This window comes from Xiphophorus maculatus, chromosome 22, assembly GCF_002775205.1.
Source record: "Xiphophorus maculatus strain JP 163 A chromosome 22, X_maculatus-5.0-male, whole genome shotgun sequence".
In the NCBI taxonomy this organism is placed as follows: Eukaryota; Metazoa; Chordata; class Actinopteri; order Cyprinodontiformes; family Poeciliidae; genus Xiphophorus; species Xiphophorus maculatus.
The window spans coordinates 1,596,242-1,740,420 of NC_036464.1; the positions used below are offsets into that span (position 1 = coordinate 1,596,242).

General features: G+C 38.5%; 2 protein-coding genes across 2 annotated transcripts; both read left to right on the plus strand.

The window, feature by feature from the left end:
- The first annotated feature begins 11,330 nt into the window (after positions 1-11,330).
- On the plus strand, positions 11,331-71,844 carry plpp4 (phospholipid phosphatase 4). The gene is made up of 7 exons (XM_023327885.1): positions 11,331-11,752; positions 42,966-43,074; positions 48,813-48,903; positions 54,818-54,881; positions 55,407-55,531; positions 62,421-62,591; positions 66,855-71,844. Exons 1-7 carry the CDS (start codon positions 11,664-11,666, stop codon positions 67,061-67,063), a joined length of 858 nt encoding a protein of 285 aa, XP_023183653.1. The 5' UTR covers positions 11,331-11,663; the 3' UTR covers positions 67,064-71,844.
- Positions 71,845-78,169: 6,325 nt separating this feature from the next.
- On the plus strand, positions 78,170-82,190 carry LOC111606726 (histone-lysine N-methyltransferase pr-set7-like). The gene is made up of 7 exons (XM_023327884.1): positions 78,170-78,689; positions 79,047-79,207; positions 79,388-79,580; positions 79,959-80,030; positions 80,427-80,498; positions 80,894-80,965; positions 81,726-82,190. The coding sequence occupies exons 1-7, from the start codon at positions 78,573-78,575 to the stop codon at positions 81,774-81,776; spliced, it is 738 nt and encodes a 245-aa protein (XP_023183652.1). The 5' UTR covers positions 78,170-78,572; the 3' UTR covers positions 81,777-82,190.
- Positions 82,191-144,179: the final 61,989 nt, after the last annotated feature.

Below are 144,179 nucleotides of genomic sequence, written 5' to 3' on the forward strand. Positions count from 1 at the left end.
GACACAAATAACAAGCAACATATTAGATATACCTGTTGCAGAATTAAAGTCTTAAGGAAAAGCAGAACTTCACTCTACAGTAGAAATCATCGATTTCTACGATTTCACGCCGTAGAAATCAACGTGAATTTACATATAAATTCACATAATAAAATGCAACAAAATTTCACATAAAATGTCTGTTTGTCACAAAGATACTGAATGGTGCCTCATTTACATATGATTGAAATAAAGCTTGTGAGAAATTTAAGATTTTTTTAACTTTTGTTGCTAGTCCTGTCACACAATTATACATTTACATTGTCAGTAAAATATAATGTACTTCACACGTAAAGGAATGAAGTCTAATGAAGTCTACTGTCTAGAATAAATCAAAGTTCTGAAGCTAAATGTGGTTAATAATCTCTCTAAATGATGAAATGTCACTTTTGAATAATCTTCTAAGATGATGGTGTCCAAAGTTTGGCTCTACGGCCATTTGAGACCCTTTTAGTGATTTTATGTGGCCATCAACAGCTATAGGCTACAACACGGCACACATTTGGTTTTCCAGCTTGAGTTTTGAGGTTTATTCAGTTAAAACAACCGTCTAGTAAAAGTTTCACGGATTTGATGCCTTTCAAAGAGACACAGGGTAATTAAAGTCTTCTAATAATTAAAGGTGCATGTGGTTAAAAGTTTGGACATGGCTGTTCTAAGACAATATTATTAGATTCATTCCAAATCCTGTTTCAAAGATTATAAAACAACCTACATTTGCAGCACCTTTTCTTGGCATTGAGTTTCCATGCAGCAGGGAATCAGCTTTGTTTTGTCACACCTGGAATAACACACATGTAGCAAATAACATTTGATAAAAGCTGTAAATGCAGCTTCATGCATCATCAAGTAAATTGTCTTTGTGACTCATCACGTAATGAAGCTTTAAAGCAAACAGCGGACTTCTGTGACTTTGGTATTTTGTTTGACATCATCAAACTTTGGCAGCTTTTCTTTTTAGTTTAGTCATTAGCATTTTGAACTTGTTTTAAAATGTGAGCCAGGCCTGCTCAGCCCAGTGATCTGCAGTATTTGCCTCAGCTGCATTGCTTCTGTAGTTATTCAGGAATGGATATTATTAGGAGAGAGAAATTTGCAAACCTTGGCTTCACAGCCTAGGAAACCATTCATTTTACCCATTTATTTTAATAGCAGCTGTAAAACATCATAGATACTGATTACATTGTAAACTGTGTGCTTCTAATAAGTATTTTCCTGTATTACAAGGTTTATTTTTTACTGCGGTGAAATGCAATAACTCTGCTCCATAACTATGTAATAACCTCCTCCTGTTCCTGTCTCCACCTCTGCTGGAGTTTCATTTGTGTTTCTCTCTCTTCATCTCTCATGCCTCTCTCTTCTCTTCAGTTTTGTTTGTAAAAATCTCATTAAAGTGATCCTTTTAAAATCTAATAAATCAGTTTGATCTAAAAAAACATGCTATTGGTTTATTTTTGTTTTTTAAGTTATGACCTAAATAACACAGCTATAGTTATTTGTAAATAACCCATTCCCATGAAATGTTTCAGCCAGCTACCAAGATAAAATGTTCTGTTACCAGTCAGAGTTTGTCAATGTAGCTAAATACATTGTTTCAAAAGATGCCACAGATGATCAGAGACAATCTCACAATACAAATGTATCAGTCAGAAGAAGAACATACAATAACCAACAAGCTAAATTATCATGACACAGTGAAGGTAGACGCTTATCCTGTGAGGAAACACAGAGCAATAACATTACTGAAACTGGATTGTTCAACATGATTATTAAAAAACACCAGATGAAAAGGCAGCCTGACAGAAACATGAAGACAACAACAGGAATCTCTGGTTAGAGCTGCAAGTTGTCTACATGAGACAAACAGCCTACCTGTGCAGATCGTAAGAAGAAGGTCTGCAAGATGCAAACCTGCATCTGAAGTTAGGAGGATCTTTAGTGCACAGCGTCTACACAGCATATGATGACTAAGAGTAATGATGCAAGTTTATTGAAGCAGTTGTGTTGATTCTGTAGTCTCTAAGTGGCACATGGCAGTTTCAGTTTCAGTAACAATGTGACAGCATTATTTAGTTAAACCCAGGCACCTTACTACATTGTGCAAAATGAAGAAAGTCAGGTTTGCTGTAGTTCTTGCGTGCTGCCATTGTTGGATCACAGATCAGTTCTTTGTTTCTGACATATTTCAACAGAAAGACCAAACAATGAAGTAATGATCACACTTCTCCAGCTATTGTCACCAGGAAACTAAATGATTTGCTCCTCTTGTAGAAAGAAATGCAATTTTTCTTTCTCGTTTTTTTTACATGTCCACATTTTAGTTTTTTTTATCATCTTTCAGGTTTGTAGTCGCCTTTTCTTATTAAACTGAAGGCTATGCTAATAAGTGTGTAGTCATGTTTATCACTGAAACATGTTGTAGTTTCTCTGACATGTCTTGGACAATGTCATTTTGTAAGAAGTAATAGAGATATTTTCTCCAATCTTTCCAAACAGAAATGATAAATAAGATGCAGAAGCAGTTTTCCAGAATTCCCCTTTTCATTATTCATGGTAACGTTTTGAATGCAGAACAAGCTGATCAGTGTCTTAGTCAAAGGTACCCCTGGAACCGCTCTGTGACCTTGAGCTGTTGCATTTTCTCACACTGTGTTAGAAAGCTCCTTCTGTGTTTTGAGGAAAGTGCTTGTTTGCTAATGACTTCCCAGCTGCCCTCTGGAAGAAGCTGCTGCCAAAATGGGAAAATGATGAGAAGTCTCAGACGATTACACTGGCACTTTCCCCGCAGCCTCTCTGGGCGGCTGTGAACACAGAGACAATTGCTGGCCAAGGTTAACATGCATACCTGTTGCTGGTGGATCCCTAACACAAAATCATTCTCAACAGCTTGACGATAACAGCACCGCTCACTCTACATGAGCTGCAGGCTTTACAAATCAAACAAACTGTTGTCACTGCAGAAAGAAGCCAGATTGTCTGTTCTTTACCAGAAAGCAAACATATTCTGATAGGTAGGTATGATACGGTGAAAAGAATGGAGAGTGAGCTGAGCTGTAGCAGCTTGTTGTCTCAGAGACGGATTCAGTGACGAACTGTGATGATTTCCTTCCTAAGCTGCCAGAGTTCACAATGCCTGACGCGTCATGCAGCCATGCTGAGGCAAACACAAAACATCAACACATGATGAGATCATGTAGACGTTTCAGAAGCAAACGACAACCACTTTATGACTGACAGTATACTGAATTATAGATTTGAAATAAGAATGCTATCCCCCTAAACAAACTCAGAATATGACAGCTAAGGATTACATAGGAACGGGAAAATGTATTTAACCCTTCACAGATTACAAGTTTTTGCTTTTTTGGCTCACTTGAATGTTTCTGATCATCAAAGCAAATATCAAGATCAGAAAAAAAATAAACCGATGGTTCCTATGGGAAACATAATTACCAAAGTTTGTAAGGTTTTAAACTTTTGGGACTGACAAGGTCACAAAGTCATGATATTTTGCTTTATGAACAAAAACTGTTACAAGCACATCCTATCAAATAAATGTCATTTTAAATCCGTTCTTATGATTCTTGGAACTGGCCAGATGTCCCAGATGTTCCTGTAAGATTTGCCTGTCATATACTTGGTTTAATGGGAACTAGTCACACTTCACAGAAGCAATGCCTGCTTCAACACACTGAAGCAGGCATTCAGTGTGTTGGCCCCACAGCGTGGAATCAGCTCCAGTCTGAACTTAAGATGTCGGAAATGATTTCACTGGACTTATTTTGATCAGTTCTTAAAGATAGGCAACAAGATTCTATGAAACAGTGTCATTGTTTTTAAATTGGTTTTATTGTTTTATACTTGTGCATATGTATTAATTGTTTTTATCTTGTAACCAGGTTGCTATGTATTGCAAATTTTTTGCTCAGGTCCCTCTTGAAAATGAGATCTAGATCTTAACGGGGTTTACCGGATTAAATAAAGGAATATGAAATAAGGGAAAAAAAAAAAGAACAATACAGCAGAGAAAATATCTTGGTTGGCTCATGGAGACAATAACAAATGGGCTGAATTACAAGGAAGATTGTACACACTGACTTATTTGGTGGAATCTTATTAAAATGAAATTAGAGAGAGCGGCATGGCATGATCATAGAGAGCGTAATTTACTCAGAGGACGAAAGTCGCACAAAGAGAATAGCAGTCTGCGTTTGATGCTCCTCCTGTTCTCTTCCTCTCTTACTTAATTACACATGCTGCAGCGTCCCACTTTTAATGGAGTTTCACTGTCACCAAGGAGCTGGATCAGATACACACTTCTGTAAATCCATTCAGAGAGGCTGTTTTAAGGTTTTCTTTTGCCTCTATCAACATTTCTGTACATATATGTTCATTTATGCATCAATTTTAATGAGGTTTTATTTGAAGAATATCTGATTTTGGAACTGAGCATGATGCTCATGAAAGAGAAAGTATTGGGGAGGAGTGAGATATCAGGAAGACAATGGCTTCCTGGTTATTTCATTGTTAAACTAAGCATTTGCATATACAGTTTATGTGTTAGATTGTGTTTTTTATGAAGTGTTTAGGTTGAGTTACCAGGGTTTCAGACACCTTGTGCATGCATTAAAGCAAACAGTTCTGCATAGAGATGCTGTTCTCCAGCTGAAAAGGTAAAATGAGGCTGATGGAGGTAATAAAAGTGTCACTGCTGACCTTTTGCAGGAAGTTGTAAAATGTAGCACGGCTCAGCTGTGAATGAGGACATTGTTCAGTTAATTAGATAATCACAAATTTAAATAGAAAAGAGAAGACAAAAGGGAAAAAAGAAAAAAGTAAAGAAAATAAATAACCTTTATTGTCCCTCATTGGGGAAATTCAGGTGAACCAGCAGCAAAATGACAGGAAAGCTGAAGGTGTAGAATTACACAAAACCTCTGGCCGTGGAAAGCAGGCAGAGCTTTTTCACAAACCCACACATTCTGGAAGCTGTCCTTTTGTTTGTAAGAAGAAAAAAAAGTACATTTTTAAGCTTTATTTTGTCAGATTATGTCTTAATGCGTGCTTTTACGTTTTTGTCTATTTTTTTGTAGAAATTAGAGATTTTTATCTTAAGATTTGCTTTATACATACAATTTAAGTTACTTTTTCCACTTGAACCCTTTTGGAGAATTATAATTGTTCTACTGAAACATTTTAGTCAAACTGATCAAAAAGCAAACAAAGTGACATACTGTATTTTATTCTGCTCTTCCAGCTGTGTGACTCATCTTTTCTTGTTCAGTCAAGAAAAGTAATCAGGCTCCGAAACGTTAATTTCAGATAATTCAAACCTGCAGTGCTTCATGAAATATAACTAAGTCTTGCATATGAAATTTCACCAAATAATTTATAAATGCGGTGCTCTGTTGGTAACCTTTCACAGTTAAACCAAAAACAAAAGATTACTGTCTCTAAAATACTGAATAATAAATAGATTTCATCCCTCATTATTTATTTCATATTTGCTACAAATCAGGCTTTCCTTTTAAATGATTTATTAAAGTGAATATTTTATATAATTAAATAAAATAAAGTGACAAGGAAAAAAAAAATCAATGTATTAATTTTTTAGCTTTTTGTGTATTCTCCTCCTGTGGCCTCCTGGGTCTTCATAACATCTTTATATTTCAAAATACATTATAGAGCATCATCAGCTGACTGTGGGATTCAGACTGGAAGGTTTGGTTGACTTTCTTATCTTTATTTCTTCCTTTGCTCTCTATCTGATTGATCAGCCTGCATTTCCTCTTGTATCGACATTATGGAAGAATGCCTACAGACTCCTGCACTCTTTACTTTTAATAATACTGGAAACTGTGGTCAGAGTAATGCCTGCTGTAATCCTCCTTCTCAGCGTGTTTTAATGGTCTGTCTTCAGCTTGGTTCAAACATTATGGTGACATGCTCCAAAAAGCTCCAAAAAGCTCCAAAAAGCTCCAAAAAGCCTGCTGCAGAGAGAGAAAATATCTGAGTTATGGAAAAAATGATGGAATTAGTCACCAATGGGAGGTTGGGAATTCAGAAAACTAAGTGGGACCTTGAATAAATCAATAAATGTTCTTTATTTTACAAGACAGAGTGTTTCAGGGGTAAATCGATGGATGTTCTCCAGCCATTGTTCGAAAGAAGGATTGAGGAATGATGCCCAGATTCTCATATATTCAGACATTAATCAATGACAAGATTTGAACTCTAAGTGACATGGCGGCTCAGCGAAGCTCAGAAACTGGATCTAATTACGACCAGAGGAAAGAGTCAGTCATGTAGATGATTTTCACTGCCTGTTTGTGAAATTTTCAAATACATTCCTGACATTAATTCTATATTTCGCTTAATAATCTTTTCTCTAAACATTACTTACCAAAATGCAACTGACTGATTCTCTTTAAAACATGAAAAACTGCCTTTCTAAACAGAAACTTTTGTCAATTTTATGACATGACCGGTGAAGTTATGAGTTAATCTTTCTGTTCAGGAACCATCAGGGCCTCCTCTTTAAGGTCTCTCTTTCTTTTTGTCTCTTTTTGTTCTTTTCACTGCTGCTAATCAATAGATTTAATCTCACAGACAAATATACCCATGACACACCTCAAGAAATATTGAATTTATGACTTTTTAATTTAAGCATAGCCATAGTCAACTGACATTATCTGCCATCTTTTATTAAATCTCCAAGGTTTATGCAAAGTTATTAAAGTGTTAGTCAAACTTTTAAATTTTCTGAAACTCAGATCTGTTGTTAAAGTTAAACAATCAGCTTTAAGCCACACTTTTCTCTGCTTAATACAATTTAATGACCTTTGCTTAGTAAATGGAATCATCCACTGTCCTCTCAATAAACTGCAGAGTGGCAGCATTGTGCCAGTAAGAACCTAATGAAATAATTCACCTCCTAATTACTACTGTACCCAAACCAAGACAGCAGATATCACTGTAAGTGAAGTTGGAGCTGGGCGGCTGTGAAGTATTACATCTGCACTAACCGGCTTATTGATTGTGTGGCTGCAGAAACTGAACTGCCGGACAGTGATTAAAAGAGACTCTGGTGCCAAAATACGGACTATTTAACATGTTCTATGGCTCACTGTCAGCATGCTGCTGAAGCTCTTCAGTGCTTTAACTAGGCCTCACAGGAGCGTTTAGTAACAGCCTTAACAGACAGTCAAGGAGCAAAGCAATGCAGGATTCAACATGCAAAAATAAAAATAGAACAACGTCATCAGACAGTAGCCTTCAACTGAATTATTCTCACTTCACAGGAATAAGTTTTTACTTGTTTTAATTCAATTTGTTGAGAATTTTAGGTCGAGGAGAATAAAAAGCAAAACTATTTTTAAATTCCTAGTTTATGTGAGCAGATTATGCTTTAATTTAATCTTTAACCTCAAGCAAAATTAGATATCGAACTGTAAATTAATTACTGGATCAATTCATTTTGTCAGGTTACAACATTTGTTATTATTCATGATTTCTTCAGCATTGTAAAATGTGAAAACGTGCATCTTGGTGCAATTTGACTGATTGTAGATTAGTCTGACAATTATTCAAGAGTAATTGAAATATATTGCTGCTGTCAGACAGAAACCTGGCATCTCCTTGTATCTCTGTAACATTTCAGAACATGGAGGAAAACATCTGATTGTGTTGACTGGCTCATTTATCCAGCCGGCTCCAGTTATTCACGATATCAGTCACAGACTGCAGGTTTCACAATGTGTTTTAAAAATACTCATAATCCGTTAACCTTTCTGCATTTGATCAAATTACAACAGCAAACCCTGATGTATGAAAATAATTCAATAACAATTTTGGGTTAATTATATGTGATCTGTAGAAGTGGTGGAATTAAAATATTTGTGCTTCTCTCCTGTTCTGATTATGTTTTTGAATTCATGTTATTTATTGCTTCTGATATTTGTCTTCTTTACAATATTTGCTGTTCATTGTTGCATTATTTATCTGGCTTGTTGTGTAACATTACTGTGAAATGGCCCTGAATACACAGTAGAATTTACTGCTACCATTTTGAGGGGTTTTATGTGACAAACCATGACGGAGAAACATGAACATTGTGGCAAACATTCAGATTCATCCCTTCTGCTGTATTTGATATGAAGTATTGTACATAGAATATGTTCAATATGCAGAAGAAGAATGGATCTTCCTGTTAGATGGAGGCTAAATGTGTGTGTTTCATCTTTCCTGTATCACAGCATCACACTTTGAGAAAACAAAATGACCACATTACCCTCAGTCCATCCAGGGTTGCCGGGTAACATATGCAGTTTAACCTCAGGGTTGTGTTACAGAGGTTTCATACAAAATATTCAACAAACATCGAGAATAACAAGAAATAGAACAGAAAGCACCAGACACAGCTCAGGTGGGAGAACTGATTCTACTGGACTTTAATTTGGATTATCAACCAAAGATTCTGAATACATATCATACTTTTTATATTTTTATTTGAAAAAAAAAACAACTTTAAAGAAAATAGGTGGAACTTTGTGTTGATCTGTTACATAAAACGATGTTTGTAAAATAGAGCAAGAAGTCACAAACCTGGTAGAAATAATTTCATACCTGATAAACATACAGCTTTGATGATCTTTAAAAGTGAATCATAAATTCTCAAAGAATTAAAGAATAAATAACACATATGAATTATCATTTGTTCTATTTAAGCTGTGGATTGCATTGATTTTGTAACAATAACACATTTCTGTTTCATGGCCAGATCTAATTCATCCAGATTTCTGGTGTTCAGTGATTAGATTTGTTCAGCAGCATCAATATTTCATCTTCTTTAGTGGATCTGTATGTGAGAATATTGCCTTGGTCCTGAAACATCTTTTTATTAAAACCATGATGTTTTTCTTGCTGAAACTAATCCCACTATAATGAACAATGATGTCAACCGAACCTTAAAGCTTCTGAAGAGTCGGGATGATTCCTCTGCAGCGCGGTGAGTCACTCTGATCAAACTAATACGGCGAATGCCACAAGTGCGTGGAGGCGATTAGACCAACTTTGTACATTTGTGATGCTGAAGGGCTTTTCTTTGTCAGAGTGCAGCATATATCTAACCTGGCAGAATAAACAGAACCTCGGGGAATGTGACTCACAATCACCGCTGCAGAAAAGAACAAAGAAAGATATGCCTCTGCTGCGCCGTTCCAATGATAATTGTTTCTGCCATCCTGTGCTGACGCTCCGGGGGTCTGACCAGAGTGAATCATCTTATTCGTGACTGATGTGCGGCCTGAAGAAGCCGTGTGGATAGCTTCTAATAAACATGCCACACTCCCTAAAACCCCCAAATTCGGATGGTTGGAAGAGAGCTTTGAAGTTGGAGTTCACCTCCCAGCCCATCATCGCTTCACGTCTCCTCTTGTTCTGCTGTCTTCTTATTAGGAAGCAGAGCAGACTTCAGGCACATTTAACATTTCTCTGCTTGAAACAAAGAAAAAGATCAAAATCTCTTCTGCATGTGTGCGTTTGTGCATTAATCTTAGTGTTGCTGTGATGCCTTGTTAGCAAGAATACAGAGTTTCCAAACTTGTCAGTTTTCTGCTTGTCTGGTCTTTGACCCAGAAAGGAGAGAGGAAAGTTTCTGGGTCAGGAGTTTTTCCCACCTCAGTCTCACACACACACACACACACACACACACACACACACACACACACACACACACACACACACACACACACACACACACACACACACACACACACACACACACACCCACACACACACACACACACGCCTACAGGAGACTGCATTTGACTGGCAGCTAAAGCGAGAAGGTCAGTTTAAGAGTGGATAAAATATTCATGTGTCTGAGGATCTGGACAGGTTCTGCTGCTGCCTGCGCTCATTCGTCTCAGTCAGGCCGGTCAGACCCTGAGGAACTCCACGCCTCGCCGTGGGCCGGACGCGCTGGGCGGGAATGGCAGCTGGACTCCTCTCTCATGTCCTGCTGTAATACTTTGTGTCAGGCTGCTGACCACCTGAGTCAGAAAACAAGCCTTGATTGATTCTTCCTCCCAGCTGCTGTTCTGGCTGAGTTCTGCTCATCATCACCCACTGGGACCATGGGATAAAGATATCTGCTTTATCTCTGCTTCACTTAGTGTGTTTCATTATTAATAAGGGGATGGATATTAAACAGATGTGTCTCTTTAAAAAAGATGAGACCAGAAGTAAACCTTGTTCCTCAAAGTGCTGCTTACTTATTCATGTTCCTGTGAGAAGTTTACAACCTCTCGTTAAATTTTTTTATATTTTTTAATGATATTAATGATTTGAATGGTTCGTTTTTCATTTCAAAATAATTATACAACATAAATTTGCTGTCAACTTAAATAATGTTGATGTTGCTCCATTTTTCCTGGTGTGAAGACAAACCATCAGGAAGCTCATGTGATGATCAGGAGTCTTTGTGTTTCTGGTCACTTTAAGTTTTTAGTAGGTTGTTTTTTCCTCCTCTGTCTCCAGTGCAGATTAATTTGACTTATTTTAGGGAAAACCAAGCCTTCACTTTAGTAAGAACATTTAGTGTTTTGTTAGTTTCTCTGTTATTTCCCCTAAGTTCACAATTTGGTGACTTTCATTTTCCATTTCACTGGGCAGTTTTAAGTCTATTAGTTTCCTTCCTCTTGTGCTCCACAGTTTCTGGTTCTCTGGGTTTTGTTTTATTTATGATTCATTTAAAACATTTTCTGCTTCAGCTCTTCTTATTTGTCTCACTGCAGAAGTCATGATAGTTTCTGACCACTTTCACTCAAACAGTTGAGTTCTCTAAAAAAGATGATTTAGAAGATTTGGATTTTGAGCCTGTTACGTTTTTGACATGGTTGGGTTTTGGACCTCAGGTCAGTGTAACACCTGCTGACATGAAGAAACATGATCATTATAAATCTAAACAATAAGTTCCAACTTGTGTTTTCAAATTTTGCTTTTAAAAAGTATTGTTTTATTATTCCAGGTATAAGAGACCAAAATTGATCCGACGTTCAATTCCATAATGATTGAATTTAAGTCTCTCATTGGACTCTTTGGTGAGAGGTCCGAAGTTTGAAACTTCTGTTCATTTGATCCGTCAAAGTAAAGCCAAGAAATGCAAAACGAGAGAGAGAGAGAGAGAGAGAGAGAGAGAGAGAGAGAGAGAGAGAGAGAGAGAGAGAGAGAGAGAGAGAGAGAGAGGCGTGACGCTCAGAGTCTCCCGTTACTCTCCGGTCTTCCTTCACTCCCGCTCAGTTTCATCCAACACCTGAACCGTTTCCCATATTTCCTGATATCTCACGCTCCCCACACTCCAACCCACAGAAAGCAGTTCAAGGAGCTGGCAGCCAGTAACAGAGTCATACTAAAGCAAACCGCAGAGAGACTGAGGCTGAAGGAAAGATTGCTGCTTCAGGTGACCGAACGGCGATGGAGACGCGCGGCGTGCGTGATTAGGAAGCGTCGCCTCTGGGAGGACTGGTTCCACGGATTATAAAAGTGAAGAACCCGCAGCGCAGACTGGGACGGCCTTTGTTCGTTTCACTTAACGGATTCATTTTCGTTCCTCCTCAAAAACCATGAATGTTTCGCCCACAGAGCGGAGGAAAGACATGCGGCAGCTGGCTTTGGAGATTGGGATCCGAGTTCTGCTCTTCGGAGTTTTTGCGTGAGTAAAAACCTCGAGCAGCTGAGTTTCCTCTCAAACGAAACAAACAGAATGTGAGTTCTGCCGCGGACCTGATCAAATAGATTTTCTGTAGGATTTCAACTCTAACATTCAGATCGATCAGCCACACGGAAGGTTTTTGGGTCTTTGTTAAGCCGCAGTTCAGCACCATGGACGGATCCCCGCAGCGCAGCAGCAGCGGCGCGTTAACAGGTTGCACCAAAAAAAAAAGAACAAAAGTCAGCGTTTTATTCTCTGACATGGACAGATCTGATGACATTTACATTAAAAATCATTTCATTTAACAGTTTTTTATTTTGTTGGCAAGAGGTTAGAGCGGTTCATAACTGTCCTCAACAAGTCCCACCAAGAAAGGCGATGCTCGTGTGATGCAGTGAATATAGGATTCATGTCAGAGAGGTGCAACCTTTGAAAATAATAAATTATTGCAATTTTATTGCGTTGAGGAATCTGGTCCGTTTTTATCGGGTTTGTTTTCCGGGTTTCTGTTTCTTTTTTTTTTTAATGATTCATCTTGAATTTGTTTCAGTTCCATTCAACTCAGTTCAGTTCATTAACATTGATTTTATTTTTAAAATTCACTATAAATGTACTCTCAAGTTGAAATTCAAATCCAGGCTTATATAAATATGACAAAATAAATCAAATGGAATTCATTCATATCAAGACATTCAATAGGAGACAAATAGATTTTTCTTGCCTTGCAAACTGATAGCACACAATGTAAAACATTTAAAACCAATAAATTAATACTAATATGAAGTGTATAGTTCATAAAGTGCAATATGACTGATCAAAGCACAGAAGAGTTTTCACACCTGGTTCTTTCTTCATTGAAGCTCCTGAATTCGTCTCCCAGGAGACAAATGTCGATATTTTCTGATGTTTGGGATCCTGGGCTGTTTTAGGGATCAGTCTAATTGAAACTATACTCCACAGACACAACCTGGAGAAAATGTGCTGAACTGTGAAGTAAATTGTTTCTAAACTTTTCCAGACTTGGGATGGTCAAAACAATCACTCCAAATGACCTTGGTCTTCTTCACAGATACATCCTTTGTTAATCTTTGGTGCAAATAAAAAGATAACCACATGTTGCTGCCTTGCAGCAAGGAGGTCATGGGTTCCAATCCCAGTCAGTCTGGATGTCGTCTCTGTGCATACTTTTATTCTCTGTAGGTAATGAGTTCCTCCCTTGGTCCAGAAACTCACATACTGTCTGCTATGCATTCAACCTGGGTGTGAGTGAGCATTAGCATAGTTACTTTTTTACTTTACTGCTCCTTCATGGATTTGCAATTTGTCCTCAGTACCTCCCTCCCGTTTATCGATGCCTGGAGACAGCCAGCAGTCCCTCTGCTATGATTAGAGAAAAGGATGGCAGTGGGTGAAAAGTCATTTGTCAAAGGGAACCAATGACTTTACAGCAACCCCACCTCCTGATTAAGCATGTGGAGACAGTAGAGAGAAATGTCTCTCAGAAGACAGATGAGGCAGACATCCTTTTTTTATTTCTCAGGAAAAAAAATGTTCAAAGTTGCAGAATGCAGCTGTTCTACCTGCATTGCTCTTCTACATGATCATTAATATTCAGCATCAGCTGATTTACTGTCAGTGTTAAGCAGCCCAGATGAGTTTCCTGGCGAACATTCAGCTTTTTGTTTGTGCGTCTGAGCCGGTGAGATTTACAATTATTGGAGCTTTTCTTTGTTTTATGGATCAGTACTGAGGGTCACATGAAAAGTAATTTTTCATTGGCTCCATCATAAACACAGAGCTGCATCCTGCCACAAAAGCTCCAGTCACGACGGCCTTGATCAGAGTAACCAAGAGGTTTTATTTTCTTTTTCTACAGAGAAAGCAAACGCAGGCTTATCTGCTTCTTCTCTTTATGATCACATAAACATGACTTTTTATACAACTATGTCACATAAAAGACATCTGGGATGTTTTACTTTATTTATATTTACTGTCTTTAATTTATGCCTTTTGGAGTCTTTTTGGCCAGCAGCGATTGAAGCTGGATCCTCTCAGATGTGAGGCTGACACTGTGTGGATGTGAGGAGTGGCAGACTGCATTCTTGACTCTCGTCAGAAACTGTTGTACATGCAGGATAATTGGGGTCAGCTGGTGTCGTTCTTTAGAACAGTTAAAGGCTCAGGATTTAAGACGCACAGCTGCCATGTAGTTCATCGTAGTTTGATGTCAAAGAGGAGAAACTGAGAAGCTTCATGTTTGTTTTGCTACGTCTTGAAAAAATATGTATGGTCTTTGTCCACTTTGATCTGGCACAGATCCCTAACTGGATTTAGGCTGTTACTTTGACTAAACCATTCATACATATGAATTTGTTTGGGCTCTATGTTCTAGTCACTGAAAGACAAAGTTTTAACCTGGTCTCAGGCGTAGACATGAAAATGTGTCTTAATGTTAACATCTTTTCATTTTTCACCTTTTAGCCACATTTTATTTAGACAGAAATATTTTTAGGTGAGGCTTGAGACAAACTGCAGACTTGACTTCTTGTGGATTTCTTTTAGCAAGAACTTTCTTCTTCTCTCCCATCAAAGACAGCTTTGTGGAGTGCAGGATTTATAACTACATTTAACCAAATTATTTCACCTGTGAAGCTCAATTAAGCCCCATCTTAAAAACTTCTTCTTTTCAAACGTTTCCTCCTGCAGCTTTATAATTTAGGTTTTTATTAGTTTGTCACATAAATTGAAAAAAATAAAATGAAAGTTGTAAAATAAAAATGTAAGATTCAGAGGTCATGGTTACATTTGTGTGTCTCTGCAGCTTCATTGGTTTTTATCTCCAATGGGATTTTAATTTCAGTGTGACATATGCGCTTACTTCCCTTACATATCGCTCCAATGTGAACATTTACCAAAGCATGCTTGAAATTGAATAACTTCTCTTCTAGTTTAGGAAATCATCTTTTATTCAGAGATCACTCTTGCAAGTTGCTGTAATTTTCTCAGTGTCTGGTTTTGATTAAACAGAGCAGGATCTTAAGATACTTTTTTGCATTCTTAGTTCTGCACAGATACAAAAATCACAGGAAGAGAGCCAATGTTTTATTTCCTTTAGCGACAGTTAGCTTATGTTGAAAAGAGAGCTATTGCTCTTACTTTGAAAAGCAGCTGGTGTGTTTTCCACATTAACTCCGCTGTAGTTTGTGGCATCAGGTCAACCAGGAACACATCAGACTGGACATTCAGGAAGTCCTGGATTTATAGCATTTAAATCAAAAGTTGAAATGTAAATGAAAACAGATCTTTGACATTTAATAATGTCAAAGGCAAAGAAAAAAAAGGATTGTGAGGTTGATGCAAGACAAAACAAAAAAATCTCTTCTTGGCTGGAGATCATTCTACTTCTGTTAGAGTTTGTGTAAATGAGATCATCTATTCAGAGCTCTGGGTTTTTTCATTTGCTTTTCACAGGTACATATTTTCACTATGTAGCCATTTAAGCTAATTTCATATGAAATCGCTGACAAATTTAGAAGCATGCTGCCTTTAATGGTCATTGGGCAACAATAATCAGCAGGTTGTTATGTTGTTTTAGTCTAAGAGCGGATTCAGAGAAAATAGACCCTACAATCACTCTGAGGACTCTGTTGTGCTTCTAAAAGCTTCTTGATTGACTGACTGGCTGGAAGAAACAAACTGTTCCTCTACGTAATGTACAAAGCAAAACAGAATTCATGTTGTGCCAACAGAAAAGCTTTGATCGATTATTTTATTCTAAAAATGACAGTAGTAAAGAAAATAATTTGTTGCTTGCATGTACTGCATGTGAAATGTGATAAGATTATGTTGTCATAAGAGAATGATTGCCTCTGTGCAGATTGAGGTTATTAGCAGGTAAAATTGGTTTATTGATGTTTATTTCTGTGCCGTGATGAACATTAGCCTCTATCGTACAGCAGCAGCTCTCGGTCCAATGCGATGGCAAACCTTTGTTCAGAGACGTGAGCGTCAGTCTTTGGACCGAGAGCACTGTTGGTTTACATAAAGGGGAGGGTGAAATTTGGATTAGCTGAGCTGCTGCAGTGTCATCAGAGCTTTCTCCTTAATAAAACTAAAGAAAACTGCTAATAGGGGAGGACGTCACGTCATCAGCACTCGATGAAAAATATGATTTTTGGAGGGAGTAATGGCACTCTGGAAGAGTCTGATCATCCATCCTACAGATGGGATTTCTGGTTCTTTGAAGTGAGTCGGATGTTATAGATCTGTTTATTCCACACACATTAACTCAGTTTTATATTTATTTCTGTATTTATAGGAAACCAGCCAGTGTGACTCATTTAATGAGGAGAATAATTAGTGGGAGGAATAATAGGGTAATACTCAGTTTAGAATCATTCAAACATAAATGTCCCAAGTTTGAATTCATCTAGAATATTGATCATGATTTAAATTAATATGTGTGGACGACTGTCTACTGTCTGCTCTGCATTCATGCAACAGTCACTAGCTGCATTTTAATTGATCATAAAACTGTGCAAATTAAAATTACGAAAAATAAATGAGCTTAATGGAAACACAGCAATTTTAAAAACATTTTTATTGCTAATGTTTTTTGTGCTAGGATGAGGTGATTTTTCAGCTGTAAGATTTACACACATTTGCAATGAAAACAGCGTCTGTCAGCAGGAAAGTGCATCCAGATTCCACTTGATTTCCTTTGGTTCAGTGGAGTCATTTTATGTTTGAACCCTCCAGAGACTCACCTGACATGCAGTGTGTCCAGCTGTCTGCCTCAGACCTCAGTGTGCTGCTGCTCATGTGACGGCAGCATGGACCACTCAGATAAACCGGTGATATTTGCATATCAGCATGAAAACCCTGCTGGACTCCAGCGAAGCAGAGGATGAGTTTGTGTTTGCATCTCACAGAATCAAACTCACCTCTCTGATCCATCCAATTATTTACAGAAATACTTCAGCAGCATGGATACAGACCCCCACCTGCCACTCCTTAAACCTTCAGTTTAATTCATGAATGAATGGGTGGATTCAATTCTTTAAATCTTTCCTTGTGGTTTTAAAATGGTTATGAAGTTGATGCCAACTAAATAAATCAGTATTTTTTGACATGTGGTGGTACTTAAAAATAATTCCAGCATTACATAATGCACCATACAGTATGTCATTCTAATAACCTATGCCAATCTAAGAAAAATATTGCTTCCACTTGAAAAAATAAGGTAAGTTTTGACTAGATTATAATAAAAACAGAAAAACTTGAACTTTAAAAAAGTTTTTTCCACACAAGTTCAACATCACCACAGTGCCAGAAATCTGTAGTCATTATTATTACAGCAAACATCCCACCTGCAGCTAGATTAAAATCAATAAAGCTCATATTGCTTTATTTGCTCTTTTTTTACGTTGCAGAAGTAACTGTGATTACAAGTGAATTTGCTATACATGCACAAGCAGCTATCTGCTGCATATTTGCTCTCCCTGCAGTCTCCCATTACAACCTGTGTTATACAGCTTCATAATCAAACCCCACTATTTGCTTTGCCAGAGGAATTTTAATGTGAAGTAAAGAATCCTCCCTCGGTAATCAGCATGCAGCTGGATCGAACCATAAAACACAAAGAAACAGACAGAAACACGGAGGCAGTGAGACGGTCTTCCAGAGGTGTCAAAAATTCATTTCCATAAAAAGAAAAACTCAATTCAGGATGGTAAAAATGCTGCCTTTCAGTGTGTGATGAAGTGATTGTTCAGGGACTGGAGAATGAGACTGATGGTTGAATCGTTCCCAGAGGTTTCAGACCCAGAATGCTGAGAAAGGTTTCACCTCAGCTGACTTTCATCCACGTCCCTTTAGTCTGAATCCTGACCAGAAGTGAGTCTGCTGTTTCCTGTGATAAAGACAATCATTGTTGTCTGCATAGTTAGTTTTTCATTGTTAGTTTTTCTAAAGCATCAGTCCAGCTGGAATCCAATCAAACCCAGCAAGAGAAAAATACTTCAAGATGAGCTTTTAGAACAGAAAATGATGTAAAATATGAGGCATTTACTGAAGAAAATACACTTCTGTCAGTGGTTTATATTAAAGTCCCTCCTTGGCAGCGATGTTCTGTTTATTTGGGGCTTTAAATGAGGAATCTGAACAATATTTACAACTTTGGTCCACAGCCAGTTTGATGCTATCATCACCGTTCTTGACAGTTTGACAGCCTGAACTCGAGTTCCCCAAAAACATCTTTAGTCACTGTGGTCTAATGTGGAAACGTTTAATTTTAAAAATTGTAAAACTGAAAATGTTTGCAAATTTTGAAGCAGGGGATTTTATTTGCTGGAGTATTACAGGTTTAAGCCTCTTTCTTAAAAAATACTCAACTTATTTAATCTGATTATTGAAACAGAATCCCTTAAAACGTTTTTGGATAAAACAGACTACTGTTCAGCTCTGACCTCGACTCTGTTGAAACTTCATTGATTTTGCCTAAAGGTGAGGTCTGTGTCAGAGAACCACACAATTTAAATGAATTATATCAAGAAAAGTTTTCAGATTTCCTGTTAGAAACTTTGTGCTCACTACAACTTACTGTGGAACAAGTAGACAACTTGTTCCACAGTAAGTAAATACAAAATGTTCCAGGAAACTTGCTGTGTAACAATTATTCAAATATTAGAGGTGTAGGTGATTGGATTAGATCTTTGTTTTTATGTGCTGTTTTTCGAATAATTGTTGTGTCTTAAGTGGTTGTGTTTATGTTTTTGCCTTTAAATTCCCCCTTGGGGACAAATAAAGTTTCATAAATTGAATTTAATTAAATTCATTCGCTGAATGGAGTGACTGAATAACCAAACTGTTCAAAAACATTCTAATTTATTTCTGGACCTGATCGTTCTGAATCCTCCGGAACAATGACAGGATGTATGACAGGTGTGTGGAAAGCAGCAGCATCAGATGATGCCTGTGGAGGAAAGATTAGCAGACGGAACAAGCAGAGCTTCTTATGGCAGGAGGAATCTGTGACTGAAAGCACTGAGCGGCTGACGGAAATACCAGGAGCAGGGATTCCCCGACAGATCAGTCTGTCAGCGCTCTGATGCCGCAGCATTTCAATCCTCACTATCGGTTGATCGGCTCATTACGGCTTGCTGTCCTTGCAGTCATTTATCCAACCTTATCATCTCTTTATTGCTCCATATGCCTTACATTACACAGCCGCTCTCTGTTATCCTAATGCAGAAATTTATAATGTAATAAAACAGAATGCCTTCAGTGCATTGCATGTTGTACCACCCAATAAGGAGGCAACATGCTTTTATACTTACAGACAGTGAACCTCCAGTGTCTTTAGATCCTCTTTAAAAGCGCTTATAAGTTTCTATTTTAATAGTTCAAATACAAATATATTTTTGAAATGAATCAATACACACAGTGGAAACAGTTAGCATTAGAAGCTATAAAATATGCAATTTTTTCTTATTTCAGCCAATCAGTGTTAAAAAGGAAAAAAATATCTCCACTGGATTGGCTGCTTCCTGTCACCATCATCAGTCATCACTGCAGTCTGCAGGTTTAAAAATATATAGATATGCTTTATAAAAACTTTCTGAAAATAATTTGAAGTAACATATTCCAAACTGCGAATATGTTGGGTTGTAATGTATTTATTGTTTTGGGCCCTTAAGACATGTACATGAAAAATCTTTTTACAAATTCATCTGTTAAGGCCATTACATGATTTAACACAGAAAGGTTTTAAAAACAAACAAAAATGTTTGGAACCATATTTTTAATCAACAGATGTAGATATACCATGTTCACAAATAACAGTTTGTGAGAAAAGCAATGAAATGCATTTACATCTACATCTATATTTCTATGTCTATATCTATACCAAGTAAAGAAAAAGTAGATTGAACCTGTGGAGATAATCCATTCCACATGACAGTGAAATCAGTCATTATCATGTAGAAATCATTTGTTTTGAAGAATATGGTCTGTGTCAGCTCAGAAGACAAGCACTCTCTGTGTGTGGGTGGGTGTGTGTGGGGGTGTGTGTGTGTGTGTGGGTGTATGGAGGGTTATAGAGAGGGTTACTGCTTTTTCTGCAGATTTAGAGTAAACAACTGTTGAAGGACTCAGAAGCTCAGCAGTGAAAGGAAAGAGGAGAAGACTGAAGGTACTAAATATATGAAACAGGAAGTGGCTTTTAAAGAAAACAGTCTGTCCAGGATCAAAGGACGCTGTCAGCATGTTCTCAGAAAGAAGTAATTCAGACAATGCTGCTGTCAATTAGAAACAAACAAAAAAACAGAGAAGAAGTTCTAATAATCAAACTGACCACAAAACGATTCATTATTCATAGACTGGACATTTTCACATGTTAGACAGAAACACAAGCTACCAGCAGCTGAACATGGAAATAAAATTCAGAGGCAGAAAATGCCCTCCCCTCCTCGCCCCGCCCCGCCCCGCCCCAAACCAACACACACGCCCAGCCCCGCACACATGTTTGCGCGGCTATCTTTGCTGGGACTTTCCATTAACTTCCATTCATTTCTACAGCCTAAACTTTACCCTAATCCTAACCCTATCCATTATATACCTAACCCTAACCAAAACTCAATTCACACCTTAGTCCTAAATCTGACCCCTGACCCAAAAACAACGTTTCCCCTTGTGGGGACCAGGCTTCAGTCCCCACAAAGTAGTATGTGTCAGGAAAATGGTCTCCACAAGGTATTAGAAACAAACGCACGCACACCCACACACACACACACACACACACACACGCCCACGCCTCTGATAATTAACCTGTATTGGTTATTGGTCTCAGCCTGAGGTATTTCCTGAGATTTATTCCATTGCTGCCATTTGGAGCTTCCCACACAAAAACCGATGAGGGGTTGAGGAAATGAATGACACTCTGCTGAACACACACACACACACGCACACACACGCACACACACACACACGCTCACACACACCTCGAATGTTTTCAGCCTCCTCTAAATATATAGCAAGCAGGTCCTTGTCCCAGAGGAAAAGCCTTCATCTCCCTCCCTGTGTCCCTCAGGGGCCCGGGTTCTGCTGTCAGACCGCTCCGTGGTGGTTTCTCTGAAGTCGGTGTACCGCAGGGTGAGAGCTCACTGCCTGACACTACAAGGTGAACTCAGCAAATATTATCGCTAAAGGTAGAAAGGTTTCATAGTGGCTCAGGTTAGGCTGTTTTCCTGCCTGGTGTCCTGGGCGACCTTTTCTAATTTTAACAGAAGTGATTTGTAGAGCTTGACCTCCAACACTCTGCTCTTTCAATCCGTAAACGTTTTAATATCACACAGATGCGTGCTTTCCCTAACACTAATTACAGAACTGTGATTAGAGCTCATCTGGAAGACGCAGTGAGGGACTGCTTGATTGAATTGTCCTTGACTGCAGCATGTAAGAGAAGCTCACTGCTTCCGCTGCTCTCATTGGCTTAACAAAGGTACCGTTCCACTTTCCACAGGCTGATTAGAGACTCAACACGTTTGACACAATGAAGAACTTTTTGTTCACCTTTTGTCATTTTGACTTTTCACAGCAGGAAACTCACTAATCAGCCTGATGACGGATCTGCTGATTTTTACACACAAAGCAGACAATCAGCATGTACAGATGCTAATCAGAACTGACACTTTGTTAAAAATCCATCCGTTCGTCCATTAAATAACAATTTAAAATAGCTATTTGATGTAACAAAGGCGCAGTTCATTAGTTGACCAGAGTGAAAGGTTCTCAGGTTTTATGATGAGATGTTTCAGGCGTTTAATCAGGAAATGATTCTTTTCTTTCTATGAGATCCTGAAGCAGATACAACATTTTCTGGATGTGCTATGAGTTGCTGGTGAGGACAAGAGAAGTCGCACGCCAACATCACTTAGCCAAAGTGTAAATTAAAGAAAATGTTAGAATGGTTAGGGTTCAACTTCAGATGCTTAAATAGCTCTTAAGAGAAAATCTGAAAGTAGATTCATTTAAACATTGATGTAATTTCTTACTTTGGCTCAGATGTTTGACAGGACAGAGTCTCTGCTCAGTCCTGTCACCGCACTGAGAGGCTTGAAGAGTCAACAGCTTCAGATGTGGTACAGTTTACTGTATGAAGTCTGAAATCTAATATGATTCTTTCATGGATATTTTTTACAGCACTTAATATGTTGTAGTCCTTTTGCAGATCACTTACTGCAAATGATGTGAAAGATATTTGTGTTTTCTGGGTGACCAAGCACTAATTAGGGGTCAAATCCTTCTCTCCTACTGCAAGTCATGCTGTGTGTGGATTCATGGCCAATAGCTAAAATGTAAAATTACTAGAGTTCCTTGCTATTAAATTGCTAACAGCTGTTTACTTTAATAGTTCAAACACCAGAAATACCAGAACAAGCATCCATATGCAGAAGCTAACATCCACCATCTTTCTTTTCTCTGCCAATCAGCAGCAAGGAAATTGAATAACCCTCCTGGACTGTATTTCAGCTTCCTAGCATCATTTACTGTTGAATATTTTTGATCTGCTTTACAAAGAAAATCAGTGAATAAGTGAATCCACTGTTAACTGTAAGCCCCAGCAGCTGAGATTAATAAGAGGAAGACAATGGATGAACAAAACATAACATAATGATTGCCTTTTAGTCCTTTTGCAAAGCAAACATAATGACGCAATAGTAGGTAACACAAATAATTAATCTAATCCTTCTCTTTAGAATATCTTGCATTACTTTCCTTTATTAGTGGATAGAAGTTCAATTGTCCCTCTAATTAAGTGGCCTGCAGATAATTAACCCCAGAGTCAGCCCCAGGAAAAGGCGAAACCTGATAGTTTCTCTGAACTATCAGAGGCTTTTAGACCAACCTTTATAAACTCTCCAAAGCTCATTAATCAGGGGAAGGAGATGGGTTTAAGTTGATTTTATTGTAATTGTTAGAGACCAAACAGGAACTTGAGGTGAGAACCAGATACACAGAAAGGATCAGATTTATTGTGTTTTGTTGTTTAAAACATGGTCTTCATTCACAACGAAAAGACAAGAAAACAGGATCTATCCCACAACTCTTGTATGAATTCAAAATGTATTGTTCAGTCATGCAAGCAGATGTTGAAATCAAAACTAGAAAAGGCAATTTTATTCTTTTTTTACATGTGACAGCAGGCTTTAAAAGTACAAACCTTGAGACACTGGAAAAAATGTATCTATTTCTTCAGAGGTGGAGAAAAAGTTGGAATGATGATAAAACTCTGCAGTGAGTGGCAGGGCAGAAAACAAAAAGAGAAACCCAGGAGGAAAAAGTCTAATGAATTCAAGCCTGAGGCAGGAAGAGTGAGAGTTACTGTGAGAAAGCGTTCAGCAGAACTTCAACAGCTGTGTGTGAAGTGATTACAGATCTGTAAAAGTCCAGATTTGTTGTTCTTAAATGCAAATTTACAGAGAGAGGAAAAAGCGCGACTGCTTGTGTTGTAAACTTCAGGTCGTGATGCTGCTGTGAAGCGGCTTTAATGCTCGGCGGATGTTCTGAGGGGATGTGTGCGTCACTTTGAATCAGAACTGAAATCTGTCTCTGTTTGCTGTCAGTTTTGACGTCTGCCAGGAGGAGCAATGAGAGCGAGTGCAGCGACAACAGTCAGCCTCCAGTCCCAGCAGGGGCCCAATCTGTGGCAGACAATAACGTTTCTGTCTTTAATTCTTTGTTTCCTCCTTTCTCTTAGCATTGATTTTTCAGTTGCGCTTAACATACAGTTCTGATGTCAGCCCATGTGAACATAATGAGGAAAAGCCCAATTTATTAACATTTATTAGCTAATAAATTGAAAACACACTTTTTAATCTGAGCTGATTTACCCATTAAGGGAAACAGGTTTTATGCTGAGAAATAATATTTTTTTACAGATACTATTATTATTATTATATACTATTGTACTATTATATACTATGATATTATATACATATATTATTAGATACTTTTTTGTATTTTTTTTGTATTTTGTTTTAAGGAACTTTTACATATTAATCTACGTCTTCCTTTTACCACGTGGTATTAAAACTGCTAAACAATGACGATGACACCCAGTTCTCAGTATAATATTAAAAAAATATTAGAACATGCAAATGAGGCCGATGTATTTAATCTCATCAGAAAAGTTACAAAAATATCTTCAACTCATATGCAGTGCCTGAACAATGATTTGAAATGTTTTAAATAAGTGGAAAGCTAAAAATAAAAGTTTATTTTGCCAAAGTGAGAAAGTACTGCCGACCAAAACGGACATGGAGGAAAAAATAACTATCCTATGTATCTGACTTACATTTTACAAGATTCTAAAAACATATTTAAAATATTCCAAGTTCTTTTGCGAAATAATCCCATTTTTCTTTGTTCTTCACCAAGTCCCATGTTGGGCTCAGTAAGAAAGAGAAAAAATAAATAAAAAAATGAACAAAAACAACACTGCAGGCAGTCTGACGGAGAACTGCAGCAAAAATCAACATCTTGGGATCACCAACTCTGGAACAGGAATTTTTTTCTGTTAACATTTGTATTTTGCTGTGAAACTTGGACTGGACCCATTTAGTTTGATCACATAGGTGTAAGATTGAGGTTTCTGCCACTCAATCCTCCAGGTGGGTCTGATTTAAAACAAACGATAACAGCACAGAGGTATATCATGTCCAGTGTGGGGTATGGTGGAGGAGCTGTGATGCTGTGGGCCTGTTTCTCTTGACTCGCTCTTGGTCAAGGAATCAAAAAGTGAACTGAGTCTTTCAGCAGGATAATGACTCAAAACTTCTGGCCAAATCAACCCAGGAGTGATTCAGTAAATGACTCGTCCTCCATTCAGACCTTCATGTTGTAGAAAACCTGCTGGTTCCAGACATGGATCCAGCCCTGGTTCCAGACCGGATCCAGGACTCTGGTCAGTCTAGACTGTATAAAGAGGAATAGTCAAAGAAAAGTCTAACCTTGTAAAATGTCTCTGGTGCAGACTGAGTTTGAGTTTTTACCAAGTCCTAACAGCAAGAGTACCACTTGATTGTCTTAAAAACAAATTATTATTGATATGCTTTCTTCCACACTTAATGTTTTCACATTGAGGAAACATTTTAAATATTGAGATTAATGTCTCTAAATATAAAAACTTTACCAGGAGTGCCAATAAAGGCAGCAGGTTTTATTGGCACTTTCTGTCGATATTTTTCTGTTTGTCTAAGCTGAGCACATATTTCTTAACCTCCATGTGACTTCAGATGCCAGTGAATTAATTACCTCATATGCCTGAGATTGTTTATGAGTTTCTATAAACAGCAGCCTTAAAGTAATGTTCTTAATTAAAACTCCTCAGCTTTAATTAAGTTTAACCAAGCTTTATGGTATGGAGCAGAAACAATCATCTTATGTTCAATGTGAACAAAACAAAGGAGATTGTAGGTTTTAAGAGCCTCTGAAGTAATGGAGGCAGTGGAGAAACAGTCCAGAGGACAGAGAAAACTTTTCTTTAGTGTTTGCAGCAAGATGCTGCAGATCTTCTATAAATCTGTAGAGTGGATGAGAAACAGTCTGCTTCTGTTCTGGCTCTGCTCTACAGACTCTGGAGATTATTAAAAAAGAATTATTCATCAAATAAAGACTATTATAAACAACGAGTTTCTTCTTCATGAGACTGTTATACAACAACAGTGTCTTCACACAGAAGCTCCTTCAGAGCCGCTGAAATACAGACTGCTACAGGAGACACTTCCTACCCACAGTCATCAACATATGAATAACTCTGAAGAAACTTAGATGATAAATTACATTTAGTCTCCGTTTGGGACTAACTCTGAGGTGAAAGTTGAAAATTGATATCTGCAGATGTTCTTCATCCAATCTGAGCTTTGACTATACCAAATGTAAAATTGGGGAGAAACAGTTAAACTTTTATCTCATCTTTATTGAACCTTACAGGATTGACTTTCACTGCAGCCTAATTCTCTGACAAAAGGATTTGGAAATTTCTGAACCAGATGGACTTAATTTATTCATAAATAAAGTATTAATAATTTATACCTTTAAACAAACATCTCTGTTTTTGAATATATTATTTTCTCATATTATGAGAAACATAGTAGAAAAATCTGAGTTCATCAAGAAACCCTGTTTATGTTCTCCGGTGTGTGACTGTGGAGGCAAAACAAGGTTGGTAATTGTCATTAGGAAACAGGGGAAGCTCAACAAATCTAATGAGCTGAAACAATTGGACCTTTTAAAGTTGATGCAGCTGCCCAGCATGAGCATGAATATCAGCTTTGGACCTGCAGAGACTGAACATCTGCCTCCAGGAAAAACATCTGGTTCCTTTACTTCCTGCTGCCGTTTCTCTCCCAGCATGCTCTCTTCTGAAATCCATCCCCGGCCCGTCTGCTTCAGACTGCTGCCTTACTTGACATGTGTCTCATGAAGAGACCTTTGACCTTTCCAATACGCTAACATCTCTGGAGCAATCTTCCTGATAAAAAACTGTGCCCAGCCGTATCTCTGTCCCTGTGGAGTCTCATTATGCTGTGGGTTTTTATTGAGCTCTCTCTTTCATTCAGGTAGTTATCATAGAGAAAGATTCTGTATTTCCAATTTATCCCCAACTGGGTTTTTGTGACAAGTGAAGTAGCATTTCCTCTTCCCCCTCCTTTCCCTGCTAACCGTCTGGAGAAGGGAAACCACCAGGGAGCTTGCTGAGTGTCACTCAGCATCGATGCCGGTTCCCTCCTCTGACAGGACCGATGCTCTGCATGCCCGACACGTTCAGCCGATAGCCTGACTGGAGCAGCCAACACAAACACAGACACAAAGAATATGGCTTCTACTGTTCATCCAAAACAATGAGAAGCCTCCTGGTTGGGAGTTATGTATGTATGTGTTTTATTTACTGCGATTAATGCAGTGATGCGTTAATCAGGAAGACAGCAATGATGTTGAGTAGGTGGCATTCTGGATGAAAGTCTGCAAATCGTTGAGTTTTGCTAATTGTGGACGTCAGCAATGAGGCTAGCTACTGTTAGCAATACAATATGCTAACAATGTATTTTCCACTCTGTAAAAGCAGCCATATTGAATCTGTATTTAGGTTTGGTTGTATGAACCCAAAGGAAGTTTTGATGGATTTCACCAACTTGGAATTGAGAAATTATAATAATAATAATAAAAAGTTATCTGACTTCAGAGAAAAATAGTTTCTGTTTCAGACATCCAGTCGTTCACTTCCAGTCCCAGTCTTTAACCTGAAAACCTAACTGTAACCCAAGACCTAACCTGAAATATCAACTAAATCCATGAACCCAAATCTGTACATTTTAAACTTTTCTGTTTAGAATCGACTTGGTTTTTCTTTGCACATCAGCAGCTCCCAGGAAATAACCAACAGAGACCAATAAGAGAAATGTTGTTTCGAGTATTCAAGTATTTTTAACAGAAGCTAACTGAAAAGTTTTCTGTTGCTTTTCTGGATGTCCAGTCAATAGAAATCAGCTACTGACATCTTCTGTTCTTCACCATGCTAACTGTTATTAGCTATGATGCACTGTTATTGTTGCTTATGACTTTTTTATGAACTGTGTGGGTTGCTGCCCATGTAGGTCAGGACAAGCTTACCAAAGAGATTGTAAATGTCAATAGAATAAAGATAAAATAAGATCAATATGAATAGTGGAAGCAGTGTAGAAAAATACATTATGATGCTGAAGTCTCCCTCTGATTTGAAATGTTGGGTTTATCTTGATATAAAAATCTGTTCCTGAGTTTTTAAGGAGTGTAACTTCATCTGATAATCCCTAGTTCATAATCTCACCTGTCCAGAATGTTCAGGTCTCCACTGGACAATTTATTTATTATTTAATGTCTTATTAATGTTGTGGATCTCCGGAGGACTGGAGGAGGTTCCTGCGGCCTTCTCCACCAGGGGGCGTTCAGGAACTTCGTGGTGGGCGTGGTCGGCGGATCCTGCCGGCACACCTGCTGCCACTTACCTTGTTGGGAGGAGTATTTCAGGAGGACATCGTCAACACTCTTGTGCCAGAGTGTTAGCTCGTAAATGGTAGATCCAGTTTTATTGCTGACCTCAGACCACCTGCTCTAGTCTAATATTCTGCTCTTGTGGCCTCGCCTCAGGTTTTCGTTGCCGCGGAGCTGCCGGCATCCTGTCCGTCCGGATTCCCTGTGGCCGGAGGAATCATCGAGACCACACAACCTGATCCTCCTTGTTTCCCGAAGAGCTTGTCTCACCTGTCCGCCCTCCAACGCCGCCGTCGCCCATCCTCTCTGCTCCAACCCCTGATCCACCGTGCTGCCTATCCCTCTCAGCTCCGCTTTATCCACCAGCAAGTAAGGCCTCGAACCGCTGCACTTCCGTTTCCCTCCCGGCATTCTGTTCTCACTTCTGTGTTCCTCTTCAGGAAGACCATTGGTCCGGTTCCGCCCTCCCGAGTGTCCCATCCTGGACGTCTTTCACATTTTACACCGTGTTTATAATAAACCACTGATCTTACCTTGGTCTCTCTAGTGTGTTCTGCGCATGTGGGTTAATCAAGTAAACCAAAACATGACAGAACACTCTGGCCAACCGCTAACCCCAGCAGACACACTCCGTAGAACTCTGCAAGAACAGCACTCTTTAATTCAAAGTCACGACGCAGCGTTACGAGAAATGAACAAACGCCAGCAAGAAACTAACGCCCGTCTCGAGGAGATTGCTCATTTTCTCCAGGCCTCCCCTCAGCAGAATCCAGCTCCGGACCCTGCACCCACACCCGCTTCCAGTGCCGACGGCACAATCCGCTCCATGTTTTCCGAGTGTCGGCCCCCAGCCCCTGAACGGTTTTCAGGTGACGCGAGTAAGTGCAGGGGCTTCCTTTTTCAATGCAATTTACTGTTTAATCACTCCCCACACAGTTTTTCTCACGACGGTGCCAAGATTTCATTTGTCCTCTCTCACCTGTCTGGCAAGGCTCTAGATTGGGCAGAATCCAGGTTTTCCCCCTCCTCTGATTATGGGTGCTCGTTCGAGGATTTTCTTAAAGAGTTTAAACAAGTGTTTAATCAAGTTTCCGACCGGGCTTCCGACTCCCGAGACTTGTTAACATTGAGGCAGGGTTCTCAATCGGTTTCTGATTTTGCTATAGAGTTTCGTAATAAAGCAGCTGCCTCTGGGTGGAACCCCGCAGCGCTTAAAAGTACGTTTTATAATGCTCTAAACGACAACATGAAGGACCTGCTCGCAACACTGGATGAACCAGGGACTCTGGAGGAATTGATAAATTTGGCTATCCGCCTGGATAACAGAGCCCGCACCCGCGTTAAGGATAAGAGGAGAGGTTTACCAGTTCCGCCCATGGAGGGCGTTTTTCGTAATGAAACTACCGCAGCTCATGTAGCGCCCGTCGAGCCCGAACCCATGCAGATTGGACAGGCTCGCCTCTCCCCTGAGGAGAGGCAGAGGCGCATTAGGGCTAAGCTTTGTCTTTATTGTGGCACAGCCGGCCACTTCATTTCTACTTGCCCATCAAAAGTAAAAACCAGGGTCCGCCAGTAGAGGCGAGGAGGCTGGCGGACCACCTAATTAAAGAAAAATCTCCTCGACTCCTCCTTCCGGTTACCCTTTCGTTCCAAAACCAGTCACTTGTTCTGTCAGCCCTGATTGATTCGGGTTGTGAGAGAAATTTACTCGATTCTAGTCTAGTACAACAGATGGACATAGAGACTTTACCGTTACAAACCCCTTTAAGAGTCTCTGCGTTGGACGGCCAAGCGCTGCATCAGATTACCCATCAAACAGTTCCAGTAAATCTGCTCATTTCAGGAAATCACCATGAGATGGTAACCTTTTTTGTTTTTCCGACCGACAGCGCTCCTGTCATTCTGGGCTTTGAGTGGTTAGAGCAACATAATCCGCATGTCGACTGGGCTGAACGACAAATTGTGTCATGGTCAATTAACTGTTACTCGTCTTGTCTCCGCTCCGCAGCCCCGCCAGGCCCGTCACCGGCAGTCCAACATGAGGCGGAACCACCAGACCTCGCTACGGTTCCGGTTGAGTATCATGATTTAGCTGCCGTGTTTAGCAAATCTAAAGCACTATCTCTTCCTCCGCATCGTCCTTATGATTGTGCAATCGATTTACTTCCCGGAGCTCCTCTGCCTAATAGTCGATTATATAACATCTCCAAGGTGGAGAGAGAGACTATGGAGAAATATATAAAAGATTCCCTCGCCGCTGGTGTTATTCGCACATCCTCCTCGCCGTTGGGAGCGGGTTTTTTCTTCGTGGCTAAAAAGGATGGCTCCCTCAGACCATGTATTGATTATCGTGGCTTAAATCAGATAACGGTAAAAAATAAGTATCCCCTGCCCCTTCTCTCCTCCGCTTTTGAACCGGTTCAGGAAGCGGCCATGTTTTCTAAACTCGACCTACGGAATGCATATCATCTCCTCCGCATTCGGGACGGAGATGAATGGAAAACGGCGTTTAAGACGCCTCTGGGCCACTTTGAGTATTTGGTCATGCCTTTCGGGTTAACTAATGCACCCGCCTGTTTTCAAGCTCTGATAAATGATGTTCTAAGAGATTTCTTGAATGTTTTTGTTTTTGTCTATCTTGACGATATCCTGATCTATTCTAAGACTCTCCCTGAACATCGTCAACATGTCCGACTCGTCCTGCAGCGACTCCTGGAGAATAGACTGTTTGTCAAAGCCGAGAAGTGCGAGTTTCATCAATCTTCTGTGTCGTTCCTGGGATTTGTGCTCGAGGGGGGACAGGTGAGACCATCGGAGGATAAGGTAAAGGCGGTTTTGGACTGGCCGGTGCCAGAGACCCGGAGACAACTTCAGAGATTTCTGGGTTTCGCAAATTTTTACCGTCGTTTCATAAGAAATTACAGTCAGATCGCACTTCCCTTAACCGCCCTGACTTCAGTCAAAGTGGTTTTTTCCTGGACACCAGAGGCTGAGGTTGCCTTCAACAAGTTAAAATCTCTGTTTGCTAACGCACCTATACTCATTCAACCTGACCCAGCTAAACAGTTTGTTGTAGAGGTGGACGCCTCTGACTCCGGGGTAGGCGCCGTCCTATCACAGTTCTCTGACATGGACCATAAGACCCACCCATGCGCCTTTTTCTCTCGTAGATTGACACCTGCCGAGAGGAACTACGACGTGGGGGATCGGGAGCTGCTCGCTGTTAAGCTGGCCCTCGAGGAATGGAGGCATTGGCTGGAGGGAGCTTCGCATCCAGTCTTAGTCTGGACCGACCACAGAAACCTCTCGTACCTCAAGTCTGCGAAAAGGCTCAACCCTCGGCAGAAACGGTGGTCTTTATTTTTCTCACGGTTTAACCTTACCATTTCCTTTCGCCCCGGTTCCAAGAACACTAAACCCGACGCTTTGTCCAGATTGTATTCTCCCGATGATTCTGACAGACATCCGGTCCCCATTCTCCCTCCCAGCTGTTCAGTAGCGTCTGTCACCTGGGAGATCGAAGATTTGATCAAACAAGCTCTAGTAACCGAACCTGATCCGGGAACTGGTCCTCCGGGCAAGGTGTATGTGCCCACATCCGTCCGGTCCAGGTTAATCAAGTGGTTACACACCGCTAGGTTCTCAGCTCATCCCGGGGTGAGTAGAACTATTGCACTCATTTCTCGACACTTCTGGTGGCCGTCCAGCTACAAAGACATTAAGGAGTTCGTGCTCGCCTGTCCAGTATGTGCTCGAAATAAACCGTCCCATAGACTTCCGCCTGGACTGCTGCAACCCCTTTCTATCCCAGGTCGACCCTGGTCTCATGTTGCACTGGATTTTGTGACTGGACTCCCTGCTTCTGGGGGCATGACCACTATCCTCACGGTGGTTGACCGGTTTTCTAAAGCCTGTCATTTGGTCCCCCTAAAGAAACTGCCTTCTGCTTTTCTGACCGCGCAACTTCTGGTTAAGCATGTTTTCCGGCTCCACGGCATCCCTGCGGAAGTTGTGTCTGACCGAGGACCGCAGTTCACGGCACAGGTTTGGAAACATTTTTGTGCGGCCCTCGGGGCCGATGTGTGCTTATCCTCTGGTTATCACCCACAGTCTAATGGTCAGACGGAGCGCATGAACCAGGAGTTGGAGTCCGTCCTGAGATGTTTCACCTCTACCAACCCTGCTGACTGGAGCCGGTTCATTCCGTGGGTAGAATATGCACATAACTCCCACATCTCCTCTGCCACGGGCTTGTCTCCCTTTGAAATCTCTTTAGGCTATCAGCCACCGTTGTTTCCGTCGGAGGAGAGGGCCATAGCGGTCTCTTCTGTACGGCGTCACATCTGCCGCTGTAGGACCGTCTGGAGAAACACTGTTGCCGCCCTCAACCGCACCAGGGAGCAGAACTGCCGGTTTGCGGATCGGAAGAGGAGGTCGGCGCCCGTCTACACTCCTGGACAGCAGGTTTGGTTGTCCACCAAAGACATAACTTTGAAGTCCATCTCCCGGAAACTGTCCCCTCGTTTCATTGGTCCTTTCGACATCGAGTCCGTTATTAGTCCCTCTGCAGTGCGTCTCCGTCTGCCGCCTTCACTTGCTGTTCATCCTACATTTCATGTGTCTCGGATTAAGCCTGTGTTGACCAGTCCCTTGTGCCCGCCACCGGATCCCCCTCCTCCCGCCCGTGATTTTGAAGGGGGCCCTGTCTATTCCGTCCGCCGTATTGTTGACTCCCGAAAGAGGGGCCGGGGCTGGCAATACCTGGTGGACTGGGAGGGTTATGGTCCGGAGGCTCGCCAGTGGGTTCCTGGCTCCTTCATTGTGGACCCTTCCCTCATTTCGGACTACCGTTCCTCTCTCCCTTCGGGGTCTGGTGGACCGCCTAGTGGCGGTCGTTGAGGGGGAGGTACTGTTGTGGATCTCCGGAGGACTGGAGGAGGTTCCTGCGGCCTTCTCCACCAGGGGGCGTTCAGGAACTTCGTGGTGGGCGTGGTCGGCGGATCCTGCCGGCACACCTGCTGCCACTTACCTTGTTGGGAGGAGTATTTCAGGAGGACATCGTCAACACTCTTGTGCCAGAGTGTTAGCTCGTAAATGGTAGATCCAGTTTTATTGCTGACCTCAGACCACCTGCTCTAGTCTAATATTCTGCTCTTGTGGCCTCGCCTCAGGTTTTCGTTGCCGCGGAGCTGCCGGCATCCTGTCCGTCCGGATTCCCTGTGGCCGGAGGAATCATCGAGACCACACAACCTGATCCTCCTTGTTTCCCGAAGAGCTTGTCTCACCTGTCCGCCCTCCAACGCCGCCGTCGCCCGTCCTCTCTGCTCCAACCCCTGATCCACCGTGCTGCCTATCCCTCTCAGCTCCGCTTTATCCACCAGCAAGTAAGGCCTCGAACCGCTGCACTTCCGTTTCCCTCCCGGCATTCTGTTCTCACTTCTGTGTTCCTCTTCAGGAAGACCATTGGTCCGGTTCCGCCCTCCCGAGTGTCCCATCCTGGACGTCTTTCACATTTTACACCGTGTTTATAATAAACCACTGATCTTACCTTGGTCTCTCTAGTGTGTTCTGCGCATGTGGGTTAATCAAGTAAACCAAAACATGACAATTAAAAACACAAAAACTTCATTTTCAACATTTTCTCACCATTACAGTCACAGATTAGCAGAAATGTGAAAAGCACAACAAATCTACTGGTTCATTTTAGGAGAGAAGATTAAATTTAAAAACAAAAAAAATGATTCTGAGTTTTCCAAAAAGTGTTTCTAAAATCATTTTATTCATTCATGTAGACCTGCTACCAGTAACCACAGATCAATGTTTGTTTTAGTTCCTAATTATTCTAATAAGTTGAAACCAACCAGTGTAGTGAGTGAGTGTGTGTGTGTGTGTGTGTGTGTGTGTGTGTGTGTGTGTGTGTGTGTGTGTATTTAGTAGTTTGGTGTGGCAGACAGAAGGGCTCATTCACAGCTCCATTCCTACAGTCGCTGCCACTGATCTTTAAACGCGTTTATTTCAGTGGTTGAATAAAATCACCTTCTTGCTCTGCAGCCTGTTTCCTCTGGTTTGCCAGCTGTCTGCTCTTTTCTCTGCACAAAAGTAAAGCAGCTGTAAATGTAATTGTGTTAGTTTCCTTTAATCCAATAGGAAGCTCTTTGGTGTATTGCTTACAGCTTGATTGAAACTTCTGATCTTAAAAAGTGCAATTATCCCCCAGCTCCTGTTAAATCAGCAGCACATATTGGCTGGCGTTAGTCTTCCAGACAGCAGCGCTGAGCTCGGGTCCACTAATGGTGACATAAAGAAGCATAATTAAATCTTGATCATCTCCTTGGTTTGTCAGTCAGATCCACTCTCCCTTCACTGTGACCCACCTCCCTCCGCAGTAATCCGTCTGCATGGTGTTTTATTAAACCATTCATACCCTGAAGTCTTCATTCTAATCCAGCCATGCCTGAGGAGCTGACATCTGATTCTGCTGGAAAAGCAGACGCAGGTTTGAATTTCTGCTTGTGGGGAGAGAGAAACTGAAACTGAAGCTAAATCTGAGCTGCTGTGTTTTGATTCTGCCTGTGGAGAGTTGAGTGTAAAGTTGTGGGAGTTTAACAAACGGTGGCATGTCTGATGCAACTGTTATCAAAAACATCTGAGTTTCAGTCTCAGCTTGCAGATGATGAAAATCCAAAATTCATAATGTTTTTTACAGAAATGCCAGCATACTGAAAATTATGTACTGTACTAATAATGCAGTCAATTATTTGTCATGGCAACTGCATCAATTCACCATACAGACAATCATCCTGTGTTCAGGTGTTAAAAGAAATTCAGGTTTTTTCATGAAGTTCATCAGTATTGTTGGCTGTTCTGTCTCTGAATGTCCACAGAACCTTTGAAAGAACTTTGCTTCACAATCTTCTCAATATTTAGATCATTCCTCTTAGCTGTGCACCTTTTGGTACTAGGGTTTTTCCTTCCACTCAACTTCCCATTAACATGCTTGCTGCCACCATCAGCAATGACGCTCAGACTGAACTGTCAAAAGATGATCATGGCAGTAAAGTCATGGTACAGTTGTCCATAGTTGCCTAGTAGATAACTGTTATTGCAATGTGATTTTTTTTGCAATTTAACATTATAATTCTCTTGGTGTCTCTATTTTCATCAGATTTAAGCCATAATTATTGGAATTGATTAAATTCTTTAAATGCGTTACTCTCTGTGTAATGAATAAAGATAATATATGACCTTCACCTTCTGAATTAATTACAGTGAACCTCAGCCTTTTTGTGGTTCAGTATTCATGAATTGTTTTGTGGAGAAAATCTAAAATATTTGAAAGATAATGGAGCTTGTGAAGCTGAACTACGTAAGTGTGATGTTACTTGATTCTCTATTGGCTGGAATTTGCATAGCAGCTAATTCAGGAACGGCATTCATTTTGATGTCTGAATTATTACAAGTGTTTTCAGGAGAGTCTCAACTTTGACCTCCAGAAATACCCAGGGAACACTGTAAGTGGGAAAAAGATTCTAATGTACTGAGGAAAACCTGCATACCTGACAGAACAATCAGTTCTACCACATTTTAGGACAAGAATGGGAGGATTAATAATTAAGAGCTGAAATCATTTGTATTTTCACAGATTTGTAAAATGCACAAACTCTGGAATTCTGGAGTAACGAAAGTTGACTTCATTACTGATTAGGAAAATGAATAAACCACTGACTACTCAGAGGAGCTCCTGAGTATGTATCCTTCACAGCTCCTTAAATCAATGCTTTAAATTAATAGCAGAAATTATTTGGAACATGGTTGAAAACTCAAGGAATTCTGAGGAATTAATATGAATTTGCTCTTAATTTCTGAGCTTCTCTACATTTTGATGTTGCTTTTCTCTTTTAGTTGATGCTCTGCTTTTAATTCAGAGCATGAAAGCTGTTTTCTTTATGGCTCTCCACAGGATACTTCCCTGTGATGTGTATCATTAATTACTCAGAACCACAGAGGAAGAAGTGGAAAAGAGCATTTTTAAAACATATTCTAAAAATATCAATATTTTTCGGAGTCACTCCCACAATCTGTGCTATCCTCTATTTGATATTTCCAAGAGTTCAGCCCAGACAACTCGAGCTGCGTTCCAGCAGTGTGTTACTCATTTGGCAACTCCAGACCAGCCAATCTGCGTCCCATTACCCCTGAGAAATGACTTGGCCAGGAATGGGAAAGCCATGTAAGCTTCTTCTGCTCTGTCCCCTCACAGCATTCTTCATGTTTCCTAGAAACTCACTTTATTCTCAACAACAACAACCAACCCTTGAGTTGCATTAAACAGGACAATCCACTAGCTTCATTTCATAGCTTATGAAAGCAGAAAGGGGGTTTACCATTGCTAAATTACCCAGAAGACTCACAACAGTGTTCCCCACAGGGAAACACAACCTCTGCTCCTAATAGCTTCTAAATCTCAATAGCTTCCTGCTGTATGATTAAATACCTCCTGTAACATGCAGAGGCTGACATGCGGGTGTCACCAGACAGAGGAAGTCAGTAATAATTGCTTATCTCTGGCCAGAAAAGTCCTTTTGAGTTCTGTCCCAGGTCTGGCAGATGGTCAGACCTCCGTTACGGTCTCTTCTCCCCCGACACAACACACTCTTAGGAAGCCCAGCTGCCAAATGTGGACCCCTGACTGCACATATTCTATCAACTTTGACTGGACCAAATTCCCTGAATATCTCCTGAAAAAGGTAGATGATGACATCTCATAACTACAGGGCAATATCTGCTGGAGCAAAGAGAGAGCAGCTCAACATTTCCCGTTTGCAACACTGCAGAATACAAAAATCTGAACAAGTATTTTTAGTCTAGTTCCTAGTGCAAATATCTTAGTACATTTAAAATGAGACAAAACTAGCTGACTATGAACCTTTAAGCAAATAAATAATGTCTTAATATTGATGAAAATGTACCAGTTCTACTGACAGATTATTCCACCTAACAAGATGTTTCCTTTGTTATACGTGAAATAATCGTAATGAGAAGTAGTACTTTATTATATTGATATTAGGGAATTATTGACCTTTAGCATCATCATCAAGAAGCTATTGCACAGTCTAGCATTTGAGCTCCTGATGTTGCAGAAAAGCCTTTCCAGGTGGGAGGGAGGTAAACAGTTTGTGACAGTGGTGGTTTCGCTCCTCCATGATGCTGGTGGCTTCATGGATGCAGAGGGGAGTGGAAATGTCCTGCAGGCCTGGCAGAGAGCTGCTGAGGATCCGCTCAGCAGACCGCACAATCCTCTGGAGGCATCTGTGGTCAGAGGCATGACAGTTTCTATATCAGACTGTAACACAGCTGGTCAGGATGCTCTGAATGCTGCCAGCATGTTCAAGATGTTTCTGTGGGCCTGATCTAAACTGGGCTCTAGATTTATGAACAGTTTATAGAGTAAAATGTTAGTGGCTGTCAGAAGTCTGACTTTTTGCAGAAGGCCTTTATTGGGATGTTAGAATGAGCTGGAATAGTCTTTGAACCTGCAGATAATAATTGTTTAAATACAAAGTTTATGAACATGAAGTTATGCCTATACCAATTTGTTTCTTTAAATGCTTTATTGTCTGACTGCCTTCATAGAGTCTGCATGTCAGTTTTTCTTACCCTTTGTTCTGAATCTGCCTCCTATTCTAAAGCTTAAATCCTAAATTTAGCAACAAATATAGAAGGGCTTATTTTTCTCAGTAGCTATCAAATGCAATATGGCACATTTTCCATAATTCCTCAACACAGAAAGGGACAGACAGAAAAATCTAAGAAGTTCTGCCTTGTTATTTTCCTTGGTTCCTGAGCAACTTACAGATTGTTTTTAATGTTTTACCCATCATAATGTTTTCCCACCTAATTACCTGCAAAGTTCCAACATTTTATTGGAATCATATTTTTTGAAAACCTAGCAACCATAAATACAGATAAATTCAGGTTGTCTGTAATTTTAGTCATAAATGAGTTAACCCACTAATATTAAAATGATTAAAAAGCAGCTGTTCAAATTTCCCACCAACTCATCAGATCTCACTGACTGCACCACACAAATAAGAACCGTGGATTTTTAAGGCAATGCACTCAGATACCAAGATTATACTAATTCTAGAGGACATTATATTTTAATCACATTCAGTGATAAACGGTTCCGGGTATAGCAAGATGTAAATATATTGGAATCCAGTTGTGAACATTACAGTTTTCAGTTTTTGTGCAGCTTTTTTCTCATCCTTTGCATCGTCTCCATACACCTGGCAGCTTACGCTTGATTAGCAACATTCTGCTGAATCATTAATAAATTAGCTAAAAAGCAATGGTCCCAACACTAACCCCTGTGGTACACCATAGTAATCACTTAGTGCATGTTCTGTAGCATAACTCACTTCATCTCTCAGGAAATATATGACTTTCTCTTAAAAAAGTACAAATGTAAGTATTTTGTTTGTAGCATGGAATGGCTGATGATGTTGGAACATTTCCAGAGATCATTACAAGTAGACTAACAGAACCTTATGTATTCCAGGAAAAGCACATCTCTGTTTCACATAGAGTTAACACGAAGTTACCTCTATAGAGTTAACATGAAGTTAACTCTATGGCGACACGGTGGACTCAACGCGGCTGATTAGCCTGCCTTTGAGGGAAAGCCTTTTCTATTCTCCCTCTGATGGATTTTCACACTGCAGTAGCTTTTATCACGGCTCTGTTGTGTTCAGTTGTGCTCCCCTCTGGGTATACAGCTTAAGGTAACACTGGCTTTCACAGCTTTCTGTTTACACCACATAGAGGGACAAATTTAATAACAAATATATCATAAACAAAAGCCATAAAGCCCCCAGCGAGGATCTCTTCCATCTGTAAACTTTACATATTGTTGTTGCTCTGAATGGGTAAATTGCTGCTTCTAAAACACAGCCTGCTCCTCCCTATCTGTCTCTTTTTTAGGATGATTACAATTATTTCCCAGCAGGAAAATTTTACACACATGCTGTGTAACTTATTACTTCTACAGACTCCACTAATGGAACTGCAATCAACATTTTTCCCATTTTAATTATGCAAACAAAATAAATCTTCTGTTCTCCAACTGATGCATTACTGTCTGCCTTTCAGCCTCATTTCAGTAAAAACCCAGGTATTAACAAACACATTTTTAACTTTGGCATCTTAAAAGATGCTTTGGATTAATTTAAGCAACAGCACTTGGACCTCAGTCAAACTGAAAATCATCATTTCTGCAAAGGTTTGACTGGAATAAATAGACAAGGCTTTTAACAGCGACGTTGGCACTAATGTGACACATAATTCATAATATTGAAAGACTTTTAGACAAAAATGATTTTCATTTTTATTTTATTAGAGTGATCAGCCATGAAAAGGTGAAAATATTTTGTAAGGACTAAAAAAACAAAGATATTCAGTGTTATTTGTTCCTGTTTTATTTCTTTATGGATAAAACATACATATTTATTGTGCTTAATCACATTCATATAATGTCATTTTATATCTTACATGTAAAAATTAAATGTGACATCCATTCAAATCCAGTTCTACACTCTGAAAATGTGGTTTTGCAAAATCTCTATGCTATAAATCGTGAAACCCGAACATTTCAATGGAACCCGTAGAATGTCTTGTGAAGCTCATACATAATGCATTGGACTGAACTTAATTAGTGCTTCTCTAGTCAACGCTTTAACAATCAGAGTCTCATTTTTATTCACCCAGTAAATTGTCACAAATGCTTATCCATTCATTCTGACGTTGAACTCGCAACAGGCTAATTACCAGAAAACACAGCCGCCCGCTTCATAACAGACTTTAACCTCCACCGTCGACTCCTGGACAAACCTACCCTCTTCATGAACTTTGATGAAATGGGCTACTTTTTCTTTCATTTCACATTCTTACTATGTCTTGTGATTGTTGTTGCTCAACATGTATTTCTCCAAAAACTTTCAAAAGGGGAATATAATTTAAAACGAACATTCCTACAAGTGCCTACTTGAGTTTTTATGAAGTAACATAGTTTAACCCATGTTACCAATGTCAACATCAGTATACTGTTTAGAAGTATAAATATACAGGTCATGTGCCAAGAATATAGTGTAATAGCAGGTAAACACATGTGTTCACAGGTGCAATTAGTAATATTTGAAAGAAATGTGGAAAACCTTTTACATGTAATGTGTTCTTTTAAGTGGGTGTTGGACATAGACTTGGACTTGATAGTATCTTCTACATGTCAAATAATTCCAAACATTTCACATTTGAAAAGTTTTATCAGGCAACTACATGGGAAACAAAACAATATTTCAACATGTGAATAAACACTTTACATGGGATTAACTTTCAAATGTGGAAACTGTCACATGAGAAACATTTCACCACGTTTCACATGCAGAATGTGTAATAATATGTAACACATGGAGAAACCTTCTACATGTGAAATATTTTTCTGCATGTTTTGCACTTTTAAATACGCCCAGTTGTGTAAAATACAATTTTTGGATGACGTTGCTCTGTCTCTGCCGCTCCAATCACATAACACAAAATGGCACCAATGTACATTATAAATAAACTCGTACACTCCATGCAGTCCAACAACACCTATGTAAAAATGATCTGCCTGCTACTGATACCTTGGAGGAGTGTGTGTCTCAAACTAATTAGGATGTGGGCTGGATGTGAGATAAGCCTTCCAGGCTGACAGGTGGATCATTGCTGCATGTAATGACCTGAAAGCTAAGGTTGGGGTCTGAGCTGACTTTATCTGTCTGCGCTCCGTTTCCCTGCATTAGTCCCCAGGGACCAAAATAACTCTTTCAACCGCTGATGCCTGAACATGACAGTGATGACAGAAAAAAGTTGGATAATTTCATGAAGCATGCGGCGTGTCGTTAGCAGGATAGGATTTAATGCATGTCCTTCCAGAGAATGCAACACAGCTGAGCTGAATCAGAAACATAAGGCTTTGTAGCAACATCTTGACATGTAGCTATCAGCAAACCAACCAATAGTTTTTCCACAACCGGATGTGCAGAACTTTTCATATTTCCCGTCTCATGTCAAGCTGACTTCTCACAGCGAGAGCAGCTCTGCGATTGGGTGAAAAATACCAAGAGGAAAAACAAGAAATTCTATACAACAATCATTTTGGAGAGAACTAAAGGAGATTCATCCTATTTAGCCAATTGTTTGTTTTACACAAATAGATTTACTGACAGGAGAGCAACTGTTAATGGTGACGGACATGTTGAAGTTTGGGATAACTGGAGTCGATTCCCTCTTCCTGCTGAACTCACACAGTTTATCCTCACAGTGACCTGCACAGCTAGTCCTTAAGCTTGAGGCTGGAGTATTGTATAGTTTGGTTAATTTTTATGTACATAGTTTATTTATAAAATTAAAACTACTTTAATTTAACTAAACATTTAAGTTATTATGTATTTTAGACATTTTTTTGGTTTTTGGTATGGTAAACCACTTCTGAACATTTTTCTTTTGAAATTAATTTTACATATATTCTTCTTTCGTATATGAATTATTGAAAGTTATGATAAAAAACAAATTCAGTTTTAAAAATCAAAAGGCTGTGCTTTCAAACTATTTATCCCGTTTGGCTTTGTTTATAAATTGTAAATTTATTCAGTTATTGATTCCAGTTTCTCTTTGCTTAATATCACATTGAGTAACAATGAAGTTATTGAAAAGAAAAAAGTTACAGCTGCCTCCACTTTTTTTGAATTGTGCTCTTTGTGATGAAATATTGAAAGACATTTACAAAATGTTTGCTTTCAGCTTTGTTAAGGTTTTTGTAACTCGTAATGGTTGTATTAATTTCCATATCAGAAATCCGGAAATATTGTAAAATCTGTAAGAAAGAAACAAAGGAGAATGAAGGCACAACGTTTCTGCAAAGTGATTATAGGCAAGCAAGGTAATTTTATCTGCATAGCATACAACAAGGCAATTCAAAGTGCTTTACACGATTAGGAGGAAATAAAACAACAAACAATTTAAAAACATTACATTGTATTAGCAAGGAAAGGGAAAACATGACATGCTGAATGGTGGGCTACTCTTTATCAGGCTCCAGTGGTTATTAATCAAAGTCAGCTCTAAATGGGTATTTAGCCTTGATTTAAAGGAACTCAGTATTTCTGCATCTTTCTGGATGTTTGATCCATTTTAGTGAAACAGAAACTGAAAGCTGCATCTCCATGTTCGGTTCTGATTCTGGGTTTGCAGAATAGACCTGAGTGGTCCAGAGTGGTCTGCAGGTATTTTAAGCATTTTCAGCTTATATATTTTTAGTATGTGTGAAAAGTCAACAAAGTTTAACATCTCCTTGTCAAACTGTTGTCCACTGAGAAACACCTTGATGCTGATGTAACCAGGTAGTTCCATTTAAAAACTAGAAGAAACCACAAAATCTCCCCAAAGTTCAAGATCACACAGCAAGAGTAATTTGTTATAATTTTAGTTTATTTTAATTGATGTGTTTCAAAAAAGGAGGGCATCTTCTATAGTCAAAGGCTAGATTCTTAAAACATACCATAAATAATTGCCTTTTATTCATAAATGTTTGAACATTTTCTGACTTTTAAACTTGCCAAGAAACTACAAAGGAAATAAATTCACACATTCATCAACATGCTGTCTGATGTTTGCATTATTGAGGAAGAAAACTCATTAGATCACCATATTCAGCATATTCAAAGCCTTTTGTTTTTAAAGCCCTTGGAGTTGTCTTGGAGCTCTTTTTAAAGGAGAGGAGGGTATTGAACTGTTTTAGACGATAGTGACAAAAGACCTTGTTAAAATGACAAAGAACAAGGTTGTGTCAGACAGACCACCCAGAGGCCACGGAGGGACGGAGGGATGGAGAAAGCAGCAGAATACTAATTTGTTCTTTCACACCCAGTGTGGGAGAAGGCAGCAGGGGATATCAGGTAAAGTCCCGAGCTTTTTCTTGGATAGCACAAAAGTAAAAATTAAAATAAAATAAGACACCCTTTCTGTGTGGTACTGAATCCAACCAGAGCACAGATAATATCTGAAAGGTCTTTCTTTGTTTCAGAAGCTAAAAACCAAACAATTACATGGTAATAACTAAACTCTGCTGTGTTGTTGTTTGCAGGTTTACAGAGTTCTTGGAGCCCTTTGAGAGAGTTATCCAACCGGAGGAGCTTTGGCTCTACAGGAATCCTCTGGTTGAGTCGGACCACATTCCTAAAAGGGTTATGTTTGTAAGTACATTACACATCTCAAAAGAAATAGTAGTCTTTCTCTGAATATTTAGATATAACTATAATTGTTTTGATGATTGGATATTATTACACTCAGCATCTATTTATCATTGGTGCTCAGAGAGTGACTTTCATTTCAAGAGTTGATGTGTTTGTTTACCACATGCAGTCAGGGAACTATTCCCATGGCAGTGATCTTTCTTTTAATTGGTAATGAAAGTATTTTTACAGTTTTTAAACACCCAGATCAGGCCCAGCGGCTGGGATCTTCAGAGACACATAGAGACAATTACAAAGTCAGTCTTCTACCACCTGAAGAACAGGACAGACCGTCTGACATATCAATGTAAATACTCAAAATGGCAGCAGGTCAAATGCATGATGGTTCAAAGTTTCAATCTTTTATTCATTTTACAGATAAAGATGCAGTTGCATCTTCAAGTGTTTTGCTTTCCAGGATTTTCTTGTCTTTATCTCTGTCTCCTCTGTAGCCAGTGTTACTGCCCATGCTGAAGAAAATCATCCCCACATCATGACACTGCCACCGCCATGTTTCATGACTTGAATGGTGTGTTAAGAGACAGACAGACAGAACATTTATCCAGTAGTTCAAAAGTGCAATAAGAATTGTTGTGCACTGAGTTATTTTTCCAGAAACCAGCAGTTTGTAGGCCTAAAAGTTAGTATTTGATTCTGGGCAAGTTTGACCATTTTCATTCAAAGATTCTTCCACCTGAGCTGAAGATCTCTGCAGCTCCTCCAAAGGCGTCAGTGGCCTCCTGACTGCTGCTTTGATTAATGCTATAATTTATGAGGCTTATAAAAACCCATCCCAGAGTTTTACAAACAAGAGAGACTTCTAATTGTTACACCAGCTTCTTTGTGTGCTCAAGTCTAGTTTTCTGCAAACATTGTGGCATGAAATGTTTAGTTTTAGTCAGACACTCCATTTTTTCAGCTCCTGTGAAGGGACTGTCTGGTTGCACTGGATTTAAACTGATATTGTGCTAAACTAAACCCAACATAATTTAAAACTACCATCCAACTGCTAATTTATCTCACTTCATTGTGAACTGTTTGAATTTGAGGGACTGGCTCTTCGGTCCCTGAACTCCTCACTCATCACTCACATGACGTGTTTAAACTGCCGAGGAGTCGGTGACAGGAAGTCATTTCAAGCAGACATATGACAGCTTAGTATATAAAATATGTTCTACATTAAAAAAAGGATGCTTAGCAGTTAAAATCTAGTATTTGCATGTTTTTACCATGTTTGGAAGCGTTTCTGCCAGACCAACCAGTGTCACGTGAGTAAAGAGGTCAAAGCATAATTACAATCTGTTTGGTGGAGCTCAAAGTGACTAATTACCAGATAGACTTGATGGGTAATTTTGTAAGCATTTCAAAGTGCATTAGTCATTTATAGTTCTGGCAGCCAGTCAAGAAACATGAATGCCAAATTCTGCAAGCTGACAATTGATCTGGAGAGCTCAATGGGCCTCAACGCAAACGGTTTAACTCTGCTCTATTATTCTGTTTCCCTTTGAGCCTTAAAGGAATATTGACAGTTTTTATTAGCTGGGGTACCAATAAATCTTTGGGAAAGACATTTCTATCAATCGGGAATTGAAAGAAAGTCCCTTATCCCCCAGCTACGTGTCTTCTGGGAAAATGATCTGTTCTGTCAGACACTTTCTGGTACTTCCACTCTGACAGCAGCCCTGAAGGTCTGGAGAAGTTATCTAGCTGTTGCTACGAGTGCATGAATAAGATTTACATGATGCTACAGTACGGCTCACTGTGACCTTTATTAGAATGAATGTTGTAGAAGCCGGAGGGCAGCTCCAAGTGTCACTCCTGCATATTCCAAGTGTGAGAAGTGGCAGGAGGTTTTTTTGTTTAATCCCATAAATCTGGTATATATGCAACACTGCAGGAATATTTTAGCCACTATGTTGCTTTTAAACATTGTAAACAATTTGTGAATATAGAAATCCTAATATTTCTGCTAAACACATAATGATCTCTACCACTGGAAACCTCTGCATTACTAATGAGATTTCACAACAACTAGATAATTGCTGCTTCACTAATGGATTTATTAAACTTACATTTAGCTATAAGGTCACATGGTTTCAAATAAACACTGACTGTATTTTACAAGTTTCAAATAAATATTTACTATGATGAGATTTTTTTTATTCATACGCTCTAAAGGTCGAAGCAACCCAATTAAAGAGGCTGTTAAAGAGAGGGTATAAAATAATAACCTATAGTTGCCTGCATGTGTCAGGGCAGTTTTTCTCCACAAAAAGATTCCTTCACCTCCTCCTACTACTACTGATAATAATACCACAGCAGCATATTTCTACAGTGACATCATCTGACATCAAAGTAGACAAGCCACACTGATGGAGGAGGAACTTTGGATTATTTGTGTGGGTGTGTGTGTGTGTGCTGTGTTGAGTGGGTGCCTGTGTGTACATTTGCTACCTGGAGGGGAAAAGTTGGTAGAATGGTGCAAAGGGTAGAAAGCTTGTAACACAAATCACAGGTAGACACTGTAAGCTGGGTGTTTTACTCCCATTTTCTCCAAAAGCCAGTTATATATATAGACATATATATATATATATATATATATATATATATATATATATATATATATATATATATATATATATATATATATATCAAGGTATCAAGGAGGGAAGTGAGCCAACTGTCAGAGCTCCACAAGGGTACAATGAAAAGACCAGTACCCAGAAAGTACAGGCAGATGCCCACACCTGAGGCACTCGAAACTGCCAAACAGAGGCTCCAAGCCTTGGCCAGCCGCCTAAAGAGATACACAAGGGAGAATGAATCCAGAAGGATTAACCGGCTCTTCTCCACTCAACCAGCTAAGGTGTACTCCCAATGGCAGGGTAACAACAACAGAGTAGACCCACCAAGGCTGGAGACTGAACAATACTGGAAAGGCATATGGGAAAGGGAGGCGTCCCACAACAGCAATGCACAGTGGTTGATCTCTCTACGAGAGGACCATAATAACCTCCCTGAGCAAGCCTTGGTAACCATCACTGTGACAGACGTCCAAGAAAGAGTCTCAGGTATGAAAAACTGGACAGCACCAGGGCCTGACATGATCCATGCCTACTGGCTAAAGAAACTCACTGCCCTCCATGAGAGACTGGCAGACCAAATGAACCAGCTGCTACAAAGTGGGACTCACCCTGAATGGTTAACTGAAGGGCGGACAATCCTAATCCAGAAGGATCCATCAAAGGGTCCAGTCCCACCCAACTACCGACCAATAACCTGCCTCTCCACAACATGGAAGCTCATGTCAGGCATCATAGCGGCCAAGATAAGCAAACACATGGATAAACACATGAGCACGGCACAGAAAGGTATCGGTGTAAATAGCAGAGGAGCCAAACACCAACTCCTTGTAGACCGCACAGTTGCCCGAGACTGCAAAACCCGACACACCAACCTGTGCATGGCTTGGATTGATTACAAGAAAGCCTATGACTCAATGCCGCATACTTGGATCATTGAATGCTTAGAGATGTATAACATCAACAGGACTCTGAGAGCCTTCATTGCAAACTCGATGAAGCTGTGGAAAACCACCCTTGAAGCCAACTGCAAACCACTTGCACAAGTGTCCATCAAATGTGGCATATACCAAGGAGACGCTCTGTCCCCGCTACTGTTCTGCATAGGCCTGAACCCCCTCAGCCAAATTATCAACAAGACTGGCTACGGATACCGACTCAAAAATGGGGTCAACGTCAGTCACCTTCTCTACATGGATGACATCAAGCTGTATGCCAAGAGTGAGCGAGACATCGACTCACTGATCCACACCACCAGGATCTACAGCACGGACATTGGGATGTCATTCGGACTAGAGAAGTGTGGTCGGCTGATCACAAAGAGGGGGAAGGTCATCCGCACAGAAGGGGTCTCACTCCCAGAAGGAACAATAGCAGACATAGAGGACAGTTACAAGTACCTAGGTATACCACAAGCAAATGGCAACCTCGATGAGGTCACAAGGAAAGGAGCCACAGCTAAATACCTCCAACGAATAAGGCAAGTCCTGAGAAGCCAGCTCAATGGCAAGAACAAAATCCGCGCAATAAACAGCTATGCCCTGCCAGTAATCAGATACCCTGCTGGAATAATTAGCTGGCCAAAGGAGGAGATAAAAGCCACTGATATTAAGACTAGAAAACTACTAACAATGCATGGAGGATTCCATCCCAAATCCAGCACCCTGAGACTATACACGAGCCGCAAGGAAGGAGGCAGAGGACTAGTGAGTGTGAGAACCACAGTCCAGCACGAAACAACTAAGATCCATAAATACATCAGGGACAAAGCCTCAACAGACAATGTGCTCAGTGAATATCTCAGACAACAGGGAACGGAGGTTGAGGTGCCAGAGATGCCATCATGGCAGGACAAGCCCCTACATGGGATGTACCACCAGCAAATAACCCAAGTGGCTGATATCAGTAAATCCTACCAATGGCTGGAAAAAGCTGGACTCAAGGACAGCACAGAGGCCCTCATCCTGGCCGCCCAGGAACAGGCCCTAAACACCAGAGCAATAGAGGCCCAGATCTACCACACCAGACAAGACCCAAGGTGTAGGTTGTGCAAGGAGGCCCCTGAGACAGTCCAGCACATAACAGCAGGGTGCAAGATACTGGCAGGGAAAGCGTACATGGAACGACATAACCAAGTTGCAGGCATAGTGTACAGAAACATCTGTGCAGAATATGGACTGGAAACCCCGAGATCAAAGTGGGAAACACCCCCAAAGGTGGCGGAGAACGCCAGAGCTAAGATCCTGTGGGACTTCCAGATCCAGACAGACAAAATGGTAATGGCGAACCAACCAGACATTGTCGTAGTGGATAAACAAGAGGAACGCCGTTGTGGTAGATGTAGCAATACCAAGCGACTGCAACATCAGGAAAAAGGAGCACGAGAAACTAGAGAAATACCAGGGCCTCAGGGAGGAACTGGAGAGGGCCTGGAAGGTGAAGACCACAGTGGTGCCTGTGGTCATCGGGGCCCTCGGGGCAGTCACCCCCAAACTGGACCAATGGCTACAACAGATCCCAGGAACAACATCAGACATCTCAGTCCAGAAATGTGCAGTCCTTGGCACAGCCAAGATACTGCGCAGAACCCTCAAGCTCCCAGGCCTCTGGTAGAGGACCCGAGCTCAGAGGATAAGAACCACCCGCGGTGGGTGAGAAGGGAATTTTTTTTTTTTTATATATATATATATGAGCGTGTGAGGAAAACATGTAAACTTCATCGTTCATCATAGTTGCTGTACTTGCTTGTAATTTTCGCCACACACTGCAGTTTCTGTGTTAAAGCCATGAAGATTTGAAGAATCCTATCTCTAAATCAGTGGTTGCTTAGGGCAGAAATATAAAACAATTTCATCCTGGATTTAATTAATACATTCTGTGGCAACAGTTATTACCTCTGAGCAGAGAAAACTCAAATCTCCGATCAAATTAGATAGAAACTCTCTGAGTACTGGTTGGAAGACCCAGTGGACAATCAGATAAGTTGTTGGACTTTTCAGTTTGACAGGTTCAGGTCACAAGTTAATGCAGGAGTGTTTTTGTGTTTAACAGATCCCCTGGAACTCTAATATCACAGTAATTATTACCATTTTGTTGCTGTGTCTTATTTCCTTGCAGGCAATTTCCTTCCTTACCCCACTGGCAGTGATATTCGTGGTGAAGATAATTCAGAGAACGGACAAGACGGAGATCAAGGAGGCTTGTTTAGGTGCGAGAAAATCTACCCTTCAGTTCTCCTAGTTAAAGTGCTGAAAATGTTTTTCTTTTTGACAATTGCATGACAAGAAAATGTTTTTCCTCAATGCATTTCCTGATTTGGCCTGTAATAGTAACAGCATATTTATTATAAAAAAGTTTCTGCCCACGCTATATTCGATTTTTATGCTTGGGCAATGAACAAATTTTGTTAGAATTTCTTTCAGCTCAATATCTTTTTCCTTCCTCTGCCTGAAGCAATTTAGCCAAATATAAGGAGTTCATTAGGCTTAATGGTGCTGATCTTTAACCTCTATGACCTTTTGTGCCTTTTAATATGCCACCATGAATATTGTTCTTAATCATGTATTTACTTATTAATTTAAAGCAACTTGTTTCATTCTCTATCAGGACCCAGTGGTTTCACACACACATTTTTTCCTACTTTCCCTTGAGGTCGAGTGCCAGAAAAAGGCATCGGCGCTGCAAGCCATTAAGAAAGTTTAACACAAATCCAATTAAAGAGAGACACAGTGATGAATCAGGTGGAAAGCGAGTGGCTCAGTGCAGCAGAGATTACATTGCAGTGGAGAATTTAACGAGCCCCTCACCGCCTGCAGAGAAGGATTTCTGCAAACCAGTTTAGAAAACAGTGGAACTCAGGAGAACAAAGAATTAAAGGAAGGAAAACTATTCTGCATTTTATGACAGATGTCAGACAGATCTGAGTTCTGAGGATGGCATTAAGAACCTGTCTCTATCATGAGTCAGAAAAATATTCAATTAATTGTTCAGATTGGTGTAAAGTTGTTTATTTTTAAAACACTGACAGAGATATTAATTTTTCATGTCAGAAGCTTTCACATTGCAGTTCCAAATGCATCGCTTTGGAAAGCATCCCCCAGGGCTCTCTACTTCAGAAATGCAAATAAGATTACAGGACATAATTAGGTTTAAATAGATTATGCTTGGTAAGTTTATGCTCTTTTTTTTTTTTTTTTTGATATATGGGCATATATTGTGTGGTACGTTGCTTTCTGCCACGCTCCGTATTCTACTTCAGGGTAGAAAGGAAAATGTTTTGAAAAGTCGTCTAATAATCTTTTATCATTCCAGAAGTCATGCCGCTTAATTACGCAATTATCTCTGAGTCAGAATATAATGGAGCCATCTGAGGGTCATATTTCCCACCAGACTACTCACTGAGAATGAGTCAAAGATGATTCCGGAGCGCTTGCTTTAATCATGATTATAAAGTTAAAACACTGTTTTTCATCCTCGTAATGTGATATCACAGAGCATGCAGCGATATTATCATTCTGTTTATGAGGGGGAGAATTTGTGGTCTTTCCATGTTTGTACTCATTTATCAGTTCTACAACTTTATTTTAAAACCTTTTGTCAGGATCTGTCTTTTTCTGTGTTTATTTCGAGTTTTCTGTGTCTCCGTGTCTCCGTGCTGTCCTGTTCTCCCCTTGATTAGTTCCCAGGTGTGTCTCGTTCCCTGATTACCTCCTGTGTATTTAGTGTCTCTGTGTCTCTGTCAGGTTGTCGTCTCAGTTTGGCGTCTGTCCTGCGTGCGCGCGTTTGTTTCCGTCTTCTATGTACCAGTTGCTACCGAAGTTGAGCCCTGGCTTCCTCTCTGTCGTGCTGCCTGGTCTTGTGGATTAATTTTGGTCTGATCATCATTAAAAACCATCATTCACACGTCTACCTGGATTTTCAGTGTCTGCCTCACCACTTCACTCCACCACCTCATGACACCTTTCTTGACTTACATATTTTTCCCTCCATAGTGAGAGGCTTTAATAGTACACTGATCAGGCATAACATTATGACCACTCATTATAGTACCTGTTAGTGTGCAACATCAGGCATTTTCCCTCTTTTTTATTTTTGGATAGATCAGGAAAAATTGAACATGATTTCAGAAGTTTTCCAGGTTTGAAATTGATGGCTGAATGACTGGATCAGAACATTTCCCCGATGCAACTCTTGTGGGATGTAGCAAGTCTCCAGAAGTCAAAGTCAAACAATAGTGAACAGACAGCCAAGGGTTACTGATGCTGCTGCGTTTGGTCTGATCCAACAGACGAGCCACTGGAGCTAAAACTGTAGGAAAAGTTCATGTTACTTCTGATTGGAAGGTGTCAAAATGGACATTAGACCTTACTTTTGTGTAGCTATGGGGTTGCATAGCAACAGATCAGTCAGGTTGGGCATGTTGACCACTTTCCATTGCTAAAAAACAACAATGGAAACATGAAAATAAGAACTGGAGAACAGCCGATGGCTGACAGTGGTCTGGTCTGATCAGTCATGTTTCCATAAGGATGCCCAGATATGTGCAGGTGTCTTAGGGAACATGTGGCAGAAGGATGTACAATCAAAACATTGCAAGTCAGCCAATTCAGGTTGATGCTTTGGGAAATGTTCTACTGGAAAAACTGGACTCCTGCGATCCATGAGGATAATTTTACATGTACCACCTACTTAATCCTTAGAGACAATGTCCATCTTCACATTGAGCAATTGTTGATCACTGTTGCCTTTTCATTATATTAAAACACAGAGAGCAAAATGGTTTGAGTTGCTAGAGGTGCAAAAAAAATGAACTTGAATGGAACTTGTCTTGTAATTCCCCAAATCTCAATCCAGTTGAGCAGCTGTGGGACACACTGAGCTAAAATGTCCAAAGAGTGGAAGCCTCTCCTCAAAACCTACCGACTTTAAACAATCTGCTGCAAAAACCTTTATGCCAGATACCATTGTGCATCTTCATGGGGAACCATTCAGTCCTGGAAGCACTGATGAACCAGATAGAAGGGAGGACATAGGATGTGATCAATGCAATAGTTCCCAAAAGTATTCCCACTGCGTGATTTTACAATATATTGCCACTCTACCCTGAGGCATCCTGATCAAATACCTGGAACAGATTATTTGACTCCTACATTCAAAAACTCTCCACTGAGCTCAGCACAGATGAGATGAACGGAGTCAAAGTAACAGGAGTGAGAAGCCCGACGAGACTCAACTGCTGTGAATGTTGGAGAAAAGCTAAATGAATCCTGAATGCTGCTGAGAAGAATAGCAAACCCTCATCATCCTCACCTTTAGACTGACTGAATGTACCTAACAGCATGAAAATGTTTGCACTGTTAATTAGATGCTTCAGGCAAATTGTAAATATTATTATGATTGCAAAGACGATGACAAAATATGAAAAGTAAAAAATGGCCTGCCGTGGAGTAATGAGGAAAATATGTCAAAATTGCTGACATAGAATATTAATTTTTTCATTTAAACAAAACATGGATGGATGGACTGACTCAGTCCATCAAAGACAACTGAATGTGACACAGATCATTTCTCAAACAGATTAATGTAGTTTGAATACATTGTGATGATAAATGCAGCAGATGTTCGGATGTCTGGCTTCATGAACGGCCCAATTACTGCAGCTTCTCTTCAACTCTGTTATTTGCAGACAGTTATAAAAAGCTTTGGAACCATAAAACAATTTAGGAGGATTAATATTTAGTTTAAAACTATTCAACTACTGCACGGTTTTCAGTCACCAGGATAAAACCAAACTCACAGACTGTCAAACAGTTTTAGGAACGCTCACATAACCAGCATGGCAAAAAACAGTTCCAATAAAGTCCGCAGCATTGCAACCATAAAATAAACTGTTTTGTCAGGTTAATTATAACTACTATTGGTTTTTTTCAGCAAAAGTCCCCAATGCATTATTGTGCAATAGGAAGTAACAGGAGGCTGGATATTTGTAAAGTCAATTTAAAAAGAGAGAACATCAGCAGAACTCACTTAAAATAAATATCAATTAACTCTTGGATTTACTCAGAGGCTCAGACGGCTGAACTGGATGAACTTAGTCCCACTGAGGTCCACTGGGAGTCACCTGCAGGGGCAGGTACTCTCCTCTAATTATGAGACCCGCTGGTCTCCTTTATAGATAATTAAGTGAACATTCAGTTTCAGTGCAACTTTGACCTATTGACCAACATTACATTTCCTCTCTCCCATCACAATGAGCCATTTAATTCTTTCACAGTCAGATTTTGCCTGTGGCGATCCACTTCTTCAGGGAAATGCCCTCGATGTTTTCTCTCTTTTAAGCTGCATGAATTGTAATATTAGGAAGAACGTAGAGCAGGACTTTAATGCTTTCATGCCTAACTGGCCTTAAAATTCATGTTTAAAATGTTGTTTAAAATAGGACACTCTTTCAACAATAAGTAAAATTTCAAAGTGCATCTAATTTGACCTGCTACTTCATAGTAACTTTAATTTTTTGGACTTCTACTCCTACTTTGTAATTTGCCATCCTCTAAATGTTTGAGCTGCAATAAGAGTTTTGTAACTTTTCAGATGTTCCATCCAACATGTATTTATTGTAATGCAAATATTAACAGAATAATAAAATGTTAAGAAGAAAGATAGCATGAATTCAATCACATCTCCAATAAGCAATGGAAAAAAAACACAGCTTATGTAATTCCACCCCTTCATTATTAACCCAAAATAATTTATCTTCCTAGACCTACTTTAAGAGAAATGGTCACACTTGCTGTTGTTAAATGTAATAATTTTACATTTTAAATATCATGAAATCAACAGTGTATAGTTTCTCACTGCTTTTTCATTTTGACATTGTGTTTATTTAATACGAACATCTCAGAGTTTAGTAGAGAGTACTTTCTACTAAACGCACTCTGAGGCATTAGCTAACTTTACTTCCAACTGATTCGGAGTGACAAGATTCAGGGTCGTCTGCCTTCGATGGGGATCTGTTGCACAGAGGGACAGAAATACTTTGAACATCAAGAAGATAAACATTCTGGGCAAGAGAACAACGTGTTTTTTTAAATAACAGAGTTATTTTTAATACCAGATTTCATGATCTGATGAGAACTGCATAGAAACCCATGTTAGATTTGATGCAGTGGCCTAAAAATGTTGATGCAAACAGGTGAGAAAGTTTGTGCAGAGCTACATGGGGTGAAGATCACACACAGAGTGATAAACCAATAGAGGGAATCTGACACCACAGAAGTCTCAACAAAGCAAAGCTGCTTTTCTTGTGATAATGAGTCGATGCATCTCCTTTTCACAAGGTATCGACTTTTTGTTTTCTTTAAACAAGATGAATGAATTTGTTATCTCAGGGAACACACTTTGTTTCTTCAACAATATCAGACAATTTTGGAGAACAGATGGGTGTTTGGTTAATTAGATTTCATCTGACAATATCTGTCTGAATGCTGGAGGAGATTCATAACTGAACATGAAAACAGGGCATAAATGTGATGCTTTTATAGAAGCAGGTGGATTATTAGTGCTGGCTATAACCATTAAGAGGAAATAATTTTGTTTACTCATTAAATTTCCCTCAGTTATTACCAGTGAAGCAAGCTGTTTATGCCAAGACAAAAAACCCTAAATAATCAGTTATGACAAAGTTTGATTTATTTTTTCAGGGAAAAAAACAGCCATAAAAATAATAAAACTCAACATTTTCAATTCTCCTAAATGCATTATGTTGATGTTTGTGGGTAAAAATGGCTCTTTGTTCTCTAACCGCCTTCCTCAGATGCATCAACTCTTTGGTGTTTTCAGTAAACAGATAGGCTGGTAAAAAGCAGCTCCTTGTTCTACGCTTTGCTTTGCACAGAAGGTCTGGTTATTGAGAAGCAATTGATTTCTGGAGGCTTGAACTCTGAACTTCTAAATGCTTGGATCTGATTTTACCTCAATGCTAAAATTTGGCCATCATGTTTGTACAAAGTGTGAAAAACTGACCAGAACTTGTATAAACTATGACTGAGGTTTGTAATACTTCATAACTTTCAATACTGAGACAGCGTAAGATTTGTTTTCATATTTGTCCTTTCTTTCCTCAGCTGTGTCTCTGGCACTCGCATTAAATGGAGTCTTCACAAATACTATCAAGCTGATTGTTGGCAGGTATGCTGAACAAGTCACTTCACGGCGCCGTCAGTAGCTGCTTTTCCATCCACAATATAATTGTACAATCTGACATTTTGAAAATAAATTTGCAGAAGGGAAACACCAACTTAATGTTAGAATGAGGTGTTTTTTTTTTTTTTTTTTTTTTTTTTACCGTGTCAATTTTGGTTAATTTAGGAAAACTGCAAGTTTGATTAACAACCGAATGTTTCCACTGGCACCAACCACGAAAAATAAGACAGGAAGTAGTTGGAGAATGATGGCTGACATGCTTTTTAATGACTTACTACATGAACAAACATATACACATGATTTTGATTGTGTTTCTTATTTAATGAAACTATAATTGCGAAATTGTGTTTTTCACATTAGCAGAATATTCCCAAAGTTTTGCACACATTTGTAATGGAAACACAGCTAATGACGCTCAGGTTGAAGTTGTAGTCACTCCGTATTTTGAGACGTAAAGTAGTAGCTGTTTTGTTAATGCATTGTAATCACATGAAAACTGTAATTTTTCAGACCAAGGCCAGATTACTTCCAGCGCTGTTTCCCAGATGGTCAAATGAATGCAAAGATGCTGTGCACCGGCGAGCCGGAGATGGTGTCTGAAGGACGTAAAAGCTTCCCCAGCAGCCATTCCTCCTGTGAGTAAAGAAATCACCGCTGGCAACTGCAAAACAATATGCAACCATATCAGACCTCTCACACCACCTTATTAAAACTGTGAACAGAAGCATTTCAGTTTGAGCTAATAAAAAAAGCCACTGTGCTGACAGATTGTGCTCAAGATATTTTTTATTGTTGCCAAGGATGTAATATGCAGACCCTGAGGAAGTTAGTCATGAATGAGTCCAGCATATTTCACTTCTGACATGTGACAGATGATAACACGCTCAGTGCTTCACCTTCATCTGACTTCCTGCTGTGCTCAGCTACACGAAGCAGGGAGGATTGCTGGCCATTTTGGGCCCAACAGCATAGCAAGCCGTTCCACCTCAGCACTGCGTTCAATAATTCACGTTTCTTCTGGCGTAAAGGACATGACTGGAGAAAGGTTCACTTGGATTGTTTGCTGCGGTCCATGCAGACGGTGCACAGTGCAGTGGACACCATGTAGCATTGTGTATTACCGTGTTATTTTGGGTATATTCAAATTAGCACATATAACTTCAATTATCTCACAATGTCAACATTTCAATACAACACACTTTTCTGAAATATTTAGTGTTTTTGGTTTTGGTGCTGTATAATGTGAACAAACCTTGTCAGCTGCACTCCTGCAATATTGTTCCCTATCTAAACTTAAAACATAATATTTACATAACAGAAGGATTTCTTTGTTGCTACTTTTTAATACTTTGTCGACTGCAGAGCTGTTATACATGAGCTATACCTGAACAACAAACTGTTGGAAAGGCAGAGGTCTGGGGGGGAGGGGCACCAAAAAACCTCAGAACAGAACCTTTGCTTTAAAAAAGTGTCTGCCTTCATGGCAGATTGGAAAGAAAAAATATTGATAAAATCATCTGAAAAAACAAAGCGACAAAATGTCTTGTTAAAAATATTATTTAGGGAGCATTTTTACAGAGATTGATCGTTGGGTATTAAAGAGCAGATGTGAAGTTATTTTGTGTAACAGCAAACAACTTAACTACAAATAAAGTCAGCATTTTCAATTTCATATAAATTTAAAGTTTTCTATTCAAATCAAAAGTATTTTTTTTTTCCCAAAAGGAATTTAAATAACTGACATAACCCAAATATCTTGGGAGGGTGTCCCAATCCAGCAGCAGTCTTCAAGGATCTGGCCAATGCAGGACTTATGTCCTGTTACCTAGCAACGGAGATGGCGCTAAGCACAAACTGGTAAAAATGGAGCTCAAGATCTTGCTTTTTTAAATTTTATACTCTAGAGGTAACATCAGTTTTATTGTCGTCTCAGGCTGAGAGACGAGATAAAATGACTTTATTTAATCTACAATCTTTTCAAAAATATCAACTATTGTTGCATCACAATAGTTCATTTTCTACCTCATTAGCAGCTGAATTTTTTTTAGCTGTTTAAATTTCCCTCAAACATAAACAGATTGATTTTTATTTTTACTTTGAAGCCTTTTCCATTAATATTACATGTATACAGAGTTCTGCCCTGTTCTGCCTGTTTTGAACAATGAAAATAAATCTTTAGAGAAAGAAATCTCCCGGTCTGCTGTCTTTACTGTGACAGACTGATTTTTAACTGGAATAGTTTGTTTTGTCCATGCTCATCCACAGATAACAGAACAATCAGGCAGAATGTTCAGGTAGATGGAAGTTGCCTTTTGCTGCATGATTTGTGATTTGCTAGCATCCCGGTTTGAGCGTGACGTCCGTAAACCTCCTTACAGCAGCATCAGATCAAACATGCTGCTACTGTGTAACAATAACACACCCAGACATCAGATGCCTTATCCATTTAGAGCTTTGACTGAGTTTTAAAGCACTTTCAATCAGATTTCAGGTTAGAGTTTAATGCTCCTCAACACACCCTCAGTAAGCATGGAAGGCAGAGGGGGACGGCTCTCTGCAGGTCTGTGTCTGGATTAGAATCTGAGCAACAAGTTGAAAAGCTGCAACAAAATCACAGAGACCACATCTACAGTACAAAAGTAATCCCATTTATTGCCCAAAAAGATTTAAAAAGGTACAAGGATCACATGAAAAACTGAATGTAGTTTGAACGTTTGCAGCTCAGCATTAAAATTCAAGCATTTTTTTATTTTTATGCCACTTTTTCTTGTTTGTGGTACAAAATTCGGACTGATTAGATGTGAAGCCTGAGATGTGGCTTCCAGTCATAAACTTCCATCTGTTTTCTGTCCCTCCTCGTCCTTCCTGGGTCTTTGTTGACTCAACAGGTTTTCATATTATTGCCTTATAGCTAAAAATTTTGTCTTTGCTATATTATAGAGAATGGATTACATGAACAAAATGTTACTTAGAAAATATTTAATTCAGGATTATATTTCTTATTAAACCCTGAACTAAGCCACTTAATTTTATGCAATGAACATTTCAGTTTAAGAGCTTTTTTTTTTTTTTACCTTCTATTTAATACTTAAAATATTGTTTGTTTTTAATAGGGACTATGATTGACTTAGACTTAGACTTGTACTTTATTGATCCTTTGGGAAGACTCCCTCAGGAAATTGAAGTTACCAGCAGCTCCCAGGCAAAAAAACAAAGATAACACACAGTAAGCAAAAATGCAAAAGAAAACAAAATTACAAATTAAATACTAAGGTACACACTAAATGTGAGTAACCAAAACCTTAAATTATGCAAGAAAAACCTTAAATTATGCAAGAAACAGGGAACATGAATAAAGAATATAAGAATATAAATAAATATAAATACAACACAAAAAAAATATAAGAATTTGGCGGATAGATTGACCAGTGATATCGTATTGTATCCTATGTGGTTTGACCTGATAAGTATGGAGAAGTTAATTTACTTTTAAATATATGAGCATCTATCTTCTGCTTTTTTGGTTTGTTTTTTGCCTTTTTAGACAGTTTGTTTTTTGTGCATCACCAGACATTTCATAAAGTTATCAATAATAGATACAGAACCTTTAGCCATGTATGAGAAGCTGGTGTCCTGATAGCTTTTAAAAGCCTGAGCTGTTTCCACTCCATTTGATAGTCTTGAAGGCTTCTCCCTTGTTCTTGATTAGATTCCCCCACCTCTCTGAAGCGAGTGAAATAGCAGGAATTCATTGTGGCATTCTCCTAAAAGAGAAAAACAAAGCACTAAATACCACTAAACCCACTGCACCCTGTAAACAGCACTGAGAGCAAACAGGTCCTGAAACACACCTCACATCCCATTCATATTCATTTCACCATTTCCCTTTGTGCATAAAAACCCAACTGATGGATATACTCTACTAAAAGATGCCATCTTTAGCATTAGCATACTCTTTAATGCTTTAATTAATTGTTTGACCGGATTATTTTTCTGAATCCGCCTCCTTCTTTCACTATTTCATCACCATTTATATTTAATTAGCTGAAGATTTCAACGTCTATCATCATATTATTTCAGTACCAAGAGAGAATTCAGGTCTTTTTGTTTCTGACAGTCAGGACGCACAACAAAGCGGTTTTGATCTAATGCTAATACATATTTTCTGTTGACTCTTTATGTGCTAATAGAAGGATCAGCCTCTGGCACTAAGTGGTCGTTAATATGCAGCTTTTCTGGTGGGAGTTAGCAAAGATATCCCACAGGTCATGATAAAGGTCGAAGATCAGAACAGCAGGGAGAGAATGGCAGAGAACAGAAAGCATAATAATGCACTTTGTTTAGCTTCTCAGTCTTTAGAGTGGCATTAAAACCGACAGCTTTGTCAGAAAGTAACACATTAGAAAAGCATATTAACTAATCTTAGTCTTTTCAGCTATATCAAAATTTGTGAATTTCACAAAAGTGATTCACTTTTTTTGCATCATGTTAGTTTGGTTCTGATTATGGAGATGAAGAGTTAAGTGACAGACAGAAAGACAGGTAAAGGCATCACCTTTACCTTCACTTGATATATATATATTTTATTTGTAACAAAAAAAAGGTGCAATGCGAATCACCTCTGATTATTCTGCTTTCCTGAATTTGTTCTTTGTCTCTCAGGGAGTTTGTTTAAGATGCATGCAGCTGATTTATTATCAAGATGTTTTATGTTGTTGTTCTTCTCTGCTGCTGCCTCTGGAGGACCATCCTGTAGTCGTTCGTAGCTGCCCCTCATTGCGTTACTCATTCACTTAGTTAATTATACACATTTCACATGTAAAAGCTTGTTTATGAGTTTCTTTATGCAAAGTGAGAACAGGATGGATACTTGATGTCCCCACTTGAGCATAATGCATCCCAATTGTTTGGCTAATCCTCCTGATTACTCCCAGTTCCACTGATTGTTCTGGTAAACATATGGACTCTGGATGGTTCTGGAATGAAAAGGAAAGAATTTAACAATGAGCCGGGCTGTTTCTCACTGTTGTCACATTACATTTTTGTTCCCATTCTTCCATCCATCCTTGATTATTTAGGGATGCAGGGGTCTGCTGCCGACTCCACACTTAAATCTACTTTCAATAAACTCTTCACTTTATTTTCTCGTACAGTTATACACCTCATTTGGTAAAATAAACTTTTTCATGTTTTGGTTTTTAACTGAAACTTATTGCATGTTAGTCAAAGCAGCACAGAGAGTATGATGTAATAATATGCTGGAATCTGTAGCTGTAATACATTTTCATGTTTTATTCCAGTTTTATAAAAAGAAATTCTGCAAAGGTTCTTTTGAAAACACAGTATTATGTAAAACTGACTGCTTTGAATTTTGTTCCAACTTGGGCATGTTCAAGAAATACTCCATGGCAACCATTCAGCTGTGCAAAACAGCTGGGTGGACATAGCTCCGCCTGCGAGGCACAGCTCCTTCCCTGCGACTTCTCCACTCAGCTCCTTCAGACTAGCCAGCCACAATTAGCAAACAGCTGGTGGAACTTTTTATCAGCTGAGCTCGTTGTAAGAGTTATTTCTTAGTGAATCACTTGTAAAAATGTTGTGAGGATTTTCTGAAGACGGAGTTTCAGAAAGAGCAGGAGTTTTTAAAGAAACTTCCACAATATGAAGATGTTAAATTACTTTGAAATTGGGTAATTTAATGCCTGGACTTCAAATATGACTTGTGTTAATCATATCTTATATATATAATCATGTTTTTTACAATTTAATGTGACAAAGTTACTTTCTTCTGCAATAAAATGGCACTATGTGAAAAATACATAACACTGCCACTTTAAACGGTTTTTGGAGATGTTTACATTTAAAGGTGAATTTCTTGTTGGAAGTCAAAGTTAAAATGTTAAGTGTGGGACTGAATAAGTTTCCAGGATAATGTAACTCTGTCCTCCCAAAGGACAAATTAAATTGCCTGAGCTTTGTTTAGAGCCAAAAAGACAAATAGTGTGGGCTGCTGCGAGGTTTGGGATGTGAAGGAGTCACCTGAAAGTGAGATGGATGGGCACTGAGGGATACTCCGACTGAGGAACTTTAAAGTAAAGGCTAGTCTCTAAAAAAACATCAGTTAATCTGTGTGGGTTGTAGCTCTCTCCAAACTGAAAAGTGTTAATTAACTTTATCTGCAGCAGGATTTCCATCTTCTTTCCACTCATAAATTATTAGTTCTGTTATTCCTGCTCTTGAGGAATTCAGTCACATAAACTCCCATTTGGTTGCAGGCTGCAGGAAGACATCACCATTTTTAACTGTGAAGTTTAATAAAAAAAATGAACTAGTTCCACTACATGCTGAAATGTCCTTGGGCAAGACACAAATTCCCATGTTGCCCCTGGCAATGAGCTGATGAGAAGTGGATGGATGAAGGAGTGGAAGTGCTACTGGAACAAAGTGATTCATAAATCCTTTATTTTCCTGGAAGAGCAAGCTCTGATGATGATGATGAGGAGGATTAACAAGCCATTTGCCTTAGCATAATGCTAGAGAGCAATTCTCATGTACAAATGAGAAATAGACACATTTGGGTAGATTTTAGCTGAAATATCTCTTCTATAATTTAGGTTTTAGAGACTTACTGTGCCAGCAATAAAATGTAGATTTTTTTTGGATTACAAGACTCAATTTGAAAATTAAGGCACCCATTAAGTTTACATTTCACTCTTATTAACTGCATCACAAATAATAAATGTACTTTTATTCTGAATGGATGAAAATGTTTTGCTTTCAGTGTCAGTCATGTCCGTCACACATTTACATCCAAACTGATTTAATTTTGAATCTTTGTGAGTTCAGTCTGAACAACAGGTTGTGCTAAAGTTGACAGTTTGACTTGGTTTCCCTGCTCTCCTCTCTTTTCTGAGTTCTTGTTCTGTCATATGTTCTGGCCAGCTTGTTAGTTGAGTGACAAATGTGCCAGCTGTTTGCTTTGCTGCAGCATCAAATCGTTTTGCTTCAGCAAAAACTCAAATGGTTCCACTGTTCAGCCTTCAGTTCCCACAATTAGACCACCACTGTTCCTCTTCTACTTCCCAGCAGATGTTGCTTAATGTGCAAGCCTGCTGTCCATTCACATTCATGTAGCACAGAGCTGTGAAATCTCAGTATTGGCTGCCATGTGCAGCGGTGAGCTGCTGGCCAATGTAATTGATTCAATGTTTACAAATCCTTGCATTTGGCACGGTCTTTAAGATCATTTTATGATTTGGTACGCACACTGATTACACCTTCAGTTAGAAACCTGCAGCCTTGGTTTAGGACCAAAGACCTAACATGGTTGCTTCTGTCCTGCTGCTAGATTACCTGCAGTTACCAAAAACACTTTAGTGATTTTAAAAGGTTGTTTTAAAAATATATTTCACCTGCATGCACATGACTTTCCATTGCTAATATACTGAAACATGGTCAATGCTTTGACCTTTTCTGGAACAAAGCTGTTGATCTGCCTGACGTCGGTCTCTTTCTGCCTTCCAGTTGCGTTCTCTGGACTCGGGTTCACCTCCTTCTACTTGGCCGGAAAGCTGCAGTGCTTCACAGATGGTGGCCGGGGTCGCAGCTGGCGTCTTTGTGCCATGGTTCTACCTCTTTACAGCGCCATGATGATTGCACTGTCCAGGACTTGTGACTACAAACACCACTGGCAAGGTCCAGCCAACAACACGGCTTTCATTTTACCTTCACCCGTTATAATGTCTGTGTTTAGACTTTACAGTATCTGCAGTCACATCGCTGTAAGTTGGATTGTTATTTAAAATTATATCAGTAATTACATTTATTACAGAGTGATTTTAAGCATGTTTCTTTAGAGTTAGTATGCTTAATGATGATTAATGGAAATACGAAATTGAGTCACTGTGTTATCTAATTCTTATTAAGACTAAAGATATAATTTTTATGTGTTATAGTTGAGTTTTATTGTGAAAGTAAGGTCACAGGTTCTGGAAGAAGAGTGAGGTTGTTAAAAAGGACCGAGAAAGATGGAGATTGCCGGAAGATATATAATAATAAACTAAAGGAACGACTTGCAAAGGGAGTGGTCAGGAGAGGGCAGTGAAACCAGAACAACGAGAACCTGTGGACTTAAATACTGAGGGATGACTGGAGAAGAACATCAGATGCAGGTGATGAAATCAGGTGATTGGGACACCTGTGGGAGGGAGCAAACCGTCAAGCTGAGGAAAGATGAATAATTAACATAAAGGAGCTGAAATAAAACTCTGAGAAACTACAAAATGAGAGGGAAGGGAACAATAGTGCAGCAACAGAACAGAGAGTAACAGCAAAAAGATCCGAACGTGGGAATTATCTAAGAAACAAAATATATTAAAAAACATCTAATGGCAACACATTACTACCAAAAATAGGAGAAACAAATAGAGGATGGTGAAACATAAAAAAATAAACAAGAAAATAATCCAAACCCAAAGAATATGACATGAGGAGGAATCCTCACAAAACTGAACAAATCAGCACAAGTTTTAAAATGTTACATTTTTTACAATATTTATTCTGGAAAACTAAAAGAATGACCTGAGGGGGACTGGGAGCGAGAACTGCACAAGTGTGTGAGTTTCAGATAGAAAAGAAATAACATGATGACAGCTCCATCACATTGTGTTAATTAGTTTTAGAAAGCCATATGTTCTTGGCAGCAAACCCAACAGCTCTTTTTACAACCTGCCTTTATTTATTTAGAACCAAAACAACACAATTGCATCATTTACAAGAAAGCCCATCATTTTCTGAATCCTCCCTGGATCTATGTTTCCCTCCTGCTCGCACTCCGTCGGCTGGAAGTAAGCTGCAATAGAGCAGTCCATTAAATTTGAGAGTCCCCAATCTGCTGCCAGTGTAAACACAAGCTGGGAGCTCCCATTAGCCCAGATGCTACACTGTGCTTGATGAATATTAATACTCTCACCATCACTAAACTAATCGATTAAATCAAGTCACAGTCTGGTAAATTCAGTTGACAGGAATCAGAAGAACCTCCGGACCACCAGCTCATCCGCTCTGCAGATCCTTTTACCGAAAGTTGATGCAATTTCATGTTTCATTCAACTTCTGTTTTACAGTGCAGATATTAGGGAAGTATAGCTCAAGTTTGATCTATCATCGGCAATACCTGCTTAATATTCATTACAGCAGTGCTATATTTTATGATGTATTGTAGTTAAAATGGGGTCAGCTGTAATACAAACCTGTTCAGCGTCTGACAGAGTACCAGCGACGGCCCGGCCCGAGGTGAGTGAGCCAGCTCGACGATTCATGGCTCTGCCTTTCATGTTGCTTTCATCAACCTCTAAACTTGGCAGTGGTGATGAATGTTCGCTGAAACATTGCAGCCCATACAGCAATGCCTAATTAACCGGGCCCATTCCACGACAGTAGGTGTTATTTATCACCACACTCCTACAGACGAAAAGGGAATCCCTTCATTATAAACAAGTATCTCTTCAGTTAATGCTGCATTTAGTGGCATAATATCAAAACAAAATAAAGGATTTTTCACTTAATTAAAAATACAATTGGAGATGGGGTTTTGAATAGAAGAGTTGGAGATTTTAGATAACATCCTGAAAATCCAATATGGCTGCTTTGCATGTAAGATTTAAGGGCAACACACAACGGTGGCGTCGGGTCAGCAGATGCTTCTTGAACTTGTTCTTTTTAGGCGCAATGAAGCTCCTGAATAGAACATGAACACAAAATCCCACCGAGTTTCTGCTTTACTACAACTGTTTCTACAGTTAATTCTCAATTTAATGCAAAAATACTTCCAATAATTCCAAATGAATGTTGTTTTAAATCATATGATACACATTTATTTAAAAAGTTGTTAAATATGCAGATGATTGTCTGTAGTACCATAAAATTGCACAAATTGAAATTGTAAAAGTAAATATTTACAATTTTCGATAGAGTTTTTGCACTGGGATGAAGTGTTTTGTTTTTTTTGTCCGTATTAAAATTAGTTGATTTATCAAAATTGCAATGGAAATACTTATTTTGCATCAGACGAGTCACATGATCAACAACCAGATGGTGTAAAAACCACGAAGAAGAAGATGACAGGAAGTTGTAGGACGACGGTACAGCATGTTTTTAACAACTTATTGTGTGAACAAACTGATACATGTGTGATTTTAATTGCAAAATTGTGTTTTTCTGACATTAGTGGAAAATTTGACAAAGTTTCGAATACATGCAGGAGATGCAGCTCCTGTTGCCTCTGACTGAAGAAACTCGGTAGTATAACAGTCTGATGAAGAGGATGTTCATGGTTGTCCTCCTTTACTGAATCATCTCCAAAGGTTTTCAGGTCACCGGCTCTAACGCTGAAATTTAACTCTCCAGAACAGACTTATGCAAGACATGCAGCATGTTACAGCAAACACTGAAAGACTGAAGGGTATTGAAGCAGTACAGTCTGCTCTGTCCCTTCTTTTATACGGCTTCACTGCAGTCTGATGTTCAGGTCCATGTTGAGGAATTTGTTCTCCCTTTCTGTGGATTTTTCATTAGTGTTTCTGGTGGTAAAATAATTCAAAATGGCAGAAGACAAATTTTTAATGTTACACCCCTGTTATAACCCTAATAAATATACAACAATAGGAGATTATCAAAGAGAAATTATTTCCTTTAGTGGACACTGTGAAGAAAAGTGATACATACTTTCTTCACCAGTATTTATTTCTGTGTCAGTGCAAATAAATAGATTCCCTAGTCATTGCATAAGGCACACCTTGCTGTAACGTGATTGGAGCCCTTTCACAATTGAATTTAATTCTTTGTGGCATATACTCAACAGGGTGTAAGAAGCAGAGTACAGTGAATCCTCTGTGATGGTCATGAATCCTTTGTGAGCTGACTGAAGTTTTGTAATGTAGTGAATTATTCTGCTGGAAGTAGTCATCAGAACATGGGTGCTAAGTGGCCAGAGATGGTAAAAAGCCCTCTCTTTGAAAATTTCACAGTTGGGGCCTAAAAGGTTGCCAAAAAAATATTCTCACATCATTTCAGCTGCAGCAGTCTGAACTGTTGGCACAAGGCAGCTTTCATCTTATTTACTTCAAATCCTGACCCTTTCTTCTGAATCTCACTGCTGGAATCATAAGTCATTAAACCAGGTAACAGTTTTCCATTTTGGTTCTGCCCAAACCTGATACCCTTCTGTTATTTTAGCCTAATTTTACTGACAGGCTCCTAGTGTGGTCTTCTGCTGCTGTAGTACAGCTGCTTTATAGTTTGAGGTGTTGGGTATTTAGGAACGGTATTCTATTTGTAAAAAAAAAAAAACATTATAATAGCAGGTGTTGGATTTTTTCTAAATTTAAATCAATCAGCCCATTCTCCTCAGACTTCTGATTTCATCAAAGGTCCAGACACCTTTTGCAATCTGGACATTCTGACTTTTTTTAGACCTTTTCTGTAAACCAGTGAGATGACTTCCTGTAGATCAGGTTTTGTTTTCTGGCACTGCAGCCATGCTCAGTTCAATTTTAGCCAGTCTTTTTTTACTGCATCAGGTTGTCTAATTGGATTGTTTTGCTGCCATGTTAACTGGCTGATTTGCTCTTTGTGTAAACAAGCTTTTGGACAGATCTACCTAATAATGTGGCTAGTCATTGAACATTGTTATTAGCTTGTAATTCCAATGCTTGTTAGCCTGAAAAGAGAGCATGGCCATTAAGAAATCCCTCAGGTTTTCAAACCCAAACACAGTTAAGATTGGTTCATTTAATTCCCAGATCTGGATTCTATTTTTAGAGTCTGTTGGTGTTCAGCACAACTAATGTGTTTGTAATCACCTCCCACATAATACCAGTTTTCTAAAGGCACCACCAGAGGTACCTGCACCACAGTTTGAGAACCGTGTCATTAAAACCTGTTTGTGTGACTTTGCAGATGCCTTTGTGGGAGGAGTGATCGGGTTGCTGTTTGCTTACATCAGCTACCGCCAGCACTACCCCCCCTTCCTGCACATGGACTGCCACCTGCCTTACGCCAGCCTGGCTGCTGCCAACAGGGGGCCCCCGCCGGCCCAGGATGACCCGCAGCCCGTCGACAACGCCACCACCCTGCCCATGGAGGGCTTGACCGAGGGGCCAGTATGACTAGTGGCCCCCACTGAGACAGCCTCCTCAACGCCCACCAAGCCGCCAAACCCATCTCCCCATTCCTAGACAATGACTGAATGACTGGCTCTAATATACATTCCACTGGACAAAAAAACCCACTTCTACCATTTCCAAACGTTGATAATTTGTCTTGGTGACATCTACTTTTTTTTTTTTGTCTTGATTTTGCGCAGCAGCCGTTAAAGTTTATATTTAGATGTAAGAGAGGAAAGTCGAGATGTGGAACAACTCCTCTGAGAAAGCAAAGAAAACAACATGCTGCAAACCTGGGGAAACGTCGTGTTTATGGCTGTGAGCGATGAGTCAAATATTTCCACTTTCTGCAGAAAACCTTTGCCTAATGAGAGGCGGGGTTTTAATGTTTTATGCTGCACTAGATTGATTTTTTTGGTGTTGAAGGGTTTGATGTAAACAATCAGTGAGGTAGTCTGAATTCACAGCAACTAAACCATAAAATTACATCATTACCACAAACAGATTATAACGACTAGACTGAGAAATGACATGGCAGTACCAGGAAAACGGAGCTTTTGTCTTAAAACGCAAGGACTTTCAACTAACCTGCTCTGATTTTTATCATTTTTGGTTGCCCATAGCAACATAATGATAAACATAGATCTGATACATCTCCGCAGAGGCAGTGGTACCTGTCAAAATAAAGTTCAATATTCCATTACTTCCCGCTCTCCTGGGCTCACATGACCTGCACATCCTCGCTCTTTTTATTACCCATCTTCCCTCTCCCTGTCCCTCTCTGTCACTCTCTCTTTCTCTCTCTCTAAACCAAATCTTCTTTTTCATACAAGCAGCATTTAGCACATGTTCACAGAGGTTGCACAGGGACATGGACCCTCAATGAGTGCAATCAATTACGAGCAGGTGGGAGTGGGCACGCAGAAGTGCGTCTCGATAGGCACAAACTCCAATCTGATCCTGCATTAATCCTCATTAAGTGAGGTCAGCCTCGGCTGCTTATGAGGATATTAGGAGCGGGCGAGGCAGCTCGCTAACTCCCAGAGCTTGGCAAATAGCTTTTAGCTCACTTCCCCCCTCCCCCCTACGCATACACACACATAGATGATCCAGCCTTAAGCACAAGCTGGGTGATTTTGACATATTATTCAACCATTATAGCTCCATTATTTGTTAACATCCAGAAAGCTTGCTGAAGGAAGATGACACCGAAGATTTAAAGCTTTTTTTCCCTCCTCGGGACGCAGGCTTTATCAGCGGAGAAGGCATCTAACAAGATTATTGCCCCCTCCCCAACTTTTCCATATCATCTACAAACCAATTTGTCGCCTCTTGCGGGCTGTTAGAGATGATGGATCACTTTGTTGCCTTGGTCACTGGCTGTTTTTTGACATTGCGGTGACATTGACGGGAAGGTGCAGTCTTAGTTCACCTCTAACCCAGCTTGGACCCAGAACACGCCTCAGAAAACCACAACAAATATATTCATCTTTGCATAATTGTTTTTTCAGCCATCATTGCACCAGTTTATGACGCCTATGTTTATTTGTCAATGAAAACTAAAGAAGTCTTATCAAAGTTTGGCATAATACTGCATATATAAGATAAAATGTTATTAGTCATATCAAACTACATCTGAAAAAAACTTCTATTTGCATATTACAGACAGCATCTGTGTTATTATTTATTCCATGTAGATGTATCTCAATCTGTAGAAATTTTCTGAAAAAGTTTAATTGTTTATGGAAGTTGGTAGAAATTTTTTTTTGTCATATAGATTAATCACGAAGAAGAATATTTTTGAAAGTTGAATTTCTGTTAATTTTGACCAAATAATACAAATTTTGATACAGAAGAGTTATTTCATGGTTATGTTGTTGCTGTGGTAACCATAGTGAAGAATACTGATTTGAAAAGCAGAGAGGTACTGACACTAAGAGTAAGCTGTGAAGAGTGTTTTATCTATGTAACTATATTAATGGAAAGTTAGGTGGTAGGAAAAAGTGTGGTAAAAGCATTAGAAAAGCTAGGGAGCTTCAAACCTTACAGAGACTTATCCAAGACATGGCATTACCAGCCAGTACTTGTTAAATCATTTTTCAACAAGAGACAATGTCAGAAAACTCCTGGAAAAACACTCCAAAGCAAAGTCTTCGAGGTTGTAGGAAGAGTCCGGCGTGAAGTTTCCTCTGGCGGTGATAATTTGAAGTCCCAACTCAGCTATTAGTGTTGGTCCTCTGAGCTTTATGATGCCCAAAGTCTGTCTGTGGTTTACATTGATATTTTAGTGTCATGTTCCCATCTGCTGGCAAGCTTTATGGAGAAGCTAGTTTTATTCCTAAGAAGGATTTAGCTCCTGTCAACACTGCCAAAAGTTTTAGTAGCTGCATTACGGTAGCATCACTGTGATCCCTGGTGTGGCCAGCAAATCTTCCCCACCGCAAACCTGAGGAGCATCATGAAATAAGCCAGGATGTGCAGATGACCTGAAGGCTGCTGCCATGGCAACCGGGGTTTCCTGAACTGCTCAAATCTAAAAAATAATCAATTTGTGTTATCAAAGATGAAATATATAAATGCAAATTAATCTGGCAGTTCAACTTCTTTAGATTAACTTGCTGGAAAAAATCTTTCCAATGCATTTGTCTTAATAAGAGATAAAAACTATGAATAACTGAGTCAAAGTTTGTCTCCAAGCTGCTAGCGTTCTTCTCTCCATTTCTACCTCATCACATGAAACCTGCTGTCTATATACAGACATGTAATCAAACACTTTTGTTTTTCCTTGGTTGTAAAAGCTTGAACCTTCAGTTCTCATACCCTTTTTACAGGTTTTAAGCTGGTAACTACATGTGTACAAAATGATAATAGATTCTTACAAAGTTTACCCAATTGTGGAAAACATCACACACACAAAACCGAAATATCACCTGAACAAAAGACAGAAAGCAAAGTTAGTACAATACAATGTAAAAAAAATCTTACAATAAAGGAAGCTTGAAGGAAAATGTCTTTAAAATAAATTAAGGCTTTCAAGTTTATGTAGAAAATACAGACATTTTCTTTGTTGGAGTTACAACAATGAGGCAGCTGAGCTCTTGTTGAGTTTTGTGTCTGCAGAGTTTGGTTTGAGCATCTGAGGGATCGGGTAGGAGTGTATGACAGGAGTCGCACACACACCAAGGAGTGATGCTAGGAGTCGCACACACCAAGGAGTGATGCTAGGAGTCGCACACACCAAGGAGTGATGCTAGGAGTCGCACACACCAAGGAGTGATGCTAGGAGTCACACACACCAAGGAGTGATGCTAGGAGTCGCACACACCAAGGAGTGATGCTAGGAGGCACACACACCAAGGAGTGATGCTAGGAGTCACACACACCAAGGAGTGATGCTAGGAGGCACACACACCAAGGAGTGATGCTAGGAGTCACACACACCAAGGAGTGATGCTAGGAGTCACACACACCAAGGAGTGATGCTGGAGCTTCTGCTGCTTCTAATTATGAGTCTTGCTGCTGAGCTTTGGACCAACTCAAGGTCATCAGAGACTTTTTATGGATACATGTGAAAAATGCACAACCGGGTCTATGGGGAAGGTTTGGACCCTCACTCCATCTTTTGATGTCTCGGTGCAATGAGCTGCTGCTTTTAGGCTGTTTATTAAAACAGTCCCAGTTTTATCTACAAGCCCAGAAGAGACTGAAGCTCTACATGACATGTCATCACTCATGATCGTCTTTACTTCCTGTGTGATTTGTTGTCTGTGGGTGCTTTTAAAATGACTTATCTAATTTGAAAAGAAATGATTATGATTTATTCACGTCTCATGCTTTCAATATTTATGGGCTTGGGGTGTGAGAATATGATAATTTTTGCCCTTTAACTGTAATTTGGGACAGATTGATGGTGGAGTGTGAATCAAAACAAGCGTGCCTGTTTAAATGATTTTATGAACCTTTTGCTACATTAAGGTTTCTACTATTAAGCCTCTATCACGTATGCAATCCACTGGCAGCATTTAACTGCAACTGTGTGTGTGCAGAAAGGGTTTCCACTGTGATGCAATTTACAAAATGAAACCTAATGCAGAAAGAAGAGCAGATTGTGAATGGTGCTCGACTCTGAGAGAACTCATGTAACTTCAATGGCACTTTTACCAACTTCAACTTTCAGCCTGAAGATCTGAAGATCTGTTCCTTCAGAGGAAAATCTCCACCTAAAACGCTGGAACAGACGCATCAGTCTAAAATGTGGACTTTGTCAGGTAGTTTGGGGTTTAGGTGATGCAGTATTTATCGCTGAAAAAAAAAGGGATTCAATCTGTTTGTTTCACTTCAAATGATTTGATTCTATTATTTATGATCGATTCTATGTTCAGCTTTAATTTGGTGCTATAGATACTTTTGTAGCAGTGTGTGTCACTTGTTTGAGATGTTGGATGTGTCATTTTGACATGTAAGATCAGTCATTTTCTACTAAGAACGAACAAAAGAATCTTTATTTTACATTATATGCTACCAGTGTTTTTAGCAGTGTACGCTGTGATTTCTCTGTCAGTTGCATTGCCTATACAATGAAAGGATAAAAGTATCTAAAACATATTAAAGAATCATTTAAAAGTACTTTATGATGATTATATGTGTGAAGAAGTGTTTAAAATGGTTTATGGCATGCCGGTTTCATTTGTGAGAAAAGATTTTTCTATGAGTAAGCATGTCAGGCCTTGAGAACTGTGTTTTGCTGTTTGTATACTTTACGTACAATAAAGGACTGCAGATGTGTGAACTTTATCCATAATGCACAGATTTGTTTTTATTATGACTGATGGAGTTCAGAGCTGTTGGGGTTTTGCAAAGGAACCCAAGAGCAGAAAGAGTTTCTTCAATAATGAAATGAAAGGAAAACCCAGAGGGGAATCACAGGTTAGGGAATGATGGAGGAATCCAGCAATGAACAGTGAAAACCAGGGGGATTTTCTACAGGATGATGATAGAGAAGGACAAAGAAATCACCTGGAGGAGATGTAGTACAGCTGTGGGTAGTAGGACACTGAGGGAAAGAGACTGATCAAAACAACGAGAGCTGAACTGAGACTGAGAGGATGAACCACAGTGGGTCGGACCAGCGCAGAGCTGAAGGAACTGAATCTCAGTACACAAGGTATAGAACATGAGAATATGATTAGGAAATGAAGATAAAGGAATGAACTAATCATCCTACTAGCAAAAATGACAATAAAAAAGAACTGAATGTGACAAGACCTAATAAACATAAATGAACAATAAGATCAAAACACAAACACCCAAAGATCATAACAGCAGCTTCCTCCAACAACTGTCCTCTTATAGGTTGATGTACCGCTCAGGAATTTGGGGATTGCTATTTCAGAGAATATGAATAAATGCAGAAAGCAATTAATATTTAGATTTTCTTTAGCTAATAAACATTAAACTTCATCAAACGGTCTTTGTCTCTGAAAGGGTAAACTCCTGGTTTACACACATTTGTTTCATTTCCAAATACTGGCACAGGAATTTAGGCAATGCTTGGAAAAATTAAAAAGAGGAGTTAGAGTGCCAGAAATCAGCTTCATGACAGGACAGGAAAAAGTTCCTCCAGTTTGGCCAAATGTTGTTTCATTTTTGAAATGCAGCTTTTGGCTAAAACGTTCAACTGAGTCTCAGCTCTTCTGCCTGGTCTCAGAGTTGGTCTGAGGCTGGCAGGAAGTACGATGTCCAGCAGTTCCTCTGATTCCACAACCAACTTCTGATCATTACAAATGACTATCTTCATGAAAGATTAAAGGACAAAACAGTAAAAAACTCAGCAACATTTACAGAAGTGGATCTAACTTATTTTCACCCTTTATTAGTTCAGTCCATCAATGTGTCTGATGTCGTCTTTTCTCGGTGTGAAATGGTGACGTGTTTTAATGAATGGTCACTTAGAGAAAAAAGGACGTATTCTTCTCCACCACAGACATACTGTAAGTCAAACATGTATTTTCAAGTTAAGGTCAAACATTGTAAAAAAATGTAAATGTTGAGAAACCATTTAAATATAACCTTGATATTCTTCCCAAGCAGCAGCAGGATGCCTATGAGCAGAAAGAGAAATAAATTATTTGTAATTCAATTTTATTCTAAAGTCACCTCAGTGAAAAACAAAGTGTTTGTGTTAAGATATATATGTTTACTTGATGATTTAGTTGGTAAAAATCAATTTGAATAGAAAATATTATTAGAAACTTACAGCTAAATGTGAATAATCAAGACTAATTATTAACAAAGCATGATAAATTAGATTTCATTTGATTTTATAATCATGTGGTAGCACTGTTGCCATGGAGCCAGAAGGTTCTAGGTTTGAATCCGGGCATTTTCCCCTCAATAACCCGGTCCTCTCACAGTTCAAAGACTGCTCGGTTCATTTGTCTTTTTAATCTTTGTATGTATGTGTATGTAGGTGTGTGTGTGTGTGTGTGTGTGTGTTGGTGTATGTGATTTAGCAGGACATTTTGTCAGAATACACACAACACTAGAAGGACATTTTGAATTAACAGGACAGGAGCGGTGTCCTGCTAATTCTGACAAAAATCTAAAAACGTAGAAAGGTTTCTATTGGTCCATAAACCCCAAAAATGCAAAAAAAAAGAGATGTCCGCTTAATACACATAAACCTGATTTTGTGTATAATCTGTGTATCACCACAGTGCCCCCTATGGCAGGTTTGTGTAATAGCAATACCTCATGAATATTCACACAAGGTCTTATTCTGATTGGTTGTCTGCCGGAAGGTCCTGCTAATGATTACACTGTCCTTCTAATTCATGTGTCGCTATTTACACTGGGGATGAGTTGGCAATATGATTACTCTGTGCTATAAGAGTGAATATTTTATAAAGGTCAGGATCTTTTCCTTAGCTGTGTTTATTTTTAGTTTCTGTCTCTCTGAGTCTCCGTGTTGTCCTGTCTCCCCTTGATTGTTCCCAGGTGTTTCTTGTCTCCTTGATTACCCTCTGTGTATTTAACCCCACCTATGTTCTTTGTTCCTCGTCGGGTCTTTGTCGTGTTTGTCCAGTACCTGTTGTCACTATCTGCGAGCTTCTGCATCCGCTCCTTTGTGCTGCCTGGACTTTGTATGTTTTTGGATTTCTGGACTTCTTTCATTATTAAACCATCTTATTCATCTTACCCTGGGTCTGCTGCCTCTGCCTCACCACCCAAATCATGACAAACCCAACCTTTTGTCCAACCTTGGAATGTATGTGGCACCTAAAAATATACAGAAATTAATATATATTTTGATCAAATATTGTTTATTTAAAACATTATGGTTAATAAATGTGTGAAATAAGTGCATGGATTAAAAGAAATATGAACCATAAGACAGCCATTTTTTCACCAAACTATTTTTGCACTCCACTAATAACATTTTGTTGATTCTGGTCTGCTCTGCGTCCCCAAAACCAAGCATTTTGAAGCAGAATTTATGTCTAGACTTTGACTTTGCCATTCTAACACATAAATATGTTTTGATTTAAACCATTCCATTATAGATCTGGCTTTATGTTTAGGGTCATTGTCCTGCTGGAAGGTGAACCTCCACCACAGCCTCAAGTCTTTTGCAGACTCCAGCAGGTTTTCTTCCAAGATTGCCCTGTATTTGGCTCAATCCATCTTACAATCTTTCCTGTCCCTGAAGAAAAGAAGCACCACCAGAGCATGATGCTGCCACCACCATGTTTGTTAGTGGGGAAGGTGTGTTCAGAGTGATGTACAGTGTCCGTTCTCCGCCACAAATAGTGCTTTGTATTTTTGCCAAAAAGTTCAATTTTGGTCTTGTCTTATCATTTTTGCTGTATCGCAACATGGCTTCTGGCAAACTGCAAATGGGACTTCTTATGGTTTTCTTTATATAATGGCTTTTTTATTGCCACTCTTCCAGAAAACCACATTTGTGCAGTGCATGACTAATAGTTGTACTGTGAACAGATTCCCCCATCTGAGGTGTGGATATCTCTGCATTTGGTCCAGAGCCACCATGGACCTCTTGGTTGCATCTCTGATCAGTGCTCTTCTTATTCAGCCTGTAAGTTTAGGTGGATGGCCTTGTCTTGGTAGGTTCACAGCTGTGCCATGCTCTTTCCATTTCCAGATTATTTGTGGAACAGTACTCTGTGAGATATTCAAAGCTTGGAAAACATGTTTATAGCCTAAGCCTGCTTTAAGCTTCCCCACAACTTTATCCCTGACCTGTCTGATGTGTTCCTTGGACTTGATGATGCTGTTTGCTCCTAAATATTCTCTTAACCAACCTTTGAGGCAGTCATAGAGGAGTTGAATTTTTACTAAGATTAGATTACACACAGGTGGACTCTATTTAGTCATTAGTAGTCATCAGGCAACTTCTGAAGGCAATTGGTTGCACTTAGGGAAAGGGGGTTGAACACTTTTGCACACTGCACTTTTCAGCTTTCATTTGTAAAAAATGTTTTGAATCATGTATAGTTTTGTCTCTACTTCACAAATGTATACCACTTTGTGTTTGTCTTTCCCATAGAATTCTGTAAAAATATGTTTGCGGTTGTAATGTGACAAAATAGAAAGGTTCAAGGGCTATGGACACTTATGCAAGCCACTGTACCTACAATAAGTAAGGCAAGTCCAATGAGAGAAACAAGGTCCAGACAATCAACAGCTATGCATTCACAGTTATCATATAGCCCGCTGGGATGATAAGATGGAAAAGGGAGGAAATTCAGTCCACTGATATAAGAATACAAAAGCTGCTGATGATGCATGGAAAATTGTGCTGCTCAGGTTGTAGCACATTGGAGTAGTTCTGTTCTTTCATTGATAATTTTACTTTTAAACTTTCATTCCTGCCTTTCTGGGGGAAAAATAGCTTTTGTTTGGACAGTTCCTTCTTGTTTTGGATACTGTGTATTTGGACTGATTTTTGGAAATATTTTTCACACTTTGCTATTTGTTATGATGCACAACCATAACAACAGGGTGTTTTACAACAAAGAGTAAACAATACTACCAATGGACAGAAAGACTTAGACTGAAACACAGCACAGAGGTAGTATTCATGGTGGCACATAAGCAGGTGCCTAGCACCAGAGCAATAGCGGCCCTCTATAATACCAAGCAAGATCTTGGGTGCATGGTATGCAGAGTCCCCTGAGACAATCTAGTATCTAAATCCAGGATGTAAGATGGTAGCATGAAAAGAATACATGGAATGCCACAACCAAGTACCCGGAATAGTGTAAAGAAACATCTGAAGGTAATGTAACCTTGAACACACCTCGATAAAATCGAAAATGCCACATATGGTGGTAGAAAATGAACAAACTAAGATCGTGTGGGACTTCCAGATACAGAAAGACAAATGGGAAAAGTAAACCAACTGGACATGGTGATCACTGAGCAGCAGAGCAAAGCAGTTGTAATGATAAAGCTATCCCAAATTATCAGAAGGAACAGAAAAAACTAGAGAAATACCAAAGGCTCATAAAAAGCATCATCCTCCTGGAGCCTGAGAAAAACATTTTCCATATAAGTGGATGACTTATTTTGGGCTGTCTAGTCCACAATACTAAATTTTGCTCTACATGGGGTCTGGTGTCTGCATGTTAGGTCATTATTTTATGACTTAGTGGTGGTGGAAGATTATAACACATTACAGGCTAGACCCAAGATGTTCAGTGTTTATTGTTGTGGTGTAAGTTTACAAAAGTTAGCAACTGTAGAGATTTACAAAGGCGCTAAATATGGTGATTTAAAATGAATAAATATTTTTCTGAAAAAAAAAATGATGTCCACATATCATGTAGAAAGATAATTCTTTGTTTTTGGAATCATTAGGTCCCAATCAGCCCAAATATCGAAGACGAATTAATAATGCATGCCATGCATGATAGGAGGTTAAAAGAGTGAGGAAGGTGATGGCAACAGTAGTGCCTGTGGTCACTGAAACCCTCAGGGTGATAACCCCTAAACTGGAAGAGTGGCTCAAACAAATACCTAGAAATAAATTGGAATGCATGATGCAGAGAAGCACACCCTTGGGAACTGCTAATATACCGTGAAGACCACTCAGACTCCAAGGCCTGTGGTAGAGGACCCAAGCTTTTTTTAATTTAATTTCCCTTTTAGGATCAATAAAGTATTTTTGAATTTGAAAGAAGGGATAACTATTCATGGAGTAATACAGAATTACAAATATAAAAATAAAAAGCATTTATTTAAATAATATTTAAAGTGCCAAAAATATGATTACTTATGTTACTGTTAGCACAAAACTTTAAAAATTGATATTTTGTCATTATCTCAATGTTGCTACTCTGCCTACATGCAGATTAGGTAGTCTAATTTGTCTGTAGGCAGGTACAACAGACAACCATTTTCTGCTGGTGTTGTGTCTGTCATTAGACAACAGTTTTTGTTTTTATGATATAAACTGAACTGCACTGCTGCTGAAATGTGCTATACAAGTAAACTTGATTAATTGATTGAACAGAAATGATTAAAAGAAGTGACTTTCCTTTTAAATGATGAAACATTGCTGGTGGGAGATACCATCTGACTGCTGCCTCCTAATTAAATAAAAATGTATGATAAACTATTTAACTTTGAAATATTGAAGGAAAGTTACAAAATATTACTCAAATAAATTAATTTTCTTGTTCCTGAAAAAAAATCAAACCTTGTATGCTTCCAAAACAAAATGGATTTCTCCTTTTGTTGTACCCCTCCTCCTCTATCAACGTGGTACAGTCCGTCAAGACCAGGTGCAAGCAATTAGTGCTAATAGAACTTCTTTTGCTTGGAGGAAGAGGTAAGACTCATACAGACTCTCTTACGATATGTAACATTGTAATTCTGAAGAATGTTGTAGGTTACTTGATGTTTGGATACACCAAAGCATCTGATTTGCTGCAGTTTAGCTAGTTCTTACCAACCATCTTAGTCAGCATACCAGAGTTTAAAGGGAAGGTGACTCACTCCAGAATTAGACAAAACTGTATTTGGTCATTTTCTGTGTATCAGTGAGTGATATTCTTTCACAAGCACAAATTATCTAGGTAATAATCATTAGTATTAAGATAATGTTTTAATATTTGAAGGTATTGAGAACTTGTCAATAGAAAGTCAATTATGTAATACTGTGTACTTCAATACAGCATTTTCTCATACAATAGCATCAAATCATATTGTGTACAGCAGAGGTGTCAAACTCAAGTTCTTGAGGGCTTGTGTCCAGCAACTTTTAGATGTGTCTGTGATGCCACACGGCTGGATCAAATGGGGTGGTTATCAGCAGGTCATCAACTTGACTGCACTTAGAAGCTAATTCAGTCATATAATTCAGGTATTTTGGACCAGAGGAACATCTAAAAGTTGCAGTACACTGGCCCTCGATGCCTGGAGTTTGACACCCCTGGTGTACAGTGTCATGTTGTTACTCAACAGCACGTTACTCTGATCTTTGCAGGAGATGTCAGCAACAAGGTCTCAGAGAGCAAAAAGAAATCCCAAACATGATGCCAGTTATTATTGCTCCTTAGGTGAAGATAAAGAGGGATTTGATGAAAATACATTAATTCATTTAAAGGTGAGTTGTGACTTTATTATGCACATGATTCCAGAGTTTATTGAAGGATTGCTTTTTTCTTTAATCTTGCGTTTTGACATTTAAACTATTTTTATACCGCACATTATTAATATATATATATATATATATATATATATATATGTAAAGGAGGACTGAGTTTTGAAATTACAAGTACAAAAGAATGAGTGACATTTAGAAGCACCATTCTGTTGACAAACAAATGTTTATGTAATCACAGAAAGACATCAAATTAGATCAATTAAGTGATTTTGAAAAATGTTAATCTCATTTGCTACTGTTTGAAAGATCTGCATTGTTTAAAGTTTATTCTACTTTACTCCTTATGTTTACCTACAGGTCGGGGTGTGTACAGTTGCCGGTGCTTTCAAAAAGGAGATTCTTATTGAGTACAGAGGGGAAGTCATAAGTAGAAAGGAACAAGAAAACCGATTGAAAATTTACCATGATGCACTCGAGGCTTTTATGTTTGATTTCAAGTTCAATGGACAACAGCTTTGGTATGTGACTGTTTTAAGGTTGTTTTTTATTTTATATTTAAACAAAGTGATGTAAACATTTTCAGCTTCATCAGTAAAAGTAGTTTTAGTTGGTGGAGGAATATTCTTCCGACATGCAAACATGCAAAATCCTTTCCCTTGCATGGTATAATTATTCTTATTGCTTACTTAATATTTTAGTGTTGATGCTGCCAGAGAGGATGGATCATTGGGGAGGCTGGTAAATGATGAAGAGATGAACCCAAACAGCAAATTGAAAGTTACAAGGGTGGATGGAAGACCTCATCTTTGTTTATTTGCACTCAAAGATATTGGTCCTGGGGAAGAAATCACTTATGTTTATGGTGATTCTGACTGGCCATGGAGAAGAAAGGTATTGATAAGAGTGAAAATTCTATCACAAGTCATTTTACTAGCATTGAAGACATTTTTGAAGGATATGTCATGTTGTAGTACAGAGTTTCATTATAGTTGAAAACAAGAAGTGATTAGCAGTGCCTAAAAAAAACAGATTTTGGAGAAAGACTTAACCAGACCAATATTTCAACTTGGTTCAGTACTATCCAAAATGCTAGAAACTGTCATATGTAAATTAATTTATTCTAACCTTATATTTATGAACATTTTATAGCAGGAGATATATTTTGCAGTGTCAATACACAAAGGTTCTGGTTAACAATCAGCTGGACAGGTTCATTCAGTAGTAGGTTTAGAAGTACGGACTCATTCAGTGTACATCCCTTCATTTCAGATTTCCAAAGATGAACTGTGTCAGGCTGTTGACGTGGACGCATGCGGATCCTGTTCAACTAACCCTCCAGAGGTAATTTTGGTTTGAAACGACCAACATATTTTCTAAAATAAAGTGATTGAAATGATATTTAGTACTGTTCAAACACACAGGACTTGTGTAATACTTGACATGTAAGCTGCATAAAACGGGAGGACTGAGGTTTGAAATTACAAGTACAGAAGAATTGAAAGTTGCATTTAGAAGCGCCCATACACACAGGTCCTGTGTAATACTCAACATGTAAGGTACCAGAATAAGGAGGACTTAGTTTCGAAATTACAAGTACAAAAGACTGAAAGTTAAATGTAGAAGCGCCCATACACACAGGTCCTGTGTAATACTCAACATGTAATGTGCTGGAATAAGGAGGACTGTTTTCTACATTGGGAACAAACTCATATTCAGTGAGTGTTCTTTACATTTCAGATTTCCAAAGATGAAAGGTGTCAGGCTGGTGACGTGGATGCATGCGGATCCTGTTCAACCAACCCTCCAGAGGTAATTTTGGTGTCCAACAACCAACTTATTTTCTAAAATTAAGTCATTGAAAGGATATTAAGTACTGTTCAAACACACAGGTGTTGTCTAGTATTTGATATGTAAGCTGCATAAAAAGGGAGGACTGAGGTTTGAAATTACAAGTACAAAAGAATGAATGTTACATGTAGAAACGCCCATACACACAGGTCCTGTGTAATACTCATCATGTAAGGTGCCAGAATAAGGAGGACTGAGGTTTGAAATGACAAGTACAGAAGAATGAAAGTGACATGTAGAAACGCCCATACACAGAGGTCCTGTGTAATACTCAACATGTAATGTGGCTGAATAAGGAGGACTGTTTTCTACATTGGGAACAAACTCACATTCAGCAAGTGTTCTTTACATTTCAGATTTCCATAGAAGAACCGTGTCAGGCTGGTCATGTGGATGCGTACAGATCCTGTTCAACCAACCCTCCAGAGGTAATTTTGGTCTCCAACAACCAACTTATTTTCTAAAATAAAGTCATTTAAACAATATTAAGTTCTGTGCAAACCCATAGGTCTTGTGTAATACTTGATATGTAAGTTGCCTAAAAAGGGAGGACAGAGATTTGAAATTACAAGTACATAAGAATAAAAGTCACATGTGAAAACACCCATACACAGAGGTCCTGTGTAATACTCAACATGTAATGTGCTGGAATAGTGAGGACTGTTTTCTACATTGGGAACAAACTCACAATTAGTGAGTGGTCTTTACATTTCAGATTTTCAAAAATGAACTATATCAGGCTGGTGACCTGGATGCATGCAGATCCTGTTTAACCAACCCTCCAGAGGTACTATTGGTCTCCAACGACCAACTTATTTTCTAAAATGAAGTCATTGAAATTATATTAACTACTGTTCAAACGCACAGGTCTTGTGTAATAGTCATCATGTAAGGTGGTGATATCAGGAGGACTGAGTTTTGAAATTGCAAGTACAAAAGAATGAAAGTTACATGTAGAAGTGCACAGACACACAGGTCCTGTGTAATATTCAACATGTAATGTGCAGGAATTAGGAGGACTGTTTTCTACATTGGGAACAGACTTACTGTACATTAAGCGAGTGTTCTTTACTTTTCAGTTGATTAACCCCATAAAGGAGTGTTTTGGACTTCACAGTTTAAGGAACCTACCTACAACAAATAAATGCTCATCCAGACCATTATTTTTTTATATGTTCTTCTTTTCAGCACAATGTAAACACAGAGATGGTAAGGGGAAAGAACTCAACAGAAAACTAAAACGGAAGGACATAGAGCCCCGCAGAAAATGAACACAAATAAAAATTCTGGTAAGTCACCACACCTACACAAGTCAAGAAACACCAATCTACTTAAGCTCAAAAGCACAACTGAAGCATGGTCAAAAGTAATGATCCACACCACTGAAAGGCAATAGGATGACCATTTTCTTCTTTATGCATAATATTTTGAGCAGACATGATCCAATATGTCATCTGGCTTAAATTACCATGCACATACCATATAAAACTGTACCTTGTATTAAAATGATAAACTTTCACATAGTCAATGTTCAGATGCTAGAAAATCTAATTTAGTGATGAGTAATGGGACTGTTTATACTACTTTCTCTATGCCAATCTTAATCTGAAATACATTCACATAGTTATATTTTTTCAAAGTAGCAAAGCACCACAAAACTGTAATAAGCAAAGTAATTGGAATATATCTTTAAATTTGGTTAATTTTAAGATATTCACCAAATTTAAGATGTTAAATTTGGTTAATCTCTGGTTTAAGGAAATCAGAGATATCAATCAATGGGCCTTTGCTGATGCTGCACCTGTACAGAAATGTATTTTGGTGGAATCAGTGAGATGGTTCTGAGTGGGATCTCTTTCACTGGAAAAAAGACTAGGAACCAGCATGAGAAGGAAGAACAAGTCTTTTGGCTTTGGATGGTTCTTCACCAGCTGCTGAGGCCTGTTTGTCAAACAAATGCAATTTTAGATTATGAAAAATATTTGTTTTTCCAGAATTCAGTCAAATAATCAGTCATACATGTTAACAGCAGTATAAGCTGTTTGGCATTTGCAGAAATTAATTTTCATCGGTGCAACCTACATGCTCATTTCTGTAGCTTGTCCCACAAATGTAAGTTCTTTATGAATGCTCATTTGAAAAGGGGAATAAACAGGCATTACATAATTTATAACAAAGAAAAATTAACAATTGGAGTTGGTTTTTAATAATGAATTATTTGTCTTTTTTCTAGCATCTCTGGAAAGTGCTAGGAGAGCAAAAAAGCATCCATGGTCTCCCGTAGAGGTTGCTGCGGTCATGAGGCACTTTGGTGAACACATCAAGAAAGGACAACTGGCCACTATGATAGAATGCCAGCAATGCAAAAAGGCTGAGGATCCTGCTCTAGCTAGTTGTGATATCCAAAACATAAGAGATTTTGTGAGAAATCAGGGTGTAACATTGAAAGTACTTTCAATAAATTAATCCAGTATTTCTACTGATACTATGAGTAAGTTCATCTTGTTCACACAATTTGTTTTATCTTTTTGATTTAACAATAGACCTGTAATTCATTTAATTTTGGCATTCACAGATTTTCCTTTATGTTCACAAATAGAATTGTTGCTCTAGTTCTTAGAGCAGAAGGTGCTGTAAATGCAGTCCACTTTCTGCGTAGTTATATTCCATATTTCCATGTTTGGACTTAATACAAATACATTTCATGTTTGTGTATGCCGTGGTCCTGATAAATAAAGTTGGCCCTGACAATTACTGTTGGTGTCATGGGCGGAGCCAAGCACCTCATTATCGTTTGTCCTTTTAATACAGCATTGGGTCAGGTTCTTGTATTTTGAGTTCTGATGTGTGTATCTACATTTTCAAGTGAGATCTATGTTGTGTAACTCAAACAAGATTTTTGACAACTTAGTAGGTCTTCCTAGCACAAGTGGAAAGGGGTGACTGTTTAGTGTTGCAAAAAACTGGTTTGAAAAAAGTGTCCCTCTAATCCACCAAAACCAGTATGTGTGTGTGTGTGTGTGTGTGTGTGTGTGTGTGTGTGTGTGTGTGTGTGTGTGTGTGTGTGTGTGTGTGTGTGTGTGTGTGTGTGTGTGTGGGTGTGTGTGTGTGTGTGTGTGTGTGTGGTGTGTTATCTGTTCTGTGTGTCTCTGTGATGAACTGGCGACCTGCTCAGGATGAACCCTACCTTTCCTCTCAGTGACTACTGCAGATAGACACCAGTTCCACATGACCCTACAAAGATTAATGGCTGGATGTTCCAACAGCAGTAGTCAGTGATGTTACAGGCCGTCCAATCAGCCCAACATGCTGCAGGTCTCACTTCTTTGACAAGTGGGAGAAACATACCCTGCCAAAAACACCCTCCATACAACCTCTAGAAAAAAATACATAGATTTTCATTGCGTCATCACACATCCAAGACTAAAGTTGCTCAACTTTAATAGTTTTTATCTTCATGTGAAGACCAAGGTGATTTCTGGGAGTTTTCCTCCAGAGGGCTGCACTCTGCAGGGAAAACAGTGTCAAGGTACATTAAGGATTCAGACAACAGAACAGGAGGAAAATCATCCAAAGACAATTGAACACGGAGGTTCAGACATGAATTATAACCTGTGCTAAAGAATCCAGCAGAATGTGTCACTGAGGTGATGCAGCTTTTGTTCACCTCCACAGGAGCACATTACCATTAAAAGCAATTACATATTTGTTGTCGTCAGAAGAGAAGAGAAGCGTTTCCCCTCAGCCGCTGACTGGGGTGAGTGTTTAATCAACGTCTCATCCCTCAAAGCCTGGTATTGTTTTCCTGTCAGGAACAGAGCTCACCTCTGTATGAGCTCTGCTATCAGGGCCCTTTATCCAATACATCAACTGTCAGCTGGCATTTAATATCATTTAACACTGTCATACATTTTACCTCGCGGAGCAGGAGGTTCAATTACAGTGTTTTCAAAGGGATTTTCAAATGGAGATTCAATTGCCTGTGTTTATGTTAGGCCCAGTTAGGGCCCGGCACCGACATCAGTCATCCTGGGAGAAATGATTCCACCTGGGTGAATGTTGTAGAGAAAGACAGCTTCTTTCAGGCCGTCTTTCATGGAGGTCTGGAAAAGCTTTTCCTTTTCTTACTGACCTCATATAACTCCCCTCAGGTGCAGAGATGATTCTCTGATTTGCCAGTCACATAGCTACGTTCTAGGAACAGCATTGGTATAATTAACCATTTTAACGTCTGTGTTTGGCTAAGATTTTAAAATCTAAAGGAATTTCTGCCTTGGGACCTTTTGAGTGTTTTCCGTAGGAGAGTGAATTATTTTTGAACTGACCCATTATGTAAAAAATAAAAATAAAAATCCAATGGCAACCAGACCTAACAGATCTCAGACTACTTGATGATAACTTACAGACGAACAAAACAGATTTTTAATAAAAAAACTTATATCACCTGCACAGTCATGAGGAAAAGTAATCTGTGGATTGTTGTCAAAAAAGCAATCACCGATAAAGCAAAAGATCATCCCTAAAAGTGCCAATCATGTTGATGTAAGGTTGAATATAAGGAAAATCTGTGATAAAAGAGGTTCACTAATAAAAGAGATTAAATCTGTTGAGGACTTTGGCTGGGTCACACACAGGCAACTCAAGGACATTTGCTACAAAAGTTGTTTTCCTTGTTTTAAATCCCCCAAACCCAAAGACAAAATGAAAAGTGTCTAATGTGGAGGACAAAAGGACTGGGGTTTTCTTTGTTAATCCAAAATCTTATTTTTCAGATTAAAGTAAATTTAGCATTTTATTTGTACATCAAAGCAGAAGAGAGAGGAAAAGTGGAGCAACACAAAATCCAAGTTTCTCTGTGTCCATTATAAAGTTACTAAAATCTCATTTAACTGAGTTTTTAACCGTGTCTGTTTTTAAAATATCATACAGCAGCATTAATGAAACCTGCGGCAAACAGTGTCCAGAACTCTGGTGTCAATCAGCATTTTGAGTTTCTCTTTAGCTGTGAGCCATGATCACTGTTTGGGAAAATAAATGCTAGAAATATGTCACTCTGTGCATAATGAATATACGAGAGTTTCACTTTTTAAACTGAATAATTTAAATGAATAAATGAATTACATGTTAGGCTATTTTTTGAAATGCCTTTGAGTACATCTACTTTTATACTTTGGTCATGTTTAGAGTAAAGTTGAGTAGAAATAGATGATGGCGGCCATTTGGATGTTTTACTGGAGTGAACTTTACAGCTTAAAGTTTTCAGATGGCATTAAGGTGTATGAAGTCATTACAAACACATGAAAACACTTTTCTGTCTGTTACCCTCCATCAGTGCCGTGTTTGTGTGCGCTGATCTGTAGCTCAGTCTCATTTCATTAAAGGTTTCGCTCCACTATGCTAAACAACATTTCTGATAGACTGAACACGTGTTTGTAGGTCTGCATAATTCTCCACTGAGGTGGAAACTGACATTTATAATAGATCAATAGCAATAAGCAGAAAGCAGTAGATGTACCTTTTATGCTCCTGTGAATTCCTCAGGGCGCTGTGCTACTTTGCAGGAAACAATGGTTTCTGTCACGTCTGCCTCATTAATACACAAAATAAGATTTTATCAGAGCGCAACAGCTAGTTAGAATCCCATTGAAACTGGTAGGAAACTGTTGGCGCACTGAGGGATGGGCATACTTTCTTTATTAACTGTATTCATGCTTGCCAAATTATGATATTGATTATTATTAAACAGAAATAGGACACAGAAAAAAATCACTCAGTTTTTCTCTTAAAATGGGGCAGACTTTATTAATCATCATGATTTGTTCAACAGAGTTTGGAAAGTTATTTTTTACCAACTTTGTGACTAAACATTGTGACTTTACTGTAATCAAGATGATAACACAAAACCACTTTTTTATTCGGAAGTGTGTAAAATTAATCATATTTATTAACAATGAAAGAATGTCTCATATGTTGAAGCTGCTGTTTGAAGCATTTGAAATGTTTAGCATGAAATGCTGGTGTTGAATAACAACCAGCACAGCCGTCACCAGGCTCTTTTGACCGCCTTGTGTGGCCAAGTATTGATCGGAGAATGCAATTTATTTCAAAATATCAGCGCAAGTAAGTTGAAAAAGCGATCTGATTGGCTGCCCAGAGCCTTGTATTAGTTCAATGCATCAACTCATATCACACCTTGCAGCGTGAAACACATTTGGAGCGGTGAAGTAGAAATACTCTGGTATCTCTAAAGACATGCCCACTACAGTCAAAGTGGTCCACTGTATTAGACTCACAGGAGGGTGCAGCTGAAATATGTGATTCATACACTGCTTTATTATTTTTGTGACAGATTTTAAACGCCCAATTGCTGCAGGTTTGACCATTTAGATACATTTTGCAGCATTGAGGTTCAAAGACAACTCTTAAAAATATACTCATATGTTTTTACTATTTTCTTTATCTGTTTTGCTGTGAGCACATAAATGAAGAAAGTGTATTAGTAAAGAAGAATCTCAGTGAGCTGGAGTGTCTTTTATAAGTCATGCAAAACAAATTCATATCACATTATAATCTTTATAGATAATATTTCCAGATCTGTCATTGTTATACCAGGGTTGCTGATATTATAATAAAACATCATGCAATGAAACACAGTGACATTTACTCCAAACACTTGAGGGAAGTAAGTTTGGACTTTGTATCATTTCACAACGTTTACATTATCGCTGGAATCTTAAACATGTTCTCATATCATAAGTTTTCTTAATGAAAGCCTGATGATGTTTACAGTTCATTTGCAGTATGGTGGAAATTCTGCACACATTTGCAACTCATCTGACAAAAGCATCACACAGTGTCAAATCTGTTTTACGTTTAGTCCTTTTTTACATATAATTGTACATCTGAAAAAATGAAACCATCTTAGATGTCAGTATTTCACCAAGGCTGATCAAAGTGAACAAACTTTACTTCTGAAAAATGTTAGCTTCTGTGACTTACAGCAGCTAACATTTCTACTCACAATTTCTGATTGTAAACTGTGTTTCCCTCTTTTCCTGGTTTCTGCCAATTAAAAACAAGCTTCTTTTAAAATATTGTTTTAAGTTCTGGTGGCTGTAACATCATTTCTATCTGTCATCTTTTTTCTCCATGGATTTTACTGTTGACAGAACTCCTACATGTTTTTACCCCATATTCATCTCCACCAGGAAAAGATCTGTGAATGCAGCAACACTGATTCAGCAGCTAATCAGAGTTTGGGATCTGTATAATGCAAGGCTCTGCAAGTATGTTTACAATTATCAGCAGCAAACATGTTTCTGAAATAAATATATTACTGCTATCTGCTACACCAGAGAAAAATTTAGCTGAATCTGATGGAAATATTATGTTATAAAAAAAGGTTAAAGCAAAATCTTACAACTCCAAAAGAATCCGAGCAGGAGCTTTGACAGATCCTGCCAGTGCTTTTCTCGTTTTAATCTTATCCCAAGAACTACTTTTGTGATTCAAGAGAAAATCATCCCCCAACTCAACCTGCTGTCCCATAAATATCTATTCATCCCCTCAAGGTTGTAAAAATAAAGTCTGCGGTGGTGACAGATGGGAGCTGAGTTAAGAACTGGAGCACACATGCTCCCTAATGTAAAACTTCAGCAACAATACAACTTCTTATCTAAACAGCTAAATACAAAAATATCTAATTATCCTTAACTCTCACCAGCAATACTCAAATATTATTAATCATTAATCAGCATTTTTTTATTATTATTTTAAGAACTAGGAGCACAAATCCAGTTTTTTATGCATTTTTCACTAAATTGGTACACACACCCCTAACTAATACTTAAATGCTAGAATTTATTCTAGCATGTTGAAGGGAAACCATGTTTTTTTTCAGCTTAGCGTTAGCCAGCTTTTCCCATCCTGAAGCCAGGTGTTAGTCTGTTTTGGGTTCATTGTTCTGCTGAAACTATTGAGAAAAAATGGTGAGGATGTTCAGAAACAACAAAAGAACCGGTGAGGCTGAAGCATGTTGAGTGTTCAAGGCAAGGCGGGTTTATTTGTATGGCACATTTCAGCAACAAGGTGATTAAAAGAGCTTTTGCATGACAGAAACATAAACCAATATTACATTACAGTGGTATAACACAGTAATAACACATAACACAAAAAAATGAAAACAAATCAAATCAAGGATGTTCCAGTTATGCAACTCTAAATAAATAAGATTTTAGTCTAGATTTAAACAAATTCAATGTTTCAGCAGTTTTGTAGTTTTCTAGAAGTTTGTTTAAGATTAGTGGAGCATGAAAACTTAATGCTGTTTCTCTGTGTTTGGTTCTGCAGATGCAGAGCAGATCAGACTGAGGTGTGAGAGGCTGATACAACGACAGCAGGTTGTTAATGGTTCATTTGTCTCTTTTATCTGGTTTTAAGTCATTCAGTGATTTATAAACTAAGATATATTTTAAAGTCTATCTTTGGATCAGAACTGGGAATCGAGTATGAAGTGTGAGTGAGAACAGAGGGAAGTAGTACAGCAGTCAGTGTCAGTGAGGAGAGTGTCTGCAGGGAGACAGGAGGCAGGAACAACCATCAGACCCAAAGTTTCTAATGATGAGCCTCAGGTGTCTGTTGTTATCAAACCGTCCAATCACAACCAGAGACTCTACTGACTAACGACAGGCGTCGACACTGAGACCAGCCTCCAGTATATCAGTGTGGGCTAAACTATGTGAGCTGAAACATCTTTTCTAAGCAGAATTAGCTAAAGGGTTGCTGTAAACAGTAATGCTGAGGTCCAGGAATTTGATTGTCAGAATCAGCTGAAAAGATGGCACTTCCTGCTGTATCAACAGGCTTAAGCTCACCCTGGAGGATCTTGTTATATTTTCCTCTCTGCTTGTGCTTCATGGCTGCTACAGCAGCTTAGTGACACACACAGAGGGACATTTACTCTCCTCTGTCAGCTGAATTTCTGATGTTGGGAACTTTCTGAGTCTCATAAAACTAAAGTAAGGTGGAGTAAAACTTTAAGGACTCCAGGTACGATTTGGCTGACTGACAACAATCTGATCACATATGAAACACAACCAATCAGCACATCCACACTACACTTACATCACTTGTTATTTGAGAAGTGATAATAGAGGAAGTGTTAGGACATCTGCATGGTGGACGAGTCAAACCTGTCTGATGTTGGATTGTGAAGACGTGTGACCCGCAGGCAGCAGGCAAAGAATGAGAAGGATCAGAATCAAAGCTGCGAGCTTCACTTCATGAAGGCACTGCTTCAATTGATTACAGCTTTATGAAAAAGCTTCTTTTTTTCAACACTCAAAAGTCCAAAGCAACAAATGATACCGAAGAACAAATTTTTTTCATAAATGACATATGTCTGTTTTTCAATTTTTTCTTCTCCACTGTGTTGGACCTCACGGCTCACAATAGCTATTTTCCAAGAGGAAAATCAAGAAATGGAGTTAGAAGCAGGAACACAGGAAACAGCTGGATGCTGTCCAAAAATAACAAGATTTTATCAGGAACATTGAATTTGGACTCAGTGCAGAACACAATCACCACCAAATGAGAAAGAAAGGATTGAAAAGCACAGCTTGAATTTGAGTTCACAAAATTTATATGATTATCAGGTAAGCAAGAGGAGGACTGTCTGAGAACAGTGGCTTAGATATCTAACAAACTGGCACTCTACGCTGGGATTTAAAACCTGTGTCAGACATTTGCTCTGACTGTGATTCACCACATTAGTTAATGAAAAATCTGTAATTAATGCATTAAATTACTTACAACATTGAGATTATGGAGTGTTATTTTTGCTCCACTTCTGACCAGAATTGCCATAGCAACAGCTCTTCCATTCGTTCTAACAACTGCATCATGAGAATATCTTACTTTTAGTCCACAGGTTGTACAGAGTTTACTCCTCTGCTCATAATCAGTCTCAAAATATCAATAATGTAACTCTCAAAAAATCATATTAAAGAGAAGATAAAATATAAACTCTAATATTATCTCTGCAGATGAACTACAAGTTAAAAGTTTTAGAAACAAACTAAAATGAAAGATCTATTGTCTTTCATTTTAGATTCAGTATTTATTATCACTTTGATGCCATCCTACTTATAATATTTTATAGAAACAATCACATTTTGACAAATGACTAATTTACTAATCAGAATGATATTTACACACTGTGCCAAAGTTCTTGATGAACAACTTCCTAAGTGTTCAGTGAGACTTAAAATGAATCAAAACTGATTATAAGAGTCATACAGTGAGTGTTAATAGGACAATCATCAGTTGATTAATGGTTTCTTCTGATACTAGACATTTAAAATTATTAGAAGTCTAAATGAGACCATTTATTCCTCAGGAACAAAAAACAACATGATGTGTAACTTAATTCAGAGTTTTACATTTCCTGAAACGAGATGCTGGAACTATGTAAGGGGCTTAGCCTCCAAATGTATTCAGTTCCATCTGGATGTCTGCAGCACTATTAAAAACCATGAGATTACCTGTCAAGAAATGTAGAGAGTCTAGGAATATAGCTGGAATACCAAGTAGGCGTTCTTCACTATATGCATTTGTTTAGATAGATGTTTCGCTCATGCATATTTGTTTGGTTTTAGTACAGCTGCAGGTAACATGCAGAGGAATTAAAAAGCAGAACAAGAAACCATAATCAGTAACTAAAGGAGTAGCAGGTTCTGACTCCTAAAAGCTCTTTCATTAATTATTCAGGACTCAGAATAGCTCACTGTACCTGCATGTGTCTGTCAGCTTTATTTCACTTTCCTTTGGTTCTTCTGTTGCCGTCAAAACATTCAGCAGTAACAGATATCAGAGTCAAATTACGTCACAGCCTTAACTTCTTATGTCACCTGGTATTAAATGATTTTACTGATAGATTTTTTTCCTTTGTTCCTTTTATCATTTATTTTTTAAACCATTTTACATATGTGTGATGAGTCAACATTATGATATCTGACAGCTATAAACACTTCCTTCACCACCTGTCATAGGAGGATTGGAACAATCTGAGAAATGATGGGGATGAATATAGATGTGGATTAACTTCATGTCAGATTTGATCTGTGAGATGATAATAACGAGGATAAATTGTTAAAATATTTTATGTTTAACATTTTATAAATATTTCTAATCATATATTTTGACAATTTGTAAAAACAACAACAAAAAAAACAACTTTTCAGCACAGTTCAAGAAATGCATCCTTTATTTGTTTAAATAAATAGTTCCTGGTAAAACGTTGCATCTTTACGTGACAGAAGGTTTTTCAGGCGTTTGTTAAACACACCTACAAATTTATACCTCAATATACATTTGTGTATTTTAACTGGATTTTAAACACAAAGTGTTAGTTAAAGAAACACAAAGTGGTGGATTATTTTCAGTAAAGTGATACATAGTTTTCAAAATCATTTACTCATACAAATCTGAAAAGTGTGGCCTGCATTTGTATTGAGTCAATACTTTGTAGAGCCATGTTTTGCTGCATTTACAGCTGCCAGCAGTTCAGGATGAATCTCTGCAGCTCACAGCTCCACACTGACTAACTGAGGAAATGCACTGAATTTATCAGTAAAAACTGAACATTTATGTTCATCAAAAAAAGAAGATTTTCCTTCTACTTCTCGACTCAGCTCCACTTTGTGTTGGACAATTACATAAAATCCCAGTAGAGCACAACAAGGTTTGTGGTTGTAATGAGAGTAAATGTTCCTGAATTCTGTTGTCCGGCGCTGCAGGTTTGTAAATTCAGATCTGCTGAAATGTTTTTCCCTTGTTTATTTATAGGTTGTTTTTTAGTATGTTCCTACAGGGCAGAAAGCTGAGCTGATACTGAATCACCTGATGTAAATCCTGCAGGTTATGGATGAGGAACAATCTTCACCTTTGAGTTTAACAGAATCCACGGAGAAGCTCTCGAATCATCCACCTCCAGGTGAAATTCCTTCTGTCTCTAAAGGAACTGTGCAGCCACAGACTGCATGAATTTCTTTCACATGCATGAATTACAAATCTGAGATTAATGTTTGTTATCGTTAGATTTTTTTTATCACACAGTAAGTAGTAGAAAACACCACCAACATCTTTTAACTTTAATGAGCAAAAAGCTACAAACGATATGTTTTTTATCACCTTTCTTGACTAACTATACTCTGTAACTTTCCTTTATTTTGTGTATTTTTTAATTTGATTAGATTTGGTCAAAAACATGAACATCTGATTTTAAATAAATTCACAAACAATTGTTTCTTTCTATTTGAAAAGCTTTCAGGGAAACGTCCCCTTTGTGCAGAGAGAAACACTGGAACATAATTTGTGGCATTTAGTAAAAAACTGTGATGGATCAGAATTTGTGACAATTCCATTAGTTTTAAACACATAGTGCCCTCCAAAGTCTTTGTTTTCTCTAGTAAATATGTTTCAAGAGCCTCAGAAAGAATGGTCGCCATGGAGACTTGGTGACCCTAAATTGCCGAGTTTTGCTGCAGTTCTCCAACAGCGGCTTTGAAGATATCCTCAAACTGCATCACCATCCTGCAGAAGGCGGAGAGATAAACTGGAGTCCTCGTCCAGCCTGTTTGTTTCTTTCTGAGCACATTTAGACCAGCAGCAACATTTCCCCTCCACTACTGAGCACACCTGCATATAATTCACAGCCACTAACTCTGAAAATAAAAAAAATATGTATGTATGATGTGTTTTACTGTAAGTCACAAGTATCCATGTTATAACATGACATATCTACACTGAAAGGTTTTTTTTAACTTTCAGAAAAATATGTTTACAACATTCACAAATATGTATCGTCAAAAGGGCCTGTTACACAGCAGCTTAAGTAAAACATACGGTATCCTAGCAGGAAAAGTCATCCATCTTCATTTTCATCCTGCACATTAAAACCACTAAAGTCATTTTCTTCAGTGTTAAACTTGAACAGAATTGAACTGAACTCACACTCCTTCAGAGTCTCTTTGGTTTCTCAATGTCATTTTTTAAATTCACTCTTCATCATGCAGCAGTCCAGCCTTTCGAAACCAATCGGTAAAAAGCCACATTTTAGCTGCATCGCAGTGTTTAAAGTGTATGAAAAAGGAGCTGCTTATAGTTCAGAAATGATGGTAATGAAGGCAGTTTCTTAGGAATGTTTTTATGTTTTCACATGGCTGAATTCACTGTCTGAAGCCTCTAACCTCCAGCAGAGAGATGGTCCTCAGAAATAAGTATGTTTCACTGAAGAAGGGATGAGTGCAGAATTGACACTGAATTATAATTCAGATGATTTGGTGGTGTGTTGGTCAGAACACAGTAAAAATGTGTGTTTGTAGATGTTGTGAGTGCAGCAGTGAGAATGAGGCTGGACAGTTTTTGTCTCGTCTGTCTCTGTGTTGGCCGGTGATGGACCGTCCACCTGTCCAGACTGTGACAGCTGGCTCCGTCTCTGGGCCGCTCCAGAAAACCAACAGAGCAGCGTGTCAGAGGGAGACAGGTGCTTCCTTCCACCAAATGCTCAGAGATGTTTTCCCTGTTACTCTATAGTTGCTGTCACTTTTTCTGCTGAGCTGTTTGGTTTCGGAAACGTGTTTTGATCGAAAGGATAGCTGGAAATTCTTTCAATCTTTGCAGAAACTGTTTTAAAACGACTCCTCCGCTGAAGCATGACTTGAATGAGATCAAAAAGAAGAGTCCTCATGATTTGAGCTTTATTTTGATGAGTCCACTACAAAGCCTCATCTCGCCTCAGGCAGAAAGTATCTGCCCTCAGAAGAAAAGCACTTTGTTCCAGCCCAGCAGGTCCTCTGCCCCGGGGCTCCTGGAAGTTTGCCCTCCTCCAGGATGCACACTTCAGCCGTTAGAGTCTCTGGAAACCCATACCTATTCACCCATAATAGCATTAAATATTAATAGCTGCTTGGTTCTTCTCCAAGACTTTGAAAAAATAATAAAAAAATATCCACAAATACTAGCATTTCTTTTAACACACAGGAAACATTTCTTTTATACCGTGATCGCTCTGTTTGATCAGCTATGACTGTTTTTATTCCAGTTAAACATGCAAATGATGTTTCTCTATTTGTTTAGATACATAAATCATCATCATCATCATCATCATCATCATCATCATCATCATCATTTAAAATCCCAATGGAAAAACTCAGTGTGCACCAGGTTCTCCAGAAATAACTGTATAACAAAGGAGTACAGAGTAATTAGACTTAGACTTAGACTTAGACTGACTTTATTGTCATTTTGCATGCACAGGGTGAATACAGAACGAAATTTCGTTGCATACGGCTCAGGACAATGTTTTGAGGTTCCAATGTTGTGAGGTTACTCCAGAATAAAATAAAATACAGTATAAAATATGAATATAAATATGAATATAAAATATAAAGTGCAGGACTGACAGTAAAATGGAAGTTACTTAGCTCTGTATATGTGCAAGGTATAAAGTGGAGACCAGATTTTGAGTGCAGTCCAGTTAATAACAAATATAATAAACAAATTCTAATGTGTGAAACTGGAATGAAGAATATTCCTGATTTATATTTATTTTTCCTGTAACCTGTAACTCTGGAGACTCTCTGGATCTGCATCAAACCCTTTTTCATGCAAAAATCCAATTTGCAAAATCTCTAATTGCCTAAAGTTTGGTAATGTTATGCACACATCCAGACTCAGACCCACACGCGGCTGGCCGGCTCTCTGAAGTGGAAATGATGTGTGAATCTGGGACACAGTGTGTGTGATGCTTGGTGCTGGTGGGCACTGGCAGAGCCGCGCCGCCGAAGCCCAGGGGGCGCCAAACCGAGGAGAGGGGCTGCAGCTGCAGCTGGCCGGGAAGAGACTCCCACACCAACCTGGCTTCTACCAGACGAGGAACGCAGGACCACTCAGGTCCACTCAGGTCCACTCAGGTCCACTCAGGTCCACTCAGGTCCATTCAGGTCCACTCAGGTCCACTCAGGTCCACTCAGGTCCATTCAGGTCCACTCAGGTCCACTCAGGTCCACTCTGGACTCCTTCCTGGAGCTCCAGTATCCTGATCCCACCATGCCGTCTTTGCCTGGTTTCTTAGTCTATGGTCTAGTCTTATTATTTTGCCTTTTTATGTTTGTATAGTTTTTTGTCTTTGGTTCTGCTCTAGTTTAAGTCTTTTCTTTTTTTTTTTACTCGTTTCCTTTGATCTGGTCTTTCTGTCTCTTCTCCAGCCTTATCATTCGATCCCAGTCAGGTTTTAGTTTTTTTTGTCTCTTTAGTTCTACTCAGGTTATTTATTCGGTTAGCTGTTTGCCATATTTAATTTTATTCTGATTATGTTTTCATGTATATACTTTTGATCACTGTCAGGTCTGTTTGGGTTCAGTACACTTGCTCAGCCTGATGTTTTCCACCTGATTCCCTCATTACTGATCCTTCTCACCTTTTCCTTAGACTGTTTAAGTTCCTGTCTGGTCTTTGTTTCTTTCTGGTTTATTGTTAGTTCTATGTTGGTCCATGTTCTTGTTCATGCCCAGCCTGTTAATCCGTACTTAGTTTTTTGAGCCTAAACTTTCACCATCCTCCTCTGCTGCTGCGTTTTGGCTCTCCCATGTTTCTTCACCAACCATGACAGTAAGGAATTTATTATTTATGTGTCTTTGGCAGGGTGCACTCGGCCTGCTGGAGACGGATAGTAGAGTGTCTCCCCTACTGGCATGAATGGAAAATGCATTTGGCTAAAATCCACAAATTGGTTTTAACGCTTCCAAAGTGTAAAATATGTAATTTGACATGCATCAGACGACGTGCAATCCTCCTCACACACCAAACTCTCCTAACTCTCTCCTGGTTTCCTCCTGTTTAATGGAGAGGGTTTTGTTGGCTGCAGCGTTCACAGGAGGTGACAGGTTTATTCATCCCTGTATTGTCATGTGGGGCAGCATCCTTCTCATTCATGTGAGGGTCTTTGTGAGCGTCGCGTGAAAGATGGCGCCTGCAGGGCTGGTCGATGAGCTGCTGGCAGCACAGATCACCTGTGTGTTCATTAGCATATAAAGCTGAGGAGACGCCGGATCTGTTCCTCAGGCGCTGGATTTTTTTATTGCTTCTGAGACTTTGTTAAATATGCATGAATCATAACAGTGATTTACAGATGATTTCCCATCCATGAATCTTTAATGTTTGCTTCCATGTCATCTAGAAAGTTTTTCTCTTCTGTGCTAATCACCACAAACACACACCCATACACACACACGTCTACTTTCTTTAGCAGCATGTCTGCTTGCAATGTCTCACTCACACAGCCTCCTGAGAAACCTGTTGGCTGATATTTGATGTTTTTGGGCCAGAGGTTTTTTTTATTGATGTGTTTTTTAAACGTATCTACATAGCATACAGAGACATGAAACGTTCAGGATTATGAGTGCCGCTCTCCCTGAACCTGTTCAGGTCAGGCTGAACCTTAACTCAGCAAACACTCCTCTGCAACATTTCTTGGGAGTTCATACTCATCAGGAATGTTGCTAATCTTCTTATTCCATTTCCAGATGGATTACCTGGCTGCTGAAATGTTAAATAAACCTCCGTCTGTTCTTCCCTCCTCCATCCTCTTGAGCTCAGGAAGAAGATGCAGTCGGTAATCATTTAGTTGCAGCTGGTGGCGCCCCGAATCGTACCATATCCAGGGAGTCCATCTTCAACTTGCCATGAATATTATCTCATGCAATCCATGTTCATGCTTTTCTGTCTTTCTCGGCTGCAGAAGGAGCTGCTTTTACCTTCTTGAAGAAACTGATATTTTCCAACAATTATACACATTTAATGCACAAAGACTGCATACTCGTCCAAATCATGTGGTGTTGTTTGTTAAATGGAGTGTGCATGCATAACAAAGGATGGGATATTTTTACTGACTGTAACCCTTGAGTCCAATTTATCCAAAATGCTTTAGGGACAATAAATGGGCTCTAACAGCTGCAATGTGAAGCCTGTTGTTGTTTCCAGATAATTGGATGATTTTGATGAGAATGTTTCAGTTGCTTAATACATTGACCCTCAGATGTTCTTGTAATTCTGCCTGTTTCTTATAAGAAAACTTTTCCCCTCAACCACAAAAATGTACATGCATTTAATGAAATGCATGAACAAAAATGCAAATGCCGACCTTGCTGTTTCATCTTCCTCTGCATCTCCCATGACACCCAAAATAGCCAAGATTTTAAACCCACAGCAGCTGCAAAACTAAATGCTATTTTTTGACATTTCCACCATTCAGCTCTCATTGATGCACATCCAAATTACACATGATGAAAATTGATGTGGCCACACAGAGTCCACACTTTCCCCCGTCCCCTCAGTGGAAAAGCAGTGCCTTCATCAGGAATAAAAGCTGAGAGGCCATTAGTGAGCGAACAGCAGAGATGCAAAACAGAAACAAGCTCTGGCAGCACATTAGAGTTTCTACATGACTGGAGCTGCAACTACTATGTGTTTTGAACAAGTAGTAATGTTTAACAGCAAACTTTCACTCAGCTGTGGGATGGGAAGATTGAAGTTTCATGAGCTCATACAGCCACTGATCTGCTGAAAGGTCAGAGCTGCTTCTCCCACAGCCACAGGATGCACTTTTGATCTGACGATGGCTGATATGGAACCATGCAGCTGTAAAACAACCGCTCAGCTGACAGGAAACACAACTCTGCACAAGGCCTGAGGATTTTATTTTGAAGCTTCAGAAGTTTTTCTAGTCCTAGCTGGCATTCACGTTCAAAAGATTGTTTTCCTTCATCTGATCATGACGGCTTTTTAAAGTTTCAACTTTTCTTGAGTGACTGAATTTACGTGTGCTATAAATATTTCAGATGAAAGTGCAAATCTGGCACATTTTAATAGTAGTGAAACAAGCAGTTTTTAGGGAGAACAGCATTTACTGAAAAAATAAAGCGAACTCGTCCTAATTTATAACGACAGGCTTTGCCCACATGCTGACTCAGTGTTTTCAGCAGCCGTCATGGGAAAACTTTTACTCTGCATCTTTAATTGTTCATTTAGTTTTCTCACAACCAAGATGGCTTTTCCATAAAAGCAATCAAAAAAAAATGTTAACTTTTTTTTTCTGTAATGGATTCATTTTTTTATTGGTTTCTCCATTTTGACGGAACAGATGGTTCCAACCTCTACACAAACACTGAAAAAAACTGATTTAAAAAATTTGTTCTACTTCAATCTGCATAGAAGGCATTGAAACTGAAATGTAAACAAAAACCTAGCACAAAAACCTAGCACTCCTAGTGTTAAAACAGAAAGTAGAAAATGAAAATTGAAGCAGCACAAAGTCTTCCTCTCCTGACAAGGAACCCAACTGATAGTGAAGTCTCTTCATGTCCAGAATTTCCCTGGGAAGCTAAGCAGCGTGGAAAAAGTGGACGGAATTTGTTTAAGTGAAATATTTTTTGCTTACTTTGTGCAATTGTTCTATTTACTAAAAGCATATTTAATCCGGGTTAATTGCAAAGCTTCTAATGTTTGACATAATTTTCTATACATCTTTGAAACAGTAGATAAATGCCACAAATAAGCCACAGTTGCTTATTTGCACAAACATACACCAAAAAATATATAAAAGGAAACATATTTATTAGAAACAACCTTAAAGTGTTCATTTGGAAGTTTTGAAGTGAAGTCCTATGAAGTTATTGTTGTTGATATTTTATTTTCCTGTAGTAGAAATGTGTCTTATCACTTTCAGCATCTAGAGAAGTAAATATACCGACACACTGAGCAGACATGATCATTCAGTCTGCCTCATCAGATCAGCTGAATGTGAGTCCCCAAGAATAATTTATATACTAGTAGTTGACCTAGAAAACACAGGAACGTCTCAGCATTGATGCTGCTGTACAATGGATTTGAAATCTGAAGACTTTTGGTTGAGCTAAAGATGAGAAACAGCTGAAATGGTGGATTATCAAAGCCTTCATTCTCTTCCAGAATAACTTAATAAAGAAAGTTATTCTTTATTAAGAATAACTTTCAGTGTTGCAAAAATCAACAGTGAATGTAACCACTATGGTTTGTTATTATGCACCATTATAGTGTTATGTACCAGTGAAGTGAATATTTCCAATTTCCTTTTGGTTTAATCAGCTAACACAGATGGTCTGTGTCTAACTTCCACCAACCTGCAGGTTCATTTACCGTTACACAATTTCTTTTGACTACAGGTTAGAAATAATAATGTCACAGAATCTCAAAAATATTTAAACAGGAAACATTCTTATATTTTCAACAAAAACATAAAACAGTTTTATTTGCAAAATTACATAAATTTAACAGTAGTTGACATCATTTTTCTGCAACAAATATAAAAATACAAGGAATTAGATTTGATTTGAAATCACAAGCCATAAATTTTACAAACATTTTCTTTAAAAGTTCTCTTCAACTCAATGAGTTTTTAGAAAACATGAATGCTCTTTAAAATAGAGAACATTTCTCTTAACAGTATCAATCATTCTTGCCTAACACTGTTGAGACACAAAAAGAAAACCTGTGAAGCTGCAAACCATAAATCATGATGGAAAAAGTGAAAAACCTCTGAGGATGACGAAGTTGACAGATGAGGAGATTCAGCCAGAGAAACCGTCTCAATCATGACAAAACATCACCAACAGAGAGAAAAACCTCACACCTGACGACATGAGTCAATATATATTTTACTGCTATGAGCAAAAACATCCCAACCCCAACAACCACAAAGCTCAATGCATTTTACCAGGAGCCTGTAGACCCACACAAATTAGAACATCATTCTGACGTCATAATTAAGTGAAGAATAACTTTTCATTATTTTTCTCGGATTAATATCCAAAAAATATGACGTGCATCAAATCTAATACTTTGTAGAAGCAATGTTTTGTATTTACCTTCATTTATCAACCAATCAACCGACTTCCCTGCAGAAAGTTATTGCCACAGTATGATGCTGCCACCACCATGCATCTCTGCACAGAAGCATTTGGCTGAAGTGAGGTGTGTGTTTTCACACACTAGTTTATATGTAGTTGTAACCTCCTTTAAAAGTCTGTCTACTGTGTTGTTTGGTCTCTGATTTATTCATTTCAGCTTCAGTTACACACATGTAGCCTCATTTTGCTAATTAGTTATCTTCTGAAGGTGATTGCTTACAAGGCGCAGGAGGCTGAATCCAGAGGCACACCCTGCATTTTACAATATATTTGTAAAAGGAAAAAAATATATATGCACATTTTTCCTTGTACTCCACAATTTTTCATTACTTTATGTTGGACTATAATTCCAAATCCCATTAAAATGAATTGAGATTTATGCTTGTAACCTCACAAAGTGCAAAAAAGAAAGTGTAAGAGTGTCTTGTAAATCATTGGACTGAGCTTGTCTGATACCAATCTGTAAAAGAAATGTAAGTACAGACCAGTCTGAAGATTTATAGCATATGTGTAACTTCTTCATAAATATTTCAAGCAGCCACCTTGGTAATCTCAATGTGATAATGTTCTCAACTTGTGACAGGGGATGAGTAAGTGCAGAGCAGAGATTGTTTCCTGAATGGCTGCAGGAAGTGTAAGGTGTAATCAAAGTGAAGCCAAATGAAAGCCATCTCCAGACACTGACACCCCCCCCCCACACACACACACACGCACACACACACACACACACACACACACACACACACACACACACACACACACACACACACCACTGTTACTGCTGCTAAAATGCAGCTTGTGCTCAGAATAAAACGGCTGCTTACAGGATTCTGGGGCTGCAGTGGCTGTTTTCTGCCCACATCTTTATTTTTTCAGGAAGTATTTAGGAAAAAAGTGTTTGCGCTTTAAAGAAGCTGCTATAGCTCTAGAGCTCAGAGCAAAAAGCTGCCTGCCTGATTATGATCAGACGTTTCTTTTGTTACTTTTTATTCCATTAACCACCATTCTCTGGCTTCACTGTCTCCTTCCTTCTTCATCCCCATTACTTGTTGGGGATCGCTGTAGTGGAACTTGTTCTCATCCTAGTAAAGCGAGTGATTGATTACCCTTCACCTCCCTGACTCATCTGTTCTTTTAAAAGCTGCTATTGGTCAGAACTAACAGCCAACAGCAGCGACGGCTTGGCAGACTTTGAGTTTATCCTTCCGTAAAAATCTTAATCAGATTTCAGAATTTTTTTCTGACTAATTTTAAGCTTTGGCTCCTTCTGAGCTGAATGACCTTCCAACACCGGTTACAAAGATCTAAGTCAGCTTTTATCTACCATGAGAGGCCCGGCTGAACCCAGAGCTGGATTAATAGGTTCATTAGGAATTACAGTCCAGCAAATAAAAATATGTTTTGTAAAGAAATATATTTGGAAATCACAATTTAGGAACAATGGCCAGTTGAAGCAACATAGTTAGCAATACAAAAATTTAGATTTTTGGTCAAAGTGTGGACTAATGGAGGATTCTGATCTGATTTAATGTAATCTATTTATAATATTCATAGCATGTATAACCAGGGCAGTTTCTGCTGACAAACAGTCTTGTTATGACATGGATGATAATTTTGACAACATTAGTTATTTTCTGTGTGAATGAATGTGTTGTATTGTGAGGCTTTATGCATCTGAGTGAATAAATTACTTCTTTACTCAGGCTGGATCAAGGCATTATGCCGTGTAGCAACATAATCTGGCAAATAAGAAGTATTGACATTAATCCTGATGGCGCTATTATAAAGGTTTACCTTTGGGTTTCTAACAAATAAGGTACCAAGAGCTTAAGCATACAAATATAAACAGATGAATGTAGGAGGAAAGGGATTGAAATAATTCAAGATTATTCTCTGTTAGGGGGAGAAAATCTGTGAAGTGAACAACTCAAAGCAAATGATTCAGTTTTAACAAATCTGCTTTTTGAGATTAACTGAAATCCCTGTATTATATTACACACTGACCAGGTTTAGTATTATTAAAACTGACAGATGGAGAAAGTAGGACAGATTATGTGGTGGCGTCTGTCCATTAGAACCATATACTATTAATGATACTACTACTAATAATAATACATATTGATTTTTCTGAAATAGAGTGTGAGTTTAAAACAGGAGAGCAAAGTGTGTTTGTAGGAAGAAAAGGGAACAAAAGAAGCTGAAGGTTGACAACATGGCAACTAAGAGGGAGAAAAATGTGAAAACTTTCATTTCAAAGGGCTGGGATCCCAACGTGGCTGCACAGTAAGAACTGTTGCAGTGTGAGCTGGCATAAATATACCCAACCTAATGAAATATTGCTCAATTAAACTGTGAACCTCCTACTGTGATGATATGCATGAATCTTTATGTAGTTTAATAACTATGCAGAAGTGAAGCTACATCTTTGCTGGTGAAGAAAAATAAAATATGTATAAGTTTTGTTAATGGCCTCAGCTGAAGAAAAGCCAGATTTGTCTGTAACTGTGAGGAAACCTAACACTGACTGCAGCCTTGAAACACAGTTCTTGAATATTCTGAGACGTAAAGAACAACTGGAGGAATTCTAGTTTTATCGGAAATTGGAAGAGAAAAATTAGAAAGAAAGTTTGTTTACTTCAGGCTGTTTGCATAACTCTTCACTGCAGAACCAGAAGTCTTCATCAGGTCAAACCGAGAGAAAGATAAACAACGGCAAACTGAATGCTACACTACAGAAACATTTTGAATAAAAGATGTGTTTTAAACTATATCAATGAGACCCTGAAACTGGAAAGGGCATCATAATTATCTGTCTCTGACGCAATCATTTATTTTTATTAACCTTTCCAACCTTTGCTAAGTAAACACTCTGGATTTCTTGTAGCAGCAGCTTATTGTTGCCTCCCTGGAAAAACGCTAAAAAGAAATGAAAACAAATCTGTTTGTTTATTTCTGAAGAAAGCAAAGTTATTCATATCAACATTATATTTTCTATATCTGCCTTATTTGTGTTTCAGTTGCCATTTCACACCTGATATCACCTGCATTAGAAGGTGTTAGGAAGCAGATACATGCATTAGAGGAAGTCCAGACTTTGTACTTATGTTTGCCTGAGCAAACACAGCAAATACATATTCATGTTTCGGTATTCATGGAGTTTTCTGTGAAGCTTAACTCCCATTTTATTTCACAAAAATATGTATCCATTTGCTGAATTCTTTGTTGAGCAAATCTAAATTATTCAGAAGAAAATGCATCTCTGGAAGCTGAAACACCTAGAATATCGGTGCACCATTTAGCCATTTTATTTCCTTGGTGCAGATTGGCTGAACCTTCAAGAGTGGAGTTAAGGAGGACTGTAGATGTTAGCTTGTGTGGTAGTGCTAAGTGTAAGAATGGTCCTGTCAAAGTCCAGCCTGGAATTTACAAACTACCCATCAATTTCCTTCATAGAATATAAAGTTTTTGATGCTAATGTGGCAAAACGTAAAATCATGAATATAACTGCAAGGCAGAGTGGCTTCCATCAGGCTCCTAAACATAATTGATTGGGTGTTAGCATAAAATTAAGAGAATGAAAAAATTATTGTCATCACATAAGGCTGGTAAAACTACTAGAGCAGCTTTTACACCTTCCTCATGCTACTCTTCATTGACGTAACTAATGGGCTGTAAAACTGTGCCATTTGTTCTGCATGCTGAATGTAATTGCATTGTTTTCCCGACGCACTACGCAGCTGAGGTGTGATTGTGTTTTTGTTGGAAAACCTTTTGGGAGAATGTTGTTTTTCTTTAGCACCATTTCGTGTCAAACCGTCCATCACCGTTTTGTTTATTGGATCCTGATAAAAGATCAAGAGGGAGGCTTTTGCAGGAATGGTAATGGTTCATCCTGGCAGCTGCCTCCGTTTACATGATTTGTGTTCATGAGACATAAAGTGGTGCTCAGGGAGCAGCAGCTCCACTTGCAGCTCTTTCAGGGTCAGCTTTATTTCAGCCTGTATTCACAATGCACTAAACACACACTCACTGGGAACGTCGGATCAGAGTTAGGGGGATAATCATTGCTACATATTTACAAGAATTTATCTTTTTCCTGTGTACTTTAGAGGTTATTAGCTCAATTCTTCGAATGTATGAATCTGGATAATGGACCATATATCACTGGCTTAATGAGAGCCTTAATGCACAGATCAAGAAAAATCTGTCCCATACATATACCCATTAAGGACATGTAATATTTCACAAAGTGCTTACAATTCAATAGCTGTTTCTTTATTTGTCAGTTTTCCACAGTTGTCTCACAAACAGAAAACACTGTATGGATTCTAACACACCTCAGTCCCAGTCGTAAGTCTTCTACAGCCTCTAACTGGCTTTTTTACTGGATTGCTCTGTTTGTCTAAACAAATCCATAAACAAATCAACTCAATTAATGTCCAGGGTTTCCTGTCTGTAGAATATAATAAGTGTAGAATATCCATCCATCCATTCATTTTCTGTACACCCTTGTCCCTAGTGGGGTCAGGAGGTGCTGCTGCCTCTCCAGCTAACGTTCCGGGTGAGAGGCGGGGTCACCTGGACTGGTCGCCAGTCTGTCGCAGGGCAACACAGAGACAGACAGAACAAACACCCATGCACACACACGCCTTCCTCACACCTGGGGAGAATTTAGAGGGACCAATTAACCTGACTGTCATGTTTCTGGACTGTGGGAGGAAGCCGGAGTATTGTATATATTGTCCAGTAGCTCCATAGATAAATGCAGTTTGTTAATTTCACTAAAGCCTGATTAGAATGTTAAAACAGAAGATACCAAGATGATACTCAAAACTGATCATTAGTCAGCTTACAAAGATAGAAGGTGTGTGTGTGTGTGTGTGTGTTCATACCAGTTACAGGTGGATGGAAAGCAAACAGCAGAAAATCTTATTTTGTTTGTTCTATATGTTATTGAACCTGTCGTCTCATTCTGAAGTGAGACTATCGTTGTAGATACGTGTGTCTCTCTGGATTTGTCTTCTGTTTCCACCTGAATGGTTTCAAGGTTCTTTTAGTGTCTGAGCTTTTGATCATCATTCAAGCATCATTACAAACTCTACAGAGCCGACAGTGTTGTCATGGAGATTCGCTTGTCCAAACCTTTATTTTCCTTGTAAGGATGGCATTGACAATAAAAGTGTTGAAGTTGCTTTGAATAAAAGCAGATATGAATTTACTTTCCATTTCTGACAGATGGAAGAATCAAAACCTGATGGTGTTCAGCTGCTCTTGTTTTTGAGAGCTTTGCAAAAAGTGCAGATCCTGAAATACTTGGAGGTTAAACCACTTTGAGTTAATACTGATATTTGTTGAAACATCTTGAGATTGGAAAACATGTCCTTCGGGTTACTTTTAGATGATGATGTCACTGAAGTGCTATAGAAATATTTTGGAAACACAAACATTACACTACAGAATAGAATAGACCTAAGACAAACTATTTTGACTCTTAAACAAAGACAGTTTATTTAAACTACTGGTGTTTCTGTTTGTGGGCAGAATTTCTATACTTCTCTATTTATGGCAAATAAATGTAACTACTGTGTATGTTCATGTAGTTTAGAGAAATTATGCAGCTGGGGCAGAAATTGATGCGTCATTTTGCTTTTACACAGCAGTAATTTAGAACCATTTTCACACCAGCAGAATTGATAGAAGCATTGCTGCAAATTATAACGATGACGGTGGTTTTACCAAGCAACTCATTTAGGATTTCATTAGTATTCATGTGGCAGATGTTCAATTGCCTGGATCAGAGAAGTAAATCAGGGGTATCTTGTGGAGATGTCTCTTCTCAACGTGCGACATTGTAACTCATTCTGACATCAAGTGCAGCAACCACCAGGCAAGTCTGTTTGAAATATGGATGGAGCTGTTAGCGCATTCTGGAGGCACGATTCAAAGGCGACGTCCATTTATGGGGATCCGATACGCAGCATGAGCAACAGAAGGTCTAATCTGATGATTAGAGCTTTTTTTTCCTCTCTTCTCAGAAACATCAGAGTTTTTAATTCAGAACCGAAACAGCAACTTTATCTTCATATGGATCTGAGGTGAGAAATCCTTAAAGTTATGACAGCTTTGTTGGCTCTGCTGAGCTTGTGCTTGGTCTTTGGCAACCTCAGAGTGGGAGCAGGAGGCACCCATCCACCTTTTTCACTTACGATAAAGATGGAGAGAGGTTTAATATCAGCCAATACCGACCCAACACTGAAAAACATTGTTGATTTGACTTAGAACCAGGGGTTGCGTCGTTTTTACTGGTATATTTTTATATCAACTGAATAATAAGCCAAAGAGCATCAATCAATGGAACTACCAAATATCAGAACTTCTGTCTTTTCCTCATTGAGTTTTAAAAATTCAACCCATCCAGACTTTCATGTCCCCCAAGCATAAAAACAGACTAAAGAGACGCGGAGTCTGTTTTCTTAAGCAGGACATCAATATAAAATATTCAGTATGAGTACCAAATCATTGTGCTTCTTCTAAGCTTATAAAATGATTGGATCCTATGTAATGGATTGGCTGAATTCTTACAGCTGAGTTTGTCTCAACTATCTTCCCTTCTAATAATCCCCTGCATTTAAAATCTTGCTTCTGGCCAAATAACCTCCAACGTGCTTTTTGCAGGTACCTTCATTTTCTAATTATTACTGGGTTTTAAACACATTTTATACATTTCACCAGCTTTAGTCTCATGGAAAGGATAAAGAAGCTCAGAGATGATTAATTGAAATAATTGGGACATTTCACATGGATGAGAGTTGGCAGTTAAACATGTCAAAGTATTGCAAAGCTCTAATTTGATTTTTGTGTGACCCAAAGTAAGATTATCTCTGGTCTCAATTTTCATTACTGAACTCTTACTACACTTGACTGCGCAGACCACAAGAGTGAAAAAGCCACCGAATCCTAAAAGCACACAGGCGAGAAAAGAGAAAGAACTAAATGACTGATTAATGACCTTTCACCCAGTCAAATAATGGCTGCCTGTCTTCAGAGAGCTGGCTGACTAACGCTGGCTTTCACCATGACTGAGGGCACAAATAAGGTAAACAACCTTCAAACTGAGAAAATAATTTATGCCATTGGCCTAATAGGAGATATTATGCATGTGCTTAACAAGCAGAGGTCCAAAAGTTGTTTCATTAACCTTAAAGGAGCTTTTTGGCCCAACAGGGATACAAAATTAAGCTTTTATGCAAGTACAAACATAAGTCTTTGGTAAACATGTTTGTTCACAACTACAGTCAGTTTCCAAGCACAAAGCAAACTTCCCATGCATGTTTGGCTGCTTGCTGTCCAGCTCAGACAAACAGTTCAGTCCGTCTGGTTGCCTTGTGGTTTCAAAAGCAGATTGATTTACATGAAGGGCTGAATGAGACATTTCCCTTGTTGCCCTGCAGACTTTATTAAATTCACAGCATAAGAAGTTATATCTGACTCAAACAGGAAACTGAACAGGCCAAAACCATTAGAATAAAAAACAGGAATACTACTACTACAACCAAAGTTATACCAGCAGCATTTGCTTTTGAGCATGTTCTTTCATGCATCTAATTATGTCTCTTTAAATGCATGTATTTTTTGAGTGTTTTATGGTTTTAACAGAAAATGAGGAAAAGGTTGTTGTAGGTCTCCACTTTGCTCTCCCTCATTTTCTAGAGGAAAATCCTCCCCACCATCCAACAGAACCAACCACCTCAGAACCCTTCATGCTGAGCCGCACTGGGCTCGTTCCAACCTGCCTGTGGACTACGACTCCCTGCTGGGAAGAAATATACATAACCAGCGATAGTTTGCACTGAAGAGTGAGGAGGAAGAGGAAAAAGCACAAACTGTGGCACAGAGTTTGTGGTGTTAATATGCAGTGAATACTGTAAGCTGGTGAACATTGCACAGTAATCAACAAACAAAATTTGGAGTGCAGTTGCTAAAATAAGCACTAAAATTACTGCTCCCAGTGCCCACACACACAAAAACGTCCCACTTGAATCTTTCCATGCTGCTCATAAACTCATGAAAAAACAAAGAAGAAAATGATTGTGAATATTTCCATATTATACAGAGAAATTATGAGTATTGTGAAGAAACATCCGATAAGCTTGTTTAAAACTGGGACAGAAGTATTGTTTTTAGGAAAGTTTGAATCCAGTCTTATGAAAACATCACTGCAATGTTAGCCAATTAATCTGCTCACATCATAAAGTTAACATACAAACTTCTATTGTCAGTTATTAGAAACGTTACTTAGAAAAATGCCACTTATAAGAATGAAACCATTTTTATCAGTGTGTAAAATTTGCTCTACTTCAAGTTCATGTTTTACTGGAGGGATGTTGTGTATATACTGTCTTATCAGGGAGTTAATGTACATAACAGAGAAAAACTGAAATAATAGAATAGAATAGAATAGAATTACTTTATTCATCCCAGCAGGGAAATTATTTCACAGTTACAGCAGCATAGAGACAAGACACACAACAACCACCACTGAGTAGCAATTGTAGACAAAATAAAAATAAAAATAAAATATAACATGCTGTCAATATAAAAGCAGCTTAGAGCAGTCCTTGCAAAGATTCAAAAATGCAGAAACAGTATGTATATGTAAATATATGTACAGCAAGTGTGCCACAGTGCAGTTGTGCAAAATTGGATTATTAGTGCAGAACAATGATTTAGCTTTTATTGTACAGTGAGATGGCATGTGGCAGGAAGGATTTCCATAAACCAGGAATGATCAGGTGGAAGGTTCCATAAACATAAATAACTTAGAATATTGGCTGATTTTGTGGAATTTTACTAATTTTCTGAAAGCCTTTCAAAAGATTCTGTGGTTTGTGTTTTTCAGTAAAGATCCTGAAAAAGATGTTTTGTTCTTGGGTTGCGAAGAAAGACAATTCTTGATGATTATGAAAGAACTGAAGTAATACAGTAAATGAACAAACCAGAGAGAACTGTCAGAAACAAGAAACACAAACGTTTCATCAGGAAGATGTTGGCAGCTGTTTCCTTTGCCTGTTTCTGTGTTGGAATGAGTGGCTGTGGAGAAATCCCCTCCAGGATCGCCTCTCTCCCAGCACAGCTGCTGCACGTCAGCTCATCTGCAAAACATCTCGTCAGCCCAGAATCTCACGCCAGTCTTTGTCAGATTGTTGTGCTGCTTCTGTCAACTTAAATCTATCTTTACTTTATTTTTTGTATGAACTGTATTAAAGTATTTCTTGTGAGTTCTTAATTTCCTCTCTTTGTTCTCCAGGGTTTCAGCTTTTCTTAATTGCCTCTTAATCTCCAACTATTGGCTCTACCTTTGGGGCAAAGCCTCCACATGATTTGGTTTCAGGTTATAGACTTTTCAGCTTCCTCCCTGGAGCTGGTCTGCTCATCTTCTCTCGGTACAAGTGGACCAGTGGGACAATCCGGCTTTGCCAGATTGTTCCAATTAAAGTAGCAGTAATCCATTTCTGCTTGTGTTATCCTAAAACTCATAAACCTGGAGCTCTTTTTAACCTTCCACCTGATCATTCCTGGTTTAAACGCCACAGGGATTGCTCTACCTTCGAAAATTCACTATTAGTCTAAATCACCTTGCCAACTTACCTTCATTCACCTGCCTGCGACTGGAAATCCGATTAATATGTCTGATTAGAAGTAGTAAACCTCTCATTAAGTGGGTTAAGCTTCATGAGCAGCTGGGAAGCAGACTGGTAAAAAAATCAAGAACTTCATCCACATCTGGTACCTGAGAATAGGAGTTGTCATTTTTCTGTCAATAATCAAAAATTTCAACTGTTAATAATGAGAAACGAAAACATTTGACTTCTAGTTTTTTTGTTTGTTTTTTTGCTACAGTTTGATTAAATGAATATAAAATATTATGTCATAATTTCATAAAAGCTGCACAGTTATGAATATTGCATAAACCATTTTGATTCTCAGTGTTGAACTGAACAACAAACTGAACTGGAGATGCAACAGTGACTCCATCTGCAAGACAAAACAGAGCAGACTGCACTTCCTGAGGAAGTTTAGGTCCTTCAGTGTTTGGAGCAAAATGATGCAGAGATTTTCTAAATCTGTTGTTGAATCTCTTCTGCTATTTGCTTGTCAGCAACATCAGAGCCAGACACTTTAAAAACGGCTAATCAAGGTGACACTGAAGGGTTGTTCTGTTTCGGGGACTGCTCTAAAGATTACAGGGCAAAGACAAAAGAATGAAGAAAATTACAGACTAGATTAAATATGGGACTGTCATTAAACAACAGAGTCTGTAGTGAGAAGCTGCTTCAGATCTGCTGTAATACAGAGATCTGGAGAAACTATACTATATGTTACAACAACATTTAATTTCCTGTTGGGATCATTAAACTATTTTTCAACTGAAGTACAAAAAGCTGCTGAAATTAAATTTTTTCAGTTGTTTTCTGGATTTATTAAATTTCCATGTTTTTTGTTGTTTTGTCTCCATTTTTCTCTGTGGAGAAGTTTGTGAAATCCTGCCCAGCTCGTCTGTCGTGTGCAGTTTGACGTTCCTCTATGGACGATGCGAACAGGTGCATGTGTCTGTGATGTGGAGCCAACGCCACTCCTGGGACGATTCTAAAGCATTCTGTAACACATCCAATCAAATCAGAAGCATCGCCTAGAGATGTAGCAATCGACCGTAAAAATCAGCACTCATCAACATGGAGGACAAAAATCTCCAGGCGATAGCCTAACCTTCTGCTAGCCCTAAATTCAGACATAGTAAAAATTCAACAAGAATTCAACAATCATAACACCTGCTAAAGCTTGCAGTGTGTGACGATGATCCAAAAGAGCTGGAGATATGATGAAACTAGATCAGATACAAACACTGAGGACGATCCATCTAAAAATCAATCAGCTACTCTCTGGTGCATTTTCTGACTTTAGTTCAGCATGTTTTCTGTTCAGAAAGTGAAGTAAATTTATCTGATTACAACTCATGAAATCCCAAAATTCATTTTCTCTGCAAGTAAGAACATTACGTAAAACCAATGAGAAAGATTTGTATGCAGAACTGTACAGAAATGCATTTGATACAAACATAATACAGATGAGTAAATACAATGCCTTACTCAAGCCATACCATATTAAGAGGCTTAAGGCCCAATTCAAGAAGTGATGTAACTTTACAGATCTGTTCTTTTATGTGTTTCACAAAGGTATTTTGGGACATAAAGGAGCTTTGTAATTTTCCCTGGACAGGCATAATAAATAAAAATCACCCACACACAATGTGCTCCTCTGGTGTTTCTACATTAGTTATAACTCGATCACACAGAGGTTCTGAAACGAAAAAAAGTTTGAAATAAAGCCCCCCTCCCTCCAAACTGGTCAGCAGTTTGTTCTGCACTTCATCTAAAGCCAGCAGTCCTCTGCTGCTCTCCCTCAGCTGTTAGATTCTCAATTTCCTCATCAGCCGTCATTCAGCTTCATCAAGGCCTGGTAACGAGACTTTGATTTGACTCAGGTGCTTTGGATGAGGAAAACATTCAAAACTTGCAGGACAGTATTTCTCTAGAGCACACAACAGAGAAGTGTTTTAAAATAGGTAACCACTTTGAATTCCTACACTATAGAAATGTAATGTTATATGTCAACAAGGTTAAAATCTTCTGATGATGGAAAAGGTGTATTTTAGTTCCTAAGACAACCAAGCCACGACTCCCAGCAACCAGAACCACTAAGCCAGAGATCTTCTCCTCCAGTGGGGGTGTAGACAAATGCAAGCAGAAAAAAAGTCTATTATCCTAAATTACCTGTATTTTCTCCTGCCAACACTAAAGCCTGGATGGTGTTAGCCATACTTGACCTCACCTCACTTCACCTCATCCTCCAGTAAAACTACCAGAGACCTTTATGTCATTTCTGACCCAGATTTGTGCCTTAATTCTCATTTTAATCATGATTATTCAGTGCCCTTCTTCTACCCCAGTAATATTACGTAGATCAAAGTCATCCCTCCCCAAGGCAAAGGTGAGAAAAATTACTTCATGAATAAATCACATCTAAGCTGTACTCCTGCAGAGCCATTTTAACTGGATGCCCATATAATATTCTGAAAGCCTTTAAAGTTGATCCAAAATAATGCAGCACTGACAGGTTCTGCCGGAGGAAATCCCATCCCTCTACACCGGAATCCTGGAAAAGCTAGGATGGATTTTAAAATTCTTCTCATCAAGAGAAAAGGTCTTAAATGACCAAGCTCCATTTTCTCTGAAGGACCTCATCTTTCCCTGTCACCACACAAGAATTACTCACTCCCATATTATGGGAACTAAAACGAGAGGCAGAGCTTTCAGCTTGCAGAACCAGTTTAAACAGAACCCGTCTGTCTGATTCAGCCACAGAACCTTCTGAAACATTAGGTTAGTTTGTGTAATCATTATCATCCTATTTGAACACTTTCATTGTTTTTTTCCTTTGACTTTTCCATCATAACTCCAAATCTGAATATTTAACAGAAAACATGTTTTCTGTTAAATATTTGTCTGTAATGTAACATTTAATGTAAAACACTAACAATGTTACACTAACATTAATGTAATAATGTAAAACATGTTTGTCTGAATGAAATGGAAAAGCTCTAAATATCAAGAACAATTGAGAAAAGTTATCCTGGAACTAGACTTAATGATTTTTTTAAGTGTTTGTCAGAAACATTACTCAGACGGTCGGCCAGGCAGCTGGACATGGATTGTTTCTGGTTGTTTGTGTGCAGCTTCAGGCCGTTTCCTGGAAGGTTTACTGTAAATAAATGCTTTACTTTTATCATTAGTCTTTAAATCAAGTTAAGTTTCTTTTGACTCTACATCTATGGAGTTGCTGAATTCATATTAAATCCAAATTCATCTATTCACCTCTCTACAGCGCTCACTGTCACAGAACTGGAGCAGAGTGACATGTTGGGGTCATCAGCTCTACTTTTACCATTATTTGGGTCTCAACTAAAACAAAGATTAAATATGTTAAGAAGTGCCTCATGTCCGGTGTTCTGTAGACAATCGCTCTTTCAGAGAACCAGGGAACCACGTCAGAGGAAATGACATTGTGAAGTCTCTGGACTGGCAGGATTTTTGAATTAAAAATCTGGTGGCTCCTGCCAGAAAACTGAACTCTGTTTTCATTGATTCTTTTCTCAGTTTTCAGGATAAAGATTCAAAACTTTGTCCCAAAGCAACACAGAAAGGCTTCAGCAGACACCATTGTTTTCCTTCATGACCATCTCAGGACCAAAACCTAAAGCTTATTAAAAACGGTTTAGTTGGAGAGAATATGAAATAAAGAATACTGGACTGTGGATGTCTCTGGTCAGAGATTATGCTGCTCTAATTATTTTCAAGCTTTCTGTACATATTTTGTGGCAGTTTCCAGAAAATGTCCACATCCAAAACTCTTTTTTTGACAATAAATGATCAAGAACTAAAAGGAAGATTTTTAACAATTACCAACTGTAGAACAAGTGATCATTCATTTAATTAGATTTTACTGCAATTTAATCAACTAGGCGTCTCATCTCTCCTGCTCAGACCACAAATGAGATTTATTATCCATCAGTACATGCTATTGGAGAAAAGCCAAACACCAGAAGGAAACAGCTGACAAAGTAATGTAAAACATTTTAATGTTGGATCAAACAATTAATCTGTGGTTTTAACAATTTTTTAACTTATTTATTGCCTGACCTTCCTTGGTGTTTGAATATTGAATGGAAATGTTACCTGCTGCTTTTTTAATCTGCTGCATTTAAACTTTAAATAGTTTAATTGTGCATATTTGTAAAGTGGAAGAAAAAAATACATGGTTTACAATAATAATAATAATAAAAGCATAATCCAGTCCACTTCCAGCAGGACTCCGGCTGTAAGCATCCAGCCAGAGATCCGGTTTAGATCAAAGTATAGTTATATGTCAGAATGACCTAGTCAAAGTACTGTCTAAATCCAGTTAAAAATCAGTGTTTTTTTTAAAGATTGTCACAAACACTTTCCATCAGGTCTTTTAATAAAAACTTTTCATTCCTACATGAAGATGTTAAAAATATGAACCAAAAGATTTGCTGCTATAATTCCAGCAACACATCCAACCTGATCTACAAAGAGTCAGGTTGGATATGTATAATTGAACACCACACATTTTAGATATAAAACAAATTCAAAAAATATCATTTTCCTTTGTGTTGTCCTGTTTAATAAAATCGTAATAATTTGAAGTGGATTTGACAGGAAGTGGAACAGCTGAATTAAAGTATGTGTCTTGCATAAAACTCAGCTTCGTTTCGCTTTTCTGCTGTCGGATAATTTGGCTTAGGAAAGGGAGAAATATTTATAATTGTCGGGATTAATATATTTGTGTGACTGGAGGCTTGAGCTCTGCTTCATTCTGGAACAGGTTCAGCTTTGTAAGCCAACATAGCAACTCTGATAAAGGTTGCTTCAGCATTGATAGAGAGGCCCGCTTTGTGAATGCCTTTGAGTGTCTGTGTGCCTTGTGGACAGGTAAACAACAAGCAATAAATTCTGTGGTGATTATCACTGGCTTGGCTCAGTGAGACGCTTTCATTCCTCACTCTGAAGTATCCGGAGAACACGTTAATCTTGTAATGCGCTGCAAGCAACAGCAGCAGGAGATTCCTCATCACCCAGCTTGTTAGAAAACTTGCAAGGACATAATAAGAAGTAGTCATAATAAAGAGCTTGACACATTAAAATGAAGTTTGTATTTTAAACATGAATTATATAAACTGCAAAATACTTTTCTAAAGAAAGAAATTGCCTCCTGATCACATTTTTTTAGTTCTCTATATTGTTTTCTCACACCAACTTCCTCATAAATGTGAGTCATTTCCTGAATATCAGAAGTGCGTCTGAAAGTCAGCCTGAGTTTTGTGCTGGAGGGTAAAACGGTCAAGAGAAAACTGATACCACACTTGATATCGCCGTACTTCTTTGCTCGCCTCAGGGAAGCATCATAGTGTGGGACGTTGTCAGCAGCATCGATCACCAACAGACACAAGAACACTCCAAACCTGTTTAGAGTAAGGGTCCTGAGGGGACAGGTCATGAAGCTTTGTCTCAATATTCTCCAGCGTAGAGATTACGCTGGAGAATTCCAGCGTATTAGCTAACCCCAGCTAATACCTCTGGGGTTAGCTGGGGTTATTAGCTAACCCCAGCTAATACCTCTGGGGTTAGCTGTAACCTTGGCACCAAGAAAACTAGAACTCTGTTGCTTTCTGATACACTGTCTGCTCAAGAACTATTCCTCCTCATTCACATCTCCTCCTTGTATTTCTGTGTCAGATGTGGCCAGCCAATGGAATCAGGATTTAACTCATAATCACCATCAATCTTTTTCACTACATTAATATGTGGAACAGAAACATGATCACCCGTGGAAGAAGATTTATGCTAAGAATAGCCTGTTTTTTTTTTAAAGATTTACATCTAACAAAACAGATGTAACACATTTCATTTACATTAGCAGAATGTCAACAAAGTTTTGAAAACACAAAAATGTAAAAGAAACACAACTAACATATGGTAGGAAGATGAAGGTGCAGCATGTTTTTTATTGAATTATCGCGTACACATATTTATTCTTGTGTGATTTTATTTGCGTTTCTTGTTTAATAGAAACACCTCAATTGTGAAATTGTGTTTTTTCAGCATTATCAGAACATTGATAAAGTTTTGTAATGGTGACACAGCTAGTGAAGCTCAGATAAAGCTCTACATACATGAATCAATAACTGACTCTCTTTGCCATGAAGCAGCCAGGGCTTTTCCTAAAAATGGCCGATTTGTCGCTAGTCGTTTTTTTTTTTCTTACAACCTGCTAATGGGGTCTCAGAGTGGAAAACTACAGCCGTAAATCTGCAAAGTCTGAGACAAAAGTACACAGTCATTCATTAAGTGGAATCAATTCAAACTTTTTCTCCCCTTTCCTTTGTCCTCTCCTGCTCAGCCCAGTGTGCGTTTCAAACACGCTCTGCAGCAGCTGGACTCCGGTAACTGATTGAAGTGCACAATTTAAATCCAGTGAAACTCTGTTTTCCTGTTATAATCTATGATTAATGTACACAATCATGAGGCAGATATTATTTTTGTTCCACTGTTTGCCCAGTCAGTTACTAAAAGTGTAATATTGTTTAATGTGATTTGTGAAAGTTGCCACCCTCAGATGGAGGCTGTAGCAGGAAGTTGTGATTCTCTCTGGCCGCTCAGTGGTCTGCAGCATTTTCCACATCACTGTATAATGTCAGCTCAGCTCATTTGGACCTCGGCTGAGATGCTAAGAAAACAAAGCACCAGAATGAGCCCAGTTAAAACAAAGATTTGCTTTCAGCTTGGTGTCAGTTGACAGGCTTATTTTTAGCAGCAATGCTAAATCTGCCCGTCCACCTACCCACCGGATCCAACAACACTGTATTATTCTTACATGTATTTAGCCCAGCCTTTTTCAGCCTCTAACACATTTCCTCCTCTCCATTCTCAGACTTGCATGTTGAAGTCCCATACTCCTTCCTTGCTGTTTTGTAGGATTTTCTGCATTTATCAGGTCTAATGGGACTGTGTTCTTAGATTCTGTCATTTTGCTGTTTACAATGCACAAGCAGATTGTGTATTTTTCTCTCCCATCAGACATCTAATTATTGTTATATTGGTCCCTTATCACCTATTGGTGCTTCTGCAGAAGCCAACATAGAGTATTTATCTCCGCTCTGGGGCTGTAAGCCAATCAGGACCAAAATAATCTTGCTGTTGGATTGGCTGTTCTGCAAACGTCAGCCAATAGCATAACAAGTATCACTGCACCAGGCAGAGGGCTGCTGTGACTTTTGATTTGAGTACCGGTAGATTTATTCATTGGGGGAAAAATGCCCCTCACTCTGGAAGATTTGTTTTTAAGAAAATCACACACAATTCCACTAACAATTCCTGTGAATTGAATAGGTTTTATTTTTTTAAACTTCTCACATTTTAAGTAGAGAAGAATGTCCAAAAAGAAAGTTATACTTTTCCGTTTTCATGAACTGTAGACATGAAAGAAAAGCCCATTTCTCTTGGTCCCAGACAACTAGACTGCTACAAACATGGGATCAATCCCCATACTGTCCAATTGAAATCTAAAGTCTTCAACACTTCAAAATAGAAGAAGGCTTTATATTTAACCATAATGCATATTGATTTTGAAAAACAATAGAATATAGGCTCTTTTGTCAAGATCATGGAAGTTCTTCTTACAATTGGTGAAAACACAATATTGTGTTTGGACGGTTAGCTCAGCTGGTCAGAGCGTGGTGGTAATGCTGAGGTCATGGGTTCAATCCCCATCCAAAATACTTTCCTTCTAAAGGCTCAGAATCATATTATGCCAGGTTTATATTTATCATTTCTGTCCTCATGAATGGAGTCCAGCGAGGTGGTCTTGCACGTCTCTGTGTTTTCAGTGGTTCACAAGCAGCTTGAGTGGTGCTTGAGATCAACAGTCTGAGAGCATTTAGGTATGTATGGTTTGAGGAAATAATTCATTCAACATACTGAAAACAGCAGAAAAATAGCACTTTCAAAAAAACAAACAAAAAAAAACTTTTAGGAGCATATTTATGAAAAAGACTCTTCTTCTGCTACTGGTTGTTAAATACTGGCAATTTTGTCATCAACTTTTTAAAATAAAAGCTACGATGCATTATGGAAATCTATTGAATCTAAAAATTCATCACAACCAAATTCTGCAGAGACAGTTCCTGCTCAGCTTTAGAGTGAACAGCATCATGAACGTTTCACAGCAGGAGGTTAAATAGCAGAATATTTGAATTAAAAAAGTAAGAAGAACTAAAAATGAGTCTTTCCTTGGTCTTTTCCCAGGAAAACAGTGCAATATATTTAGCTATATCAATGCAAAAACTGTTCAAAGACAAATCAAACAACATCTATTGCAACCTGAGTCCCTGACGCTAAATCATCAATAATTTAAGCATGTGGGCTGAAGTGAAGAAAACAAGGACTCTGGATGATCTGAAGAAACTGTGGAGGAATGATCACAGATCCTGCTCTCTTCCCGTCTCAACCCTGTGAAATATCTCAACAGAGGAACAAACACAAAGATCTGTTAGTGGCAAAGGAGAGAAATGTGAATTATTACGACCTGGGATGCCAATGATCTCACAAAAAAATCCATTTTTAAAAAAATTCTTAATGTGATTTCTTCACTAGTAGCAAATGTTACTCTTCCAGTGCAGGAGTATTGTCATGCCACTCTGCCACTTCAGTCCTCGAGGTTCCTGCAACTTTTAGATGTTGCTCAGCTTCAACACACCTCAGTCAAATAATCAAGTCATCAGCAGAACCCGACTGCAGACTGAGGAGGTAATTCAGCCATTTGATCCAGATTTGTTGGACCTTTATGGAGAAATCTAAAAGTTGCAGGATGAGATTCTTGAGGACTGAAATTGCAGATCCATGTTAGTTTCTATAGATCTGCAGCCCTTTTGGAAATGATGTGTCAACATTGCAAATACGTTTTCCAAATTTTGGAAAGAAAAAAAAAAGAATTATGTTTAGGGTTTTTCATTCCAGGGAAACAATAATTATGTGAAATGATAGAAGCCAATTTATGATTCCAGGTCTAATAACTGCAGTTATGATTTTTATAACATTAGTTTCTGTTGTGGAAACATATTTTCCACCCTAAGCAGAAAATGTGAATCATATCTGTAACTTCTAAAGAATCAGAATTGCTTTTCCCAAGAGGTGAGGATCTGTATTGTGTTATGAAGTTTACTTCTGTATTTGATTTCAGTTTGAACAGGAGAAAGGTTTTAGTAATGAGAAAGGGCCATAGATCTACACATAGATGTGTTTAAAAGAACCTCTCTACCTCTTCTCTACTGATCTGCTTCAGGGTTTGTGAATATTTTGTTGATTCTAGCTAAAATCAGACATTGATGTAGCAAAAGTGAATGTTGCTCCTTAATATCTTAAATTAGCTTAAAAGACATTGAATCAAACAACAGATCAGTTTTAAACCTCAGAATTATGGAAACAGCTCTAATATCTCAACTCAACCATCCATTAAACACAGTTTGCTTTTAGACTGTTAATTTATCGTCTGAGCAACTTTAACATAACAACAGGACTCATTTTTTCTGCTGTTGTCATGAGGATGAAGCACATGAATAAAACTGTAACAACAATTTCAGCACCACAGAGGTGTAAAATGTAACATTTTAATATTTAGCAAAAAAATGCACATAAACAATATACAGTTGCAATTGCAGCAAAAGACAGTTCAACAACATGTTGACCTGAAGTAGTACAAACAAATAACACTTTTCATTACTTTTAGTAAGAAAAAGAAAATGTTTTTTTTTCCTTCCACTTCATGTTTTTTTTTAAAACCCCTCCAGGGGTCTTTTGTGGCCTCTAGTGTCCCTTATACGAAAGTAGGCTGACAGGAAGGGGGAAGGAGAGAGAGGGGAAGACATGCGGCAAAATATCGTCGGGTCCAGGAGTCGAACCCGCGTCGAAGACTCAGGGCCTCCAAACATGGGTCACGCCATCCCCTACGCCACGCCCCTCCACTTCATGTTTATGCACGACTTTGTGTTCATCCTCCACCAAAAATATGAAGAAAATTACATAAATATTCTGTTGTAATGTAATAAAATATCAAGTTCAAACATGTGAATACTTTCACCTCGCTCCATGTATATTTATCTTTTTATTTAGTTTCAGTTCCTAAATGAAAACGTCTGTGAGGTTAAATGATCGTTTGAGGAATGAGCCTCAGTCTGGTTGCTGTGTGGCGCTCAGCGATGCTGAACGAGGGTCCGCCCCTCTTCCTCCAGACGTCCAAAAGGCCCCTCATGTTTCTGTCTGCTCCTCTTCCTCCTGCCATCCAAAAGGCCCCTCACGTTTCTGTCTGCTCCTCTTCCTCCTGCCGTCCAAAAGGCCCCTCACGTTTCTGTCTGCTCCTCTTCCTCCTGCCGTCCAAAAGGCCCCTCATGTTTCTGTTTGCTCCTCTTCCTCCTGCCGTCCAAAAGGCCCCTCACGTTTCTGCTTGGTCCCAGAGCCACTGCAGTCCTGCAGCTGGAGCGCAGCCAGACAGGGCGGGGAGCCCCTGAGCCTTGGGGGTGCCCTTCATTCAGGTGAGCCAAAGCACATGCTACTGCTGTGAAATTTGACAAAATGGTCCTTGCTGGGTGGAATGAGATGAATGACTGGACTGATGTCCTCTTGGGCCTTTTTCATTTCCAACTTTCTCTTTGCCATAGTTCTAGTTTTATTACATTCCAGTGTAAGCTTCAACATAATCTTATTTTATGAATAGTTTCTCCCAGTAGCCAGTTTCTTCTAGGCATGAAGGATCAACGTTTCCTCCTCTCTGCTTGTGGACATGTGATGAAGGTTCAGCCCTGCAGTTCAGCACAGCAGCTTAGATATTGTTTGACTTGTACTTTTTGTCAGCAGTCCCTGATAGTGACAGTTGACCTTTAAGCAGCAGTCCCCATGCTCTGAAGTCTGGATGGTTTAATTGGATATTGAGGAACGTTGGGATGTTATTACATAGAGGATTTGTCACAGCTACAATGCCAATAACGAAGCAGAAACCCTGTTAGTGCAGCTCCCTTCAGTCTGCCTTCTCTCTGCTTCTCTCTGAAGGAATAATTATTGCTGTGGCTTGACACACTTAGAACGTATGTTTTCCACCATCTAAAACATGAAACACATTTTAGAATTCCTAACTAATTTTTCATGCCTAATTATAAGCTTGGTCTAGTTGGTATCTTGGGTTAAGGTTATGTATATTATTAGTTTCACATTTTAAGATTTGGACCAAAACTTGGAATGATTATGCTGTAGATTTTAATCAAGAAACCAGAAAAACTTTGAGAGCTTCAGCGAGCAAAAGAGATCATAAAGTGAAGAACCAGCAATGAACAGTGACAACCAGAGAGCTTATATACAGTACAGAGGAAAGGAAACAGCAGAGAGTGACAGTGGCTGCAGGTGAGCTAACCAGGAGGACGTGAAACAGCTGTGACAGAGATCAACAGAGGGAACCTGAGGAAAGGAGGATAATTAACTCAAAGGGAGTTGAAATGGATATTCTGAGGTTCCCCCTCACTCAGAGGGGGAACACAGACTCTATAGAGGGGTATGAATACTTTTCTAAGAACAGTTTAAGTAGAAAGAAATACGTGAAAAATCAGCTGTGACTCAGTGGTTTGAATAAATACAACCAGCTGGGTCTGACCCAACAGGACGGGGTAGATAACACACTCTGACCAGCTTATCTGTTCTTATTCTCACAGAGAATAAAGTGTTCTCTCTGCATACTGTTCACGACCGTGATTGGATAATTTAAAATAATGAAAAGTGTTAACGGAGTATCTATTCAGAACACAGACCAGTTTTATCATACTATAGATTATCAGTGATCTATTTATTTATGATAGGAAATAACTGCAGACAAACACAGTTATAATCTAGTTGGGTTAGGGTTAGGGTTAAATCATGATGTATGAAACAGAGACTCACTGACTGCTGGAACTGGTTCTTGTTTCTGACCAGGAACCACCTGAACTGATTCCTCTAATAAATGTCCAGAAACCTTCAATAAATAATAACACTTTTTTTTAGAAAACTTTACAATACCAGATAAACTACTGTCACTATGTGGGTTTCCACTGAACATATAATTGCTCAAATTGGATTTGTGAAAATAAATTCACTTAATGGGCATTTTTAAAAAACACATTTCTCCATAAAAAGATTTTGTGCTTGGATGTGGTGGTTTGTCAGCTATATGGAAATCAGTGTATTTCGCAAACACACATGATCAAAAACCGAACGTTGTTACTATTGGTCGAAAAAACAAAGAAGACAACAGGAAGTGGTAGGAGGACGATGGTGCAGCATGTTTTAATGACTTGTGATTTTTATTGCATTTCTTAGTTAATGAAAACACAGAAATTGTGAAATTGTGTTGTTTTTTTTTACATTAGCGGAACATCAACAACGTTTTGCTTCCATTTGTAACGGAAACATAGCTGAACTAAAATAGAGAGATCAGAACATGAAATAAATCAGAAACTAAACTACAGGGAATGAAACTTTGTGCAGCGCAAAACACTAAATATTAACAAATATTTTTGGCCTAGTGCAAGTATCTTAGTACAAATAGGAGAAACAAACTCACTAACTTTTCAGCAAGATGTAGAGGTCTATGTTATGTAATAATTTCTCAATATGGATTTAAAAACTTCCACTGGCAGATTATTAAAACCAGTCCCAGTGTTCCAACATTTTTTCTAACAGCAGAGCTAATTCCACCGTGAAGCACAAAGCCTGAATATCTGCTTGCAGCAGAGAGCCGGACCACAGAAGAGCCTTCTTTTCTCCAGAGCTCTGAGTTTAGGTGGATGCGCTCAGTGGGAGGCGCTCTGCTGCCTCCAGCTGCATCTCACTGCTGGGGTATCGCTCTGCGTCTGCTCCGGAGGAAACAGCAGGTATGGGAATGGAAATGCACTTCCTCACACAGTCCTCATGCTGCTTGTATTCTCCCCACAAAACAGTCGTATTCCTGCCTCGTCTCCCATGTATTATCTGTTCAGCCAACACTGCACTGAACTCTGGGCTTCCAGCCTCCCACTGTCTCATTTATCTTTGACCTAATATTCCAGGCCATTGGGATTTTATTGGATCTTTATCTTCCTTTGATTTACTCTCCTTCCAGCACATTTCTCTTAGCTCATTTCCTTTCTTCCTACCATGTCCTTTAGTTTCTCACGCTGTTTGCTATTATGTTTCATCATTTCTTTTAATTATGTTTTTGACTTCTTACAACCAGAACTCTTGTTTTTTATCCTTTGTGTCACTCCCAGAACAGAGTGTCCACAAACTTGTCTACAACTTGCCCTTTGAGTGTAATGCTGTTCAAGCCAGGATTTATTTTCAAAGAAAACTCAGAAAAGTTGGACTCATGGTCAGTGATGGAAACGTTATTCTTTGAAAGAAAACACCTTCTGAATGGGATGTGGCCCATTTAACATAGACAAACACTAAAAATATTTGTGCAGAATAAAAAAAGTTTAAATGCTTGATTTGAATTGTAAACATCATTGTGTCGCAGTTGAGAAGAAAATATAATTATTCTACTGATGAAACAATGAGGGTGATTTAGTTTGTCTTTATTTTTGTGACAATCATTGAGGAATCCCACTTCTTGATGTCTCTGGACGAGTTTACTGTAGTTGGAAAGATGGCTGGTTGACTGTTGGACCTCGGATTGATTCAGGAGTACTTTGGGTTTTGCCCTTTAACCCAAACTGAGATGCTGAGTGTTGTGGATCTGGAAAATGTCATGTGAGTCTTTCTTTGGTCAGAGTTATCTGGTCAGAGTCTTCACACTACAAATCCAGATTTGATTCTTGGTTCTTTAGCTCGGTTTTGTCAGACTCTGCTAGGAATCTTGGTTTTACTTTCAATAATTGTTTAAAGCTAGATAAACAAGTTAGCTCTGTCATTAAATCAAGTTTTTAATCACATTTTAGCAAAAGTTAAATCTTATTTTTGTTTTAAGGACTTTGAAGGACTTATTCATGCCTTCATTACATCTCGTTTGGATTATTGCAATTCATTATATAGAAGCCTGGATAAATCACAGATGCAGCGACTTCAAATGATCCAGAACGCAGCAGCACGACTTCTTACATACATAACTACATTTATTTGTAGTGTTTTGATGCTCTGTTTTTTATCAATTTGTGCTATTGTTCTTATACAGCACTTTGGTGCAGTTTTACACCTGTTTTTAAAAAAGTGCTATATAAATAAATTTGACATTAAGGAGTGACTGGATGTTTTTAGAGCTACCCACCCTGTGCACCTAAAGCTCTCGCTGTGTCTGTACGCTAGGCTCAAACTTGGTCCCACTGCAGGTTGAACCTCATCTGTCCAGGTCGTGATGTTTTCCTTCAGTTTAATCACTAAAGGAGTCATTAAACTTTATTTATTTAAACTAAATAAATACATCTTTCAGCCAGCTGACCAGCAATGAGCAGCAACAAGTGGGGGAAGGGCAGACATAGTCTTTATACCTGGAGAAAATTCTGGTGACATGTTTTTTTTGCAAAATGTCAGCATGACTAAACCTCTTGGTGTTTTTGTCACAACATTTTGAAAACCTTAATCCTGATAACCGGCCCAATTAGTTCCACTAATCGACTTCATGTTTGTAAGAGAAACCGAGTGAATTTTGTGTTTGCTTGTTTCAGTCTTCATCAGATTGCCTTTGCTGTTTCCTGGAAATTACTCTTTACCTGTCTGTTTATTAATTCTCTGAGAATCGTCTTTGCTGTTTATTGAGCAGCTTCTAATCACGACTAGAAGGAAGTACACGGATCACCCAGTGAGGATATTACTGTGGCCCAGTGGGGCAGTAATTTATTTAAAAAAAAGATTACATTTGTCACTTGCAGAAGCAATTTCCATTCATCACTCCCTGTTCACTTGATTGCAGAAACAGAACATGTATTACAAAATTAAAATCATTCTTGGTAAATGCTCTCCTCTCTCAGTTCAGGTTTTCTGTCTGTTTGATTTCGTGGAGTTCCTACAATCCAAAAGCAGAAAAACAATGCAAATATAGAACCACAGTACATGTCCCCATCATCAGTTCAGAGGAATGAGGATGTTTTCTGGCGTGTGTGCATGTGTGCCTCAGAGTGTGAATTAAGACTGACTTCTGTCTTTTATTGAACTTGTGTGAGTTATTCAGCCTTATAGCTTCCTTTCACTTTTGCTGTATAACTGCAAGTTTCTCTCCAGTGCACAAAACAGGACTCCATTATACCCAGTATAAGCTTCTCTGCACAGTATGTCTTGTGCTCATCTGTCATTTCTTCACAGATTTTCATAAAAATGTAGTTTTTTTTTATTTTGTCTGAAAAATGGATCGGTCTCTGCATTTTCCCTTTCAGATTTATATTCTGTTCTATTAAATAACAAAGATGATAAAATATCTATGAGATCTTTATTTATATGAATTTGCAGAATTAATTGTTCTTTAACTGAGCACATACTGATACATAGAAAACAAAAAGATTTACGTTCAAAACAAGTTAATTATACTTTACAAGGCCTTGAAGAATTAAAGTCTCATAAGACAGAATGCAGTTCATTTCAGATTCACTTCAGTTCAATCAGATTTACAATAATACACAAATGTATTAAAAGACTAAGATGAAAGAACATGCATTTTACTTCAGTCCCAATATTATACTTTCAATTTATACTATTGATAAAATAGAAATTGGTATAAGGTTACTTCCCTAAAGCTTTTCTCTTCAGGCCACATTTGGCCACCTGTAGCCAGCTGCCTGGTCACTGTACGGCCCTTATCTGAGAAACAGGCTGCAGAAGCCTTGAGATTTAAAGTTTTATCAGATGAGTAGAGTCACCAGAAGTACTGGACCTTCCTTCAGGACAGGACAAAGAGAGCACATAAAGTTAAAGACAACAACAGCGCTGCCAGCAGACAGTTAAACACAGGAACATCGAGCCAGGCGTCTTTAATAATGCAGAGACAGACTGCTCTGAAACTCTGGGCTGTGGAGTTAATTTGAAATGGTGATAAAACGCTCTCTCACAGGTTGTTCCATCCAGAATTTTGTCGTAAAAACACTAAAATATAACAATCAGTTTAGATCTTTTTCACTCACATTTCCACTCAGATCTTACGTTAGGCTTAAATGCAAAATGGTGGGAAAAAAGTTCCCAAGACACAGAGTCATTTTCATTCATCCGTTGTTGGAAGGAATGCACATCCTGTGTCTATTACACTGAAAAACATGCCACACTTTTTGTGGTTTATCCAGTTCCTCCCTGAATGCTGCTGAGGATCACCTCTCATCATTTACCCAGCAGGAGGTCCAGCTGATGTTCCAGCCTGCTGTCTGCTCTGCCGCTGCCATTTTTCTACCTCCTACTAATAGAAACACCGCACTCTAAAGCATGCAAAGAAACACTAATATTCTTCCTGAGTTACCTGAATTATATCGTCAACCAACTATTTCAGCTGAAGTTAGAAAATCAGAATGTTTGATCTGTTGATTTCCATAAAGTTAAAACTCCTGATTTGACCCCATTTTCAGCTGGACTCTCTGGAAAATGTTATTGCTCTTTATTTATTTTCCACAGCCAGGCTTTAAGGGAAATTAAAATCTGTAAGTGCTAAACAAACCACAAAGCTTTTGTTAGCTGTTAAAGTCCAGCCAGGAGCATGAACGGAAATCATTCTACAGTTTTTATTTTAGTTACATTAACGACAGTCCATCTGTCCATCCAGGCTGATCACAAGCAACTTATCCATGTTCTTCATTTTATAATAAAAACTCAACAACATCACTGTGAAGTTCTGCTACTTTCAGGCGGTGTTGCAGCAGTGTTGATGTTCATTTTGCTTGAAGATTAATATCTTATTATTGTCACCAGATTTTGTCCTAATCCAGATGTAAGTAAATTTTACAATAAAAATTTCAATTTTTGCTCTCATTTCAACTTGTCTAACACAAGTTAAAATGTGTTCTTGACCTTAGAAGAAAGACTAAATTCTGACGTTTTATAAATGTAATCATTTTTAAATTTACAATTTTTTGTATTTTTCTATTGCAGACATAAAGAACTATTATTATTTTCATTTCTATTTGTAGGTTTTGGAGCACAGAAAATATTACCACAGAGCAAATAAATCTTTTTTGAATCTGTTTTCCAGTCAAGTATTCTGTAAAGCTCTGACTGGCTGATCTGAATTATTCCTCAGGAATCATAAATAACAACAGAATATTTTCATACTTTCTGCAATGATTTATCAAACGTAGCCTGAAGTTAAACAGCTGCTTTTCTGCAACTCTGCAACACAAACAGGTTAGAGGATAAATGAATCAGTACAAAAATAAATAATTACAACATGTTTTATTTCCAACAAAGATTATAACTCACTAATGATTGTTTTTCTTTTTAATTTGCACTACTGGAAATGAAGTGTGCATATTATATTTGCATAATTCAATTTCTTTCCACAAGATCCTCTCAATTAATAAAATGTCCACAATAGTACCTGATGCATTGATGACCTATTCTGGCTTATCACTTAAACTTTCATTACAAGATTTATGGAGTTATTAAAAGCAGAAGAGAGTGGAAAATAAATCGGTGCTTTTAATAACTGGTTTTGGTCTGTGGTATCAGCATCGGTTATGAATGTTGGATGTGACTCAACCTGCTGGCAGAAACACCTTAGATAGTTACTGAGTAGTAACTATTTAATCAGTTCCATTTACTTGAGTCATGTGTTGAAATGCCATTGAATCTTCAACACTGATGACTGTTCATAGTCGCTACATTCTCAGGAATCAGTGACCCGATGAAATCTACTGGATTTCCATGGATAGAAAACTTTATAGCACATTTGAATAATGTGTTGTTTACTAGCAATAAGTCAACTGAACTGAACTGAATGGAAACTTTGTAGATACTAGAATTCCAGATTCTAGTATCTACAGATACTAGAATTATCTACAGATACTAGAATCTGTATTCTTGCTTGTCTAAATATATAATTTTCACCAATTAAACCAGATGATGGATTATAAAGTTACTCAGGGTTTGATTAAATCTAATCTTGATCAGCCTTAAATAAGCCACACTGCTGGTAGGAGTTTGGAAGCATTAAAAGGATCTGCATTTGAAAAAAGCAATTTGAACTCATTCACAGAAATGTCTCAAATTGTTTGGGAATTTGAAATGTCATCAGCATATCTCCAAAGACTTTACACCTGTGGCCATAAATCCAAAGTGTCAGAGTTTATTTTTTTGTTTGTTTTTTTCTGGTGATTTAAAATGTTATCGTCATTTCCACACCAGTGAAAAGCTTTTCAGCTGTGGCCAGTCTGAGTGGACTTTCAAGCTTCCAGGGCCCTTGAAATGTCATCAACGTACTCGCAGCAGAGAAAAGCCTTTCTTCTGTGACCTTATGGGGGAAGCGTTGCAGGCAGTCAGCTGCTTTGAACTGTCACCAGTGAATTCATCCTCTAGAAAGTTTTAGTTTGTGAAATGCATCAGAGTTTCATTCATGAAGACTCTGTAATGCGCTTGTCCAAACACTGAACTATGAGCATCACGTTTGCAGTGAGTGTGTCCAGTTCTTATCCCCATCAATCATTAAAAAATAGATTTTGTGCAGCAATAAGGGATTTAACTGAGCCGTCATTTGAAGTTAGCCACTTCCAGTCATTTTGAGTAATTTCTTAAGGTTTTTTAATAACTACTTCTAGAAGATATGAAAAAAAAAGTTTTACCGGACGATGGCTGAAAATCAAGGAGTTGACACTTGACTTAGACTCATGCTCTATAGAGTCCAGACTGAACTCACATTTGATGTCTGAGTCCAAAATTGCCTAAATTCCAGTTGATCCCAGTGATCAAACAGTGCAGTCAGATTCAATTCATTATTCAAATAGCTTAAAATGTTTCCTTTTAAAGGAAACACACCAGATTCTGTTGAGTTATTGACTTGCAACATGTTCTCCTTCTATACCAGCTTACAGTACGCAGCTACTGTAAACTCCTGTTTAACAGGATGAAAGCTGCAGTAGACCAAAACCTGACCCACATGTCGTCAACTGGGGGTTTGAGGAGACAAAGCACACACACAGAAAACACAGAAACACTGATTTAAAGAAAAGATGGAAAAGTTAAAAGTATTTGTAGCTCCTTCATGGCATCATCTACAGAGGAGAAACAGCTGATTAGATCTGAGAAAGTTTTCAAGTGTATATGGTTAAAGAAAACATATATAACTAGATACAACTGTTTAGCCAAAGGTCATGTCAAGAAGAGTGACAGGGTTAAATACTGAAAGACAGGGTCAACTGTATCATTTAGAGAAGGAGAATGCTAAGTTGTTGGCTGAAGAAGCTTTGCCTAAGCTCCATTACAGGAAGGTGTAGCAGTGAAACAGCAGGACAGATCAGATGTAGCTTCTACAGATCAGATGTAGCTTCTACAGATCAGATGTAGCTTCTACAGATCAGATGTAGCTTCTACAGATCAGATGTAGCTTCTACAGATCAGATGTATCTTCTACAGATCAGATGTATCTTCTACAGATCAGATGTAGCTTCTACAGATCAGATGTAGCTTCTACAGATCAGATGTAGCTTCTACAGATCAGATGTAGCTTCTACAGATCAGATGTATCTTCTACAGATCAGATGTATCTTCTACAGATCAGATGTAGCTTCTACGGAAAGTAAAAAACAGAAAGACCGTCGTAGGTTGGTCCATTCAAAAGATGACGTTACACGCTGCAGGGTTCCTCAGACTGACAGACGGCGCTAAATGCGCTAAATAAACACAACATTTCAATAAATGATTCATGTAAAAGTGGTCGCAGCTTAAAACTTTGATGTAAATCTGTGGGGTTTTATTATTCCGTGTTTGTATCTGTCTGCACACATATTCAGGGTTTTGTGCCCAACGCTGGCCTCCCAGCACCGCTAAGCTTTACCCAATACATTAAACCTTCAGTGTAGTTGTCAAGCTGAAAAATAGGCTACAATTTCTCCCCTGACTGGACCTGCATAAATTAATCAGACTTCAAAGATACATTGCCCCCTTCACACCTACAGACATGCAGATAAATAAAAACAGCTCATCCCATGCATCTTACAGCCACATCTCTCTGATGTATGATTCACATTCATATTGGGACACATTATCTGAAGTCAACAACAGGGTTTTATTTAAAGGCTTCATAAGTTCTTCAGACCTGTTAGAATGACCGCAGCCTGTTTGTGTGATGAGCAGGTTTTTTGTGTGCTTGTTGTGTCTGTAGTGAAGGTGGAACGTGTTTATTTTGCAGGATGAAGGTCATCTCTAGGAATAAAGAAAGGAATGTCCTTCCTGTTGATGGATATGTGACTCTGGTCCAGTCGCAGAAGGAGCTCATCAGGTTTGACTTGGAGAAGCTGATATCCAGAAACGTCCTGAATCTAATTACGTTTCCATGCACATCAGACGCTGAAGGTGCTCTTGCATAATCAAATGGTTAAACAGCCACTAGATGCATTATTAATATAAGCCTTTGGTTCTCCTTCCTGTGAGCCAGTTTGTGAATATTGTAATAATTACTTTGGGGATTTGAGTGGATGACATTACCTTTATTGAAATATTGAGATTATGTTCTGTTTTCTTTAAAAGAAAAACTTTGACTTCTTACTTTTACAGTGTTTATCATTTAGCACTGAGATTCTTCCTTCATTTTGTGATCTTTTGTTAACTGGTCTTTATTGTCTAAAGGATTATTGCACCGATATATTTTCATTTATAAATCGATAATTAATTTACTATCAGAGCCTCTAGCTTCCTCTATGTCACTTCAAGAAAATACTTAGAGACGTTTAATACATTTAACTTGACTTAATGTCGTGTTTTGATTATTGATTCTATGTTGCATTGTGTTTCTGTGTTTGATATGATGTAAAGCACTGAAATGCCTTGCTGCTGAAATGTGCTATACAAATAAAATTTGATTGATTGATTGATTTATCCATCATTATGTGTTGGAAAAGAGACATTTTCACTTAAAAATGAGCCAAAACAGAACCAGCAACTGTACTGCCTGAAGGTTGTTCCTGCTTTTAATGTCTGATTTCCACTTTCTTCTACTTAACTTAATATTTTACATACATTGTACCGATAAATATTGTCACATATTCAATCTTAAAAAAGTACACTGGCTGATCCTTAACCAAGTAGATTATGAATAATTACTGTATGGGTGATTATCTTTCAGCTGGCAAAAGGTTATTTAACTCCAGCTGTTGTAATGAGTAGATTCTCATTTCTTAAACAACCAAATAGAAACACATCCTGTGAAAAGATGCTTGTTTCCTCAAGAAAGGTCAGAACATCAAGCAGAGATCTAAACAGATTGCTGAAATTACTGAAATTGGATGAAGGGCAGTACAAACTGGAGTACAGTGGGGAACCATTGTTTTTAGGGAACAAGCATGGAAAAGGTCCAGAATCATCATGATTGGTGATCACTGAAATGTTTGGTGAACTTACACTGAAGAAAAGCAACAAGTCAGGGCTTTGGGTAATACTGACAGTAAGAGGACAATGTGAAGGGAACTCCAGGACTGGGACTGGACAGCTGTAGCCGTAAGCGAATCTCAAACTAATCAGTGAGAAAATAACGCAGCACATTAAAGGAACATACACACAACTAAACAAGGAACTCTGATTGGACTCTGGTGCTATGGCAGAAGGTCATGTGGTCTGATGAGTCCAGATTGATCTTCCAGGATGATTCAATGAAATATGAGAGCAAAACCTTCATTTTTGGTAGCAAGCTTATATTTGTCCAGCCGGTGTATTTTACATGAGGTAAAGATGTGGAGAGTCTTTTGGAATATTTTATACCTCAGTTTTCTGTATGTCGTCTTCATCACCATCCAATCTGAACATGGATCTCTTCTTTCACCAAGCATAAAACCGTAACGGATCATTTTATGGTCAGCAGCAGAGTGTTTGTGTGTGTGCTGTGACTCCACATCTTAATTCTGTAATACACACACGCACACACACACACACACGCACACACACACACACACGCACACACACACACACACACACACACACACACAAACTGCTTGCTGGCTGCTGCTGTGCTTAATTTTATTTGGTATTACTCCGATCTCAGAAATGATGCTGATGCTGCAGCAGGTTGCATGAGTTTGCAAATGTGCCTTCACCTGTTTACTGCCAGTTTGCAGTTTGTTCAATAAATCTAAAGTAATCCCTGGCTGAGTGCTTGGAACCTGCAGCTGTGGTTGCATTCAACTTTTAAATGCATAAATATCTGTGATGGCAACTTGGATTTCAGATTTAGGATTGAGCCTCACTGGATTTAACTTTAACTTCTCACCCAACTCTGAAACTGAATCGTTGCATCAATTAGCAGTAACAGCAGCCCAGCCTGTAAACTGGAGTATGTCACTGGAAAGTGGCAATATGAGGCAAAATGGGTGGAAGATGAGTATAAAGGTTAACAGCTATGTGTGTTTGGAAATAATTAAGAAAAATAAAAAAATAAAAAGCACTTTGATTCATTCAGAATTTCAACATTGATATTTTAATTTTTTGAAATCTCTTTATCTTGTATAAAGAAATAATTACAAACATTTTTCAAGTAATTTTTAAAATTAAGATCTCTTTTAAAATGTTAAAATGTTTTAAATGTTAAAGCTATAGGCCTACGGCAAACAGTAAAGGAATACAATTTTGGAAGAAAATATTTTTTCAATTACAAACTTGAAATTTACATGAACTTAGAATAAAATACTTGAGAGTTGAATTAAACTTGCCTCTCAAGATGTTGAGGCAGAAACAAACTTGAAATTTGACTTTAATTTGCCTCTCAGAGACTTGACTCTTGAGTTGGACTTGAAAATAAAACTTCTGAATATCTGTGATATACATAGACATAAGAGGTACTTTAAGTCTGAGGTAAGTGGCAGAAACATGTTTAGATATTATGAGAAGTGAATCCTTTGCTACATCAGTAAAAGTTTGAATGACTCTGGCACTTTTGTTCAAGATGAAAAAGTAATAAAGTCTCTATTTCTGTCTCTTTTTTAACAGTAGAGTAGAAATCGTTGAGGCTGCCTGAAGGGTCAGGTTAAATACGGCGTACTGTCAGTCTGTGCACTCACTGCTATGTGCTCTTAAAAACTGCAATCTTTTGGAAACCTGTCAGCTGTCACAGATGGAAATAAAGCCTACTTTTATTAAGAAACATTCATATCAACACTCCTAAACCCTAAATTTCACGATTTCATTTATTTTTCCATACGTCGTTATGAGGCAACATTTCTTTGCTGCATTGTTTGTGTCATGAAATAAAAGATAATCCATGACAGAATAATTATCAGCACACCCCAGAAATTCATCCAAATATTTGAAATAAAGTCCCACACACTGGTTTGAAGGCAGTTAATGAGATTTTCCTTTTAACATTTTTCCATTATTTATTTTTTTATCTTGTTGCTGAGTTTTTCTGACTGACAAAAACAAATTGCAAATACATCAAAGTTCTTCTGATGTGGCAAATTGTTCGTTTTCTCTTTCTGCTGGATGTAACACGTAGAGACTTGTGTGCGCCATGTTTCCTGCTGTTGGTCCTGTTTCTGATCAACTCCACAGTCTGAGGATTCATCTACCGGGACATTTAGCGCACCTCTTGCTCCTGCTACTCACTAGATTTATAGAGAGGCTGACATTTTCCAGCAGGACTTGGCAGCTGGTTGCTCTTCCACTGCTTTAACGACCACAGTGTGACTTCACTTAATTGAACAGAAAAATGACCTAAAAATGTATGAAGGTCTGATTGTAATGAATCTATTATAGAAGTTTCACTTTTTAGACTCGCTACCAAAGTAAATTAACTTTTACAAAAAATATTCTAATCTACAGAGATGCACCCTTAGGTGTAATTGTTAGTTTTACAAAGCATCCATATTTTGTGTTATTCCAATATACATTTCCATAATTAAAATAATATTTATTCAATTTCCCCCCCTTTATATTGTATTTATACAAGTGTTACTTAAACATGGCATCTCAAAATAAGCTTTGTTTTAAACTTTTCCTGTGAATGGCAATTCTGTCAAGAGTGAAAAAAATGGAGTTATTTAATCACAGTGAACGATTTTTCTGTACTTTCTCTACTACAAATATGTTTCAAGATAAATTTGAGACACTCAATATGTCAGAGTAACTGTTTGTAATGAATAAAAATGACATATATAGCACATAACGAAACAAATTCTTTATGCTGAAGTGGTTTCGATGTCACCTTCAGAGTGTAACCCAGCTGTATTTTGGGATGGGAGGAGCAGCAGCAGATCAAACTGTGATGTTCTCACACCAACCGTGACAAGTGGAATAACAAGGAACTCACCAGGGTTGCATTCTGACACGTCTCCTCTGTGATCACACTTACAACTAGACGCTGCTAAGATAAGTACAAGCGTAACTCTCATCTTTCTTTGCTGCTTATTCCTCATGCACTGGTTTTTTTTCCATCTTCTGTTCTCAGGCGTCACCAACAGGACTGAAATGGTCTGAGATGAAGAACTCAGTTCACTTCAGTTCAGTTATTTAAAGATTTTGCTTCAATCAATGGAATTATTTACATCAACAGTGTTTCCAGTCCAGAATCCCAATAAATTAAAAGTCAAGGCACTAAGTGAATCAGTGCTGGGTTACAGGAGGCTGGTGCCATCTTCAGCTGGGAAAGAGGCAAAGAGGCAAGAGGATCTCAGTACATCCAATATGAACTGCAATCCAATACAGTGAAATGTTGCTATTGGTTAATTCCAAATTGGGAAAAAGTTATTTAGTAAAATAGCAGCAATGACTTTGTCAAAGATTTGATCCAGAGACAAAGCTGAACAAAAGCAACACTTCACAAGGAGGCAGAAAAACTAAATTTCAATTACCACTAGAGCTCTATCAACAGCTAAATCCAGGAAAAAACACACAACTAAACAGAGAAGCAACTCCAAAGTACTGGAAATAAATTTCACTGGAGATGATTTCTGCGCTGCACAGTGACGAAGCATCATGACCTCAAACTTTCCCTACGATGCAACAATGAATCTTCAGGCTTTGCAGAGCGTCAAACATTTTATGAGGAGATGTTGCAGGAGGCAACCCTGTTGTTGCCTGTCAACTGGGCAACACTGCAGGACATGTAGAGTAGCGCCCCCCTCTGGACCATTCTGAATGTTTCCCTGAGAACATTTTAAATATTTAAGGATAGACAGCATGAAGTTGGAGGATGGAGGTTTGCAAAAATGGCTTTAGATCTTAGATTCTCCTTGTGGAGTTATCTCCTTAAGGTGGCCACCAGCCGACTGTTAGCGCCCGCTTGTGGGAGTAAACAACAATAACTATCCATTACGAAGGTCTTTTCTGACATAGGGTAATATTTCTCAAATTAAAAAGTACATTTTAGTGTTTTGAAGCTCAACTGTCAACTGGTTTAAGAACCAGCGACACAAGACTGAGCAAGTTTATTTATTTATCACCATTAATAAACAAGGAACTTATAAGTTCTCTACATGACAAGAAAATACAGAAAGAGTCAGAATGGCAAAAACGTTTAACTTTCTTCCTTGTGTTGAGATTTTGATCATGAGTTTAACCTTATCTTAAGTGTTGCTCTTTTAGGTGCCTGGGTCTGGTGCACTTCCTATAAAAAGTAAAAAATAATTGCACATACAGGCTGAATAAATCCCAACACAGTCAGGATCTAGACTTTTTTCCTGATGATTATTTCCAGCCTCATTAGAGTTTATGGAGGCAATTAGCAATCAGAAAAAGTTGTGATGCGTCAGTTCTTACGTGTTGAAGGGGATTGTTTTTCCTATCTTGCCTCAAATACGATCAACACGAGTCACAAAAGCAATCTAGCATTTGTTTGTGTTCTTTCATTATTTTTTAAATAATATCCCATATGCAGATGAGTCAAGATGAAGGTCCTTCACCAAAAACAGAATCAGTGCTGGGGAATCTGTCCCTGGCAGATTACCCAGCACTGATTCTGTTTTTGGTGGACACAACAGGGGTCAGTGTCCTTTGTGAATTCACCAGAACCACAGAAGAAGAACCCGGACGTTTCCTCACTGCATCTCTCAGAAGAGCCGCTCCAGCGGTGGAAGAGAGTTTCCTCGACTGAACGGTGAAATATTTACCTACAAATCTTGTCATTACTGATTAACAACATAATGTAGTTGTTTCCTAAATTACAAACAGTTCATAAGTGTTTTTGAGCAGACCTACAAATGACCTGTAATTATTGTTGCAAAAGTCTGCAAAACTCTTGTACATATAATGTACATCCCTGGACATTTAAATGACCGATTTCTCTTCAGCCTCCTGTTAGTTTGTACCTGTTTAACTTGGCTACATGTAAATAGTTGTATCTGGAAGTAAAATTGTGTTCAAGATTTACCAAATATGAATGCAATATTAACACTGTTAAACCAGTAACAGACATTACATTTCATAAAGTGCTGTCATTAAAATCACCAACACACATAAAACATGTTGGTGAAAGTCCAAAGTAGAAAATGTTTGATGTTTTCTGTTTGAAGGTGAAGATGAATCCACCACAGACTGCAGCTTAAGTTGCAGAATTTTAAGCACAATTTTATTTCACTTTGAATCTAAAATGATTCAAAAAGATTTTATATAATAAGGAACTTAAAAGAATTGTTTCAAATAAAAATTGCATTTGCTTACATGATCTTTTCATCTTATCACATAAAAAATAAAAAACGTATAGATCACTAGAAAACTGGTAACTGCTGGATTTGGTAACTGGTGCCCGTTTCCAGTGGTTACTGGGTCAGAGGCGGTTTTAACCATCACAGCACAAAACCACTATACTGGTCCGTCTTTCTTTAAAATGAGTGAGCAACTCTGAAACCATAAATCACCACCATGCCGGTCACAATGCTGCTCTTAACAACAGAAAGCAAACTCTGCTTCATTAATTTCTGTTCTCTAATGAGCAGCGACACTATTTCACCAGGATTAATTAGGCACGAGATTTAATCAATTACTGCTGTTAGGAGATCAATCAGGAGAAAACACCGCATTAAAGCAAGCCTGGTTTTATTTTAATGAGAAAACTTGCTACCCACACAAGCAAATCTCAAACTTTAATGAACAGCGCAGCACAAACACACTATTCTTGAGCTGCTTGCACTTCTGTGGGAGTTTGAGGGAAACACATGAGGCGCTGACATCTGGCGCCTGAGGATCTCTGCTACCATCAGAGCAATTAAAAGATTTTTGTTTTTCTGCACCAAATATCTATAAAAGAATATTTAATCTTCAAAACAGAAAATTTCTTGATGAACACATTTTTGGAGCTTCCTTCAGTTTTTACAAAGAAGAGCAAAACATGCAATTACAGAAATATAAATTTCAGATGTTTAATAATTAAATCAATAGTGTCATTAGATTGAAGCTTGTTGTAAAACTCATTGAATTTTCTCTTTTCCTTCCCTTTAAATGTTAAACTGCTGGCAGTTTGCTGAGCTTTATGGTGATGAGCCCAGCAGCCCGCTGCCCTGCTCCGCCATGCCAGGGGAGTTTAAACCATTTAGATTCTCATTTTCATTTTATGGTGTCTTTGACTATTTAATCATGAGCCTTTTTACTGTATTTATGATCCAGATTGTTCTCTTTCAGTTGGGCCGACTTCCCAAAAATGGACATAATTCATATTCCACGCATTCTGGATTTTTACACCTTCCTACCAGACTGTGTAGAAGAAATAGGTTGACTGTTAAAGAAATTTATATTTTCACTGATGATCTTGCCAAAATTCATATTAGCCATTTTATCAGAAAAAAAACTTTGCTTTAATTCAACTATCAAACATTGCAGGTGCTGAGTGTAAAATACAAAATGTGCTGCGACTTGATCAAATGTAGTAGTTATCAAACCAATAGGAAAGGAAAAGATTAAATGATTATCTCTGTTTAAACACATGATCTGATTTTACAAAATGTTGAATGAAAACAGGATTAAACACATCAACAGGTTGTTGAAGGAAGGAAAGGGAAGGTTCTGTTTGATCCATTTCATGAACTAAAAAGACAACAAGTACCATTTTTTATCTTTCTGAACACAAGTAAGAGCCAAATCAAGAAAAGTGGCTGATTTAATCCCTGGAGTGTTTATTTATTCTTTATAATGTCTTGATTGGATACAACATAACTACCACGCTCTGTCTGACTGCTTAGCTTCAATTATTTTTAGAATTATGATCTAGGGAAGAAGTCACACCCAACTTAATCCTCTCCAGTTCATCTGAGTTTTATTCAAAATCAAAGCTGCTAAAAATGTTTAAATATGCATAGTTTAATAATTATAATGGAAAGTTGACCTAAATAAAAGATATAGAGTCGTTTGTACTAACTGATTAATTTATCAGAAATTTTAAGTAACAGTATCATGTTCATATTTGTTACCACTTTGTTTTTAAATTTATCAACAAATTCATCTTAAAGGGCCAGAGCTCATTATTTGGGGAGATTTCCTGACAGAAGGTAACTTGGACTGTAGATTTGGTCAATATGCAAAACAATTTTAAAATGACAGATTTTTAAGGTTATTTTTGGAGCTTCTATTCACTGATTAGCAGAAGTGAGTGTTTCATCTTGAGACCGCCTCCTGTGTGATTCAATCTGAAAGTGTGGCGCCTTTAATTGGTTGGCACTTAGTCATGTCTGGGTTCAGAGTGGCTCAGCGCGCTGGGATTCACTCATGCAAATGAAGGAACCTCAAGCTGGTTTATGACAAAAGGTTTTTATTCCTCAGTAATTCATATGTGCTTTAGTCTCCTGTCTTTGAAAGAAAATGCTTTTATGTGTTACTTAATAAAGGTATTTGATACAAGAAATAATGATAACAGAAATATGGTAAACATGGAGAGTGAGTCTCAGGATGAAAATACAACTTGACAACAGATTTTTTGAAAATGAGCTAAAAAGATAGAAATGTATTTAATACTGGACAGAAAAAGACTGAAGCTGCTGATCTGACCAAATTCCAGATTTTTCCAGAATTGCTCAGTTTTAGATCCATAATAAAAAGTCTGAATTGAATTTACTGCAGATATTAAAACTGAAATAAGACTCTGAATGGTACACATAAAATATTATCATAATGTTTCCATGATCTATTTTCTTTTCTACATGCTGGCCCAGACCTGGAAAATACTTTATTCAAATTTCTCACATTTTATATTTTCTGGAGTCTGTGGGAAATCTACTGAAGGTGGTTTCTACAAAAGGATTTTCCAAGCTTTCTGGTGAAAAACATATTCTGAGCAGAAACAGACATCTTTAAATGATGCTTGGCTCAGAAGGACACAAATTTTTGGCCACGCTGTCTGAACCTCTGGGTCCTGAATCAGTACATGACCTTAGAGGCGTGTTTGGATGATGATGTGGAAGAAAAACACAGGGAATGAAAAAAACACTTCTTCAGAAAGAAGCATTTTAATATGTGTAGAAGCTTAGATGGAAAGAGTGGCACCTCTTATAAAATAGAAGATTTAAACAGAGATGATGTCTCTAAACGATCACATCTACCCACAATGACAGGCTAAAGTAGCTGCATTGTATTCTGAAAAAGTCTTCCATCTGAGAAAATGATCCTGTGAAAATGATGCAATTGCTGAACGCAATAACTGAGCAGGAACAGCATGCCATTAGGAGTATATTCGCTTTCCACAATATACTCTGTATGCTTTTGCCTGTTGCTAGTTATTGATGTCTCTGTCAAATAAGTGATGCTTTACACATTTTAAAGCCTGAAAAAAAATGTCAGTCACTAAATTCATCTCATTTCTTCCTATCTTAAGACACATTTAAGCAAGTTGAAGACATCTGTTGTTCACCTTTCCTCAAAGTATGTGAGCCTAAGAACACGGGCTCTGCTTTAGTAGATGTCACATGGATTTAAGCATCATCCACTACAGGCAGCCATGACTAAAGTCTTCTCATTCAAAGGTCTGGATTTCACAGAATAGTCCATCAGGCAAAACAGCCTAGATTACCTAAAACTCAACTTATCCTGTTTTCATTTTCATGTGGCTGAATCACACCCAGCATGTCAGATTAGTAAGAAGAACTAAAGTTTATTAACATGAAAAACTGAGGGACCAGTGCAGTAACTCTGGGAAAGTTCTTGGTCATCTCTCAGGAAGGTGTGAATGTGAGCAAAATCATTTTTCTTCTATATAATTAATTATCCATGGTTCATTTAGCATGCAGTGGAGCAGATCTTAACCGCCTTTCCAAGTATTCATGTCCTGACGTCTCAGACCTCAACAGTGTGTCTAAACACATGCAGTGCAAAGTAACATTTCAGATTTGACTTATCAATAAATGCTTTTGTTTGCATCGTATGCTTTTCTTCGTTTTCAGGTTTTGTGCAAAAGTTCCAGCAACATTTTATTTTGTTTTCTAGAAATGTGGTGTCACTTTGTAGCTTTCTTTCTGTCCATTCACTGTTTCATCTGTAATCTGGTTCTGAATCAAAAGTAAAATAAAACCAACACTTTCAAGAACTACTGCCAACTGCAAAGTGGCTTTAAGACGAAACAACAGCTGTTAGCAGTGAGATCTGATCGATAGCACGAGTTAGCTGAGAGACGTAGCTATGGCAACCAGCCACCTGATTTTTACTGTTATATCATGGCGGTTCTGACTGAACATTTACCAATCAAAAGAGTCTCTAGGATTTGAATTTCCCCAGGAACCCATTCAGTGAAAGTCTTTTCTTTAAACTCCTGAGATAAACTCCCAACACATTTGAGTTAATTAGTGTTTTGAACATCCTGATGTCCTTCCCCTCTTAGTTTGAAGTGATAGTTTTAGTGTAGAACCACTGATAGTATCTGTTTTTGTCTTTTTGTTTTGTTTTGTTCAATTGAATAATTAGTAAATACATATAAGTTTGATTTTTTGGTGTAATAACGGAGTAGTAACAGAGATCGCTCAGTGGAAACATAAAAGAAATCATCCATTAGATTAATTTAGATTTTTATTGGTTTCTAACCTTAAACATTTTATCTGCACTGTAAAAAATGCCATCAGGTACTGTGAGGCAAAACCACAGCATAAAATGACAGAATAATCCAATTAAATATTTACTCTTATGGAAAATTTGTGGAATCTGTTGTGTTGTTCACAATCTGCTGCATATAATTTTCTTCTCAATATTTAAACACAAATGGTAGCATTTAATTCCTTACTTATGAAGTAGTTTGTGGAAAAGCTGAGTGAAGTTGATCATTCAACAATGTGTACAACCTCTTTTTGCTATAAAAACTCAGAGCATCTGACTCCCTCCTGACCTTCCAGTTTTTCCCATTGTCAGGGACAAATGTAGTCCTGCTCTTCTTCAGTTCACTCAGGGTTACAGAGTATTTTATTTTCTGTACTACGGCTCTCTTAGGTCTACCAAAGCATTCCAATCAAGTTGATGTCTTGACCTTGCCCTGGACGGTTGTAACAGCTTGATTCTGTTCTTTTTCAGCTCTTCAGCTTTTTCTTCTGTTGCACAAGTCTTAGCTCTGTTTGAGAGCATTGTCCTTTTAAACGGCTGTATTTTGGCAGAGCTTCAGATAGACTGCCTCATGTTCCTCTATGGAAGACTTTAATTTAGAGAGAAATGTAAGTCTACAAGTAGTAAATAATAAGCCCCCTGCCACCATGTTAGACAGTTGGTGTGAAGCTGTATGTGCTGGTGTTGCATTTAAAGCAGCAGTATGGACGTCACACGGGTTTCGATTAAGGTTGTCTGAGTCCCGGTTCGATTGGGGATAAAAGTTGAAACATTTGCTACATTTTCAGCTGCTGTGGTTTTCTTTCACTGCACCGAGTCAAAAGATCCAAACTAATTGAAGAACCTGTTCCCCTCCTCGCCTGTGGGGGCGCTCCACCAAGAACCATTGAAGGAAATTATACACAACCTCCTGAAGAAGTCACTGAGCTCAGCTTCCTTCTTCACAAAATGTAAGCAAAAACGGAGTAGCATCAAATTTAACGTTTGCAGAAACGTTAAATTTCTCCCTCTAGCATTTGTTTTGGTTCTGTTGACCCAGAATGCCCTACACTATAGTTTGCTTCCTGCCTTTGAAGCGGTCTCCGGTCCGTTTGCATTTGAACAGCACCAGAATTCACATTAATCAAACCAAGACCGAGGTCTATTGAAAACCATATAGCCCAAAGTTTTGTATATTTTTCGTTGCATTTTCCATTTGGCTGCAAATAAATGCACAAAGCTCAACAAAGTATAATTCCCTTGAAAATGTAACCACTGTTCTAGTTTCCCCTATGAACAGAGCCCAGATTCTCTGACCTGCACTCTATCAAATACTTCACAATGATAAAATAATGTTTTAATTGACAACAGTGTATGCTGTAAATAGAGTGCGTAACTGAGCACAAGAGCAAGACTAAGATCTAAATGCAGTGCAACTTTGACCTTATACTAAAATAAGGAAGGAAAAATGGTCAAGTTGAATATGTAGGCTACCAGTTCAATAAACCGGACTGGTCAGTAATAAACCAAGGGCGATGCACAGTAACAAAGCAGTTAACTTTCAAACCAGTAGAACAATAGACCAGAATGTATCCCAAACATTAATCAGGAATTAATCACAGTTAGTGCTACAACTCAATATTACAACCCCAACAGATCAGTAGTAAGATTTTTAGCACACTTAGTGCAACTGTTCTGTCTCAGAACTGTTCAAAACAACCCTTTAAACAAGTTGTATGAATTAAAAAAACAAGGCTGAAAGTATCAAACTGGCGGTATCATCCACACTATTCAGTTTCTTCAATTAGTAAAACAGTCCGTTAGCTTTTCAACGTCGCAGGCCTGAGGGGCTCGGTTAGCTTCCGTCCTCGGCCCAGAACAACCAGGAGGACTGGGTTACTCACCCCACCATGGATTACCAGTTTTAAACGAACGGCAATAAAATGCTCCAGCTCCGGTCCAACAGTCCGGTCCGGCTCACGAGCGTGGTCCGGTTCTGCAGCTCCAAAAACCAGGCAAAACGTTCAGGAAAAGTTTGTAACTCCAACTGGTTAGCAAAAAAATAAATAATCCGCAGCGGCAAAGATCCAAGCTTAGAAACTGTTCTCTGTTTTAGTTACTTTCTTTTGCTCTGATTAAAGAAGGAGCAGGTTTCAACTTATTCAATAGGACTGAATAATTGAAATAGGCGGCTCATCATCGCCTCGCTCACATCTGAATGCAGGAAGAAAAACAGAAAGTGTTTGTGAAAAAGAGGAGGTGGAGATGGAAGACAAAAACACTGTTTCCTTCTGCCTCTAAAATAGGAAACCCATCTCATTTTCCTTAAGCTCCAGCTTGTTCTGCTTCTTTCTCTGCTGCTGGAGCTCAGAAATAAACAACAATTTAATCTTACCATCTACTGTAACATCTTCTTTCTACTAGCAACTTTCCACATTTGAGAGTCGGAATTATGCAAAGCATCAATGTGGCCCTTTCAACAAAACAAGAATGTCCTTCAGGTGTGTGCGCTCACATGTCCCCAAGGAGGTGCTGATCTGATTTGTGAAGGACAATTAAAGGAACAGTCTGTTTAAAATGTAAGAGCCATAGCTCTTCCTGTGATGGTTTGGAAGGTGGATGACCTTACAGTTTGCTGACGACTGCATGGCACACGAAAAACAGGGACAGAAAATCTGAACATATGGTTCCAGGAAAACTTTGGAGACCTGTGGTGCACTGGAGGCTAATGAAGAGCAGATAATAATTTCTTCTCTCATTTCCTAATTGTAACACAGTTGGAGTGGTCACATGTACTGATTGCAGAACTTATTTTGAGTTCTTCACATCTACATCAGGCTGCAATCAGATGTTTCAAG

What these genes read in the sequence shown, in the direction of transcription:
- plpp4 (XM_023327885.1), top strand. Translation starts at nt 11,664, where the DNA reads ATGAATGTTTCGCCCACAGAGCGGAGGAAAGACATGCGGCAGCTGGCT. An exon ending in TTCCTAAAAGGGTTATGTTT is followed by an intron (nt 43,075 to 48,812) that starts GTAAGTACATTA and finishes ATTTCCTTGCAG; the next exon opens with GCAATTTCCTTCCTTACCCC. An exon ending in ATCAAGCTGATTGTTGGCAG is followed by an intron (nt 54,882 to 55,406) that starts GTATGCTGAACA and finishes GTAATTTTTCAG; the next exon opens with ACCAAGGCCAGATTACTTCC.
- LOC111606726 (XM_023327884.1), top strand. Translation starts at nt 78,573, where the DNA reads ATGTCAGCAACAAGGTCTCAGAGAGCAAAAAGAAATCCCAAACATGAT. An exon ending in ATACATTAATTCATTTAAAG is followed by an intron (nt 78,690 to 79,046) that starts GTGAGTTGTGAC and finishes GTTTACCTACAG; the next exon opens with GTCGGGGTGTGTACAGTTGC. An exon ending in GTTCAACCAACCCTCCAGAG is followed by an intron (nt 80,966 to 81,725) that starts GTAATTTTGGTC and finishes TCTTCTTTTCAG; the next exon opens with CACAATGTAAACACAGAGAT.